This window comes from Emydura macquarii, unplaced genomic scaffold (assembly GCF_026122565.2).
Source record: "Emydura macquarii macquarii isolate MOO-44397 ecotype Brisbane River unplaced genomic scaffold, CSIRO-AGI_Emac_v2 contig_1644, whole genome shotgun sequence".
NCBI classification, from domain to species: Eukaryota; Metazoa; Chordata; order Testudines; family Chelidae; genus Emydura; species Emydura macquarii.
Window position 1 is genome coordinate 4,513,497 of NW_027131781.1, and position 144,179 is coordinate 4,657,675.

At 42.4% G+C, this 144,179-nt stretch overlaps 1 protein-coding gene across 1 annotated transcript; it reads right to left on the reverse strand.

Annotated features, from left to right (window-relative positions):
• Positions 1-9,139: 9,139 nt before the first annotated feature.
• Positions 9,140-105,390, reverse strand: SMAD3 (SMAD family member 3). Its single transcript, XM_067555526.1, has 9 exons — positions 104,836-105,390; positions 32,847-33,040; positions 31,794-31,928; positions 30,906-30,974; positions 28,651-28,701; positions 20,361-20,573; positions 18,676-18,813; positions 16,057-16,201; positions 9,140-12,404 (listed from the first exon to the last, which is right to left on the reverse strand). The coding sequence occupies exons 1-9, from the start codon at positions 105,039-105,041 to the stop codon at positions 12,281-12,283; spliced, it is 1,275 nt and encodes a 424-aa protein (XP_067411627.1). The 5' UTR covers positions 105,042-105,390; the 3' UTR covers positions 9,140-12,280.
• Between the last annotated feature and the right edge of the window lie 38,789 nt (positions 105,391-144,179).

Sequence of the window (144,179 nt, forward strand, 5' to 3'; positions counted from 1 at the left end):
CAGTTGTCAAACACAATTCTGTAACTATTCTAAACATAACGCAGGCCTCCTTCTGAGCACAAGTTTGGCAGTATTTGTTATCCAGTCTTCAGGGGAGAGGGGAAAAAAAACAAAAACAAAACCCTTAACGCTAGCATATGCTGAGCGCCCGTTTCAGTGTGGTATGTCTGCATCTACGTGAAATGCATCTTCTCGATTGACAATGTTTTTACAATTCCTAAAACGCACTTGGTAGATGTCCTGACTTGACTGTGTTCTTTAGATGGAATGGGATGTACTTCCTTACAGTCCATAGAGACTCGAACGCCGTTCAGGTTGGAATTCCGTGTAATAAGCAAAACGGTGCCTGACCTGGTTACTAGCTCATTACAGATGTAAAAATTATCAGAGAAAATTCGTCATTTTTTTTGGTTAGCAAACCTTCAGCCCTGAGAAATCATGAGGCCTACAGGAATGTGGTAGCAACTTAAGAATTCTCAGCTCCTTGGGCTGAAGCAAAACGAGTAACGCTTTCCGTTTACTTTGGTCTAGACTCATTAAGGGGAAAATGCTATTTGCTATGAACAACAGCAAAACGTATTTCAAATTAAAACTAATTATACTTGGCATTTTTGAGGCTAAGGGAAGCTTCTTCCTAGCCTTGGGCAGTCAGTGGTTGGTTAATGTCCTAAAGCCCAAACGTTATTCCTTACGCAGTCTGACTAGGTGTTTTACAAAAAAAAAAAAAAAAAAAAAGTGCCAAGGTCTTAGCCTCGCAACTGTGGCAGTGACTTCTATCGGTTGGTTAGGAACGTAGAGAAATATCCCCTGAGCAGTTTTATTGTCTACATAGCATCTCCCTCCCTGAAGCCTTACAAAACAGCGCTTTACTTCACACACACACACACACTGCTGCACCGCAGCTAGTGGGAAGGGAGCAACCATCGGCACATCTGTCATGGAGCATGGCACGCAACTGCACGCAGGGCGGGGTGCAGCCAAAAGCCCTAAAGAGGAGCCGGGTATAAAGGGCCTTTTCTGCAAGGCTACTCCAAGTGGGACCCTTTATGTCCGAAGGCCTGTCAGCCAGGCTGCGTTTGAACCATTATTTCTAGACTAGCTGTATTCACCCAGCAAAAGTCAGGGGCCCCCGTTAAACTAGGGTTGAAAAGCCTGCCCTGGCTCACAATGGGACAGGTACTACTGCTTTGTTTAACACAGCAGAAGTTATTGGAAGTGCCTGAGCTGTACTAATCATCACACCCCTCTGGAAACACCAGCACTGCCTGTCCCCACCTAGGGAGGAGTGGCTGGGGCCAGAAGTGGCACTCTCGGGGCTGACACCAAAAGGCGGGGAAGTTGCGTTTCCTATCTGCAGTGAGTAGATTCTTTGCTGCCAGGCGTGGGAAAGGGCGCCTGTGCTGTGTGCCCCACTGGGGACCCCCCTTCCCCCAACTATCCAGCCAGGATTGCAGCAGAGGCGCTCTTTTCTGCAGCAGTACAGCTAGGATGGGGAAACCAGCTCAGCGCTGGCCCTCAAACAACCGCCTGTTTGCCTTTAGCATGCCAGCGCAGCGTGCAAAGTCCCTTTGTGGACATGGTGGGGCTCAACACGCTAACAGATAAAGCACATGATGAGGTATTAGTTGGTGGCTAATGTGTATGGGGGATGTCAATTGGAGTAACATGCTGCAGGTCTCACACTTCCAAAACTAAAACATCCTTGGAATTTCTGAACATTGACAAGTTCAAAATGTAAAAAGTGTGGCGACCAACATGAGAATTCTTATTTGAGGGGTAGTGAAGGCAGCTATAACAAATGGCCTAAAGGGGAGGTTGATAATAATGAATATAAAGCAGAAGTGAGGAATTGTAGAAAATTCATAAGGGAAGCCAAGGGACACAGAGAAATGTATGGACAGCAGCATTAAGGCCAGTGAGGAGTTTTTAAAATATATTAGTAACAAAGAGAATCCTGACAATGGTATAGGTTCGTTACCAGGTGGCAATGGTAGAATTATCAATAATGCAGAAAAGGCAGCAGTGTTCAATAACTATTTCTGTGCGGTATTTGGGGTGAAACCAGAGGATATCGTCTCATCATGGGGTGGTAACACTCCTTTCATTCCGCTAGTGTCTCTGGCAGATGCTGCTAAAGTCAGACATTTTAAAATCAGCAGCTCTAGGTAACTTGCATCCAAGAGTTTTGAAAGAGCTGGCTGAGCTCGCAGGCCCCTTAATGTTGATTTTCATTAAGTCTTGGAGCACTGGAGAAGGTCGAGAAGACAGGAAGAAAGCTAATGCGTTGCTTTTTAAAAAGGGAAACTGGACGACTTCAGTAAATATAGGCCTATCAGCCTGATCTCACTCCTTGGCAAGATAACAGAGTGGCTGGTACAGGAGTTGAATTAATTATATTGCTCTCTTTTAATTCTTTATTAATCAAGTCAACATGGTTTTGTGGAAAATAGCTCCGGTCAAACTAAGATATCTTTTTTTTTTATGAGAATACAGGTTCAGTGGATGAAGGTAATAGCGTTGCCATAATATAATTCTGTAAGGCGTTTGACCTGAGATATTTTGCTTAAACAACTAAAATGGCATGCACAACATGGATTAAAAACTGGCTAACTGATAGGTCTCCAAATGTAACTGCAAATGGGGACTCATCATCAAGTGAATCTGTTTCCAGTACGGTTCCACAGAGATTCCCCACACTATTTAATATTTGTATCAGTGACTTGGAAGACAACATAAAATCATCACTGATAAAGTTACAGAGAACACAAAAATGAGGGACGTGGTAACTGAAGACGACAAAAATCAGTGATTCAGAGTGATCTGGAATGCTTAGTGAACTGGGTGCAAACAAACCATTAACATGACTAACTGTAAATATATATTTAGGAAAAAAGAATGTAGGCCATTCCTGCATGATGGGGGACTCCAGCAGTGACTCTGAAATCAAAGATTTTGGCGTCATGATGGATAATCAGCTGAACAGCTCTCAATCTGACACTATAACCATAAGAGCTAATGCAATCCTGGGATGAATAAATGGGAATCTCAGGTTAGAAGTAGGGATGTTATTTTACCTCTGTATTTGGCAGATACAACTGCTGTTGGACTACTGCATTCAGTTCTGGTGTCCCCAATTCAATTTATGCTGATAAATTGGAGAAGTTTCAGAGAAGAGCCATGATGATGAACGGATTAGAAAACATGCCTTATAGTGATAGACTAAAGGAGCTCAATCTATTTATCTTAAGCAGAACTCTGAGGGGTGAGTTGATCACAGTCTGTAAGTACCTACATGGGAACAAATATTTGATAATGGTTCTTCAATCTAGCAGAAAAAGGTGTAACACAATCCAGCAGCTGGAAGTTGAAACTAGATAAATGCAGACTGGAAAAGAGGCATACATTTTTGACAGTGAGTGTAATTAACCATTGGGACAATTTACCAAGGGGCATGACGGAGGATCCACCACGGACATTTTAAAAATCAAAATTGGATGTTTTTCTAAAAGATCATAGAAGCACAGAATATTAAGAGTTGGAAGAGACCTCAGGAGGTATCTAGTCCAACCCGCTGCTCAAAGCAGGACTAACCCCAACTAAATCATCCCAGCCAGGACTTTGTCATGCTGGGCCTTAAAAACCTCTACGGATGGAGAGTCCACTACCTGCCTAGGTAACCCATTCCAGTGCTTCACCACCCTCCTAGTGAAAAACATTTGTCTAATATCCAACCTGGACCTCCCCCACTACAACTTGAGACCATTGCTCCTTGTTCTGTCATCTGCTACCATTGAGAACAGCCTAGCCCCATCCTCCCTGGAACTCCCTTTCAGGTAGTTAAAGGCTGCTATCAAATCCCCCCTCATTCTTCTCTTCTGCAGACTAAACAAGCCCAGTTCCCTCAGTCTCTCCTCATTTTTGTTGCCCTCTGCTGGATTCTCTCCAACTTGTCCACATCCTTGCCCAAAATTGGATACAATACTCCAAATGCGGCCTCACCAATGCCGAATAGAGGGGAATAATCACTTCCCTCCATCTGCTGGCAATGCTCCTACTAATGCAGCCCAATATGCTATTAGCCTTCTTGGCAACCAGGGCACACTGCTGACTCATATCCAGCTTCTTATCCACTGTAACCCCAGGTCCTTTTCTGCAGAACTGCTGCCTAGCTCGTCGGTCCCCGGTCTGTAGCTGTGCATGGGATTCTTCTGTCCTAAGTGCAGGACTCTGCACTTGAACTTCCTCAGATTTCTTTTGGCCCAATCCTCCAATTTGTCTAGGTCCCTCTGTATCCTATCCCTACCTTCTAGGGTATCTACCACTCCCCCTAGCTTAGTGTCATCTGCAAACGTGCTGAGGGTGCAATCTACCCCATCCTCCAGATCATTAATGAAGATGTTGAAGAAAACCGGCCCCAGGAGCGACCCCTGGGGCACTCCGCTTGTGACTGGGTACCAGCTAGACATGGAGCCATTGATCACTACCCATTGAGCCCGATGATCTAGCCAGCTGTCTATCCATTTTATAGTCCATTCATCCAACCTGTACTCTAGGAACTGTGCTCTAGGAATTATTTTGGGGCAGTTCTATGGCCTGTGTTACACAGGCGGTCAGACTAGATAATCACAATCGTCCCCTCTGCCCTTGGAATCTAGGCCTCGGAGAAGCCCCGGGTAGAGGTCCAAAACTGAATATTGAATGATGCATATTGCACTTATGCACAAAGCAACAGGCCAGCACAATTTGAGAGCTATGCATCTGTTAACCAGGAATTCTCCATCATGCTCTAGTATTTGGGCATTAAAATATTTTGCTAGGCAAGCTGTAATACAGATGCGTAATTCTATAATTATGCATACAAGAGGTTTCCTGCCAGTAGGTATGTTATTTGTTATGCAACATTTGCTTAAATTAAAGCCTATGAGGAATGACATTTCAAACTTCTTGAATAAGACATTTGCGATGTGTAATTGCTTCATTACATTTTTCATTTATCACTGATCATGTACTTTGTTTATATCTCTAATGTCACTCCAATGACTCGTTTGTGACACTGAAGTACAAGAAATTAAGAATTATAAATTAAGGTGGACTGCTAACAGAACTAGCAATGCAGTACTTAATTGAAATCTGAAATTGATTTACTACATCACCTTTGCTTTTGGCAACCCACTGAAAACTGGACGAAGCCAGTTTATTACCACATTGTTGGAAAGTGGAGTGGAAAAAGCATTCTTCCTTAAACTCCTTATCAGAGGGGGAAAAAATCTACTCAATTCTCTGACACACTAGCCAGGCAATTATAGCAGTTCATAGAAATAGGCATTTTGGCTTGTAAAGTTACTCTACTTGATTAATAATGCTTCTCTCATGCTGCTGTGATGCCAGAATTAAGCTACTCTCTCTACAATACATGCAATACCTACCTTCCATTATTGCAGCTGCACCTTCTCTAGAGCTTCGTATCATAATTCACCACTGGATGCAGCTCCAGCAAGGGCTACGACAGAGCAAGCTGTAATGTAGACAGGGCTCAAGCATTCACCACCATGCTGCCTAACCGTTAGATGGGTTGGCGAACAGCTGAGCCCCCCCTATGCTATATCTGCCATCAGCAGAGCTAGCTCTTGGTAAATTATGGCTATGAAGTTTGCTAGTGCCAACAAAGTATTTGAGAATCTGGTGTAGGGTTGGGGTGACGCCAAAAATAAATAGTTCTCTATTTAATTAAGTGATCGCAGAGGGGAAAAGCTATGGTTCACTTTGGCAACACAACTGGACTCCAAGGAGACATTTTCTAATGCAAGGTCTGAATGAGCACTGAGCAGGAATAGCATGCCCACACAGAAGATGTTCAACTCAAAACCAAGGCAACGCTACCATCGCTCCTTGATGCAGGTATGCAACTCCAGTTAGTAGGCTATCCATGAGCATCCAGAGAAGATGAGATCCAAAGTCTGTAGTTTTACAAGACAGAGCTGAGAAGAGCTACCTGAGCCAGTACAGGATGTGGTTCTCAAAGAGGGGAGATCTATAAAACTGACACTCACGGTTAACAGGAATGCTGGATGTTGTAAGTTTTGGGAGTGACTGACGAAATCTACGGCTCACAAAAGTGCAGAAGTCAGGAAAGGCTGGAGTTGTGCATAATAAAGGTGCTGTGTGGACACTTCCCCGTGGCAATCTCAAAGCATATACGCGCTAACTTGCTCTTTCAGTACCAGACCCTCAGAGCAGAGATTGCCAAACTGTTACGTTTGCATCATGGTGTATTTTTTATTGTTCCAGGCTTTTAAAGAAGTAGTTAGTGGGGATACATACACTACCATTATCTTGCCTCCTTCTGAAAGAACAGGAGCACAATATCAAACAGCAGGCAATTATAATTACATGCATCATCTGTTTTGTGTAAGGATGTGCAATTCTTGGGCAGCCAGGTAATGAAGGCATATGAAATTTTCCAATACAATGGCAACAAGTTTCTGCTGTAGGAACCCTGATCCAAGGGCATCTTCCTTCCTTGTTGATCTTACCATACGGGAAGGGGGAGGGGCTTTTAACTGACCTACCACAATGAATGACAGTTTGGTTGCAGATCTATCCATTAGCATTGCTTTATATTTTTTACTAATGTATGGTGTATTTTACATTTCTCATCCCCAAATCACCAAGGCACTTCAAAACCTGTCAGAAGTATACACGTAACTACTTCTGAGTACGAGGTGACAATGGTGAAACAAGTGACGGGGAAATGTCACTCTAAGACAGCGTGAAGAACTCTGTTGGGAAAAGGTCCTAGATGTCCTATATGTACATCCAGGTCTATCCACCTACATTTATCTCCTTTGGAAAGATGAAGGGCAGAGCTGCCCATGATATTTCAACCTCAGACTTCAAGGATTTTATACCTGATGCTTGGATCTCAGAGGTGTAAAATACGAGTCATTTTGGAAACAGAGGTCAGGGATAAGGCAGTGGATATTTCTATGTACTTAACAGGCCTTTTACAATAACGAGTTTCCACATTTCAAAACTGCTGGACGAGTGTGGATACTGTTTGGTATATTAGGCAAGCACTGAACAGTTTAGCTGTGTTTGATCTTCCCACAATTGGCAGCACATCCCTTCCGTCTTAAACCCTGATGCTTCTGCACTTTCCAGTCAAGTTGTCAATTTATATATTTAAAAACAACAAAACCTGTTGTGACATCACGTATTATTTTCTTGTGGACTTCAAATGGCCCTTAGTACATGGGCATAATTTGCAAAACTTTAAAAGGAACAATGATCTTTCTTGTGTGCAATCAGATATTTATACACACATCCAGGAACATTTTCACTAGCTGAAGGTATTATTGGTTCTGTTTTAACTGTGATTTCTAGGATTGTAAATGTGTTCCAGTTCACTCCTCATGTCTTTAAGTACAATGACAGCTACTTGCTAAAGAGTCTTATTTTTCAAATTAAAGTTTATTAAAATGACAAAAATAGAACAGTTTCACATACGAAATAAGAGGGAATACACATGAACAATGCTTAAGCTAAAGCACACAGGTAGCTGCACCATTCATTAACATATAATGTCAGGTTAAGAAAATCTAAATACTAATGCAAACATGCTCATAGACACCTACAAAAAGGGGGAATAATTCCCTCCAGAAATAAAAAGAGATGCGCCTCCTCCAGCCTCAAGATGGAACAGGATGCAATGGTGCGGACTCCTCCAGTATGTGAATACTAGAGGAAACAGACAATGAACCAAAACAGTTACTGAGTAATGCTTTCTTTTAGTATTTTTAAAGCCTCGCTTTGTTGGCAAATAATCAAACTAGAAGACCTGAAGAATGCAGTGCAACAGTCCATCTGTATCTGACACTTATTGTTAAAAGACAAAAAAAAAAACCAAACAAAAAACAGCAACCCAAACAAGGGCTTCTGCAACATAAACTGAAGTAAATGGAACAAAAGTCCATATTTTGCTTAATTTGCAGCGGTTTGCTGTTCAGTTCTAGGACAGATGTCTAGCTGCTGTCACATCAATAACATCCTAATTATTAACAATCAGCAGAGAGGAGCATATGAGAAACTTCAGATCTTTAATTTCAACCCTGAAGCGTCCTTTCTTTTAAAAATTAAATACTTGATTCATCTGAATATTTAAAGAAACTACATAAATATTAAAGTGTGTAAGAATATACTGAATTTCTTAACCATACAGCTCAATCAACTACTATATAGTGACTAATCATTTCTTGGTCTAGCTTAGACCAGCTTGTTCTTGATACTCCATTCCTTCTACTTACCCAGTGCTCAGAGTACCAGGAGAGCTCATGCTGAGAGATTTTGCTGTGTTGTTGAAGTCCTCCACAGAACTCTGCTCTAGCTCCTAGTGCTTCCTCCAGTTAGTAACTGGAATGAGATTTGGATGTGTACACTAATTACTTTAGACTGAGCTACGAAAATCTGTCACCCTTTAGAGTGTCTCTGTGCTGGAGAGGAAACTGGCTGGATAGAAATTATTTCTTTAAGGTCACCCATCCATCATCATTCCTTGGATAAATGTTTGTACCAAGAGCCTTGCGGAAAGTTAGATATGCTTCCAATTCCTTCCGCTTTACACATACATATACTTTATAGTTGTTGATTAAATCAAGTGTATAGCACTGAATTTCACTCTAAGACAAGCTAAACACAAAATATACACTGCAATTTAGTCCAATACATTAATAATAAAAACAAATTCACCACAGTCATTTAAAATCACAAGGCCCTCCATAACGTCTGCCAGCAGCCGTGCCCTTGTGTATGGCTACACCAATTAAAAAGAGTCAAAGTTCCTGCTAGTGACTCTGTGCTTGTAACAAAAATGTATGAAATCCTGGTAAACTAGCCAAGACTACAGGTAAATAAGACGATATTCCAGTACACATATGTAATCTAAGCTAAGGCATGGTCGACTGCATACATTTGTGCTACATATCAAAGCTACCGTAATAATGTTTTATAAACTAAGTAAAAAAACAAAACAACCCACACATGCACCTCTGGAGCAATGCTGAGTACAATAAGCTAGGCCCAAGTGCTATCTATTCCCTTTCAGTAGTGTCACCCACAAATGGCATGATTAAGACACATGAAGTAAGTTTCAAAGCTGATGGGAAACAAGCTTTTATTTATCGGGACAATATTCACTTGCAACTGTGCAACACAAAACCCTTGGATCACAACCTTTCCCTCCTCCCCTAGTCTTTCCAGCTGTTTAAAAGGTATAGTATTTCTACTTGAACTTAAAAGGTGACTTTAAAACCAGAAAGCTTTTATGAATTAGGAGGAAAAGAAGGGAAAGGGGAGAAAGTTAATATTCAAATTAAGATAACATTTTCCCTTATTATTTATCTCTAACTGTACTGAGAGACTTACATTTTCTAGTTGAATTCATTTTACAGGAATGATGATGTTGTTAACCATAGTTTACCCTCATAGTTTCAATACTGCTTTCTGTGCTATATATTAATAAAGGTTAGCAGGTTTTAACCCTATGCCAAATGGAAGAGATTCCTGCTTTGCCAAATGAAGTCCACATGCAAATCAGAGTCAGAGAGGGAGATTCTCTCTGTGAACTTCATATAAAAAAATTCCCGCAGCTGCTACCCTGCTAAACTCAGCTTGGAATCTAAAAGTCAAACTGGGTTCTTTCGGTTTTACACCATCACCGGTCATAAAGATTCGACAATCAGAATTTAAGGTGGCATTTTTGTTGCTAAGGCACCAGACAGAGAACAGAGTCCAGCCTCCTCCAGGAGTATGTAAGGCGGTAAAACCTGGCTTGTGCAGTAAAATAGGCAGAGATGACTGCAGATGCTCAGGGAAGAAACCTGGGGCCATTTTACATAGCAATTCTTTTTCTAACCATAACAGCAATTCAAAATAGCTCTGTAACTAGTTCCAGAATAGATTTTTTTCCATGCAATTATGTCAGAGGCCCATATCTGGAAGTAAGGAAGCCAATGCATATCAAATCAACCCACAGTGACAGTCAGACCTATTCTTTTTAGATGGCTTGCCAATACCATATTACTCAAAGCCCCTCTCAGTGCATGACTCACAGGCATTCAGAGTTAAATGCACTGCAGAAATAGTGAATGCCAGAAACCTCCAGTACTCTGACTGAAGCACTTATGCTCCATGAGAGCTCCACTCATAGCTATAGGGACAGATTCTTCAGTGGGAGCACGAGTTCCATTGAAAGCCTTTCCTGGAATTCTCAAGTCACGAGCATAAACTACATACTAGAGGTAACTTCTCATGTTTGATGGAAAGTTGTCCTCCAAGACATCCCTTTATTTTCTAGAGAAAATGACACTGACAAGGAATCTCCTGAAGAGCATTTTGAGTGAAGCTGACAGTATAGTCATTCTCCTGTCCATACAGACAAAAAGTCGTGTGTAGCAAGTTAAATCTAGGAGAATTTGTCCAGTATGCATACTAAAGAAGAGCTCCCTGGGCAATGCCTCCAAATACAAAAATGTGATTTTGTAAGCCAATTATTTTGGCTGGTACATAAACGGGTACCAAGGGAAGAAGCATGTAATAAAAGCCATAGTATGTAGAGCAACACCTGGAGTGCGTCTGTGAAATCCCATCAAAAGCTCATTGCCCAGTTATGAGATTTAGGCCATGATTCTGCAAATGCGCACACACAAGAGTAGTCACATGGAGTTCAATGGAACTATTCACATGTCTAAAAGTTACTCATGTGCATAAGTGCTTGTAGGATGGAGGCCTTATTTATCACAAAGCACTGTAAAGAGCATTCTATACTTCCCAGAGTCAGACATAGGTTTTGTAATTGTCTTTCTGCATCAGATTTCCATAGGAAATTCTGAACGTGGTAGGCTGTTTTCTGACATTTTGGCACAATCACATATGATACTTAACAGGAACAAAGAGAAACAGATGATCGAGTGGCAAAGAATAAGTTATGAAATGTGTATGGCAAATTTTAGCTTGTAGCAAGCAGTGTGGGTTTTTTTCCAGTTGTTAGAGTTATTTCTGCTTGCCGTAACAGTCACTGCTGGGAACAACTAGCATTACAACTGTCAAGTGTGGATATTTTAAAAAAAGATTTTATAATACATGTAAAAACACACTCTCCCCTTATACTTTCTCCAACAGGCAACAAAACACTTTGATGATTGTTTTTAACAACAGAGAGTATTTCTGTATCTGAGATGTTGGGTAAATTTGCAGAGTGGTATGCGATGACACTGTATGCTCTAAACCCCATGTGCTCTTTCTGAAAGTGGCAGTAAGGACTGGTTAGCTCCCTTCCCTAAACCCCACCACTAAATTCACTAAGCCCATAAAATTTAAAAAGGGTAAGATACCATTCAACATAAAGAGGATACAATTCAAAAGTTCATGTAATTAATGCAAATGAACTTCCTAGCAAGGAAACCTTAACTCACCCAGATATGGCAAGAGCTCACTACAGTGAGTTACAAACACTTGTTTGGGAGCTGCTCTAGCCAAGATCACTGCAGCGACATTAAAACAAATCTTAACGTCGGTCTTTTGCTTCATGTAAATCCAGTTTCTGAGATTACTGTGATAAACTGTACCTCTCACACACAAAGCCAGGCCTGCCTCATTGCCAGCTGTCTGACGAGGGAAATTCATTCCCTCTGGGGACTCCTCAGCGCTTTGTTGGAGGGCTTTCTCTTGTGAGTGTCTATTTATTTAACACCTCTAGCCCACTGTTGGTGTGAGCCCATTCAGAAAGGGCAGACCGGCAAAGTAACACAGAAGCAAGGCTTGGCAGGAATGTTCGACGGTATCTGCTTTTCACAGATACAACCTTGCATTGGGCTGAAGTTCTGTAACACAAACGGAAAACCTCTCCCAACCAGTGAGCACCTGGTGAAAGCAGCTTCCCCACGCTCGGAGCTGTACATAGCAGAGGCAACAAAGGCACAGCAAGGATTTAAACGAAGAATGTTTGCTTCACTTCCACTAAAACCGAAGTCCGTGTTCTTAGCATAAAAAACATCAGCTTCAAATTCTTACTCCAATAGCACATAATATGTGCTAACATAGTTTCAGGGAAGTGGCTTAAAATGAGCACTTTGTTTAAAAACAACCTCTTTGTTTTTGCAATTGATGTTTTTTCTGATCATGTGAATACTATGGAGAATTAATTTATTATGCTTTTTGCCCAGGGTTAAACTGATTCCATTTTCCAGAGTCTTTGTTTCCCCTCCTCCCCCCAGGAGACGTTTCCTTAAGATACACTGGAACAACGAATGCTCGGGGAACCCATTTGTGTAAGGACTTTGTCTAGCCACTGCAAAGGGCCATTGAGGTGCAGTTCAATCCAGCAGGGGGTACTGGTCACAGTCTGCCGCCTAGAAGAATAAAAAAAGAAAAAAAGAACAGAACAGAAATGTGACTTCTAAAAATCTTTACAAATAAGAGATTTTACAGCTACTAAAACATTCTTTCCTGCTTAGACAATAGTCCTGCATGTTAACCCAAAGGAATGTCTTTCTCCTCTATAACATGTTTTGTGCAAATGCTGCCAAATTAAAAACAAGCAAACAAACAAAAAACCTCAACAACAACAACAAAAACAAAAAGCCCCCTCTCTCCCAAAACCCCCTTTCCCCTCTCCATATGCTTTATGATCATGGCAGGAGATAATTGCAATAGCATCTACTTACTGCTTAAAGATTTCTGAAAGGAGGCAACATTTGATCCTCTAGATTGAAGGAAGGCTACTGTCTAAATGCCTTTCATCTGATATATTTCACAGACCTTGTCTCAATTAGATTGGATCTAACACTTCACTAAGTGTGTAATTAAAATAAATAAATAAATAAAAGTCAGGACACTCTCTAAACCAAAGAATGGGGTTTTAGCAGCTGGTTGAAGTTCAGATACAGCAGAATTTTGGAAAGATTTATGGGGATTTCACCCCATCACCCAGCTGACATCTACTCCCACTCTGTAGGTGTGGCTCAGTCTGTACAACCATGGATCCATACCTCCTGCACTGCAGGACCTAGACAGAGAACACCCTGGCAGTGTGCACAGGGGTTCAGACCCATGCGCTGGGTCTCTGCATCTCCCACCCTTCCCCGCTCCACAGGCTCAGACACCCTGTGGGTGCCATAATTGATGTGGTTATGCTGTTTCCAGGGCCATTGTGAGGAGGAGACAAGTTTGGATTTGACCAATTGAATAAAAGGAGCAGTTAAGAAGCAAAACTGCCAAACACTGTAAAAATAAAACACACACACACACAGGTAGACGAGTAGTATTTCAGAAACACATCATTACCCCACAGGATGCCACTAACCCTAATCTAAACAATTCAAGGGCTGAGAGGTGGTGGCTGTGGTGAGTGGAGGGGGCGGGGGGGAAGGCTTAGCCAGAGCTATAGCCTAATGGGACTTCTATCTTGTCCTGCCTCCCCTTTCTCCCTCGACCTGCCCTCCTATTAAGTCCTTCCTTCGCTCAGGTCAGATGCCATTTGCTGGAGGTGATGTGCCTCCAGAAGCCACGAGACACACGGAGCAGTGAGAGGAAGGCCAAAGGACAGGGTGTGGGAATCACTCCTCCTGCTGGAGAGTAGCAAGTTGGATTTCAACTTTTCATCAAGTGAAGGCTTAAAGGGCTTGTTGTGGGGCCAGGCGGCAGATGTAGCTGTTGCGGAAGAGGGAGAAGCTGGAGATAAGTGTACTCTATATCTCATCTTAGAACTCACCCTCAGGGTCTTAAGAGGAGGAAGCCAAAGCCTCAGTGACCTTGGGAAAAGTTGCTGCTTAATCAAGCTATTTGGGTACAGAATAACGGGAGAAGACCCTTTCTTAGCTGTCTACAGGGGCGAGAACTCCAGCCTATCCTATCTATGAATGTATATCCATTACCCTCTGATCTTAAAATGGAGACACTCCCTGGAAGGCACCACACCCATTCCCAGACCAGGTGTGGCTGACCAGAGCTGGCAGCATGCTGTGTGTTGCCATAAGAGTGGGCGTATTGGAGAGTTTCCCTTACGTGGTGCCCCATGGGTGAATCTTTTGTATTAAAGAATGTCTCCTGAGCCACCTGGATAGAAGGACTGTAAGGGAGAGTGTCTCTCGTTCACTCTGACATCTAAGCATGATATATACCCCTCATGTCCAGCGTGAAATTAAAACACTCTCACTGAAATTACAGGGAGCACTTGTCTGCTTTTCAAACACTGGCTGACACACAGAACACTAACAAATGCCTCAGCACCATTACCTGCAAATCTATTATTGAGTATGCTGCTTTCCCCCGTCCCCAAGTCTATGCTTTATTTTGACACTCTATTAAGACGATCAGACTTCACTGACAGCACATCAGCTTAAAGATGGATTTCAGAAGGTTCGCCCAGGGAGGCCTTCTACTGCTTTGCAACTTGCCTGTGTTAGGCTCTGCTATCAGAGAACGGCCTGTGTGTCATGGACTCCTTATGCAATTGCCCCCAATTGCTGGAACACAAGAGCACTCAAACATCCTGCCAATAGATTGCTCAACTGGGTAAGCAGCTAAAGCGCAGATTACTGAAACAATGCTCTGGATGCAGCTTTCAATAAGCTTTTCATATGAATCAGTTCAACAAATAACTGTACTATGACAGACAATGAGATGTAATATCTCGTGGCACGGAAGCAAACGTTGGGCTTTGCTACAGTAAATGGCGTAGAGTTTCACTGACTACAATACTCCAATGAGATAGCTGACTTCCCGTAAGTCACGCTCATCTGGATTTCATTACAGACCATGGCTGGGAGCCACAGCTCAAATGGTCTGGCCTGGGTGCAGAAGATTTCAAAACAAAATGGACTCCAAACATCTGGAAAGACGAAGGAAGTGGGAGAGTAATGTTAGAAGCCTGGGCTTCAGCTGATACTATAGCATCACCCCCCACATGCCCCTCTGCTGCAGAAGATTGTAAAGAACCACCAGCCAGGCATGTCTGCAAGCCTATCCAGAGATGGTAAATATCACTAAGGAATCTTTAAATAAGGTCATAGATTTAAAGGGACACCATCAAATAAATATTTTTAAAGAGCAGATCTTGTTTTAATCCTTTGTATGTTATTCTGCCACAAAACCACCTTTATTTCCTGACCAATTTGGCATGAGCAAATATTGATTTTCCTCCCTTTGTGACTTATGGAGCATGTATTAGTTCTGTCTGCTAGATAAATGCAATACTATCCAGGACGGCAGTATAAGCTCTGGCATATCTGTTTATTAACCTGTGCTTTTCTGTACTGGTCCTGTAATATAGCGAAACACCACACGATAAGTTCTAATTAAAGAGTGGTCGTTATTAATACTCATTTAGTTATGGAAAGGATGGCAAGCCAGGTCAGTAATTACCAAAAGGACATTTAAACAATAAGTGTCGTCATGAAGCAGACACTGAGGCTGGGGCAGGAAGAATTACATTTTACCATAGTTTTCCTGTGAGCCTACCCAATATCCTAAAATGTAAATTTCCAAGCCCCATCTGCTTTCAATTTAATCCCAAGTCCCTGATAAAAGAAATGTCAATGCTCAACTTAATCCACTAAGAAATGCTCACAATGACTCTGCCCATTAGAAACTCAAGCCATCAAATTTCAATCTAATTTCAAGAAATAACTAATAATTTTTCTTACAATGGCCCTCTGGATTCATCTACAGTTAAGTTTCAGTTAGAGATCCTATACTGCAGAGCACCCATAAACCAGATGCACATCCTCCCAAGGAGGAACGGTGCAGTTTCTATTATACTGGGTTGATCTGTTCTTCCTCTCACTTCTCCAGAAATTAAAAAAAATCAAAACATTTGAAAACAAATGCATACTGTCCGCACCGATGAAAGTACTGCTGTCTTAGTCTTCCACTCTGAAAGCAGCATATAAAGAACCCTGCTGAGCACTCTTGACTCCCAAAAACAAAGACTGCAGCATGCACGATTGGTGATAATGAGCACAAATGTGCTGTCTACTGAAAGTTGAAGACAAAAGACCTGACCTGTATTCAGCTCCCCATCCCTTGACAAAGCTCATTCGGATTGTGCACATTCTGGTCAGCTGATACACAGCCTCGAAACCCTGATTCACAGACTGAGCCAAGAGGGCTGCGAATTCCTGGTTGTTAAAAATCTTCAAGTTACACCCTGTCAGGGAAAGAACATGACAACATGGCATTAGTGTAACTAAATTAAGAAATCCCCTTTCTTTCTGCCAAAGGAAAGAAACCACTTAACTCTGCTCTGCCCACCCCCAAACCATATTACACTGTGGACAGATTGCATAAATAAGCAGCTCCTAAAAGAAATAAAGTTTGGTTATAAATGCGACACCCCGCACAGTTCAACTCCTAAAAAGTAAGGAAACACCGAGTTATGGGCCACAAGGCTGACCCCGACTGCCCCTCAGCATGTTTCCATTGACTAAAACAGAATGCACTACAGGGAACTTCCTTCTACCTCCAAATGATAAAGAAGGTACACTACACACAGCACGTTCATCTTCCCTGCATTATACTGCAAACCTTGATTACAGCCTCCACTCTTCATATTTGCTAATCTTGCCGACGGTGTAATTAAGGAATTAGTAGAAATGTGCAAGCTAAAAACAAAAAATCCCGCAAAAGTTGAATTTAGATGGTCTCTGATAGCAGAAGTCATCACCCCATCCTGTAGTCAGAGCCTGTTGCCAAAAGGAGCCAAAACAGCTCTCGCTGTCAATGGTCAGATGTCAGGACTACCCTATATAGTTTGGTAGCAAGTACTAGAGTTAAGGATGCAGAATTGTTTCAGTTATAACCCTCTTTTCACTTGTTCATAATGTTCCGAAAAATTCTCCATTCAAACTGAAATTTTCCATGATTGGTCCCAACTGAAAGCTGAAGAAAAATCCATTCAGCTGCTTTTGAGTTCTGTGTAGCTGAAAAATAACCAAGTTTCCCAGTGTAAAAAATTACTGTCACACTTTTTTCACCCAGAAAACTCAAAAACAGCTGGACTTAGAAACATGGCACATGACTAGTGCTCATTTGGGAGTACGTCCAAGTTTGAAAAACAAATGCTTGGATCAAGACGAGTTACATGCATGCTCTGTGAGCCTATGCATATTATCAGCTGTTTGAGGATCAAACCATTTTTGCTAGGAGCATGTCCACATGTAGAAGTCCAGCAGCTACAGGACCTGGCTACCGGATTGAGTATGAAAGAGTTCCGCTGCGAAAATCAAGGAGCAGGTAGTCCTAGAACAAACTTTGCTGGGAGATATATGGAAGCTTGTGTTAGTAAGAGGAGAAGCTTCAGGAAAAGCAGACCTGAGAGGGGATGCTTCATTAAAGAGTGGGAGAAGAATGAGGAAAAGGCCAGTGAGGAAGCCAGGCAAAGCCCACAGGAAGAGGCCCCAGAAAGGAAAGACGGCAGTTTGCATTATGAGCAGATTGCCCAATCATTTAGGGTTCATGGGCTGGGAACCCATAGCAAGCAGTGGCCATGGCTTTTCTCCCCCCCGATACTGCCACCCTATGAGGCTGGGATACAGTCACCCTTGTGAACAAGGGGAAGAAGGGACTGCTTGGAGCTCAGGAAAGGGAGTCTAAGAAGTGGGCTAAGGACTGTGGTAGAAAAGTACAGACCTGCGGAGGAAGCTCTGTGCCAGGCACAAGCCTGAAGAAGATTGGGTTGTGTTTGCTTATGGACTTCAATTAATTTTGGAGCTTGTGGACTCTTGTGATTTAGCCAGAGGGCTAAGTCACCTCCACAACCAGTCAATCATCTGAGAAGAGAAACCGAGGCCACATCAAGTGTGTGGACCTTCCAACAGGAGCATGCTACCTCAAGGTGAACTCTCTCATTATTCCAAGTATTTGTGCCATAAACATTTTGTATTAAAAAGGGATGCTTAATATGTTCACAGCTTGATGTAACTGACACAACCCATCTATGTGTACCTGACAGTTTTGAAGTGTATTTTTGTTTCCTAAGTAAGCCTATTAAAATCCCCCTGTGACTTTTCAGTGCATTCTAGCAGATAGATCTAGGTAGTATAACCATGACAATGAAATTGCCTTGTGTGTGGTTTCCCTAGAATAAAATCAATACACTACAAAGTGTTAACATGAAATAGAAGTAGAAAAATAAAAGAATAACAAGGATGCATCTGAATGAAAAGGATTTTCTTCATACATTCGTTCGGCAAAAGGTTTAATTAAATAGTAGTAAATATTTTTACTTATTTGTATGGTACCAATAGTTTGCCACGCACATTACACAGACTAGAAGCCTGACTGTGTTCTTGTTTACACAGATAAACAGGATCAGAATCTGATTTAAGGCCTCTTCCACATTTATCTTATGAACTGGGACTCTAGTGATATCTGGATATTCAGTACAACTCTCATCACAGTAACTTTACCATTTATGCTAGCAAGGAGCACTGCTGAAGTTGTTGAGCTGACATAAAATAGGTTTTAGTTTTCTCAATACTGTAAACAGCATCATTCATCAGATCCAGTCCATTTTGTTGAATAGCACAATTTCTTTCTGCAGAGCTCCCATTCTTCACATGTAAATGTTACAGAGGCTAGTAGTGCATACAGCATAAGTGAATAAAGGCCATGCTTGCTTACCTGGTGGAATCTTGCAAACTGTTGCTGGGTGCCAGCCATAGCGTTGATTACAATTAGGAGATTGGACAAAAATGGCACTGTCGCTAAGGCACTCGGCAAACACCTCTCCTCCAATGTAGTACAGCCTTACTCCTCTTCCTAGAAAACACATGGCACAGTTTCAGTTTAGTCAGTAGTTTGCAATGAAGCATGCAGAAAACATTTATCATCTTCAAAACTTCAAACTCTTGGAAGAAGAGTTTTTAGAAATCTGTTTTACTTCTGAATCAGTAAGGGAGAAATCCAGCAAGGTCAGTGACGATGGAAAATGAACATAGTACATTTGTTTTCAATGGATGTTGAGAACAACAATCTTCTGTGAGGGACTTCAAGCTAAAGGAGATGGGTCAAGTGGAAGACCAATTTATGAAGCCAAGAGACGCATTCTCCATCCACATTGTCCTTTGAAGCATGAACTGCACAAATTTGCGACATTGAGAAATGCCTCCCCTTAGCATACATGCCACTTCAATATTCTTCATCAGAACTTTTCATCAGTTCAACATATGGTTTTCAACCTCCTCCTAAAGTCATCACAGATGTATGGAACTATTTTTAACTGATTTAGAATAAAATTACATACGACTTCTCTGCCCTTGTGTTTAGCCTGAGATATCAGTCACTATATCATTATATAAAAGGCTTAACATATGAATTCTCATGGGAAATACATAAATGAATATAATAAATACAGTCTGGGTTGAAAAATCCCAAGTTTCAGGTATCAGTCTATGTAACTCAGATAAACCTCTGCTGTGCTCTCATACTATTAGTGTAAAAACCTAGCATTCGTTCTTGCTTGAAGCACATAGAACCTGCTGAATTTAAGGATTAATTTGAGATTCTTGGCATTTCTCACATCAGGAACCATTTTAGTAATGAAAAAATGAAAACCTGCTAAGTGACAGTCACTGGTTCTGCCCCAGAGAAGGGTACAAAGAAGAACAAAATCTGCTGGAAGAGGGTTTGCTTTTTTGGCAGGAGGCAAGGAAACAAAATTGTACCATTAAGTCAACACAGCAAGGGCCTAATGCTGCCCTCATTTATACCAGTATAAACCTGGGGAAACTCCACTAACATTTAACCAAGGACAGAATTGGGCCCTAACTTGCTATTAAACGTTCAACACTGGCAGGTCCTGAATTTCCTCTTCCTTTCCATGGTGTAACTCAGGAGTAGGTCCACTGAAGGAAATGAAGTTATATTGGTTTAAAATGCGTGTAAGGAATAGATGATCTTATAAAAACCTAAATAGGGCCCACTGAATCAATGAGCATCTTTCCATTAATTCCAATGGGCTTTGAACAAGCCATTGCTTTCTATTCATGAGAGAACAGGGAGAAAAGAGTAAGAATACAAGAGATCTCATAAAATTCAGAAAAAAGTTTCTTACAATCAGATACAATTCAACTTCTATTATGTATAATAAATCTATTCTAAAATATATTTTTATTCTACTGTTGTAACATTAATTTTACTTTTATATTGTGGAATTTTAATGTGTTAAAATAACAAAGACATTTAACTAAAACTGATCAAGCTACACAGATGGCTGATTTCATCATCTTCAGTGCTCTGTCTCCAACCTTCTACACCATTCCTTCCCACTCCACAGATGGTAACAGCAAGAAGAAAACAGGCATTACCAATGTGTCGTCTTGTGAGTTCCACTGCTGCATTTCTGTTCACATTCGACAATAGGCCAAGGCAGAAGCGTTCGGAGTTAGAAGGATCAGTGAAGCCATCCACGGTCATAGAAGGCTGTGAGGCATGGAACGTCTCCCCTACTCGCTGATTGAGCTCGTAGTAGGATATAGAGCACCAGAAAGCTGGCTCACAATAGGTAACAGGCTGCAGATCTGCACAAAGCAAAATGGGAAAGAAATCAGAGAGGCCCTTTGAAGAAAATGAAACATTTAAGATTATTATTCAGCTCCGCCACCTGTGTTTATTTAACAACCAAGTTTTCATTACTTGACAGCTTTTAATGGGTTGCAAAAAGAAAGTTACATCAACCCCAAATAAGTTGGCATATAGAATAATCACAAATAGCTACCATTTAACTGACTTCATCTTTACCACCTATAAAACTGAACTCACTAAAGCTATGAAACACAATATTAATTTCAGGTAGCTACTGTGCTGTTAAAAGAAAAGAGCAAAAAACGTTACTTAAAAATCAGTGGGCTAAATTCTGTTCTCAAAAACATGGATGTAACACTGGGACAACTACTGACTTTCATGGAGTTACACCAGTGTAAGTGAGCAAATGTTTGGCACACTGATCCAGATTCTGAGCTCACTGGCCCTAGTTTTAAACCTGTCTAGCTCCACTAACTCCAGTGAAGACACACCTGATTTACACTAAACGTATGTGAAATCAGTGTCAGGGTCACTGGGAATACTTATTTCTCAACATTCTTTTATCTGGACTAGTTGACCTGAAAGTTGTAAAAGGGAAATCTATCTTCCTTAACAGATAACAAGGCTCTGGTTCTAGTTTTGTGGCTGTGGTTTGATTCAGCCTGTGATCCCAAGTGAAATTAGTTGCGCCATTTTATTGGGTTGAGTCATTCTGAAGAGGACAGCGCTATATGTTCAGGAGGGGTATGACTGTGAAGAGCAGTCGGCACTGGTCTAACTAATTCGCCACTGAAATCAATGGGAGTCTTACCATTGATTTGAAAGGAAGCAAAGTTATGGTAACCGCTGTTCTTGAAAATCCCTCCCTACACATGGTGCCAGACTGCACCACATATCAGTAATCTCGGTTTTGCAGAGGAATAGGAATATAGCAGTAAAGAAATTGAAATTCTTTTACTCCTTCTAAGGTCAATTCCAATACAGTGGGATAATAATTTAATCACCTCATCCCCATTCTAAGCAAGTGAGGATATCTTCAAAACACAGAAATGCAGCTCCTTGGTTGGGGTGAAGATTTAATAGTGAGCAACAGAAAGCACTATCTTTACCACTCCGACTGCCAGGTTCCCCCCATGGTATTTCTTCAGTGCCCCCACCACAGAGCTTTAGAGACCAGCTCTGAAAATCAGAGACAGGCCCCACCTCTCCTTCCAAAGCAGAGCAGCCCAAGAAGAGAAGTGTTTACATAAGGAATGACACTGAACCTGTCGCCAGCTCCTTAGCTTTTTAAGAACAGATATTTGTCCTGGAAAGTTTAGCCAATTAGAGAAAGTGAAACTGATTTCCAGCTTATCCTGTTCAAGTCTACACTCAGCCATACACAAAAAAGCCGTATTTACAATACATTACTGCAGCCCAAATGATCTTTGCATTTATCTCAACCAGAAAGCCAGGTATGTTAACAAATAGCCCAGAAAGTGGGATACAGATGCGAGTATAGCTGGCCATGTACCTCAAAAAAAACCCACCAGTCCACTGTGAAACTGTTCTTGCCTCCACTGAAATCAATGGCAAAATTCCTACTGGCCAGAGAGGAGGCAGGACTAAGCCCATTTTATATCCCTCTAAGCCAAAATGAGTGTCAGTGCAGATGCTACACCCTTTCAACTATTTCAGGTATTATGTAAACGGCGTCCTTACTTCCCTGAACATTGTGTGTGTCCCAATCGCTCAGAGGGTGTCTCTTATTAACAGAACAGAACACCAGACCAGGTCTCAGGAGGCTTGGGTTCTAGTCCCAGATCTGCCACTGGCCTGCTGGGAGACCTGGGGCAAGTCACTTCCCCTCTCTGTGCCTCAGTTTCCCCATCTGTAAAATGGGGATAAAGACACTTTTTTGTAAAGCCCTTTGAATTCTCTGGATGAAAAGCATGAGATAAGAGCTAGGTATTATTATTCTGCTGACTGTCCTCCTCCGCCCCCACTTCCACAGAAGTCCCTCCACAGGGCTCAATCTCCGGGGACAGGTCTCTGACAGTTCTTCACCAAATACCCAATATATGAGGGAAGCCAGCACAAGTTACTGCAGACCACCTGTAATAACTTACACTGTAATAACTTCTCTCTGCAACTTTTGGGGGGAAGTGTTCTGAGGGCAGCTGACAATCAGAAAAGGTCCTTGTGGATGGTTGCTTAGGAGGTGTGCTGTACAAGTGCCACAGCACACCAGGAATCTAAGCAGCGATGTGAAGTCAGCCTCTCTGTGAATGCCCCTTGACCCACAGCACATCCATCAAGATCCAGGAATTCTAGAAGGGTGGGAGCCCATTCCTATCTTCTTCTAATTGAGGGGCAATCTCTGCTCCTTTCAGTGAATGAATTAAAAGAAAACTACTTCCCAAGTTAAGGCTGACATTTCTGCTCTCCTATGTGAGCTCTGCCTTCCTGCATAAGGGAAAGTGAGGCCCAAAGGAATCAGAGTGTAACCCTCAGAGCATAAATTACCAGAAAGTAATTCCATAAAATGGAGTATTTATTTACTTAACAGGGGCCCTGGCCTCAACTGAAGAGATCTTTATTCTATACCATTCTTGTGAGCATAATTTAGGTTTCTTCAAACTTAAAGAGACATCTAAAAGCAATAATTCTTTGAACATTTCCTCTCACACGTACAATATGCAATTGTAGAAATCCACAAGTCACCAGCAAGTACACTACATGCTCTTCCTTTTCAGGCTTTGCCTCTTTCTGTTATGTTACACATTTAACTGCCATACTGGGATTGCCACTTTTCAAGTGTGTTTTTACAATTTTCACACTGATTAGCAGTTTTGGACTGCAGACTAATCTGTGTGTGTTGCAATCATTCTGACAAATGTATAGCGAATAGCAATGCTGATCAAGGTAAATTATGCTCATCTGCATAAAAAAAAAAAAAATCAATGCTGTATGTAAACTGTGCTCTTATCCAAGAGCAAACATTTCTAAATGTGAACTTACTCAGTTTTATAAAAGCAAAACAAGTTTTTAGCCCTGCAAGTGGTATCTTCAGAGTGATGCTGCCCTTGGGTTGTAACAGCATCACAACCTGTGGTACTATATATAGTTTCGTGGTACTTTCCTTCGGCAACCACCTCCGCCTGGGTTGTGACTCAAGGGGACTGTGGGTCCCCACTGAAGGATGTACAGAAATTTCACTTCCGGCTTACTCTGCAACTTGAGGAAAGGCAGAAACCAAGAAACTCACCACTCATCTATCTTGTTGTGAATGCACTGGTCTCTAAGAAATGCAGCTGAACGTTGAATTATGCTGCTTCCCCTATGATTGTGGTATAAGCTTTAAGCCATCGTGGAAAGGGCAAGTTACATACAGACCACTTCTAACACGGGGATTTTTTTTAATGAATTTGGTGCTCACACAAGTAAGGACTTATAGTGGTGCTATAGCCAGACTGTGTCCATAGGGACTGTGCAAGCAGCTAAAGAAACGATATGTAGTACCCAGGGAAACCCACCTTCAATCTTCCACACGGAACTGCCAATCCACCTCCACTCTAATGCCAACCTGCTTGCTTTTTTCTTGTCCTCAGTCCCTCTCCTGAAAGGATCCCCATCATGCCAAACTGTGATGTCAATAAATGTCCCCTCAGTACTGGGATGAAACCCATCCAATTTATTCTCCCATAATCTCTGAGAGAGATTTCTGGCAGTATTTCTATTGTTTTCCTCTGCAGCTGAGCCAACTGCAGGCTCTTTACATCAATCAAAGTTAAAAATAAGTGAATTGATCCAACAAATCCTTTCATGCTATTCCTAACACTCATCCTGTGGTAAGACAGGTCACTGCGTTTATCTCAGATCTTACTCATGGAAATTTGGTGAAGTACTTAATACAGAAAGATGGAATGAGACTGGTGGCTCCTTTTTGAAAATTCTTGAATCACGCAAGAAATGACACTTGTAATATGTGATCAAAGCTGCTAGCATTTCTTATGTTTATGATACACAGAGCTTGTCGGAAACCCAGCATTTTTCCCCACTCAAAACATTGTCTGGGAAAACGGCTATTTGAAACTTTTGGTCCAAAAATTTCACTTTTTTACAGTAAATTTTGAAACAAGTCAAAACAAAAGTTTGTTTAATTTCAAAATGACATTTTTATTAAGCTTTTGGAATCCTAAAATTTTCAGAGTTTTTTTTTTTTTTTTTAAACTTTTTCAAAGGTGTGCAAAGGTAAACAAAAAACCCTCCATTTTTCATTCTGTTTTTCAGTTGGAAAATAGTAAAAAATTAAGTGTGAAAAGGAGTTTTTTAATCACAATTTTTAACAGTTCCCTCATTTTTCCAGTGAAAAACGGGAGAGAAGGAAGGGGAAAAAGCCCATGATAATCCAGAAACTGAAAACGGTTTTTCAGTTTCCAAAAAGCTGAAATGAAATGATAGTCAAGACAAAAATTATTTTGTTTTTGAAATACCGACTATTAATTTAGAATCTACCTGTAGGGAAAATTTTTTATCAAAATCAACATTTTTTTGTTAAATTTCAGTCAACTTTAATGCTATTAAAAAATTACATTAAATTAAAAAGATAGGAAGATCTGTATTGGTAGGACAGTCAGAAGAAAACATTAAAGGTCTCTTATTTTAGCTCCTTATATTTAGGTTAGTTACTATTCTTTTGTAAGGCAACACTATTACTGGATTCTCAGCTGACCCGATCTCTGCCAGAAGTTCTGTATTTTAATCCATATGTACCAGATATGGCTGCCACATCTCAACTTCTTCCTTTAAGCAAGACACAGACAAAAAGCGAGAGAGTGCGCGAATGCTCTCTCCTCATTATCACTACATTCTACAACCTCTATACTTTCAGAAGGGCTTGGGAATACCACCTCTTCTGTTCTTGGGTAACTGCGTTTCACCACAGACACCAGCTGAGGCCTGTATAAATAACTGACCTGACCATATAGTATGTTTGTTTCACTTACAGTGTCTGTGTCAAGCCTTTTGCAGAGCCAACACTGAGGAAGAGGACAATAGATTTCCTGTATACCAAACTCTTAGATCAGAGTATAGATATCCAATTCTGGCCCTTCGCAGTTTAAACTCCCTGACCTCAATCAGAAATCCACGCAACACCAGTAATCACAGATTTGTTTAGGGATTGCTCTTTTTTTGTTTAAACAAAAGAAATGTGAGATTACTTGGTATTTGTAACGTTCACTAAAAATGTGTGCTTGACCACTAAAACGTTGAACTAAAAAAGTCCTTTCAAGTGCACAGCTTGCCAGGTGCACTCACATTCCAAAACACAGTGTGGGAGCAGCTGTGGGTGTATGAAAGCTCACAATAAATTGCAGGTTTTTATTTCGGGACAATTTTCTGAAAGAAAGAGAGAAAGAGAAAGAAAAAAAGAAAGAAACACACACAAACAGTAAAATGTGTGCTGCTAAAAGCTCAGCTCCGAAGGATGAAATCCTCTGCTAATCCAGAGAACTAGTCCAGCAAGAGCAACAGCAACTCTGTGGCCACCTCTCTGATCTGGAGAGACCACCTGTAGTGCTGCGAGAAGGTAGTTCAGTTCCCATGGCCCATTCCATCCTTGGCCTGTCTGCTCAAACTGTCAATTGAGGGAGGAGATGGATGGTTGGTTGGGTTTTTTTGATATTGTCGTATGCCATGTTACCACTAACAACTCTTCATGTCAGGCACATCACCCAACAGAGTGTAGATGGCAGTAAACCTTCCATCACTACTGATGTAGGACAGGCTTGATTATCAACATGTCGTTTCATTTATTTTAAAATTTTCCCACAACTCAACAGCACACAATACATTTTTTAAAATACTTTTTTGGAAACCTCCATGACCAAAGAACATGTCAAACAGCAACAAATGTTCAGCTTGTGAATCCTGGCGATGTCCCTTTCATTTGATCTGAAGTTATTACACTTTCTGACTTCGGCTACAAAGACTACAAACGGATTACTTGTGGTTAAGATGCTTCGGCTGCCCTCATTTAATCTTTGCCACCAGACACCACATTAGACATCCTACAGTCAGACTAGCCAAGCAGCATATTTCAACCATTCCCTTTGTTGGAAAAAAACATGCAGTGAAGCCTGATTCTTAGAAACTGCTTACTAATTTAGATGAGGCAGTTGCTATCTGCAGCAATAAAAAGCAATCCAAATTGGGTTTTTTGTTTTTAAAAAAATGTTGATAAGAAACATTGGAAATTCCAATTGTCCCACAAGCAGCACACTTGAGCATAAAAGATGCAGTAAAAAAACCAACAACAACAACAAAACCAAACTTTGCCACATGCGTCCCTCTGAGGGACAGTTAAGCCAAAGGAAATGTTAGTACCACTCAGATGATATATCCAGCATCCTTTTTTAAAAATCTTGACTAGCCCAAGATATCGAAAAACCAGTCAATGCCTGAAATTCTGGAGTTCTGTCAAGGTACCCAATGCCAGGGCTGTAAGCATATGTAAGCTTTATTGCTCCGGCACCTTACGAGTAATCTGAGGGGGTCTATGTCTACTGTTTTAATTAACACTTAGAGAACTGATCCTGCAGTATGCAGGGTTGTAAGTGTTTTTATGAGGGTGACCACAGAGAGTAATTTCAAATGGAGTGAGCCAGCAATATGGTTAGATCATCTCCTCTGTCTGTCTACATAAAATAAAGGGCACAATCAGATACACATTGAAGAGATAATACAAGATCAGAAATACACTAACAAAATCTACGATGATTATCTCAAAGATAATTATCCAATCCTGATTTCTACCTCTCTCGTTTTCCTCTTATTTATTATTTTAAATATCTATAGTTGGTAGGATGAAAACAAAACCACTGATGAGTTGGTATAATGCTACGGTCTGCATTATGCTCTTGGTGCCTACAGATGATCCCAGGGGTGCAGAGACCTGCACTGCTGCCTAGGTCCCCAGAAGGAATATGGCTGTTCTGGCCAGTTCAGAGTGCCTGCCTTAAGGCCATTCCTGAATTCAGGCAGTAGGACACATGGGGGAACCAGAAGCTTGTGTCAGCAACATAATAGTCCCCAGACCTCACCGTGTGCACCCATGGAGGGCTCAGCTACAAACTCTCCCAAAGATCAGCAGTGTAGGGACTGTGTCTATCTGATAAGAGTGCTCAGCAGGGTCAAACCGACAGAGAACAAGGGACCCGGTATGTGAGCACCATGATACCAACACCAATCATTTCAAGTATATTAAACTCATCTCTGCAATCTGCCTCTCTCATCCTTGCACCATGCCACCTGCTGTTTGGCCTATTACTGTTCCCTCTTTCCACCCTTTCCCCTTCACCCCTTTGCCCATGTACTCTCCAAAACTCCATCACCCAATACCCATTACGCTCATGCCCAATCTCATCTCTACTCAATTATCTAAATAAACAAAACTTATAAGGATGGTCCAGTAGTTAGAGCACTAGCCTAGAATCTGGGTTCAGTTCCCTGCTCCATCAGATTCCTGTGTGACCGTGGGCAAGTCATTTAGCCTCTCTGTGTCTCAGTTCCCTATCTGTACAATAGGGATATTAGCACCATCCTGCCTCACAAGGGTTTTGCGAGGATACATACAATTAAAGATTGTGAGGCACGGAATTACTAAGGTAATGGTGGTCAGATAAGAACTTTAGATAGATAATAAGCAACTAAAATCTATACAGTAGCTTTCTAGAGGAGAGAGTTTAATTTAAAAGACATTTATTAAAATAAGAACCACCAGGACGTACTCCTGACAAACCTACATGATCACCCCATCTTATTTTTGTTATAACTCCTCACACTCATTTGTCCTCGTACCCATTTTTTGTTGTTGTTTGTCACCACCTCTTGTTTTATTCCCTATGTTGTAAGCTCAGATCTCTGTATTAACTTAGAGCTACCTTGAGATCACTGTCACCATAATAAATGGGAATTAGTACACAGAAGCATTAATTAATGCCACAAATCAGGTAGTAATGCCACCATAAAGATGTCTCCAGTATGCCAATCACGAATAATTACACACAGTTCTGAAAACAGCATGCTTACCCAGATTACTATGTGCTGGAGACATAGGATTTGGAGATAAATTTGGAGAACCTGAAAATCAAGATGATATGATGATTAGCCTGGTAACTGTACAGAAAAAACAGTCATACAGAAACATCAATGCTGGCAGGGGTTTCCTGCTTGTTTGCTGCTTAAACCCAATGGACATATATGAAATATGACATTTTTTGGAATTCTTAAGCATCCCACACCCCACTTCATTTTGTGATCAGGGAAAGCAAGACTTGCAGTTTCCTCTATGGCCAATTATTGTTATTTATACAGGCTCATAGATACTATCATTATGACACAAAGTGAGCTAGCATGTGATATTGCTAAGCATCTTCATACTGCTCCAGGTCTTCATTTACCAGAGACCCAATTTTCAAAACTCTGCATGCACGCGTGCGCGCTTCATTTGCACATGCCATGACTATGATTGCATGTACCATTATGACAATTACATACATAAGTAACCACAATATTTAGACAACTAAAGCTTTGATTTTCTGTTGCACTGCACCTTATGTATTTGTTTACATCAGTGCAAAATTAGTGCAAAGTGAGTGTAACTCACTCTCAGATAAGCATGGTAGCATGTTACCATCACTTTGCCCTGGAGTAAATTACCATGGTAAGGGCTATGGAGTGATTAAAGGTAAATTTGCAAGCACAATTACCAGAGTTGTAGCCTTTATCATTCTAATTCTGTATGGAATAAGGCACATATATTTTGAACATCTGAACAGAAGTTGTTCCAGCAAAAAAAGGAGGCACCATACTGGAGCTTTGCAAGAAAATATGAAGGTTTGGCAGGTAGGAGAGCATATTGCAGAGCCCTCGCCTTCCACTGAGCTCTGCTAGCTTTTTTAAAAATCTGTTCTTATAAAAAGAAGAAAGTGAATGACATTTGAGGGAGTGGAGGACCCGCAGAGAGAACAGATATAGCATTTGAACATAAATTGGGCATTTATGGTATCTTCTTGGCCAACTCTGTTCCAGTATTTTATCCCAAAAGGCCCTATTTACATTCCAGATGTCAACCACAGTACCAATAATTGCATGCACCAAAATGGATCGTGTCAGTAGGCCCACGTTTGATATAGACAAACAAACCCACACTTGTCTTCCTCCATCTCTATCATTGTGGAGAAAGTCTGTAAATCTGTCATTCCTTTTTTAGAATCCCACATGTACTGGACTCTGAAGTCCAAGACACACACACAAAGGGAACTGACTGTGTTCAGTATTTGCATTAATTAGGCCCTGCATTCCTATCTTTGTAAGAATGCAGCCCATATTTGGGTATTTCTCTTGTAAACCATTTTAACCAGAGGTATCTTTGCTTTTCAACCACAGCTTTTACAACTAAGGGACTAATTCAGCAACTTATTCACAAGTGTAACTCCACTGAAGTCAACAAGATGTCTTGGGCAAGGATTACTGTACGTGAGTAAGGAATGTGGGCCCTCATATGTTTACCTACCAAAGTCTTCATAGACCTTAGCACAAATTCAAAGAGCGGATCATTTGATACATAGCCCAACAGTACTCGTTTAAATGTCACAGAGAAACCAAGAAGAAGGGGCTTTATGTTTTATTGGGAAGCATTTGCTTAACACAAAGAATGCAGTCCCTGAAAGTTTAAATATTCTTAGCCCAATATTCAAAACCACTTATTTGGCCATTTGCAAGACTAAATACTTGGTCTTATCACACCATTGCTTTCACCAAATGTGCTGACTGGGTGCAAAATTTTTGCATGCACAGTTCTGATAAGTACCCAGACTAAATGCTGACACTAGAACTCCTGAAAGGAAGGAAAGGTACGGGGCGAGAAGCATCCTGGATTGAGTGTGGCCAGTGTGCCAATCTCCTGCCTACTAATGTCTAGCAGCAGGTGCTCTAGAAAATGGGAGTGCATGGTGAACCTTTCGCCAGTGGGTTTAACGAATATTATACAGTACAGACCTCCCTGTGGAATCCAAACTGTATCTGCCCCGCACTGTCAGAAGGTCTCAAACCCCCATCTACTCATCGGCACTCAAAAGAGAAGCCGAGACACAAAAATGGCCCAGGCACCAAAATCCTCTATTTGTTACAGTGTAACAAATAAATATGCAATATAATGACATATTTAGAAATGCAGGGCCAGATGCCAAGGCCCTAAATCAGGGAACTCACTGGTGGTCTAAGAACTAAGAGTCTCTGGATTTGAGCCAGAAAGCTATAGGAAATGGTTAAAGACGACCCACCTGCATCCATGTTCATCTGGTGGTCACTGGTTTCTCCATCCTCACTCAGATAACCTGGAGGAGGTGTTTCTGGAAATCAGGAGGAGATTAAATGGTCATTACAATTGATTGCAGAGTCCATACATTTACAGATCAGAGACGTTTATTGGGATATTCAGAGCAGACCAAGGCAATACTTTGTCAAAGGGGGAGGGGGCACAAGGAGGTGAGTAGAGGCTTTAGGAGCCCTTTTTGTGACAGCAGAGCAGAAGGTCAGGATTTTAGTTTTAGATAAAATTTCACAATACTTTTGAAGTTCTCCTTCTTCCTGTTTTTCTCTTCTCTGAATCGCACCTTCCTAAATGGCCTGTGTAACTGAACTGTAGGTCTATCATGGACACACATACTTATGCAGATAGACAGCAAGATACACCAAATAGCTTTTTCAAATTTACAAAGGCTTATCCAAATGTGAAATGGATACATTTTGTTGAATCTCAATTTGTTATCAGAAAGTTCTCAACACTCAACTCTACAACATATTTGAAACCCATCCCATTGACAGGGCAACGCTGAACATACAGCAAATCATTTTAACAGCAGCGTGTGCATTTTTGGCTGATAACATTGTTGGTTAATATACCATTGTGCTAAAATCAGGGGTTAAGAATGGGTTTTCTGTCTACCTCCAGATCTGAACACAATCTGGTTGAGCCAGTCAGGGAGACCAGGAACTACAAAGGGAAATGGGGAGGGTAACGATGCAATGGGAAAAAAGCAGAATTCAGCGAATGTGCCACATAACCCCTAGGGCCTAATATTAAACCTACAGGACATATGGATCTGTCATTTACTATAAAATAGGTCTTCTTCGCCCCCTTTATTTGCTAGATGGAGGCCATACAGTACCTGGAATGTAGTTGCTTTGTGGCTCAATACCTGCCGGGAAGTTAGTGTTCTCTGGAATGGAATGACTATAATCGTCTAACGGTGGGAACTCTGCTGGAATCTCTGTGTGTCTTGGTACCAGCACTGGAGGTAAAACTGCATGGATGGAAAGAAGACAGAGCAGGACAGTGACATAAGCAGCAAGTTTATAACATGACACCTTACACTGAACCAACGTGAAATAATGGAAAATAAGGAGAAACCCGCTCCTTAGAATAACACTCTCACACATGCACATAACCCCAATCAGCATTCAGAACTATGCATGGGGCTACAGGAAAGGCAAGCGGTGAAACACTACTGTCTATTAGTAAGTGATGACAAAATGCTTGGTGCCATATAGGACACAAAAATAAAGACAGTCCCTGCCCTGTGATATTAGCAATCTAAGAGACAGTCACAAAGAAGACAAGCACACCAGGAGACAGAAAAGGAAAGTGCTACATTAGAGAAGAGTTAAGGTTCTAGGTCTCTGTATAGAAATCTAGGGCTTTTCCGCTGACTCACAATAAAAGAAAGACTGGCTGGATCCTATTAGCTACAACTATGGACGTAAGAGAGTGTTTGAATCTCTCGGAGGCACAGGGAACTAGGGACAAATAGACGGTTTGTGCAGGGAGCATTCCTTAGAAACAGCTAAACTCATTAGCAAGATCTGGCAGGAATTTTATTGTTATTTACGTAAACAAAGGACACCCCAGGAAGGGGATTCAAATTTGGACCCTATCTAGCATACACAAATAATATGTTTGGAGCTTGGCAGGAATGCAACCTGCTTAACTTAGATTTTGTTGATTAGTGTGTGCTGAAGTTTCCGTCTCTTCTCCATAAATAAAGATGTGGATAGATGTATTATTTCATCGCAAGAAGTGGGAGAAAGGGGGTCGCTAATAATAGATACCTTTTGGTTTTGTTTTTAAAACGCCACTCATGCTATTTTTATATCATCCTGAAACTTTAACAGACTCCTGCCCTTGCATGGAGAGGCTCGAAAATCCAGAATGCCCACAATACCTGGTGTCTCCACTCTTTGGTAGTGATAGGGGTTGACACAGACTTCATCCTTCTTCATGTTAAAAGCATACTCGCACATCTCCATGGCACGCAGCTCATGGTGGCTGTGAAGGTCTGGCCACCGCCATAGCCGACAGTATATCACATGGGGGAGCCCTTTACGATGGGATACTTGCAGCCGGCCATCTAGTGATCTGCATTAAGAAAATAATAATGATAATGAACATGTGTGTGTTTTACTTTACTTCATCTCATAGCATTTAAAGGAAATTGATACAAGTTGTCAACTAGCCTGGAACTAATGTATGTGTAAAAATACACTCAGATTATTGACCAGATTCTAGCAGGTGTTGTGCAAAGGTACCCAAATGGGAGAATGAAAACTGCCCTCTTCTGGCTCCCCTCAAAATCTACAGAGCCACTCGCCAGAGCCCTTTACAATAGGAGCTGCAGAGAAGTATTCTGGGACATGGCCTAGGTACGTAAGTAAGTCTGGTGTGTGTCAGTTTTTCCGACTCAGAGATGACTTTATTCATCAAGAGCCGTGGGGCAGATCATTCATGCTTCTGGCAGGAACTAATTTCGGGGCAAAGAGAAGGGTGCTGTGGTGAAGGCCGTTGCCTACCAGAATACAGAACAAGAATGGTACTTCTGTAGCATGTTTACTTGTCCTATTAAGGACCCTTTGGATAGCGCTAAGAATTTGGCCCTATAGACTCAGACTTTAAGATCAGAAGGGACCATTATGATCATCTAGTCTGACCTCCTGCACAGCGCAGGCCACAGACCCTCACTCACACACTCCTGTAATAGACCCCTAACTACGACTGAGTTACTGAAGTCCTCAAATAATTGTTTAAAGACTTCAAGGTACAGAGAATCCACCAGCAAGTGACCCATGCCCCATTCTGCAGAGGAAGGCGAAAAAACCCCAGGGCCTATACATATAAAGACAATATGTTTTAAATACATATTAATGAAAGGTTATAACTTTTTAAAAATAAAGAAGACATTATAGTCTATTGCATTGCCATCATCCACGATGTAGATGCAGAATAAAATGAATACAGGCGCTCACATTTTTAAACAGCAATAAAAAATGTTGTGCCAATTTCCCACACTTAAGGTACCTAATTAAACAGAGAGGGGAAAATGAAACCAGAAGACCTACTCTACAGTCTGTAGGTAAGAACATGAAACCTCTACGTTTAGGTTTTTAAAAAATAATTATTATTCCTACATAGCTTTGTCCTCAAAATCTGTAAATAAACAGAACTGTTTTCCACGAAATCCTCTGTCTGGGTTTAGGCAGGCGTGACTTTTTCCCCCCCAAAGAGTTACAAACTCATCTAAAAAACAGGGTGGAGACAGGCAGCCCAACTCTTCACAATAGCAGAGCTAGCAGGACTTTTATAACATAAACACACCTCTTGTAAACATCTTTATAACAAAGAGTGATGCAACAAATTATTGATACTGGCTATAGCAGCCATGCACTTCACTTAGCAAGGTAGCAGAACTGACAGGTTCTAAATAACTGTCTGCATTAAAGCATTTAAGGAATCTGTACCACCACTGAGGGGCCTGCTCTCACAGGTTATAAAAACACCCAAAACCTGTGATTATGTTACAGCCCTGAAATATGGGTTAGAGTCCACGGGAATTATTTATAGTATGCACACATTTCTTTATGGTGCTCCTCTGTTATTATTTATGGATCACACATTCTGTACATGCAAAAATAGAGCAAGGGTGTCTCTCACTCTTTAGATTTTTCTGTAAAGGGGAGGTCAAACACTTGAATATCTGGCATATTTTCCAAATCTCCTCCCAGGCTGAGCTTTGCTGCTAACAATCTGCCCCATTCCTTCTTAGGACATTCCCATTTCAAGCAGGAAACAGGATTTTCAGGTGAAAGACTCAACATAAGAAGGCCAAATATTAAATGTTTCGATGAAAAATCTAAGGAAGCAGGAAGCACATGCATGTCAGAATAAAGTATTCTATCCCAACCCAGGTGATTAGGGATGATATTCGGGAATGCTGGGGGCTTGACGGAAAGGGATTTATCTAGATTCTAGAGCAACCCATTCAACAAAATCTATATGACCTAAAGTTATAGTTGCTTCCAATGAGATAAATGGGAGCTTTGGCGTTGATTAAAGTGGGAGCAGGATTCCATCTTTATTCTCCATCTGCTAGTTGATAACATGGAAAATTTCTAAGTCAATATCAATAGGTTCAAAATAATTATTTTTGTACAGCAGGAGTTTATTAAAGTCATGAACCAAGGAATTAAACCAGACCCCTTTTTTCACTTTCTCTGTACTGACAATATATAAAAGTCAGTGTCCGCCAGGGAGGACAAAGTTATTTAGTGTAATTCACCACATCTGGAGCGGGGCAAAAGCATGTAGATGATCACAATCATCCCAATCCCACAGAAAGCATAATCCTGACACACTTTCCAACAATTCCCAAGCCACTGTTGCCATTTTGGGTATTACAGCAACACAGACAGATTTAGACCAACATGAATAGCTGTCTGCAGTACAAACTGAAGGAGAAAGCTAATCAGGCTGTTTCCTCATGTCTTAGCTTCTTCAGCAAGCCTGCAAAGGAAGAGAGGAGAGGGTCTAACACAGTGCAGGCACACCTTGGAATGACTGGTCAGCAAGGAACTTTCTTGTATACATTTGTCGGGATGGGAGAGAGACTTTTTATACCTAGAAGGTGAATTCTCCCATTAGTTGGAGGGAAGGTCAATCTCCTCCCAGTGCTCCAGGTACCCTTGGTAAAAGGCACTGAGAGTGGGGAGAGGAGAGGTGATGCAGTGCAGATGAGCTGGCCTTGTATGCCTTACTCATTTCCTGGATGCCATGCAAGAACACATGCAAACTTTCACAGAGTTTCCAAATATCCAACAACAGCCAACAAAAATCCAGGAAAGCTGTGTCAGTCTCTGCTGCTTCCCCTGACTATCTGTACTTATGTTCCCATTGTGGCACAACAGCATGTGGTGTACAAGAGGATGAAGATGCAGGGAGGAGATTAATTTTATTTATTTACTTTTTAAATCAAGTATCCTTTACCCATATATGGGTTGCTGCATTTTATCAGGTTAATGTGACACATGCTTGTCGTAGAGCCATACACGGACAGTGACTGGTACAGGAACTGAATCTAGTGCCAAAAGCCTTAGCCCTTGCTGTCTGGCTAAAGGAATAAGTCTGCCAGCTAACTCTATGTAGGCGGCTTTGTCCTACCTGGAGTCAGCAACAAGAGACATTAAGCAAGCAGCCTGCCTCGATACCCATCTAGACATTTAAACCATGGTACACTCAAATTCTGTAGAGCTCCATTCTGATTACATGAAACAACAACAGGCTAAAAACCATGTAATTCACAGTGACTTCTTCTGCAGCTCCATATTTAAAGAACATAAGAACAGCCATGCTGAACGGGTGAGACCAATGGTTCCATCTAGCCCGGTATCCTGTCTTCCGACAGTGGCCAATGCTAGGTGCTTCAAAAGGAATGAACAGAAGAGGTCATCATCAAGTGATTCATCCCCTGTTGCCCATTCCCAGCTTCTGGCAAACAGAAGACACTTTTGTTAGAGATTATGCAAGCTGCTAAAAGTGTGTTCAGTATCTGAAGTTACTTGCAGTCTGAGTGCTATTTCTGTGATAGGAAAGGAGAAGAGATGGACCAGTCAAGGGTCTTTTCTAAGGAAAACCTTTTGAAACAGAGCAGAATACATTTTATTTCAGAACATGATAATAATGTAAGGAGACAGAAGGAGAAATAGGATATGCACAAAACACTCTTATGGGCTAATTATATTTTCATTCTTGTGAAATCTCTCCTCAGCCATCTCTGTAAAAGGACTTGGGATGAAACAGCCCCACTTGTGTCTTCTTGGGAAGAACGCCAGCTGGGTGGTAGGGCAGGCTTGCTTCTTCTGTTGCCCCATCTAAACTCCTATGCAGTATTTCCTCTGAGACAGCTGATACTGGAAACTGTGTGAGGGCTGGTTCACACTGACCGCGTGATTCGGCAGAGTAGTTTGCGTAACTCATGTCGACTGCTCAGCTTCCCTTCTGTGCGCTGTTCACACTGCTACGCTACTTGAGGGGGTGGACTTACTCAGTCGGCTTCCTGATCGATTGAGCGGGTCTCACTGACCGCTCAATCGATCTTGAAAGATCGATCTGGCGGGGGCGATTTTGCCGCCGTCAGTGTAAACGTAGCCTGAGACAGGATACAGACAAGATGGACTGATCCAGCACGCCAATTCCTATGTTCTTATGACTGAGGGGCTTGTCCAGCTATAAATGTACTGCTTGGTAATCTATCACAATACACCTATTACCTCACCATGTGATGATCCAAACCAACATTCGATAAATTGCTGCTGCACTGGTCTAAGTTGCTCATGCAGAAGAAATATTCTCAATGCACCTCTGGCTTTCATTTTTATCTAATTTATTATTTACTACTTGTTACAATGGGCTAGGTGCTGTGCAAACATAAAAAGCATGGTCCCGACAGGATTGCATAGTGGCAAGTCTCACTACTAAAAGAAGCAGGTCTGAGGAGAAGGCTATATCCTCCCCACAGTGCTTGGATGATATTGTGATGCATGGAGGGAAAGCGATTGCATTTGTGACCCAGATGGGAGGAGTTAATCATTAGGATTTCTATCCTCCTGTGGCACCACAAGCTTTGTGTGGGTTTTCTCCCTCTCCTACTCTCATTCCATTCAAATGCAACAGGACACAGATAATGCCATAATGCATCCTTTGACCATTTCTCCAAAATGCTCCTTTCTGTAAAAGGGTTGGAAGAAATACATGGTGCCAACTAGCAGAAGCAGATGTCAAATGGCTAGAAAAAGCATTTTGGAACAGCTAACTGCAATGACACAATGCTTTTTGGTTTTTAGCTTGCTTATTTAACAATGCTTTCCAGCATAGGAGGTCTGTAGCCTGAGGCATTTCTGGTTTGTACTAAGTACAAGTCTTGGCTGATATAGAAGGACATTTAGAGGTTGAAGCACTGAAACTGACAGAGTAACTGGAACATAGGGGCCTGATTACCACACTCAACACACAAGTTTACTGACAACCTGAGTAAGCAGATGTTTCACACACGCGGAGAGTAGATCTGTCCACTAAGCAGATGCCACCCCTCCTCCCACCAGTCACCGTTCAAACCATAACCTCAACTCTAAGGCTGAGATTTTCCAAAGTTGTCTTGGATATTTAGTTTTTGTAAAAGTGAATGGGATCTGGGTAACCAAATCTCAACCATAGTGGTCATCATCACTGCAAATACATTCTCAGCTGAAGTGAAGACAAGTGTCCGTCACGGTCTTGCTAAGTTGCTCCCTCATCTTCCATTTAACCAGCCTCCTTTGAGCCGCTCTCCACTTGTAGGTTGACTTGACACCAGCCAGGATACGGTTCCACACTGAGGCTGCTTGACAGGATCTTCTTTCAGCTCCTTATATGAAGTTGAAATGCTGGGTGATTTTCTCCAACTGCAGTACCATTTCCTGTGGCAGGAAATTATGTTTCCTTCCATTGGCTGCAGCTGAACCTGTAAAGTCTCCCAAAATTGTGTGGTGGGACTAACCAGCAAAGGATGTGGAAACAACAATCTCCTATGACGCAGACATTTTGAAGATGGAGCTTTCTGTGGTTATTCTGGGCTGTTGCCTCAGGAGCAGCACACTTTGGTTTACTCGACATAGCCAGTGTGTATTCAGAGGCAGCAACATAAGAACAAATCAAGGTGATACACGTGAACCTGAGACTAGACGGAGATGTTTTTCCCATGGACCATATCAGTCATTTGATAATAATCAATCATAGCTGGTAAAATACCAAATGAGGGAAATGAGATCTAGACTCTAGAATACAGTCATTAAATTTGTATACTTGAAGACGAGCATAAGGCATAGTCAACAACTGCCTAGCTGCATCAACAGAAGTGATATTTTAAGACTACACAGATTTAAGAATGACCCCTTAGTTTTTATGTTGTTCAGATTATCTTTTGAGAAAGTCTACCAGACTCAAGAAAATGTTACTCCAAACAGTATCCAAGCTATTTGCTATCCAAAGAACATGGGACAGCAATGAGTTTTGGTGGTAAACTAAAGAAAACACTTAAAGTAAGTATTTGTCACAACCTGCTATAGCTTTCTGCTGACTAAACTGAGCAGTGTGTAGGAGAATGTTGCACGGCAGGATGGTAACTTGATTTGGAGGACTAATGCGTAAAATGTGGTTGTGCTATTAAATTATTGTCTTCACTGCGAGGTACTGAACGCACTTTTATTCTCCTGAAATCAGTGAGCGCTGAGCATGCTTTCCACCTCACAGGAAGGCTCAGCACCTTGCAGGAGGGACCACTGTCATTTCCACTTTTCCTCATTTAGTATTTTCAGATTTATCTTTAAAAAAAAACCACTGGATTATTCAATCCTTTCCTTCAGCCATCTACCCTACAATTACTGGTCAGGATAAATTCAATCCCTTTAAAGCAAACAAAAGTTAAAGCCAGTAGTGCTTAGTACTACACATGCTGCACAGCTGTAGTAAGATTTCTGTCAGGGTTGATAAGCCCAAAATCTGGCCTACTTTGAGTCCATCCTGTGCAACACACTCCCCCTCCTTGCCACATGTACACACTCTCGTTTGCAAAAGTCCATGACGCTTTTATATCAGTTTCCCTCATCATTCAAAAAAGCCAAATGCTACAATACTCTTTACAAAAAATAAATACCACCAAACCAACTGCCAATCTGTACAATAACAAACCAGTGTGCCTGTGGCATAGAAGGGTGAGGGTGGGGGGAAAAATTTGAAGAAAAATGATAAGTCCCAAGCTTCCAAGGGGTTCTTATTAAAAACAGTGAGCAGAAGCCTGTTTTTAAAATGACAAATGGCTTGCCAACATGCTTTTAAAACACCCCATTACCAAGAATTACATCTACAGGTTGTGCTTTTCTGTTAAGCACTGAACGTGATAAGTAGCTCCTGACTGACCCCACACCTGGTGCACTCCAGGAAAGTAAGCATTTATTCACATAGAAAAGTCTGGCTTTTGTTTGCAGAGAACTCAAATATCCATTGGGTTTCACAGAAAAGTTGGATAAAATCTCAACTTTCCCTGAATACTGGCCAAATGAGCAACACTGAATAAAAAATGACCCATGCAGCACATTTGTAATTCAAAAGTTGATCCCTTGCCATTTCTTCCTCTCAATTTGCTCAGCATCTCTAAATTTTCCAACATGTGATTCATCTTAATAATGATATTACTCAATTTCTAGACATGGGAGTAAACGTAGTCTGTTAAGGCATGCACTGTAGGTATATTACGCGTGCGCTACCATATAGGAACATAATAATAAATTAATACTGCTTCTACTTAGCACTTCTCAGGACCTGACAAACATATAATTAATCCATATCACATTTTTGTGGGGAAGTTACGTATTTGTTATTCCCATTTCAAAGATGGGAAAAACTGAAATTATGGAGGTGAAGAGATTTTCCTAAGGCTCAGCTATGAATCAGTGTCAGAGCCAGTATTAACTCTCAGGAATTCTTTATACTCCGTGCTGTTCCAAGATCACACCTCTCTCTAACCTCACAATTATTTCATACTAGCAACCATCTCTCTTATTTGCACCCATATCTAAGAAAGTCCCATTCCTCTTGCTCTTCCCACTGAATACTCCTTCTGAATCAGAAAAAATAGCCATGGGGTAAATCCTGCCCCACTCATCTGACACTTCATATATTTTGTTGATCTGTTAAATTTCTTTAGGTACACAGCCTGTGTCAGTCTACACTATTAGTGTAACCTCTTTTACATAATTATGATAAATCTTGTGCGAAGTGTGCCGTGTGAGGTATCACAGGAAAAGTCATAATGTGTGGACCTGTTGAAACGTATAGATCATCATTGCATATGAAGTTATGAGATTTTGCTATATGTTTGTTATTGAAACGTGTGAGTCTGAGAAACACCCACAGACCCATTTCTTGGAAATAACAAAGGAACTGTGGACACAAGCCTTACATGTCAAGCCTCGAGTATACGAAGGGTGTAAGCAAGAATTTGCAATGCACACAGGCAATGGGGCAGCCTAACTCCATGACACAGCAAGGTGTTCCAGCACCTGGAGGACAGTATAAAATAAGGGACAGTGAACATCATCAGACCACCTCTTCCCCCAGTTAGCACAGACTGCTGTAGGCTTTTGGATAAGAGAAACCTTAATGCTTCAAATTTGACTTATCCTGATAAAGTTTAGGAAATAGATTGCAGTTTTAATCTTTTATTTCTTTTTGTGACCAATTGTGATTTCTATGCCTATACCATTTATAATCACTTAAAATCTATCTTTCTATACTTAATAAACTTATTTTAATATTTTATCTAAGAGAGTGTTTTAGATTGAATTTTGGAAATCTACTCAGGTTACAAAGGCTGGCGCATATTCATACTCTGATGGAATGACAAACTAATTAATGAGCTTACTCTGATCCAGAGGGTCTTGACCAGTGTAAGACGTATATTTCTGGGGTGCAAGGCTGGGGGGATTTCCAGGTGACTCCCTGTATACAGCTCATGAATGGCTGTGAAAGCCTTCATGTAACTTTGGGTGTGCTTTCACATGCTAATGGCTGTGTGAGAGCAAAGTCTGAAGGGGCTGCTTGTCACTGGCAGAGCTGTGAGAGAAGTATCCTGGACTGAGGAGGTTAGGGGGCCCAGCAATTTCACAGTCCAGATTGTACCCCGAGGCATGTCACACAGCCTCTGAGTATCAGCAGTACTTTTAAATTTGCTGCAAAAGGCAGCACCAGTGAAGTTAACTGCACGAGGAGGAAGCAGATGACAGTCTAGGGCCCACACAGGGTTACTACATCTTCTGGGTGTCACTGTGCAGTTTTCTGCTGGGGCTTAATCCATACCGTTACACAGGGTCATAGCCAATGGGTGGCACAACGATGTGGATCTGCTGGCCATGAGATCCTGTGGAGAGGGAGTGCTACAACCTACAGGGGCTGCCTGCTAGAGGCAAAGGTTTTGAGAGGTGGAAAGGGAATTCCTTTCCTTTTGACCTCTCAGGGCTCCCCTGCACACACTTTGTTTGCACAGCATTTGCAGAGTTCTTGACACTACAGGAACAGTCAGGCGGTCATTTGTACATTTTATCTCCCCGACTCTTCATTACCCTTTGAACCATACAAGTCTTAATTTTGGTATTTGGTTCTTGTTTTTTCTGGTCAATAACTAAAGAAATACAGCACACAAAGGTGATGTCAGGATCAAATGATGACAGCATGAGTCATTTATTAAGATTCCAGTAATGCTAAACTCTTTAGCAGGTGCCTTGGGACCATATTTTTCAATGTCCAATTTCAGATTCAGACATTAGTACGTTTTATTGGTTTACCATAAACTGCCTGTCTATTGTTACTTTGTAAAGTTTCCCTCAGTTCATCTTCTGCTGTGCAGATGTTTGATCACGGAGCTTCACCTACTTGTTTTACATGCTGGCATCCATTCAACAGCTTATTCTTAATTCAATTTTCTTTAAGGCCATGGCTGTATCTTGCTCATTTCATTACCTGGTGGGGTTACAGCCTACTAGCTTTTCCTCAGTACTGTTTATTAATCACTTTATTGTTTGTGCCACTTTGGTGTGTAATGTGCTGGGGGTCGGGACCACTCAAGGGGTCGCGAGGTTATTTATTATGGGGAGGTCGCAAGCTGTCAGCCCCTGCACGTGACGGGGCTGCGGCTGACAGCCCTGTGCATGGCTGATAGCCAGAGCCCTTCCGAGCTGGGTGGCCAGAGAACAGCGGCTGCCGGGCAGGTGCTCTGACGGCAGTGCCACCCCCAGCAGCAGTGCAGAAGCAAGGGTGGCATGGCATGGAGCGGGATCGTCACAGCCTGAAATATTTTCAAAGGCGGTCCCAGCAAAAAAAGTTTGAGAAGCCCTGTGCTACACAAATGGCATACAGTGACAGACAGCCTCCTTTCCTGGAGTCAATTTTTATGTATTAGTTTTTTAAAATATGGATATATGTTTATCTATTTTTCCACCTTCCATCACTGCCAGTCAGCAACATGAGTGAGACAATCTAGGGGTCCAATCCTACATTTCTTATGCAGCCCAGGCCAGAATCTGGCCCGAAGATGCTAATGTAGGGCTGATTAGCAATGGATACTAGCTATGAACTTCTTGATTAATAGCCCTAAACATTTCATTGTCCAGTTAGAATATATACTGCAGGGCAGATTGTAGATCTCAAAATATACCATTAACCTTTGGAAACTGGGGGACACATTTCTCAAGCAGCTCATAGAGCTGTAGACATTCAATGTCTAATGACAACATCTGGGAACTACGCCGTTAAATCATCACACAATGCTTTTCAATTTGCCCCTTTGCCACTGTTTTGTAAATGGCTCTAATTTGGGGCAGCCCATGGTTGCCAGTTATTAAGAATAAAGAAAGTTAACAACCACAAGTACTTTTAATTGCAGTGAGCAAATTTTATTATACCTAGTTAGTGATAATTTAAAAATCTGCCATGCTCTCCACGAGTAGAAATTGACACAACGTAGGGGTGTAGGGAAAGAGGTGGAAACTGTGTCCAGAAATGCTTAAATGTTCCAATTTTAGTTGTGTTTTTTAAAAAAAGAAACAAAATTTTAAAATATATTTAAAATATCAAATAAAAGACAACTAAAAAAATGCAAGCACAAATTTCAAATCTCCATCTACAGTCCCTCATGCGGCTGAGTTCTCCTCAGGCAAACCTGACATTTAATACATTTTTCTAACGTCTTACCTTTCGGTACAATGCTTCTGAACAGCCACGGACCTTTTATTGTTTCAACTGTGTTTATTTGCCAAGCTCTCCACCAAACTCATTTAAATTTATTTGTATTTTGGCCTGATGGGGGCTGGAGTGGGGAGAACTAGACAGGATGAAAAGTTCAGTATCTCAAAAGGTATATCCCTCTTTAGAAAGTACTTTAAAGGAATGAGCCAAAGCTCATCATTACCTCCAAAAATGGGTTTAACACCAGTCTCAATGTCCTGCAAGTAGGCACGCTCAACCCAGCCGAACCAGCAGGCTTACACTTTCAAAAGATATTAATGGATGTGTTTGTAGGCTATACGGGAGTTTCATAAGGCAGAAAATGAAGTCAATGGAGCTAGGACAACTTACGTCAGCTGAGGATATTGCCCTAAGAAGTCAGAAGCAAAACTGAATCCAAGGATTAATATGCACGCTAAGCACTGAAAAAGAAACTACTGCGTTGTCTAGTATTCAACTGGTGGAGAAAATTGTTACCCCAAACATATATGCTGTTTAAAATATAAAAGGTGTGGGAGTGATTAGCAGAAACACTATAAAGACAATTTTAAGACTCTGGATCATTCTTCTCTATTTGTGCAATTCCCACTGTTTTCAATGGGAACTTCAAATATAGACTGACAACAGCATATGGTTGTTAGGAACTGACTCCTCAAATAAGTGTTTGTGTATTCCATCAAGTTGGAATTTATCCAACCTTTCCTATGGAAACATTTTTGGTGGTCCTGTGCAAAGCACACATCTGTTTTATAATAGATATAAATAAAAATACACTATGCAACCGCCTCTAATTATCTTTTTTGGATTAGTTTGAGGGTACTTGAGATTTATTGCTATTATTTGCCTTATTACATGGTCACAAAAAGTGCCAGAGCTTCCCCCTTTAGTTTGAAATGTAGTTATGTCAAAATCTGATGTTCTGAGACAAACTTTCTTTTTTCTTGGATCAGGTAATAGAGGGTAAAAATTTTAGAAGTGCCTAAATCCCATTTTCAAGAATGACTTACGCACTTAGAAGCTTAAAAATCTGATTGAAAGTCAATGGGACTTATGCTTCTACATCACTCAGGTGCCTTTGAAAGTTTACCCCAAATCTCACTTGCTATCCATAATCTTGGTTTTCAAGCTGCTTTAAAAAGAAACTCAGATGTCCAACTACCTGCATAATTCATATTAACTAAAATGCATCACAAACCTGGGGCCTGATCTCACAAACACTTATGCATGTACTTAACTTTATTCATGCAAATAATCCCTTTGAGCTAATGGAATTATTCATGAGTGGAGTTCCACAAATTGATCAAAAGCAACTCCCTGACTATTTTAATGGAATTCATTTATTTTTACAATTGTCAACAACTTGCTTTTTTTTTTTACCAAATTAAAAAGAAAATCTAAAGTGATTACAGAATCTTTATTCATTTCATTTTAAGCAGCTTCCCCACCAGCAAAGCAAGAATAGGCTGGCAATTAGCCACCTTTCTCTTCTTTTTCAAATGAGTTTTCCCATCTTCCAACGCACTCTGGCCTCCACTAAGTTGTTAATGAATCAGTTCTGGATGAATCATTTCCTGTGTGTAGACTGCACGCTTCATCACAGAGAAGATCCTCACAGACTTTACTCTCTGGTCAGATAAACCGGATGATAAAGAACTGCCTCTCACTACCAAAACAAGCCTTGAAGTTTCCAAAGAGTTAAGAGCAAGTGCCTGCATGTATGTACGAGTCTGGGGTGGAGAGGTGAAAAGGCCAGTTGTGTTAATTTTACAGCTCCAACTTCCTCAATTATGACTCACCATCAATGCAGGAGAAATCTAGTTTCACAAATAAACATAAAAAGCGAATTGTGTAAGAGCAACGCTGCAGCTTTCAGATGAAAAGTCTTGTTAAGAGTCCACAGAAGTTAATATTTTACAGTCTCTTGCATTTGTAATTACTAGTGAGATGTGGGACTCAACATGGCAAAAGTAAGAGAAAGAACAAAGAATCTTTCTTAATTTTTTCTCCTTTACAGCTACGTATTACAGCACACTTCTAAAAGCAGAGATGTTTTAAAAACTCTAGCAGGTTAGGCAAACCTCAATGTATAGTAATAAGCAAGGGTATTTCTCTTAAGAGAAGGCTCTGGTAAATATCTGGGAGAAAGAGCAGTACAGAAAGCAGTACTATGCAGTGTGCCTTGGGGAAGGCAAAGTTGAGTTTTGTGAATTATACTTGTATATGGAAACGGAGTTCCTAAAAATAAGCTGACACTTCAATTCTTGGATAGTGTTATTTGCAGGAAATAGGTGCATAAAATTTCAGCTGAAATGGACACATTTTCCACAAATAGCTGCTTTATCAAAAAATAGGAAAAGTTATCTATGCTTACCTGAAAATTTCCTTTCTTCAAGAAATAAGGTTAATAGGTAATGGGTACTTCACCCTGCTTACAGTTTGGGGGCAGAATCAGACTATCAGTCACTAGCAGCAGGGAAAGACCCCATCCCCTGAAGTTCCCCCTAGTCGAGATAATTATCCTTACTGTGGAACTTCAATTCTATTTTCCTAAATTACAGACTCTGCTGAATATACTTAGATGAAAAAGCACAATAATTTCTCCTACTGCAGTGCCTGGAAAAGTCCCCCTAACAAAACAAACCCAAATCTTTGGATGTCAACTTCCATCTCTATTCTGGATGATGATTGTCTCCAGAGTGGGCTGGATATTTGGACCTTGTTACTTGAAGAAAGGAAATTTTTCAAGTATGCACACGTAAGTTTTCCTACTCTTCCGTGTGCAAAGGATGCAGAGATCCATCCAATGGGATTTTTACAGCAGTGTGCCTCCAGGGTGGGCTTCCAAAATTTTACAGACTCAGCCACTGAGTTATGTGAATACATAAGAATCTTAGCTTTCATTGGGGCAGCAGCGGCCGGGGGGAAGCAGGTATATTTATGTTGACATGGGCAATATTAATTTACTGGATGAATTCCCATGGGGAGCTGTGACCATCTCTCTGCCCCCTTCCACACACGGTATTCCTATACCCATGGAACCCACCTACATGGCCAGGCTTCCTCAGAGTCAGCCAAGATGACTATGATGATAGAAGGACTAATTAAAGTTACAGAGGCATTATCTCCCCCACTTCATTCCAACCTCAGTTCCCTAGGCTTTAGATCCCTTGCTGTATGGTAGCAGAGGGATCAACAGGGCCACACACTAAAACAAACAAAGAGTACTGCATAAGCATCAATGACATGGTAAGAACATACGAATGGCCATACTGGATCACACCAATGGTCCATCTAGCCCAGCATCCAGTCCCCGACACCCGTCTTTCCCTCCTTGTTTCCCGCAGTCAGAAGATTTGGGGTCAACCATAGCAAGGGTTGCATTCCTGACCATCTTGGTTAATAGTCATTGATGGACTATCCTCCAGGAACTTAACCAGTTCTTTTTTGAACCTAGTTATACTTTTGGCCATCACAACATCCCATGGCTATGAGTTCCACAGGTTAATTGTGCGTTGTGTGAAAAAATACTTCCTCTTGTTTGTATTAAACCTGATGACTATTAATTTCATTGGATGACCCCTACTTTTTGTATGTGGGAAAGGGTAAATCACACTTTTCTATTCACTTTTTCCACACCGGTCACAATTTAATAGACCTGTATAATAACCCTCCCAGTTGTCTCTTTACTAAGATGAACTGCATTAATCTTTTTTGTCTCTCCTTGTATGGAAGCTGCGCCATACATCTGATCACCTTTATTGCCCTTCTCTGAATCTTTCCCTGTTTCAATATATCCTTTTTGAGATGGAGTGACCAGAACTGCAAACGTTATTCCAGGTGTGGGCGCAACATATACTTATGTAGTGGAATTATGATAATTTCTGTTTATTTTCTATCCCTTCTTGACTAGTTCCTGAAGTTCTGTTAGCTGCACATTAAGCCGAGGCTTCCAGAGAACGATCCACAGTGACTCCAAAATCTTTTTTCTTCAGTGGTAACAGATGTGGTGCAAGATGCAAAATGTAGATGCCAAATTCAGATAAACTGATGTGGAGAATGTGGGAGGCAATGGGGGGCATGAATAATATTCTACAAAAACACTAAGGCCTGGGCATATCATTAGCAAATTAAGTCTTTCCTTTCTTGTCAAGGATTTTGTCTTCACTGTCACCTCCAAGGCAGTCAGCTGATATCACATACAATGGATTAAGCAGCAACAAGCAACCAGAAGAGTTGAGCTCATCAGAAACAAAATATCCTATTTTCATGCAAATGTCACTGGTAATTAAAACCCAGGGAAAAGGAGATTAAAAAAAATACCACACACATAAGAACTATCCTGTTTGCTGGTTTCCCCCAAAGAGCCCCCCTCCGCAGACCAACAGAAGCAGATTGTTCCTAAATGAAAAGTTTTTCCAAACTTTTCCACAAGGCATCCACTCAGAACAGCTGCAAACATCAACTGCATCAAAAAGTCACAGACAGACATTTAAAGCAGCTTTCTCGTTGTCATTCTCTCCCTGCCAAACTAGATGAATATATTTTATTGGACCAATTTCTGCTGGTGAGAGAGACAAGCTTTTGATCTTACACAGGGCTCTTCGACCTGAAGAAGAGCTCTGTGTGGCTCTAAAGCTTGTCTCTCACCAACAGAAGTTGATCCAATAAAAAAATATTACCTCACCCACCGTGTCCCTCTAAAATCCCAGGACCGACACAGCTACATGCATAAAACTAGAGGAATGTTATTTAATACCAAGTACTAGGAACCTCACTGGATAGAATGCTTCTAACCAGGGCTTCCGGCATTAGGTTTGAACCAGGACCAATTCAAGAGCTTGCTGAAGAGAGGAGGAAGCAGACTCACTGGTAAATATTAGTTTGTACTGAAAAAGCCAGAGCATGTTTTAAAACTGCTTTTGATTTCTGTGCCAGCTTCACATCATTCCCAGTCAAATTTGGCAGGGTGGGGAGACATGGGGGAAATGAGGGGTGGATGCCATAGGGAACAACACTGACTTGGTTTGTCAAGGAAACGGGCAGCCATATCAGCAGAATTATAAAAGTTATAACAAAATCCCAGAAATTTGGATTTTTCATCTTGCTTTTTTTTTTTTTTTTTTTGGGAAGCCCTTCTCCTTTGGTGCTCTCAGCCACAACTCCAGTGGCGTTAATACAGCTCAGAACTCTCTCCACTCCACTCCACAGCCAGCCAGACTGCCATGCGGCAATGTAGCACTGCTGGAAGCAAGTGGTGCTGTGGGGTGCAATTCATTCACCCCCGTTCCTCTATTCCCACTCAAAAACCCATCCAGAACATTCACAAACAGGGTCCCATAGAGGTGGAATTCCCAACTTAGCACAGCCTTCTGGACTTTAATGTGGTGAAAGATGCTGGACTGACAGTCTTGGAGACACAACAGACCAGTACGGGCTGTAGCAATACAATACTGCCCCTTCCACTGAGCCTCAACCCAGACCTGAAAAGAGTACTCATAGTGGTAAGGGGATAGATCTGTCTCCATCCCTGTTCATTATTTGGTAGTTTCCACATTGACTGCCAATTACTGCCAGTGGTGGTGGTTTTCATGATATGGATCCCTGTCCTCTGGGAACTAGACACAAACCAAGCGCGTTTCACAAAGAATTACCAAACTGATTTTATACTCCATAACCAGCTCCTCCTATTTACCGATCATCTTTCAGCCCGTGGGACCCCAAAATACTTTATAAACTAAACATGTATAACAATCAATTAACTCATCACTGAAATACAGCCAAGAGAAGGGTGGAACCGAGAAGCTGTTAAACAGCCTACGGCCACACTACACAGCAGTGTAGGGTGCAAAGTGAAGAACACAATCACTGAAGCTGGAGGAGAAACTTGGGAGGCAAAACATAATTACCCAAGATGAAATTTAGACAGGAGGCCAAGGTACACTGTATCTCTGCTAAAAGCACCCATGGGCCATAGAATCGTAACAAGCAATGAGAGCTTTATTTTTACATCTCATCTCCAGCAGCACAGGGCACTTGCTAGGTCCCTCGTTCAGCAATGACTCAGAGGGAAGAGTGCCTCCTACTGAATAACCAACACCACTTCTCACAGCACCCTAGATCTTACTAACCACGCCTCCCCTAAACAATGATCCAGCCTGTCTCATCTTAATTAGTGAGATACAAGGTCATGGAGGGAATACTACCCACACATTTCTTTAATCTCTGCCCATTTCTACACCGTTACATGAAAAGAATTGCATTGACATACACAATGAAAACAATAGGGAAACAATACACAATGAAACAATAGGGCAGTGACAAGCTCATGCACAAATATTTGGGCAAAGAAGTCAAGAGTGCTTTTCTCCCTCCCCTTCTCCCCCCACTCCATGACTAAGCCTTTGGTCCACACACCCACTCAACCCTCACAAAACAACTTCACGAAACAAAACTTGCTCGCTCTAAAATACACACAGGGAATGACCAGTCACACCTCCTCACAGCACTCAGTCTATTTACTAAGAGTCTGCACAGACTGTCTGCTTTGCAAGAAATAGAATCCAACTCTCTCTCTCTCTCCATGAGACATTCAATGCTAAAAAGGGTCCAAGTCCTTCACCCCTTCATTTTCCTTATTCCATTCCCGAGTTCCCAGGCACAACAGTGTTGTTCAAACATAGGAATTCTGGAAACCCTTTTAGGGCTTCAAGAGAACCCATAACAGATGAGATCCAGTTCATAACAGGATCAGAACCCCACTAGACAACACAGTGGAAGAGGATGGCTGCAAAGCAAGAGACAGTCTAGTACTGTGGTGAGGGCACTAGACAGAGTCAAGAGACCAAGGTTCTAATCCCAGCTCTACCATTGACCTGCCGCTTGACTTTGGGCAAATCTTCTTTTCACTTCTCTGTCCTCAGCTCTCCATCTGGGAGATGGAGCTAAAAATCTTATCCACCTTAAAAAAAAGTTCTTTGAGATCATCCGATGATAACTATTAAGTGTATCATTATTAAAAAGGTTCTAAGATGGTCAGGGAGTTATTGTCACCTTGAGAGCTATATTATAAAACTGCTATACAGACTCTCCTCTAAGGGGAGAATTTTCTAAAGCACACCATTTTCAGAATAATAAGCTCTCTTCATATTGACGAGTGACACCATGCTTACAATGTGTTAGGGTTTAAACACAGTTACAGTAAACATGAATTTGACTTCAGCATACACAAGGCCATAGTATGATGATCCAGGTTCCATACAGTGCTGGAAGCTATTAAAACTTCCTCTCCAGAGCTACTGAATTTTACAAACATTGCACACCCCACCTCCTGAAGTATTCACTCTCCCGTGTCCACCCAGTACACTATGGAGTCCTGATACGTCTTCCTGCACAATGTACTTTTATACAAAAAAATCTGACCCTTCATTTCTTTTACAACAGCTGAAACATTTATCATCTTGTCCAACCTCTCTGGCATATCAGATTACTATTTTGCTCCCTCCAACCCATCAAAAACACAGCTGCTAAATTATCTTCCTGACCCATCAATCACACACCCCCTTCTAATCCCTTTACAGTCTGTTACCTTCCATGAGGTATAAGGTTTAAACTTCCCATGGCCTCGTCTTCAAGGCCATGAAGAACTCTATTGTAACCCATGTCTGAGATCTCAACCCTTATTGTGATTTTTATCCTCCTCCGCTTGCAGAGGATACATATCACACTCCCTTCCCCCCTTAGTTTCCTTGTCCCGCTCCTGCCTCCTGTGATTTCTTCCAAGGTACACCAATGCACAGAACACCCTCCCAATCCCAGCAAGCCAGACTCATTCATGACCTTGTTTCTCAACCAAGTGCCATCTCCACCAACAACATGACACAGGAGAAGAAAGAGTCAAAAGAGAAGGACTCTGGGGGGAAAAGTGAACACACAACACATGCTGTGGTTGCACCTTCCTCTGGGACTCCTGGTGGCTCTTCTCTTGTATCTTTTAGACTGAAAGCTCCTCAGGGCAAAGACTGTCTATTTTCCCCACTCTACAGTACACTGTTGGTAGTTAAATAATTAACAACAATAAAACAGCAATTGGCATACAGCTGAGCCTTTGCAGAAGGGAAGGACATGTCTTCTTTCGTCCACTTTAAGTCATTATTTGTGCATAGCTTTGTCCCAGTGCTGTGTCCACTGAACTCTTCTGGTCTCCCACTCAACAGTAACACAACCTGCCCAGTGCCCAATTATCTATGTATTTGTATGGCCTCCTCGCTGCCGCAGTATCTTATCGCTATCCAGATATTTCAAAACAGACAGAAAGAGAAGTAAGTGTTATTTCTGTTCCTTTTCCTTCTCAGCTGGTAGGAGAAATGACCTTTGTGTAGGGTTTTACTTATGTATATATATTGTGTGTTTGTGAAAAAAAGTAATCGAGGGACAGAGTTCTGAATGTCCTGAGCTTAGTGGATCACACGTCTCTCTCTCTCTGCTGGTGGCAAGGTCCACAGTTTTAGTCCTGTTCCTACCCGGACCACTGTAGCTCAGGTTTCAGTTACAGCCCATGTGTACCAGAATCCCTTGCTCCTGCTTCTATTGTACTTCAATGAGGTATAAAAGTGGGGAAAGATTGCATTTTGGGTCTCTCCCCATATATATGGAAGATAGTGCATGTGGGGAGAGATTTGTGCATTGACACAGTAACAGCAGACAGGCTGCTACATTTATTATAATTAGCAGCACCATCCACATTTCTCACTGCTTCATAATGCCGTGTGTTATGCTGTTGGCCTGAAGAATTCATCAGCCGTCAGCTTACCACAAACTCAACATGTGTAAGACAGGGCCATGGTTTTATTAAAAGCAGTGCTGGGCTTGTTTCTATAAACATTATGGCTATGTCATGTAAAATGTAGTGTTACTGCTTAACTGTTGGCTGAACTTCAGACGATGAAGTATTACATGAGGCAAAAACAGACCATCAAAAATTTGTAGTCAAATATACTGTCACCAAATATTTTATCATACTAGCAATACCCTGAAAAAGTAACATACACAGATGATACACTGAGGCATGGCTGTGTATATTCTACCAATTCTCTGCATTCATAGTATTAACAGTAAAAATGTTTTGCACTTATGTACACCTTCCATAAAGCACCGCACTAATTCCCATCATTGTACACACACAGATACCCAGTCACACAGTGGGCTGTTAATTTCTAATCATCCACAGCCCTAACCCTAGGGCCAGGATGCAGGGCTGTAGTGGAGTCTCTTCTCTGGCCCTTTGCCACTGCTCCGGCCTATATCTTCCTATCGAATGGAGTAGCAGTCACAGCCCATTCCATTTGATTGATTTTTGACTCCTGGATGCAGTGAATACCGATCTTGTGGCTTCTGCCTTAGGCCCCCATCGATATCCCCCTGCATTCACCCACCCCCACGCTCTCCCCCCGGGTGCTGGTCTACGTGGACCTAGAGGCTAGAGTAGAACATCTCTGCACAGTCACCACTTTGCCTGAAGATCCTCCCAACGCTCCCCTACAACACAGGCCAGGGGAGGCCTTTGCAATCCTCAGTTAAAGCTCACCTCAATGCACAGGACCTGCACTGGGCATTTAACTAGTTTGTAAGACCCTTTCTGTCAGGGCGAATTTCACCTTTTGTGAATTGCATACCTCATTTTCCCTTCCCTCCCTCCCTCAACTTCCTTTCCCTGAGGAATACCCAGTAAAATGTCCTTACACGGAGGCTCACTCATGCAGCAATACAATGTGAGCTCTTGCTAGCTAGCTACATTAGATGATTCCAGTGAGATTTCACTGTCTTAAAGGCAACCTTTCCCCTCCTCTCCCAGACAGCCCACTCTATATTTAAAGAACAAGAAAATCCTGGCAAGTATGGTTGACCTCACTGGCATTTTTATCTTAGTCTTGAGCAAACATAGATTCTTCTCCCTTTGCTGGAACAGAGCTGCCAACCCTCTTCCCCCCATGCCTTCAGTTCATCATTTAAACAAACAAACAAACTAGGATGACCAGATGTCCCAATTGTATAGGGATGGTTCCAATATTTGGGGCTTTTTCTTATATAGGCGCCTATTACCCTGCATCCCCTGTCCTAATTTTTCACACTTGCTATCTGGTGACCCTAAAACACACCAAACAGTGGTGCATTTGTCCTTCCTTAAACAAACCAGAACCTATGGGAGCATCACCTTTCTGTCAGGGACAGAAATGCTGAATCACCACAGCATGGGTCTCGAAAGCAGGTAGCAGAGTTTTAAAGCCTTCTAAAAACAAAAATTCACACAGGGAGAAAAAGGGAGCTAAGCAAAAGGAGGGAGAGATTACTAGTGGCCTCTGCTTTCTCTCTGAAGTACCATTCTACGTGTACACTAGACAAATATGAGAAAGTGGCCAGGCTCCAGTTAGAAAAAAATTACACTCTTTTCCCACATCCCCACTTTCAAATGTGGGCATAAAGGGGAAGAAATCCTTATTCAGCATAAGTGAGGGAATAACAAAGACTTCTCCAGTTGCAGAGCAAGCTGGTCCCATAGTCATGGTTGGTTCCTGCTCAGCAGTCTCAGGTTCAGTTCCTGCTCCTCCACCACAGTCTGTCTGTGTGACTTTGGGCAGTCAGTCTCTCCGGTCTTCAGTGGCCATCTGTAAAATGGGGCTAATTTCACTTCTCTACCACATAGGGGTGTGAGAGGATATGTTAAAGATCACGAGACACCCAGCTACAGGAATGAATAACTTAACTCATCAAGTATCAATAATTTTGATAGCCAATGAAATAAGAAGTAACTCTATTTATTTTTACAATGACTCAAACAGCTACACTAACATTTGGTGAAAGTGTACAGACTGCCATGAGTTTTGTAAAGTAAAATTCTAAAGGAGAGAAGATGACAGAGGTCCAGAAAAACTGTTAATTACCTTCCAGGAAACAAATATTAGTTTTCACTCAACTTTCCAGACAATCCGGATACACATATTTTAATTAGTACTGTGTCAGTCTGCAGCACTACTCAGTTTTGAGGATATTTATTATTTGTATTACAGTGGCACTTAGGAGGCTTCAGTGCAACACTGCTCTAGGATCTGTACAAGAAAGATAGTCCCTAACCCAAAGAGGTTACAATTTAAGTTTATGAAAAGGTGCAACAGGTGGATTAAACAGACAAACAGGAAGGAGTGCACAATTAAAGTTAGCAAAAAGGGTGAAGCAGCCGGATGAAAAACCACAGTCCTCTCTAGGTTAATCAGGTTTTCACCTCCATGGCATTTGTGATGACATAAAGGTACTTAGTTCGGTAGTCTTCCGGGAAAATCAGGGTAGACAAGACCTAATTTTTTTTTTTTTTTTACATCGGGGAGGGAGGGAGGGGGGGCAGTTGAAGGGGCGAAGTGGACAAAAATAAATGCAAAACATTTTAAAATAAAAGGAGAGGGCATGGTGACAGGGAATAGGAGGTTAGAAAACTTCTAGCCTCTTCATATATAATATTGAAGCAAAAAAGAGCACCTATCCCATTTGCTTTCCTTTGCAGATCACATTATATAGGCGCACACACGCACACACATACCCCTATATCTCCCACCTAGTTTTATGCCTGTTTCTTATGCTTTTTTTATTCCTATACGTGGGGAAGATAAAATCTGTCCCCACTTCTGCAACTGGATCCAATCACAGGACCTGAGCCTTTGTTATTTATTTAGATTTAATCAATAGGTTTTTTTAAAATGGCGGTGCCCAACAGCTCTAGACACTGTGACTATTACTAATCAGCAGTAGCAGTGCAGCACAACATCAGCACAGGCACATAAGAGGGGCACTAAGACCCCGTAATGTTTCTGGATGCACACTACAAAGAAGGCAATAAAAACGTAACCTACAAATGACTCGCCCACAGAAGCCACTGATGGCTAAGTGGTATGCCTCCATACCGCACCAACTTAAAACACGTTTGCTTCTATAAAACCTCTGTGACTTTGCCATACACGGGAGGACCAGGAGTGCTGCATGTGGCTAGTTAGATGGAAATGGCAAGGTCAATGCCTAAAATAGACAGTAGCCCTACAAACAGACATAATTTATGCAGAAAAAGAAGAAAGATTAGTTTTTAACTGGCAATGAACTGCAACATTCTGGGAAGTGGAGACTAGCTGCATGAGGTTTCCCTGAGCCAAGTCCTGCAGTGTCCATTAGAAAAGTGTAAAAGGAAGGCCAAAATGCACACCAGTGGTAGGGGAATCTCCATATGACCAAAACTGTGGCTGCTGCACTCCTGACTCATAGGCTAATGTGAATCCAGTGGCCATGAAGAGTGCTGGGTTGGTGCTGACACTCCCTCAATATTGACTTTTGAACTGTTTTTAGAAGCCATGCCACCTCTTCCAGAGAGGCTGTGAAGCCAGCACACTGTTTGTGAAAAATTGGTGTAAAATGCTAACACCCTTTGTTTCCTGTCCATGGCTCTCATTTACTTCCCTGATTTACACAGAAAGGTTCAATATGGTACTCCGTGAACAATAATTCATCAATATCTATATGGCATTCAAAGGGCCCACTTCAACAAAACATTTAAGTATGCGCTTCAATCCCATTGACTTAATCTGTGTTTAAACGCTTTCCTGAATAGGAATGAACTTGAGCAAGCGCTTAAAATGCTTTGCTCAACTGGGGCATAAAAGACCATAAAATCTTGCACAGTGCTATTTCACCAGATAATGGAGCAGATTTTTTATTTTATTTTTTTTTTTTTTTTTTTTTTTTTACGCAAGATCTCCATATTATTTTGTTCTCACACACAGCTGGATTATTTCAGTGCCTGAGCAGGTAACATTGTCAAAGATATCAGGAGGAACCATCAGAGAAAGAGGCCATGAATGTTCGGCTTTAAGCTATTATCCCTCCTCTACCCAAATCTCAAACCCCTCCCTGAATAAAAGCCAACATAATTCATCTTTTGCTTCCTGCTCTAAAGTTCTGGCAACTGTAGATCTAGCATTTGATTGACGAAAGGCAAAGCAGGATATCAAGCGTCACTGACTTGATACACTAGACCAGTGTTTCTCAACCTTTTAAGTAGCAAGTACTCCCTAACTTCTGAAAATTTTAATAAGTACCCCAACATTCAATTTTCCACAGGATTTTATATTTACAGGCTAATGTGAGCCATATGTTGGAAGAAGGGCTGAGTATATAAGGCTGTGATATGACAGATGTCAGATCTAGTGTGGGTAGGGTTAGCACCTTTACACCAGGGGTGCGCAACTCAAGTATGTACCTGAGCTAGAGGTGATGTTGGCCAAAGTTAGGAGGTTTTGAGCAGCATGCCAATGCTGGGGAATATAAAGCACTGCGCCAAATTTTATGCCGTTGAGAGGAGGAAGGGGTGAGAGAGGAAAAGAGGGTAACTGGTGAAATCTGGGGCTGTCATAGTTGTCAATTTCTCTGCTCAGCTAGAGCAGTGAAATTGACAAGTTTTTTGGGCACTGGGCTTTAAGCCAGGGACGTGGGCTGACACCACAGCAAGTTGTAGGCGACTGCCAACCAATCCAAGCTGGGGCAGAGGAGGCTTCCACGCTGGCTGGGACCTCGGGATGTGGGCAGGCGGCTGCTGCTTGTCTTCAAGCCGGGGTGCTGGAGGCTGTCCCTCGGCTTGGAGCCAGGGCGCGGGTGGCTGCTACCCAGCTGCGAGGCAAGCTCAGGAGACGCAGGAGGCTGCCAGCAGGAAGCAGGGGGCTGCTGCCTGCCTCCCGCAGAAGCTAGTGGCTGCCACCCGCCTCCCAGCTGGGAGCTGTGACCAGGTGAGAAGCAGGGGGCTGCCACCCGCCTTCCCCAGAAGCTGGGGACTGCTGCTCGCTTCCCAGCTGGGAGCTGGGACCGGGCGGGAAACGGGCGGCTGTCGCGCGCCTTCCCTAAAAGCTGGGGGCTGCCGCCCGCCTCTCAGCTGGGAGCTGTGACTGGGTGGGAAGTGGGGGGCTGCCGCCTGCCTCCCCCAGAAGTTGGCAGCTGCTGCACGCCTCCCCTTCACTCTGTTTTTCCCCGGATACCCCCTGCCTGTGTCTCACATACCCTCAGGGGTACGTGTACCACAGGTTGAGAAACTATGCACTGTACAAACCAGGGGTAACTGAACCACACAAGAGTACAGTGGTTTGCTTTTCTTTACATAACTTAGGCTTCATGCACCATAAAATAAATTAGGGGGAAAAATCCTACATTTGCAACAACTCTTCTTTACAGTTCTATATTAATTTAAATCCCTTTTGAACAAATTAATTTGAACCTATTTAGTTTTACTGTGTCTGATAATAGCATAACCATATTCATCATCTTGACCAACTGAGGACTAATACAAGACGCATTCTTTGAATAAATGCATTTCCAGAGCTTCTGTCTCAGAAGGTGATCTTGCAAATGGGCAATGAGAAGAAGTTTCTGCTTTGAAGTCTTCTTGGAATCTGCTACAGTTGCTTAATCACTAATCAAATTCTATCAGAAAAGACTTAGAAAAATGTTATTTCAGACCTAGTTTATCTGTGATAATGAGATATTACTGCATTAAAAATAGAACTCTCTCTCTCTCACACATGAAATATATACTTATAAAACTTCTGAATATTTAATTCAGATCCTTTCATTCAGTGGTTCCGAGAAGAAAAACACCCATATTGAATGGAAAAAGATAACTTTTAAAGTTTTCCCCCTTTTCAAAAAATTAGTTTATCTGTACTTGCTAAGGATCAGTTCTGTTATGATTACTGGCAAAGGGTTAATGGTTGATTTCCTCTGCAGCGCTGTGGGCAGGAGTTCTCAGTCAATCACTCTCCCTGTTCCTTTCAGCTAAAGGGCTCACTCCCCTGTCAGTGCACGGGGAATTTCTGTTCGTTGGACCAAAACCCACATTCTTAACTCAGTCAAAGCTCATTTGGCCTGATTCTTCAATGCCTTGCACCATGAGTAGTCATCTGTACAAAGTGGGCCAAATTCCTGCTCCCTATACTTACCGCTTTTCTGCTGCTCAGCCAGCACATAGGCTATAAAGCCACTTTAACAGGCCAGCTGACAATTACCCGAGCACAGGGGATCTAGAAGGAATAGCGCCAACATAGCCAGCTCAGCGCCAACCCCCTTCCAGCCCCACAGCTTTGGTAATGTAGCTGAAATGGGGAGCAGTTGAAGGGCCCCTGAACTCCAGCAATCCCCAGATGCTGGAAGAACTCTACGGTTTTATTAGCAGTCAGCATAGATTAGAAGCATCTCTGGATCTGCCCCAAATCATGCTGGGGACCTCGCTGATACGGAGCTGGCACTGGGATGGAGGAGCCGCAAGCAGCTCCTTCGTGTGCCCTTTCCTAACTTGCGCCTGGTGCTCATTATGTGCAGCGGAGATCTGGGCCAATGAGTGCAAAAGTTCGTGTGAAATGCTGCTGTTGTGTGAGTGAAGAGTTCTCATGTGGCAGTGTTTCCTGCTTATTTGCACAGGTGTAAATGACTATATGAAATGCAAGACAATGGAGAATTAGGCGTATTATCTTCAATGGAAGCTGCTGAGGACTTAGCAATTTTTAAAACCAGCCCACTTAGGTGCCTAAACATGGTATTTATTTAATAAAGCACTCTTTTTAGAAGTCTTGACCCTTGTTTTTCCCAGGACTCACATAGGGTTGGTTACAATAATAAGATCCCAAAGCCTACTTCACCTAAAATTCACTACAGCAGACCCTGCAAATACACAAGTTATTTTTATTACATTATTTTAAAAATTTATCTGCCTGATTTATTTTAGGGGTAGTGGAAAGGAGACATTAGATATGAGTGTTTATTAAAAAATTTATTTATGTTTATTTTGTTCTGCTCCTGTAACTCCATATTATACAAAATATATTTCACAGGAAGTAATTTCATAATGTGAAACAATTTATGCAATTACTTTTTATTTGAAACTTTGGAAAAAATAACTATGGGTTACTACATATGAGTGGTCCTTTCAATGAAAAAGAGATCATTGCTTTCAACATACATACTTGCACAAGAATGCACCCACCTGGCAGATCTTAACAGATCTCAAATGACTACATTAAGAACTTATTTTGTTTTAAATTCTTCACTGCCTATCTGAGAAGCGAACGTAACTGAAAGGAATGAAGGGAATCCATCTCTACCTCAATGAAGCTTCATTCAACTTAGGGACCTTCCTTTTAGTAAAAGTGAAAAGGGCTGGGAAGATACCGCACAAAGGAAGCTGGAGTTGGTACAAAAGAGAGAAGGTGCCAAGGAGAAATAGGAGTACATTATGCCTAATGGCCCAGAATCTCAGCTCTGGCATGTAGAGGTGCTGGAACAATTTTTTTTTTTTTTTTTTATAATGGGAGTGCTGAGAGCCATTGAACAAAACTGTAAAACCTGCATATAATGGAAACCACTTCAAGCCAGCAGGTGTGGCAGCACTCCCAATGCCCCTGGTTTCAGCATGCATTGCTGAGAGAGGAGACAGGTCATCTTGCTGTGGCCAGCTATGTCAGCATAAGGAGCATAGACCGGAACAGCCCCAAACATGGGAGAATCTGAGCTATGATGTCTCCTCTTAAAGTCAAGTAAAGTTGATTCATCTTGGGATGTTGTATTTACACACTAACCAGGGCACAACCCACATACTACAAAGGCTAACTCACATAAGGCACTCAGGAGATTTCTGTTCAGTAATGTGAGGCAAACATACTAAAGGAGTTCAGAGACAATGTAAGCACCTCATTTTAAAGTATGAAACTTGATAAAGGAAGCACACAAAAAGGCAGTGGTATCCCTGCCCTCTAAGGAATGTTCCAGTTTGGGACAGGCTGGCTTTCTTCTTCTCAGGATCAGATTAGCAGGTCAGGAATTCCTAAGATGCCCTCAAATGCTACCTGGGCCCTTTCCAAGGTGGGACTATTGGGCTATGTTCCTTGGACATATGCTTTGCCTCTCACTTTGCTGTGGTTTCCCTGGTGTTATGCTTACATGGGAAACTTTTTACAGCAAGGTTGAAGGAAATGACATCACCAGCCCTCGGCTCAATCAGTTTAGTAGAAACAGCTGCTTTCAAAGAAGCTTTTCTAGATATTTTCAATGGCCCTGGAGCACCTTAAAATGCTAGTACACCCAAGCCTATAAAATCTCATAAGGAGCTTTCAGTATAAATATTCAGAGACTGATACACATTCACCCAATGCACCACTAATTAACCACAAGCTGATTTCCTTCAGAGCAGACGTTTACTTTGAACGTATGGTCACTGGACATCTCTAATTCTAAAACACAGCACTAGCAACGTTTCCTCAAACTGATAGCTGTGTTTGATGCTATTCTGAAAAATATCAATTACCAATGAACCAGTGTCTTGACTCATAGTAAGAGCATAAAAAACTTTGGCCACCTGGAAAGTTTCTACTAAAAAAAAACCAAAACCCTCAAAAAAATCAAACAAACAAAAAAACAATTCTCAGACTGACACTATCTGTCCTTCCTGTCACATAAATTACTGCTCCTCTTAAGCACTTCATACAAATGATTTAATAAATCCTCACAGTAGCCCTAAGAGGTAGGTTAGCATTACCCTCATTGTGCAGATGGGGAAACTGAGGCACATAAAGGCTAAATGACACACCCAATCTACAGTGAGCATCAGCAACTGAATTCAGACGGTCCCGAATCCTATCACCATGCTGGTGCCACTGGACCAAACCTCTCTCTAGACAACTGTTTCCCAGAATGGAGCAAGGAAGGACCAAACTAATGAATAGTGGCAATAGCACGTGAATGCACTTCAGCGGGAGGGGAGGAAGCTGCAGTAGTAAAGGACAGAAAAGAGTTTTAGGGAAAGTTGCATAACTCTTGTTTCCCCCGCTACTCCCATTGTAAATATACCTCTATGGCTGTGTGGGAAGCAATAGACAACGCTACTTGTCTTTTCATCGCTGTTTCTGTAGCATCCCCCTGGACATAGCCCAGGCACGTAGGAAGGAACGCAGACTCCTCAGGCAGCAGAAAAGCATGACAGCACAATCTTCTTTTCCAGAGAGAGAGAGACCACACATGCAGCTAAGTGCAAACGGAGCCACCTTCCCTGCAGATAGCCATTCTTCTGCCATGAGTAGCATGGAGCCTTCTAGGAGAAGGTGCCATCAACACTAAAAAAAACAAAGAATATACAAAGGAAAAGGGACAGGAGAGAAACAGTGGATTGGAAAATATAAATGATAGAGCAATTGTGCCTATGGATGCCCGGGACGGGAGGATGCTCATCCACCCTTTGAAGGTGGGCTACAGCAAAGAAATGGTTAGGAAAAAGGAGTTAGACTCCAGTGGACAAATCAGAGAAGTCTTGAAACATAAGCTATACTACACAACAAGAAAGATGACAAGGCTCGGTTGTGTACTTCATACTATGAGGCTGTATTTAACAATAGCTAGGATGGACCAAACACATCACTAATGGCGCTCAAGTACATAACCACCCCCCCCCCCCCCCTTCTCACTCTCACTCTCACACACACACACACTCACACTAGGAAGTGAACTTTTTATCTCTGAACCACTTTGGCTACTTTCCCAACCTTTTTTCTGGATTTTAATTAATCCTTTAAAAAAAAAAAAAAAAAAAAAACCCTCTAAAGTATGTTTGGAAAGGGACTTTTAAAGTCAGTAATAAAAACAAATGGCATTTGCTTCATAGGCATTTATTACCAGGGATGAATGTAAGTTCTACACAGATATTTTAAGTGATTTAAATGTACAGAGTATGTGGGTTTCAGAAGTCTAAAGAGTACGGTATTCTGTGAATTATGGTTAAAAACTCCCAATGATTAAATTACTCTCCAGTTTAGATGGGTAATTTCAGGAGATATTATAATACTTAATGCATTTATTTATGCAGTATGCAGAAACTCTGCCTCTCCCAGGGCAGTATAGCCAAATTATGTTTTTCTTGTGATATGAAGAACTGCCACTAAATCTAAAAGCATCCACAAGCACACTGCAGGGAACATGTCTACACTTGCATTGTGCACCAGCTCTTCTATCTTTACTTTCCAGGATTCTAAGCAGACTAGTGATTTTGTCATTGAATATGAGCCGGATCCTGTGGGATCAGAAATGGAACCAGAGAGCCAGATTCTGATGCCTTTACTCATGGTGAATAGGGCCTTCCTCCACAAACGGCCTTCTGAGTGCAGTAAGACTACTGGTCGAAGTCACTGTGACCAGTGGGGGAGATAGGTTAAGCCCAGAGAGTTATTGTGGCAGAGTCAGTAGAACCCAGGCACTGTGTAGGCACTCAACTCGGCTACTCACTGCTGATTTGGCAGATCATTTCATTTCTTCATTCCCCCTCCACACACTCTCCGTTTTCCCAACTGTAAATTGGAAATAACTATACCAATCTATTTTGCAGGTTAATGTTTGTAATGTGGGTGGAGATTCTCAGATGAGGTGCTACAGAAGGCCAACATATACTTTCCAAAACATTACTCATTGCACTGATTTTTTAAAATCAAAGTTTGAAATGCTCCTAGACTGAGATTATGTATGAGCACTTTCAGCCAGGAGCCAATTTTGACAACCGAGTAGAACCATCCTGGAAATATAGGGTGAGAAAACGAAGGCTGACAGACAAAATTAAAGTGAAACTAATGGGTGGCACTACGCCAGAAAATTAAAGTGTATATTTTTAATTGATGTAAAATATGTACTTCTCAGTGACTGATCCTCTAAGAGTGTAAAATAAAAACAACTTGCATTCCAAAAAAAGGATCTTCCTAAAAACAGATGCTTTTACCTCCTCACAGTAGTGGGCAGCACGTAGTCACCACTCCTTCTGGGAACTGCATTCCCAAAGAGCAAGCCTTCCCTCATGTGTGGTGTTACTGGCTAAGCAGCTTATTGTTACTTTTTTTCTTCTTTACCCCCAAATATTGCCCACGTTCTGTTTCTGCAATCAAATCACTTCACTCCTAACAGTGATCTAACTGGTGTGTAAGCCAATATAAGGGCCTTATGCTATATGCTGCTACATAAGCAAGCACAAGACCATATTTCAAGTTGACAGCGATCCCATGCAGAACTTAGTGACTCCCCCTCATTCCCCCAAGGTGTTTTTCAAACTTCTTATTTCTGCTGACAAAGCACAAGCACAGACACATATTTCAGTTTTGGATATGGTACAGTACCTCACCATTATGCAACTCCCTGTTTTGTTCTGGACAGCTTTTGTAAAACTTTGTCATCTCTTAATGCAAGTCTCTCAGAGGTGGACTCTCAGCTGCTTTGGCTTTTGGTGTCACTCAGATCAGGTCTCTAGGAGAATCTTTTGCTGGTATAGTAATGTCAGTTAGAGGTGTGATTTTTTTTTTAAATTTATTTATTTAAACTTTTTTTATACTGGCGAAAGCCCTAGTGTAGCTGCAGTTATATTGGCATAGCCTATATTGCTTGGAGAACTGGCATAAGATATACCAGCAAAAGCACTATTCCAATAGCACTATACTGGTAAAAACAAGAGTTCTGTAGCACTTTAAAGACTAATACATTTGTTAGTCTTTAAAGTGCTACAGAACTCTCATTGTTTTTGCTGTATACAGACTAACACGGCTACCCCTCTGGAACTATATTGGTAAACTTTTTTCTAGGGAAGAACAGGCTTCAATGTAACCTAGGTTTTCTTTACATATCCTGAGAACTCTATTTCTTTGGTAACTATTTATTATTAAAGGTGGATCATCTATGGCGCCCAAACACAAAAGTTACACAGGATATGTATTCTACTACTGTTTTGTAATGAATACTTTTGTTTTCAGGAAGCCCCTTTTTAACAAGGTTGAATTAAGAGGAACTGAGACCAAAATGTCACCCAGACCAAGTATCAAGCCGATCTCTCCCAAATTATCCCTTGAGAGCTCTCCTGTCCCACCAGTTCTCGCCTCAGGAACGTCTTCCATTTTTCCAACCCACTGTGAGAAGCAAAAGCTCCCCCTAGACCTCTGGCTTTGCAAAGAGAAGGCACTCTCCCTGGCTACTTCCTCAGCCCCATTAGTGCTGAGGAAGGTCCTTCTCTGAAAAAACTAGCAGGAGGCAATTGTGAGAGATTTATTCAGTACTGGTTGCCAACAGCAGGAACCACTCACAACCAGCCTTACTTACAGGAAGACTACAGAATCTTAACGGATCCCAAATTCTGAGTGGGGACTCCTCCACCAAAACTCTGCCATTTCCCTTCTTGTTTTGTTGTCTACAGCCTGAACTTACACGACATGTACAGCGGGGTCAAGTCAGAAAGCTACCTGTAGCAGGCAGGGCCTAGATCTTCACATGCAACAGATGGATGGTTAATGTGCTACTGCCTATACAATCATTCTCATCTGCTGACATTCTCTTAAAAGCAATAAGCGGTAAGTTATTATATGTATTTAACCAAGGATCTTCTTGTGTGCTATACTGCATTGATCAAGATATATGTTGCAGAGCTGCACTGAATTATTCATCAATGTTAGTTGATTACAAAGTCTCTCAGCACCCAGCAGCTCCACTGGAATAATTCTAAAAATACTTATATTATACAAAAATAGAACTAATGTACATTATTTGCCTGGTAAGCGTCTTACTCAGTAAGCACACTTTCTTATCATCACTCTTACCCTTCTGCTACCTTTGCCATTCAACTTATGTCATGTCGAATTTTGCTTCATCCTCATGGGACCAGGGATGGCAAATGGGATTTTCAGAAGCACCTCAGTGACTTAGAAACACAAGTCACACTGAAAGTCAATGAATTTATGCTCCTAGGTCACTTAGACACTCTGAAATCCTATCTCATGTCTTCACATGTTGTGTGACGTACATGGCACATTTCTGAGTGCTTGGATATAAAAAAAAACCCAACCAACCAAACAAAAAACACCTAGCAAGCAACAGCAAAAGATCCTCCTCTCCCCCAAGCAGACGTTGAGCCATTTTGACCCCATGCAAAGCAGGGAGGATACCTGCATACCTGCTCTTTAAAGCCCAGTAGTCCTGCGGACTTCAGTGGAAGTACTGAGGAGTGTAAAGTTCAGCATGCGTGCAACTTTGCAGGATCAAGGTCTAGCTTCCTTAGCTCTGCATGAGTGGAGTTTTGAGAAGGAGACAATCAAGGGTGAATGGAGAAAAAGCACTGGTGAAACTGGAGGAAGCAGAAGCAGGTGGGGAGGAGACAGCCATTAGCTACTGCCATGTAGCGCTCCTATGTCCCCAAGAAGGGAGCTCCGCTCCTGTGCAATTTCAGAATTTTGTACAGCACAACACACAGGAGTGCTGGGATGAGATTGGTTTTAATTCTTGGCTCCAATCAGATAACGAGTGAAGATTACAAAAGGTTATATCCCTGTCCTATGGCTACTACTGCAGCATCCATCTTCCTCTGCCATGCTGGGAATATCCAAGGGCCTGCACAGCTCAGCAGATTATGCAGTGTCTTAAAAAATAAAAATAAAAAAGAAGGTAGGTTGGGTAAGTTATGCAATCTTTACACAGCTACTCAGGCACATTATTCTTTGGGGCCCAAAGTATATAGTCATTGCTTTTGCTGGTCCAGGGCTCTGAAGTTTCACAAGCAATAGACCATCACTAACAGCATGTAAGTCTCCCTCTTTAAATCACTAGTTTCACAATGTTAAAAAATATTTGAGACCCATGTTGTATCCCTATAGTTACTTTACCCAACTTATGAGAACTTTTATACCTAATTACAGTATGTAATAATATAGCCCCCATCATGATAGTATCTGAGTATCTCACAAACACTAATGTATTTATCGTCACAACCCTTTTTGCATTTTCGATATAGGAAACTGCACCACAGGTTAAATTACTTGCACAAGGTCACACAGGGAAGTCTATGGCCAAGCTGGGAAACTAAATGTAGATCTCCCAAATCCTGGTCCAGTGCCTTAACCACAAGACCATCCTAACCAATATTTAGTCCTTCAATGTTCATCCTCTCCATGCAGATCCTTTATTATGGTGGCCTACTAAGAATGCTGCAAACAAAAATGATTATTTTCTTATTGTGACATATGCCTCGTTCCAGCAGGATGAGAAATTCTCCTTGTCTTCAAAAGACAGGTTTTCATAGCTCAAGAATTGTTATTTGGCACCTGTCATTTCTGTGCTGGCAGGTACTTCTGGGATGAACTCTGTGGGGCTCCCTTTTTACCAGCAGGTAACACTGATCCCGCCGTCTCTTTCAGTTTCCATTAAAATGTTACCACCACCCAACTCATTACAAAACAATCTTAAAATGCACAAATATTATTCAGCTTGTGGGTGGTGGGGCACTTTGTGATGGGAAAGTGGTGAAGTAGGACACAAAAGCTCTGATAATGGGGAGCTCTCTCATGAGCTCCTTCTCTCAGGCTGCCCTCGTATACTGTTCCAATCCCAAAATGAGCCATCTTTGCACACCCCATTCCTAATCTGCAACTCTGGATCCAGGCCACAGACATAGATTCACCATAGTTTGTTTTGTTCTCTGAGCTCGGTGGCATTACTGTTTTGGATGTAACATGATGACTGGATGTGGTTTTTGAGAATTAATTCCAAAATTTCAGGTAGTGTCCTAAACATCAGTGGAGAACCCTATTGCTTTGCTGAAAATTAGAAAGTTGGAAGGGGAAAGTGGGGGGTGGAGGCATAGGAAGCTCCCATCATCTGTTTAGCAGAGCTAGCACCTCTAGATCAGAGAGCCAGTTGATGACAGCTATTAACACCTTCCAGCATAACAACATCGACCAGCTCTGGGACGGCTTGCCAGGTCTACTTAAAATACATGATTTTCAGCTTGGTTTTGGCCAATTAGGCTGTGGTTTTCAGAGTCAGGGCCAATGGGGATCTTGTAGGGGCAGAATGGTATGGGGGATGAGACATGAGGGATACACAGAGCCCCTGCCATGGTAAGGAAGGCCACACAAGGCTGCTGGAAAGTGGGGGCATGCAGAGGCTCTGGCATGGAGTGCCAGGGTCGCAGCAAGTCCCTGAAAAAGACGGGAATGGGAGGGTGGCACACAAGCAGTTTGTGGGGGATGCAAGGAGTCCTGGTACGCGTGCAACAAGCTCAGCCTACAGAAGCTATGAAATGTGTGACCCTCTAGTGTTAGTTGGGCCAGACTCATTTCCATTACCCTGGTGTAAATCTGGAGTAATGACATCAAAGCTATTCTGTTCAGTGGGATAACTCCATATTTACACCAGTATGTCATAACAGATGAAAAGGTCTGGCATACTATGTTTTTGTCTTTGCAATACACAAATACCACAATCTTCAATAAAAAGCTTGTTGAAACCAAGAATTAGGCTGCTACTGTGATGTGGGAGGAGCAGCACTAACAAATGCAATAATTTTCCAGGTTATTTTAGCATTACTTAGAAATTAATGGGGCAGTCCTACTTTACCATCCACATATGTCTTGATATTGGTTCAAGAGCAAGAACCAAAAAACAGAACCACCACCAAACCCCAACCACATACACACCATACCCAAAGTGGCCGCAGCACCAAAAAAACCCAAGTTTGTCAGAGGCATATTGAGTTAACTACCAGCAGAAAGGCTGCAAATGAATTTTAATAAGAAACACATACCGCGTTGTGAGATTTATAGCTTTAAACTCTAGCCGTTTAGAAGGATAACAAGGTATTAATCCCAACAGAAAACACATTTGGTTCATATAACTTCTCTATGGAAAAAATAGTGTACTTTAAGCTTGTCATGGGCCGAACATAACAGAATATAATGTTTTTAAATGTATTCCTTTTAGTGCTGTATGAGTTACACAAGGGGTGATTGCACAGGTTAAAAACAGGGTGCCATTGACCTTCCCTTTCCTGTTGTATTACAGAATCTGCAAAGAGTGGATAATCTTACCTAGCAAGCATGCAATGCATAGGCACATCAGGGTCAGACAAAGTTCAGTCTTCACTCTGAACTTTCCTGCCTCTGAGGGTTTTAGTCAAATCCTTAGTGTTATTTTAACAATTCTTATAGTTTAATTTCCTTTTTGTGGCTTTTCATTATTAACATTTTTGACCTTACTGCTGATATGCAGCACCCATTCCATCTCTCACTAAGCTTGGAAGTATTTGTGGATTTTTTCCCTCACTAATTAAAATCTTGTCTCAGTGACCCTCTTTACTTACCAGATGTGACCGAGGCTTCACTGAATTCAATAGCAGAAATCCTACTGAATTTCACCCTTGTTTTCCCAGGAAGAATGCTGCAATTTATCAGAGCAGCAACCAATACTTAGTAGCACCAAAGGGTATTTTAAACTGATTTATTTTGGGTCTCAATCTTAGGGTAACCAGATGTCCGATTTTATAGGGACAGTCCCAATATTCAGGGCTTTGTCTTACATAGGTGCCTATTAACTCCCACTCTGTCCCGATTTCACATTTGCTATCTGGCCACCCTGTGCCTTGCACCTTTTGTAGTAATTTAGACCTATGCAAAGTAAATGAGAAGTGGACATAAAAGCACTTTGCACAGGTCTAAATGCCTGAGGGAGTGTCAAATTAGACCTCGGGTGCCCAATTCTTATCTTACACCAGTTATACACTAGTACAATTCTATTGACTTCAATGGAGTTATTCCCACCCAGACAGCTGTGAGATTGGAATCAGATCCTTAAAATGCCAGATTTCAAACTACACAGATGTTTACAGCATAACAAAAATTTCTCAGATAAAATTTTTTTTAAAAAAGAGTATAATGGAAATACAGACATACACATACATTATGGAAAACTTGTAGGAGATCACTTCCCGACACATTTATATACATATAAAATTACAGGTACTGAAAATGAATAAAGTTCAACAAATAAGCATAAAATTTGTCTGTGGTCCACTAACCTGGGAACAAAGTAAATTATTTATTTATTAAGAAGAAGATATTGTATAACATCAAGAGACATATATCTGTTTAAAAAAAACAAAAATCAAGAGAAAAACAGCTATTATTGCAACTACCCCAGTATTTGCTGCCACTTAACAATATGAATTCCATATCTGAATCTGAATCTGTTCAATAGAAGCATTTCCTTTTAAGGCTCCAAAGATGCATCACTTCAATTCTCTTTGGCACGCAGTAACGGACTTTAGTGAACAAAGAAACTGGAATATTTATTCATTTTTTGGATATTACACATTTTTAAAACAGTGACTCAGTGGGGAACACGGGCACCGAGTGTAAGATTATTGAGCTAAGCCTCACATGGTTAAGCTTTGAACACAGTTTCATGCTACTAAAGAGGGAAGAATTGCAAATGCCATTTAGGACAGACAAATACTACTTTGGAATGAGAGGGGTGAGAAACATGGGAAGAAAATAAACTGCCATTCAGCTTAGAAAAGTGCAAGCTAATACAACTGGGGAAAAATAATCATAGGTGTTCACTGGGGAGGGAAACACTTGGAAAACAACCATGCTGATAAAGAGGCTTTATGGGAAAGCAACCCATTACAGGCAATGGTTTCAGCTACACGTTCCCTCTTTCCAACTCTCAAATCGGAGACAGTATCAGTTCAACTGCTAGTGTAAAATGGGATAGAACCATTTTCAGCACCATTAGAAAAGAGACCAGGTCCTAATTGTCCTCAATTCCCCTTGTTGCATTGTTACTGAAAACAATGTTCCCCTTTTTACACTCCACATTATAGCAATGAGGCAAGCATACTGGCCCGTTATCTGGGGAGCCAGGGTGAGAGGCACACACTCATCTGGGGTTGGAGAGGTGATAGGGTTTTTTTTGTTTTGGTAATTCCCCAAATCATTTATCCCTCAGTTTACCAAACCATTTAATCCTGTTCACTGCAAGAGTGAACTATGTATATATAGCGTGCCAGTCATTCTGATTTGGTGGTATTTTACCCTTTTGCACAAGTGCAAATGATTCTGCAAGGTGCAAGGCTGTGGAGACACAGGGCAATTTTTTCTGAGAGAGAGAGAAAAGGAGAGATACCCCATAATGTTAGCATGTGGAGAACAGGCCCATTTGTCCTCCTCTAAAGCTACCAAGGGATTAAATGGGGGGGAGGGGGAGGAATGGGCCTGTTAGCTATGCCTGAACATACCAGAACGGGTTGACAGGGCACTGGATCTCCCCCTTTGCTCCCTAAGGAAAGCTACAAACATGGCGTAGCTTATTGTGGGTCTTGTATGGAGATGGTGGATTGTGGGGGAGGGTGATATCCTCCGAGTTAAATAGAAATTCTGAATAGTTAGCCAAAGCCTGTCACTCATTTTTAGATATTTTTCAAAGCATAAATTGTACAAGGGATTTAACACAAGAGCTTCAGATAGAGCTCTTGATAATAAAAACTATTGTATTTTTAATAACAATACTGTAAAATTCACCAGAGTGTGCTTGCACTTTCTCGCAGCTGAGAGCAGCAGCCATGTCTTATCTGGGGAACTGTTTGGGGGAAAAAAAATCTGTCAAATAGGGAAATAAGGCACAACCCCAATACAGTAGGGGAAGCAGTCTTCTTGGAAATAGGAACTAAATGTTCTGCTGTATATGAAAAATCTATCTGTGGAACAACATAACATAAAACATATACAGCAAGATTCTTACACCCTTTCTTGGATGTAACATTCAAAAGAGCAAGCTAACAAAAATAATGGCCAAGATTTATTTTAATAAGGGATGCCTAAAGGCTGGCTCCAGGTTCTCAAAATTAACCATAATTTCAGGTGCTTTAATTATTGTGTACCCAAATTAATTTTGCATTCTAAATACCTGCCTTCTGAAAATCTCAAGTGATATCTAAAGTTGAACACACAGAAACTGTGGTAGAAACTGTCACCTCACAGAAAACATTTCTGAGCTGAAAATTTTCTGATCTTTTCACTCAATTAAAAGGTTCAATATTTTGACTTTTCATCCTGATTTGGGAGTAACACAAATTTTGAAATATCAGAATTTGCCACTGGACAGAAATTCCACTTTTCAATCAATTATAATCCTAAATCACTTAGTTGCTTTTGAAAATCCCACCCTAATTTCATATTTAGGCCTTTAAGTGATCTCATTTTCAGTACTGAGCAGTTCCCATTGACTACAGGGGGGCTGCTGAGCTCTGAGGACTTTGGAAGTCAGGCACTCATTTAATAACCTATGTAAATTCAGGCATTCACTTTTGAGAATCTTGGTCATATATGTGTAAACTATATCTACATCTAGCTAGCATTCTATAGGCTTGTTTGTAGTTTATTTACTATAGAAATGCAACAATTATCATCTATCTCCTAAGTACTGAAAAAAATTGTCACTTAACAGAAACCAGTTAGCAAGGATGCTGCAGTGACTGCTACTCTGTGGCAACAGGCTTCCAAAAAAATATAGCATTAACAAAAGATATTTCCAAAATAAATATTTGACATTAAGTTAAATGGGCCACAGGCTTACAAATGCCACATAGCATATATGTCGTTCTGTTCACTCAAGCAATGAAATCCTATGCAACTATTTTTTTTTAATATGCCAAATCCATGACAAACACAAGAAACGTCTTTTGCTCTCTGCTGTGACTAACTCTTATCATTTGTATATAAAGTACCTATTATTCATGCAAATGCAAATTCAGCAAGTGCTTTTAAAAATCATACACCCCCTAGTAAGAACCGCAAACCAAACAAACACCCCCACCCAAGCTGGAGCATGTCACAGCATTCCAGAGCTCTGAATAACAAGAGTCTCTTTGAATTTATACTGCTTTTTCGGATTGCTTCTTGCAGGCTTAAGGGAGGCCTTTGCATGCTGCAGAACCAGTGCTTGCACTGACAGTATGCAACACCTTCTGTATTAAATATAACCTCATCTTAAGAGCCTATTATGACTATATGGGCTGTTGCTTTTCTTTTTTCTTTTTGTAAATAAAAGACAGAAAAATTAACAAAAGATTTTAAATTAACTCAAGATAAAAAGTCTTACAAAATGCAGTCTGGTAGGAATGCTTTTAGTGGCAAAGGGGAACTTGCATTCCCACTGCCCTTTTGACAAACGTGAATATGCCAACTTCCTTGTTAGAAGTCTATTGATAGTACAGAGACCGCATAAAAACTAACCCAACAGCCAGGGCCAAGTTCTATCTGCAAGGTACATGTGCACAACTGAAAAGAACAGGAAGTCTGTCAGCACAACCCAGGGCAGGATTTTGGAGGAGGATTACCCACACTCCTCCTTCATATGAAATTTAGCACACTGATTATTCATTGATTATTCTGGCAAGTGAGTGAACTTAAAAGCTGTCAAGTAGAACTGCAAGTTTCTCTACTCAGATCTGAAATCCCTATTCAAGAAAAAAGATATACTGTCCTTCACGGCACCTAATTCCCAAATGGCTGGTTATCCCAACTGTGCCTTGGAGCAATTCAGCCCTTGGCCTGCTGTGCATAGCCTAAATGGCCCTTCCCCCAGTTTCTAAACCAGGAAGCTGTGCATGTGGGAGGATAAGAGAAGGCAGGGGCAGGGAGGGAGGCTCCACACATTTCCTGTGCAATACAGATCATTCTTCTGTTGATCCTCCTCTATCTTTCCTTGCCCCAGTGAGGCCGTTAATACAACTCTGGGGAAGAGAAGTAGATGCAGACAGCTGCACCTAAAACTGGACAATTACCCAGAATGAGGCACAGCTACTATGGCTGTACAGCCTGTAGGACTCAGAGACTCCAAGAGCTAGCAGCTGCAGAGATAATTCTGGGCTGGACAAAATCACATGGGTAATATGCCCCACAGGAATAGACCCTTTTCAGGAAAAGCAAGTAAGGTTTCCCACTCAAGGCAGTTAGGCCACAAATTAATCCTTAAGGATAAATAGAGAAACCTCTGGCATTTAATCACTTCTTTACAGACCATCAAGTTTAGGGCTAGTTTACAGCTGTAAATTTTAATTGTATCGGTACAGCTGTGCCTCTGTAAGAGCACTTGTGTAGCCACATTATGTTGACAGGAGAGAGCTCTCCTGCCGACATAATAAAACCACCTAAACAAGCGGCGGTGGCTGTCCACAAAAGCACTTTTGTCAGCAAAATTTGTCACTTGGGGTGTTTCACAACCCTGAGCAACAAAAGTTTTGCCAGCATAAGTGCTAGGGTAGACAAGGCCTTAGAATCACTTCTCGATAGCCATTTGCCACCAGCCAGCTGCATGAGAAATCAAGACAATGATTAGTTCACCTTTTGGCATGGCAACAAAAGCCCAGTGTTGATTTTCTACAACAATAATCTATATGATGAACTGATGATTCTCAGAGGTGGGGACTAAAACTTGTTAATGAAGTTTTCACCTCGAGTGCAATAGTTCAGGATTATCTATCCTGTATCTAGTGGATTTGAGGTAATCTGCAACAGGAAACATAAGGACTTGTCTACACTTGCACCTATTAAACTTTTGTCGCTCAGGGGTGTGAAAAAGACATCCCGCTAAGCAACGTAAGTTTTGCCAGCATAAGCGCTAGTGTAGCTATGTTATGTCAGCGGGAGAGCTCTAAAACCACCTAAACGAGGGGCAGTAACTGTCGGCAGGAGAGCTCTTCCGTCAACATAGCACTGTCTACACTCACGCTTATGCCGGCAAAGCTTATGTCACTCAGCGGGGTGTTTTTTTCACATGCCTGAGCAACAAAAGTTTTGCCAGCATAAGCGCGAGTGTAGACAAGCCCTAACGCAGCTGCTGCTAGGTATTTGTATTAACTCAAGGACAGTAACATTTTTCCTTGTTGACTTTTATTGTAATTTTCCCAATTTACAGATCAATATTACTCCATGATCATTCTCCAAATATTGATTTACACCAATTTACATGATAGTCTAGTGTTCAATTTATTTGGGGGAAGGGGCTTGTGATCCTCTGGGACTGCTTCTGTGTCAAACACATATTTAATCCTTTATCTTTACCATGTCTGTGGAATTCACTGCCACAGTCACTGAGAAAGTAAATATTGTAGATGAGATTTAAAATAGGATAGATAACCAATAACCCCAATTGGTTATTTACCAATTTTGGTAAGACCAACAACCCCATTTTTTATCCTTAATTTTAGCTTTCATGGCTAATCAGACTATGTTTCACAGCTTAAAATGATTAACACAGGAGCCTGAAAGCAGTTCTCCCTTCTTTTGCCTGTAGCTTTGCCTGGTGGTTTATGGGAAGAGATGCATGAGGCAAGATACCGAAAGTGGGGAGTCAATGTTAAAATCCTGCATTGCTAATTCCCTGCAAACCTGATTGTGTTCAACAGTCTTTCTAGCCAAGGAAAGTGGACTTTATTCCCTCCAGAACCAAGGCCATTTCTAGGTCAGCTGGAAGAAGTTGCTCCAGGACAATATACAAAGCACAAATATACAGATGTGTGTGGCCTTCATGATGCTCCCACCTACAGGCAGTTCAGGGGTCCAAGAGAGAGTTAAAGAAAAAGGCCAAATTCACTGCTGGTGTAAATCCATGGGGGTTATGCCAGAGAATTTGGCCCAGATTTCAACCTTAAGGCAATATCCTGAATCAAGCTTACTTAAAAAAAGTTTTCTTGTTGTGAATTTATCCAACTAATCACTCTAGCAGTTTAAGTTAAAATGATTCTGAGTTATTCCTATTTTTCCCTCCATTGATTGACTGAGCTTCAAGCACTTATCCCAGATAATGGTATCAAATCAATCAATAGCACCCCAAGTAATGTCAGCTGCTAGCTAATTCACACTTCAAGGGATAGTTGCCATCTGCTATTTAGTCCATTGTATACACAAGCCATCAACCCAAGCTCTTTAGCTAGCAGGATCATAACAAGACTATTGAAATGCTGAAATTTTATCCATATTCCCTATGGTGTAAAGAAATATGCTTAATCCAATTATGGTTTCACCGGCCTTGGTTTTTCACAGTTTGTTCACACCAACCAGGAAATTATGCTACAGTATCAGTTTATTTAAATTTAGCAATCAGACATGGGTTTCACAGAGAAATTAAACACTCTCTCTTTCAGACATTTTAGACAGAAAATTAAAAATAAAACTTGGTTGGCCTTTTTTTTTTTTTTTTTTGTGGATAGCTTGATGATCCCCATTCATACAACTACCTGAGTGTTTTCTCCACAACTGTAGTTTTAGTTAGTGTGTCCAGAAGAAAAAGTGCTTAAATTACATCTAAAACAATTGTCACTGGAGAGATCATTGTTTGTTTTGCAACAGCAAATGTTTAGTTATTCAAAAAATGTCATACTATAAATCTGCCATTACAAATATTCTACAGTAATTGCATATTATTTCCCCTCAAAACTTTAACTGGAAAAGTCCAGTGCAACGTGTGTCAGACACATGCAGTATGAATCAAATGTTTATCCTTCACTGCCAAGTGCATCACTACTTTAGTAACATATCGCATGGTTACAAGAGTACAAGATGTAAAACCTGAATATGATCAGAGATAAAAATTCAAAGATCAAAGATTTAATAAATAGCATGTCAATGCTCTCTACAAGACTTGGTGTAAACTACAGAACCAGGGGGATAGCACAGCATACAGATTCCCTAACTATGCCTCATATTTATGAAGGAAACATTTGGGACACATGGGAACGAGTTATATTTTGCTTTCTAAAATTGTCTATTGTTTAAAAATAAAACAAACTATGCCTGGCATTAAACATCTAAGAGTCTTGATCATGCACTGTGCTACTCCTTGTGCAACTCCACATATCCTGTGAGTAGCTACTAAACATGCACGTGCTTATAGACTACAGGATCTTACGCAGTCATATTGTTACTTCAGTGAAGCAACTCAAGGACTGTAGTTTATTGTTGCCCCCCTTCTACATAGTGGCAGCAGATTTCAGGGTCTTGCAGGTCAATTTCCCATTGGAGGAGAAATCAGTAACAAAGAGTCTAGGTATTTTCTTAGGGAGAAACTAAGTTACATTGTACATATCACTTCTTGAACAGAGGTGGTCACAAACAGCACACAATCCCTTCTTTCAGGGACCTCAGTCCACACACAAATGCCTGGTTCCCAGAAAAGCAACTACGGCTCAAGAATTGACTCTAGTTAAGAAGGATTAAAGGACAGATCAATCACCTTGTTATTTTAAACAGCTATCTCCAAAGAACTTGCATCACAAAATTAACAATGCTTCATTTCTTCAAGGACTGCACACTGCACTCACATTAAGAGGAGGAACTTTAAATACTATGTGTAAGAGGGCCATTTGGCATCTCCCACTATATCATTATTATTAAATATTTGTAATGCAGTACCACTTAGAGGGGAATCATATTGCGACTCATTGTGCTAGATGCTGTACAAACATATAGAAAAGTTACAGTCCCAGCCCTAAACTTCAGTTTTTAATTAATTGCCACAAAACTCAGGCACAAGCCACACTATAATAGTGTGGGCTGAGCAGTTTGACATTCTTCTTTCTTCCCCAAATTGTTGGCATTTAAAGGGAAACTTCATTTCTTTCGTTTTTATAAATTTAAAAGATATAAATTATTTAAATAAATGAGACAGATTCTCTATCTGAGTAGAATTCTTGAAGAAAACACTGCAATGATCAACTCTTCTTCCTCGTATCCCATTAACTGGGGTTGGATCATCACGCACACACCCGCCATATTTATCTGTCCAAGGCAGCACTCAGGTCCACCTGCTTCCCAAATTCTTTGATGCAATCCATCCATTGCTTCCTCGGGGTCTCTTTCCTGCCACACTATCTTCACACTGTCCCCTTCGTTCATCCTCCACATGTGTCCGAACCAGCAGTCATTCTTCCTGTATTGTCACTTTCATCCTTATACTTTCATTTCAAAATCTGTCTTTTTGTGTAACTTCTCTTATGGTGCAAATAAATTTAATCTCAAACACCTGTAGGCACTGAAATCTGCAATCTCTTTACCATCCATGATTCTGCACCTGACAGCATTGCAAAATGCCCCATTGTTCTATGCACTTGGGCTTTTGGTCTCGGTGGCATACAACTCTTCACTTTTTCTTTTTAAGCAGCCTTTAAATTTTCACCCCATGCTGTATTTTACTTAAAGAAATGTCAACCTGTCAATCCAAACAGAACATTGGATTATCAATCAATGACTTATAGACACATTTAATAAGGCTTAGGGAGCGCTAGATGTCAGCGTAGATGCTGTGCCATTCTGGCTACTGATTATACTTGGTTGTTCTATGCCAGCCATTGCTCTATTACAGGCAGGGGCAGCATGATTTCTCTTGGCCAGTCTGCTACTCTGGGCCTCAATTCCGCAAAGCACTTAAACACGTGCTAAGGTCCCACTGAAATAAGTGGCGCATAAACCAAGCACTGTCTTTCCACTCCCAGTTCACACAGACTGTTTCTTTCTCCAGTGAGCAGATAGATGCATTGTGCCATGCTGAGGGAATGAGAATTGCTCTTCGTGTGTATGACGGCAACTGCATAGTACAGTCTGCTTTGCTAAGCACTTGTAAAACATATTTCAAATAATTATCATCTCAATGTCTCCTCTGACATTACTACACTGTATATTTATGAAGTTAAAAGCACGTGTCCAGCTACCAAGCAGTTATTTAAGAATCACTGAAATTTGTCCAAGCAAGTCTTATGTGCTGTGTAATCATATAGTTCTCCTCAGGGCAGCAATCCTAAGCAAAGCTTGAAACGACAAGAGATTATTGTGTCCTGAGTTTACCTAGGAAAGAAATACCTGAGCACCTCAACACTTATGAAGAATGCATGCTCTCTCCATGGACTCCTGCTGAAACAGAACAATCTGATTAAAATCAGAAGTTTGGCCTCTGCTTTCTTCTTTCCAAGTTCTATTTTTTTAACTCCCCTTTCCTAAGCATTAAGAAATTCAGCAGTCAACTCCAGCTTGCCTCATCTGAGTTTGTCAAAGATGTGTCCCCAAAACTATTTAAATCCAGCATGCAATGAAGTTTCAAATGTAACCAATCTTCTTCAAATGACTCCTACTCATGCAGCGTCTGTGCCTGTTTTGTCCTTGTCCACCCTTCTAACGCAGGCTGATTCTTCATGGAATATTTTCTGTCAATACAGAGTATAGTACAAAAAAATTCATAGGCCTCCCACAAGTGGAGACGAATCTGCGCCCTGATCCCAGCGGAGAGTAGAGACCAAAAGGGACAATTATGCTGGCTCAGTGGCACATTGCCCCATTTTTCCCTGACCCTGCAGAAGCTCCTCTGTGTGGATTGGCCTACACAGGTTGGGTGGGGCCAGGCCATGGAAATGGCCAGGATCCATCATGTTCTTTCTCCATCCCCCAAAGCACAAGTCAAACCAGCACAAGTTAATCTGGAGCAAGTCAGCAATAATTTGTGCTAGCTACTCCTCTCCTCCACAACAGGCAGCAGACCGTTCCCCTGCCCCTCCAAACACAATGAGGGTATTTCAGGAGACAACAGCACTTAGGGGAGACCTTCAAGAACAGCTCTACTGAAGCAATGCTGCCGAGGGGTGAGGACGGGCACATGGCCTCTAAACAGATGAGTGAGAGCCACTGGAGGCACAGGACAAGATCCAAGCATACCTTGGGGCAGGTGAGTAGCATGCATGGGGCCACTGTTTGGAAATCCTGCCTCAAATGGAAGTATCAGGAGGACATTCCATAGTACTATCTCCTAACATCTTCAGTCCTCTACACTGTTCCCTCCATGCAGGGGAGCATGCAGCCCATAGCTTCTACGGCACATTATATCCTTAAAATGACCAGGTTAGCTATGATTTTTGTTGAGTGGCAGACCACTCGCTAGATCAGATTGCTAAATTCCAATGACGACTATGATTTACACACACTGTAAATGCCTCCAGATTTCACGTCTCACAGCGCACTATTACTATTCATTATTTGCTAAGAGACGACAGACAGCAAAGTATACTATGCAGAGGACACGGTTCCTGCTCTGAAGAACTTACAGTTTGAATGCACACAACAGTACCTACCATAGCAGTGTCCTTTGCTACTGTGTATCTCAGAGTTGTTTTCATCCTTCCTTTCCAACAGAATACAAATGCATGTTCAATGACAGTTCATCTCAGAGCAGCTCCAATCAATCATCAAAGCTGTGACTCAAAATCTGACTAGTCAGCATAAAGTACAAAAGTGACTCAGTTCTTATGAAGATTCCCACATTGTTGATAACTGCATTGATGGGAAGTATTTTCAAATATTAAAAAATGAATCACTAATGACAAACACACACCAGGTATTTAACTTCGGGGGCAGACACTTTCTAAAAAAGGCATGACTACACTACAGGCACAGCTGTGTCATTGTAGAGTAGCAGTGCTGATGCTTCCTGCATCAATGGAAGGCATTTTTCCATCAATGTAGGTAATTCACCTCCCCAAACTGGAGTTAGGTTGATGGAAGAATCCCTTTATTGACCTAGCCACCCCAACACCAAGGATTAGATGAGCTCAACTATGGCTCTCAAGGGTGTGAATTTTTCACATCCCTGCACAAGGAAGCTAGGTCAATCTACATTTTAAGTGTAGATCAGGACTAATATTTTGACTTGGGGAGAATCTTACTTCCAGTAGGCTCTGATTTCTCAGGCTAAAGGGTTGGTTTGAAAATAAAAAAAGAAGAGCATGCCTCGGGGCATAAGCGAATTTCTCTGAACTATACCCCAGTAAGTGCTTGTACTAATACAAAAAAGAAAAGAAAAGAAAAACATCACTGCACTGATCTTTTCTTCGTGCAAAGAGGAACAAAAAAGCACAGACTCTATGGCACCGGATGGTAACAATATGATAAAAATTATACTGGATTCCCGCACACTAACAAAAAAAATGGAGAGATGAAAATAAGCAGATCTAATAATCCATCCAATGCTCTAAACATGCAGTGTTGTGAGCATCAGATAGTCACATATCCAGGTTCTGAGTTATTCTTGGCCTCTAACCAAACACAGTGTGGTGGTTTAGTTAATATTTCAGTTTGAAAAAAAATTCCATACAGCTGTAACCCTACAGTCACATTCTGTGTGCATATATTCAGACATATGCAGGTAGTGTAATAGGACAGTTGTTTCTTACATCTAACCTGAACATTAAGTAACAGCTGTTATACAAATTAGCCTATTCACATGCTGAACTACTGCTCAAACTGCACAGAAAGACTCGATTAATATGGAGGAATTTCTTCAGAAGTCACTCCTGATTTTCTCATGTTCCTTAAGGAGGAACTTTGCATAACTGAGTCCTTTGCAGAAACAGTTATGCAACATGCAGTCTACGTGTTTTACACATACATTTCACTGAATATACCACCTGATGCATGCAGGTACTAGTATCTCTTGCTTTAAAAAAAAAAAAAAAAAAAGAAAGGCAAGTTTAGTTCTTATGACAGGTAATAGATTGGGGACTGATATCCCTGAAAACCAAATTTCTCATTACAGGACGAGGACAGTGCTAGGCTTTTCCATACACACTGCTCCATCATTCTGTCTCAGCTTATTTTTTAGTTGGGACATTGAGGGTATGTCTACATTGCAGCTGGGAGTGAGCCTAAAAACAGCAGTCTAGACGTTGCGGCTCAGATTCACAAGTCAATTTGAACCCGAGTCTGACCTCAGCTGGCTAGCCCAAGTCTTCACTGGAGCCTCAACATCCACACTGCTATTTTTAATGCATTAGTTCAAGCCAAGCTACGGTGGGTCTGTCTACCTCAGCTGAGAAGCTCTCTCCCAGCAGCTATGTGTAATACTGCAAGAGGTGAAAGGATAGCAGAATCTTCATGCCTGGTCATTCATCGGCCTCACTGTAAAGCCAGTCCACAGGGTGACAATTGTGATGGGGTTTATATATGATTAGGTGCCCATTCACAAGGATAAACAAAGCCATCAATTTGTTTCACATAGTCTAGAACAGCCACCAGCTGGCAATAACTTTTAATCAGTACCAATCTGGGTTGGATACAAACATGTTCCATAGCAGATGAAAATTTAACTTTATCCCAGTACCATCCTCTAAGAGTCATGCAATCCACAAGTGTATTTAACATTTCTATACAAGTTATATGACAAGAACTACACCTGGGTAGGAAGAAATATTAAACATAATGTCATAAGTAGAGAGAGCCAAGAGATACTATTAGCAATACAAAAACATGCTAAAATATACTGTTTTGGAATTGTAATTTATTTTAAAATGAACTTGGCTCTAAATTTAGATTACGAGACAGTAGCACAAGCTGAAATAAAGAACTGTTACTTACTTGTAACTGTTGTTCTTCAAGATGTGTTGCTCACGTCCATTCCCAAAGTAGGTATGCGTGCATGTCACATGCACTGGTGCCGGACAACTTTTTCCTTCAGTAGTACCCTTAGGAGCTGACTCTAGCACCCCCTGCAGCAGCACGCAGATGCGCCCGCATATAGGCGCCGTCGGCTCCCCTCCCTCTCGGTTCCTTCCTGTTGGAACTCTGACTGAAGGGAAGGGTGTGGAATGGACATGAGCAACACATCTCGAAGAACAACAGTTACAAGGAAGAAACTGTTCTTTCTTCCTCAAGTTTTTGCTCATGTCCATTCCCAAAGTACCATTACCAGCAGTATCTCCAGAGGCAGGCAGGAGTTTGTGGACGTAACACTTGGAGCATTGCTCTACCGAAGCCAGCATCATCCCGAGCTTGCTGCCTTAAGGCATGGCGGGACGTGAAGGTATGTACCGATGACCAGGTCGCTGCTCTGCAGATGTTCTGGATGGGCACATGAGTTTGGAAGGCCACAGATGAGGCTTGCACTCTCATTGAATGGGCCGTCAAGGACCCCGAAGGAGTGATGCCAGCCTGCTCAGAACAGGTTTGGATGCAGGCTGTAATCCATTTCGAGATACACTGCAAAGAAATCAGCAGTCCCTTCATCCAGTCTGCAACAGCTATGAAGAGTTGTGCCTAATGACGAAAGGGTTTGGTCACATTGATGTAAAATGCCACGGCCCCCGTCTCACACTGAGAGTGTGCAGGCCTCTTTCTTCATTGGAGCTGTGAGGTTTAGGACAAAAGACAGATAGAAATATCCTGGTTGAGGTGAAAGTGCGAAACTACCTTAGGCAAAAAGGCCAGGTGCGGGCGTAGTTGAACCTTGTCCTTATAGAACACCGTGTAGGGTGGCTGTAATGTCAATGCCCTGATCTCTGAAACTCGTCTGGTGGACGTAATAGCCACCAGGAAGGACCAGCTGACGATGAGCAGCCCTGGTGTCGACCCTGGTGTCAGCCCTCGTGTCTCTTATATCCCTTGCCCTTCCTCTTATAGCAGTCCTTGCTATATAACAATCCAGACCGTTGCTAATGCCAGGACTTGAAATGCCTCCTGGAGGAAGACAGGGTATAGAGCCTGAGGGATTTTAGTTTTGCCCTCGTGACCTTCATGCAATGCAGTCTGCTCAGCAAAGAGGGCCGTACCTTGAAAAGGAGGTCCTGTATTGACTGCTGGACCTCTGACGGGAGACCTGAGGACTGCAGCCATGACGCTCATCTCATCGACACCGCTGAGGCCACTGAACTAGCTGCCGAGTCCACCGCATCGGAATCTGCCTGCAAGGACGCCCTGGCTACCACTCTCCACTCTTCTACGACAGTCTCGAACTCCTGTTTGGAGGAGGGAGTCAAAGAGTCCGCAAATTTGTCTAGCGACTGCCAGATATTGAAATGATATCTTCCTAGCAGTGCCTGTTGATTTGCCACCCATAGCTGTAAGCTAGCCGTGGAATAAATTTTTCAACCAAAGAGGTCCAATCTTTTCATCTCTTTGTTCTTAGGGGTCGAGCTCACCTCCCCCTGCCTGTCCCTCTCGTTAGCGGCAGTGATCACCAGGGAACCTAGCGTGGAGTGGGTATAGAGGTATTTGAACCCCTTCGCTGGAACATAGTATTTTTTCTCTGCCCTTTTTGACGTGGGGGGGCAGGTAGGCCGGGGTTTGCCACAATGCTTTAGTTAGCGAACCACCCCTTCGTGGACCAGTAGAGCCACTATGCTGGGAGTTGCTGAGGCCAGTATCCCATAGAGCTCGTTCACTGCTTCATTCAGCTCCTCTATCTTAAGGCCACGTTAGGGGCAACCCTTTTCAGCAAGTCCTGGTGAGCCCTGAAATTGTCCAATGGTACCGCTGATGAAGGGGGCAAAACTGCCTCATCCGGCGACGATGAAGAGGAGGCTGGTAGCTGAGGTGGGGGAGGTGCCTCCGCTCTGGCAGGGGTAGATTTCCCTGGGGTTGAGGCACATGAGCCCTCACTGTCAGACTCCGAATCCAAATGCGGCGCCAAACCTTGAGGGATGGAGGACTGTGGCCCCGAAGTTCCTCTCCCAGAACTGGGCTGCGGAATCCCCAAGTGAAACCCCCACCAGTAGGGCCATGGTCTGGTCCACTGACCTTGTGGCCATGCTCCCACTGGCGGTGCCGTAGGGAAGCTGGGCATCGGTGCTGCGGTCTGCCTGACATGAGTAACCTCCTCGCTGTCCAAGGATGTGCAGCTACCCTATGGCCATGGTGGCACTGAGTCCGGATATTGCACAGTGCTGTGTGGGGCACTGGAGAGAGGTGTGGGGAGCCCGAGCAGTGGGCATGCCAGGACCTGCTCTTGTCCTTTGGCTTCCTGTATGGACTAGGCGAGCGAAGCCGCAGTGCTGGGGAGACATGCCATGAGGTCGGCGACCTACGTCGCTCTGGAGGTCCATGGTGGGGTTCTGCCCAATGCCGGCTCTCAGGAGACCAACGGCGGGAGCCCGGTCTAACACTGTCCTGACCCACAGAGTGTAGTCTCGACTCCAGGGACCACCTGCACACTGGTGAACAGTGCCTCGAAGAAGGGGCCTGTCAGGCAGATCTCTCTCAATATGTTGCCCGTAGGTGCTGGATCTCAGAACGGCCTACTATCCCTTGGCATCAGTGGCACGGGCAATGCCTGGAGGTCTTTCATAGCTTGGAAAGCCTCCTGGGTCAATGGCACCACCAGGCAGTGAAGACCTCTATCATTACCCGGAGTCGGTGGAGGGCCCAGTGCCGGTGTCGATGCTCACAGCGGTGAGGGACCCCTCTGAGGTGGGGAGGATTGGCGGCCCGACCTGGGTCTCGGGGAGCGTCCCCACTCCATGCAAGTCTTCTTCTGACTCTTCTTCGGTACCGGAGATGGTGATCGGTGCCAAGATGAGACAGAGGGCACCGGCAGAGTGCTGCGTGCTGAGTCCGTCATGCTTGGTGCTGAGTCAGATCTACTGGGCTCCAACACCAGTCTAAGTGCAGACTCCATCAGAATGGCTGTAAGACAGATATCTCGTTCTTTCTTAGTCCGAGGGCGAAAACTTTTACAGATTTTGCACCTGTCTCTGACGTGCGCTTCTCCCAGACACTTTAAGCAAGTTCAATGCGAGTCGCTCCTCGGCATGGGCTTCTTACACGAAGCGCATGCCCCAACCCTGGGCTTCTAACAACAACCAGAACTAACCAGAACCAACTAAATTAAAGTATAAACTATTAACTAACAACTAGAACAATGAAAAAACCACTAGGTTTGGCGAGGGAACTTGCAAAGGCAAGAGACATTCCAGCATCATCACTGGCGGCAAGAAAGAACTGAGTGGGAGGGGGAGCCGATGACATCTATATGCAGGGGGGGCGCTAGAGTCGGCTCCTATGGATACTACTGAGGGAAAAAGTTGTCCGGCACTAGTGCACGTGATGCGCACATACACCTACTTTGGGAATGGACATGAACAAGCACTTGAAGAACTAGACTCTCCGTGCATACCAGTAATTGTCTTGAGTAACTCAGACTGCATTTGGGGATTAAAGGTTTAAGCAAGAATAATTCACAAATAAAAGCAAATAAACTTGGAAGATGCTAGTAATAAATCACATAAACCTAATGGAGTTTACTAGGGCAAGCTGGCTTGCATGTGTCTGTTTTGGAATTAGATGTGTCTTGTTGTATACAGTATGCAGGTCTAAATCCTTCACTTGCCCAACTGGTACAGAGGACTGAAAAAGAGTGATAAGCTCTTCTTGCTATGCAAAAAGAGGAAGAGGATGTCTCTATAGCACCCAAAAAATAAAAGCAGAAGGAAGAGCTGGCTTGTGTGTAAACCCACACCTCATGCTCCCAAACAAATGGATGTGATCTGCACTCGAAGGGGCACTGCTGGCTCCCGAAGCCTGCTACCAAGTAAGGAACAGTCTGCAGCTGCTAGAAAAAGGAATACTTTGCTGTTCAAATGAGGATCAGCTAAGTGCACCTCTCAGTATGGCGCCCTAGCTTACTACGAGGAATGCTGTAGAAGAAGCAGCACCCATCTCTGGTTGCTGTGCCTACGCTGATCAGGGAATGATTTAATTGATGGTGTATGAGTTGGTTAGAATCTATTAGAAAAATTATGGTTCAAATAACTCTTTGTTTCAGTGTTGTGAAATAATCATTGGAGTGTTGTTTCTAAAGGACAATGATTTAGTTAAAGCAATACCCATACAGCTCCAGCCACAATGGACTGACTGCCAGCTTTGACAGCGTCTAGACCCAAAACTGCATATAGAAAAACATCCGGCCTTGTCAGTGGTAACAGCATTTGCAAATAATAATTTAGGAGGAAATCTACTTCCTACGATGCTTTATCCCTGGCCCCTGAATCTTCAGATCCTCTTTTATGTTTTCCTGAAGTAGCCAGTTATTCCTCAGTTGACCCTTTTCCTCATTCATGTGTGGTACTATTCCACCATGAAAAGAACTAGCAGTTTGCAATTTGTAAAAATCAAAATTTAGGCTTTCCAAAAGCAGAAATGCAGCAGCACCACCAAAACCTGTGATTCATCCACATGTAGTCACTGGGTGAGTTTCCCAAATTCTGATATCCGTTATGTTGGTGTAATTCCAGAGCAACTCCAATGAGTTTAAAAAAAAAATTACTCCAAAACTTATACAAGCAGAACTGAAAGCAGAATTTGGCCCACTGGATTTAAATGCACACCTCAACATTAAAAATAAAACCTCTCACTTCTGCCTGACCTATTTTACCTGCTGTCACTCCAAGAAACTTCTCTGGTTACCATAACTGAAAGAGATTAGAGAAAAAATTTATATCACCCATCATTCTGAACAGTCAATTTCCCCAGCTGGTTATGGGTCTCTCCCACAGCCAAAGGGAAGACAAAAACCAACTGTGTTTTTTTATTTTTTAAAAATAGGAAAATGTGATTTTAAAGCCACACAAAATCAGCAACATGGTCAGGTGCAAGGCGGCCCCTATCAGTCGTGGAAAAGGATCTCAACAATGGAGGTGGGCCTGGAGTACATTGGGGGAGAGTCTGCAAATCGAGTGTCCTCTGCAACAGATCTGGAAGAACCATACACCAGCTGCACTGCTCCCTAGCCCTTAACATGTCACTCACTCTACTAGGCATTGTGTGTTGGAGAGACTTCACTCTATGGTCATTATTAGAGATGGTTGGGAAAGGATTCCCATCCCCCCAGGCCTCCCAAAAAATAAGTTTTTGAAATTTTAGTAGATTTTCTCTGTTTTTCAATTAAAACACAATATCTTTTGACAAAAACTTTTGTGAAAATTTTCATTTAACTGAAACATGATATTCTATTGAAAATATGTTTCAGCAGAAAAATTTTCAACCAGCTACAGTGAATACACATGGATTTATATTATAAAGTATGCCAAACAATGTCCTAAGAATGCATGCGACACCCCCACTAACCTACCCCCTCTCCCTACACTTCCAACAAATAAAAATACACCACCACAAAGGAGTATCAAGCACTGTCACAATGCATGTTGGTATGGGCATATTAGGCAAGAACAACAATTTCCCATCCACTCCCAACTAAATTGAAACCATATAAACTTTCAATTTAAACTCACAAAAGCTAAATTATTAAAGATTCTTAGCTTTGATATCCCCCTCCCTTTAAAAAGAAAACCAACTCTGCAACAGCTGAGCTGCCACCATAGCAGCAACTCTAGAATGCCATCCTAAAAATAGGGGGGACGGGGAGGGGGGGAATGGGAACTGAGAAAATAATCAGAGTGAGAAGCACTGTAATGTACAACTGTCTCCAGTCAATAGCCATTCAAAATCTAATAAATGTTATTTTTCTAAAACATAGCATTCAAGCTTCTGTTTTTACTCCTGTTTAGAAGTAGTTATGATAGGGCTTTCAACCAGTTAAGCCTGCCATGCAAAGCAATAACTTACAAGACTCAAATTTCAAGCCAGAGTGTCCAATGCCCTGACTTGTTTATATAGGTTCACCTAAGGCTGGCACACCAGAACAGCAACATTATATCAAAGAACACAGAGACCTTCATGGTTATACATGTTGTCCCATGTGTCTGATGGCTACATACATTAACTATACTGAAAATACATATCCTGTGAGTCAACAATCAAGAACAGTACGAAGTACAAAAATAGGCTTGTACGCAGCCCATCCCTTCAGGACACTAGCCTTACAAATAAAATGTGTTCGATGTCCTCAAGCAAAGGACCATCCAGACAATAAAGAGACCTACTCATTGTAGATTAGACAGACTGAAAAGGAATGCGGGGACCCGGGGGGTGAAGGGGGGAGAGACAGAACTGACATAGCAATCATTAAAGTAAAATGCTGTATCTTAAGCATCTAAGATTGCTGCACCGTTGTACTGCTCTCCATCTATAATAGATCTTCACTGGACATCCCATGCTGTAATATAAATATATACATAGCTCCACAGTGGCATAGAGAAATCTACAAAGTGTTTCTTTTAAAAGCCCCTTGGCAAAGAATGGCTGCTATTGGCCTACGTATTTATTACCTTTCCTTCCAATCCTTTGTAAGACAGAACCCTGCACTTGGTTGTGTGTCTGAGGATATGGGCAATACAGCCTTACAGCAGCTTTACTCATCCTTCGTGACGGATTGTAGGGAGTAGTGCTAGGCTACTCGTCCTCCTCCCCAAGAGATCTCAGACATGGAGTCTCACACATTTCACCACTTGTCGCTCTGTATATTAAAACCTGGATGAAGGCCAATTGTCTTAGGCTCATCTGGATATGACCAAGGTGATGCTAATTAGCAAATGGAAGCAAGAATCATTGGAAATGATTGAGTGTGTGTTTGGGGGTGGGTGTTGCTCCTGAAGACTGATTGTCAAAATAGTTCCGTCAAGATCTTACTGGACATTCTCTTTGCTCTTGAACTTCCACAGAGGAACAATGGCCAATGCCACTTTCTTTCATGTAAACCTGTCCAAGAGAGTTTGCTTGCATTTCAACTACTGCCTGCTATCTATTTAGAAGATGACTAGTCACCTGCTATGGAGAGTCATAGCAGCATGTGCCTCGTGGACAGAACAGTGGACTAGGAAGTTCTACCCCCCCCCCCTCCCCGTTTTGCTACTGGCCTAGTGGGTGACCTTGGGCAAGTCACTTCGGCTCTCTGGGCTTCAGCGTTCCCATCTATAAAATGGAGATGATGGCAGTTCATGTTCTGAGATCTATAGATGAAAAGTGTAAGGTAAGCATTATAACATGCTCCCCTTCCATATGAAAATGTTCAGTATTTCCTTAACCTTTGCAAATTATGTGCTTAAAAGGCATTTGAAAGCACTGGATGTTCGGGGCACTAATAACATCTGTATTAAAGCATTATCTTTTATACCCAATAGCTATTTGTAACGCCCAAGGACTAACATGGAAGTTATATTAGATTTCTTGAGAGCAACTCAAATACCTAGAATCATAAATATCACTGGTCATGAAATGATTATAAGGGAGGGATTTAATAAAAGTACTAGTTGCCTCCTTTGGCAAGAATTCCAAGTCAACTTGAGCAAATATCTATGAAAAGAGCAATTATTTCAGGCCATGATAAGATTTCCAGCTATTACATGATTGAAAACAGATGACATATTTAACACTGCTGCTTTCAGTCAAGTTGGTCAGTTATCAGTTTACATCCAGATCATTAGGTAGTATGCCCCAGAAACCCCCAAATGAGAGATTTCAAGGAAAATAGATAGTTGTAATACTGCCCAGAACTTTCAATGGGTGTCAATGAGTATATCAAAAATGTATGTGCAAAAAAGAGTTTGTTTTTACAACACAACTAGGTTGTTGTAGTTCATGCCTAGTAAAAAGTCTGCTACTAACAATGAAAGCAATTGACAAACTATGTATTTTAGTTGGCTTTTTGTCATTGAATGGCTTTTTTATGCACACTAGGTTTTATACCAGTACCTAAATGAAAACATTAGGCTGAAGATAAAATGTTTCTCTGGACTTGTACTAACAGACTAAGCATAAGCTCTGTAGCAGACCACTGTGATATGATGTGTACCTACCAATTAAAATACTACATGTGTACAGGAGGAAATGTGCCAGCACAAAAACAAACAAATAAATATTTTGCAACCCAGTTAAGATTTACCACTAAACATCTATCAATTTCTAATATTTTCATGAACATAGCATCTACATATTTTCAAAGGAAGTGTCCAACAAAATTTAGAACAAATGCCTTAATACAAAAATTACACAGAAAAAGAACATCTTTTTTAAAGTGTAATTTTAAAACATCTATACGATATACCTGGTGGAAAACTCCTTCGGGCTTTAAAACCTGCTATTCTCTCTCTCCTGTTCCTGCTCCTGCTTCTAATGATGCCAGTGGCAAAACTCCCACTGATTTCAACCGCAGCCAGGTTGAGCTCTACCTATTTTGTACTACCATAGGCGCTATTCCTAATATAGGACTGCTAAGCATGGAGCAGAGCTGCACTGAAAACTCAGCAGAGTCAACTGCAGAACGTAATGTCTGAGGATTTCATAATTCTTTACAAACATTATTTAATTCTCCTAACACCCTTGTGAGGTAGGTAAATGCTATATATTTTCCAGATGGGAAAACAGAGGTACAGAGGGGTTAAATGACTTGCCCAATGTCACACAACAAGTCAGCACTGAAGAACATAAATCAGGTGTTTTCCGTTAAGACCCCTGCTCTAACTATAAAACAGATTCACTGGGTCATAACCCACAAATGCAAAAGCCATTTATCGTAATTGTTTCTTTTTTAAAAATGTGATTAGAACCTCAGGACACAAATTTGCAATTGTTAAAGTTCTGCAAGATCAACAGGACCAGGATTTGGGAAATAGCCTCAAGGATCCTCTGCTTACATATACGCAAGTTATTTATGACATCTAGTTCGGTTTCTGTTAAAGAGTTTATAGTTGCGAACACACTTTTGTTGGAGACGCAGGCTGTGAAGTAAATGCTATATTTACTAATCATACTACAAAAGCTCCAAAAAATTTTACTTATGTTTGTTTCTATTTAGTATCTTTCAGAAGGGATCACTAACTATGTTGCTTTTAAGAACTTTTATATAATGATTTTAAAGTCAACTTGTTTCCACTTGACATAACATGTCATAGTTTTTCAGCAAAGCTGCCTTTATATATTTAGAAAGAATGCACTGGCCAAAACAGATTGCTACAGAATTCCATAAACAACAAGATTATACGATAACATTAGGCAGGCCAATAAGAGGGTGTTCAGAGCCAGATTTATTTTAGGCTATGATTTAGGATCAAGGCTGAATCGAGATTTTGGGTTCAATGGTGCTGATACCTCACAAGTATTGGATTTCGGCCCCAAGTGGTGGGGATATCACAAGATTAGCCAAGTTTGCACAATTTCCACCACATTAGGCCCAAAAGGTGCTTGTGAGATTTTTCTCCACATCCAAAAGAGAACCAATAAATAGGACCCTTTTGAATCCAGCCCAGAACAAAGCCACTCAGGCAGATTTGCACCAAGAACTTGTGAATTTCACACCTCCAAAAAATTCACAGGGGTTCAGTTTCCAAACTCCAGACCAACATCAATAATAATTTTGGGATAGTGTCCTTTTAAATTACAATCCATTATAAGGGGTGGGGAAAGGCAGAGCTGCACCAGCAGATGTACCTCAGAGTACTGCAAAGAGGTGTGCTCTTAATTCAGGTTATCTAACATGGGTTAAAATAGCAGTGAAGGCATGGCAACTCTAGACCTATAGGGCAGATTGGAGTTGAGCTTGAGCTGCTAGCCTGAGTTAAAAGCCAGCTGACATATTTTCACAGCTATTTTAATTCAAATTAGCTGACCTGAATTAAGGAAACTTTTTTTTTTTGCAGCACAGACATAGCATCAGGCCCTAACTGGCCCTCCTGGTGGGAGGCAGTAGGAGGAGTAATTTGCTATGCAGCTGTAAAAAGATGCAGCATGCTCCCTCCTGTAAGCATGAGTGGGAAAAGGAAGCATGGGTCTACCTGCTCCACATCCCTTTCCCAACAAGTTGCTGTGGGGTGGAGGCTGCAAATCTGTACCAGCCCCTGTTCTCCTCTCAGTTCAGGGACTGCAAACTTGGTGGCTTTTTTGTAGGGGGAGTCGTTCCTCCTTCCTGCATTTTCATGGCTGTGTAAGAGAATGGGGAGGTGGGAGGCACAAATTAACCCTAAATGGAAACACCAGTTTCAATCCCCTGCTTAGCTTTCTGTTCCAATTCTCTCACTCACAGAAGTGTAAATCAGGAGTAGCTCCACTGAATTCCGTACATTTACACCAGTGCAAAAATAGCATGACAAGACAATGAGCCTCCAGCAGCTTGCCAGCCTTTTGTTAGAGACAAAGTACTTTTTGAGCACTGGTATAATTTTTCAGATACTATAATGCGTTTGTGTGGTGAACACTGGCTATGCACACCACTCACAGGGAAGAACAACTAGCTCAAAAGAGGCTTTCTGTAACACTTCACATGTGCCGAAACCACAGTCACTATATCTCTATGGAAAACCACTATATTTGGTTTTATATGATTATACAAAATTAAGATAGTTGAAGCTTGGTTCTGTTTTCCCACACAGAAAATGCTTAAAATTCTGTTGTAGTGGGAAGGAAATTTTGTAGAAATTATTCCCTATCAGTTAATAATAATGGAGATACCAGTATGTTTGTGTACTGAGTGTAATTCTCACTTTCCACAGATGTTTTCTATGATGTCCAATTTTTTTTATTTAACTATTTTCTGCCTATAAAGGTCAATAGTTTAAATAAACTTCCTGTTTTATGGCTAAAGCAGCCAAAAGAGCAAGAACAAAATTTACATTGTTTCATCATAGGAAGATATGGATTCATTATCTGTCTCATCATCCAATTGTTATTGCTGGCTGCAACTTCACCACTGATACAAACAACATGTTGACACTCATCAACTGTAATATGATAATAACAGCTCATATCAGCAACTGTAATCTACAGCCTTTTAAATTAGGCATAATAGGGTTATGGACACAATTTGCTGCAAAGATTCTAGTACAAGTATCTACAAACTGTGGTGAAAGTTATATCAATAACCAATCAAGACTGTACATTTTTGCTGTTGTACTGTCTTAAATCTCAAAATCTGAGTGTTAAATAGAGATTGGCCTGCAAAAACATCACAAGCTAGCAATACAAATTATCCAAAACCATTTTATTTACATTTTCTAGAATTATATACATTCCTTTTTATTCTCGGGTGAGTGTTGCTGGATTTATTATATTTTTAAAGAACACATTTTCCCGTGAGGCCCTCTCACAATAATACAAATGTAGTACAGATGTGAAATGAATTTAAAAACAAAACAAAAAATCAAACCTAATCAACTGGATTTCTCATAGAGTAACCTGCTTCTCAGCATGAGTAAGGGTGACAGAATCAGGGTGAATAATTACCATCCCCAAAGAGCACTTCTCCCCTCTGCTTCCTGATGTCTTTTCCTCCATCCTTTCCTTAGCCATTAATGTCTGTTATTTTTGTATTGAGTTCTTTGATCTCATTAAGGCCCACTTCTATAACCCTTCTTCATACTGGATAATGCTTGTTCATGCAGAAACTGTTAATCTAGAGAGGAAGGAGGGTTCAGTAGCTAAGGTACTAGTCTGGGACTCAGGAGACCAGGGCTCCCTGATCTGCCACAGATTTCCATAGCCTTGGGCAAGCCACTCAGTCTTCACTTAGTCTGTGTGTGCCCATTTCCATCTCACAGGGCTGTTGTGAGAATACATACATTATGTACAGAAGTGGGGGTCATAAAGGTAGAGTAGAGTAAGACAGAGTAGTTCCCCTGAAGTCAGTTTTACTATATGCATGAATAAATTTAGACATAGAATCATAGAATCATAGAATCATAGAATATTAGAGTTGGAAGGGACCTCAGGAGGTCATCTAGTCCAACCCCCTGCTCAAAGCAGGACTAACCTCTGCTATATCATCCCAACCAGGGCTTTGTCAAAGCTTAAAAACCTCTAAGGATGGAGATTCCACCACCTCCCTAGGTAACCCATTCCAGTTTACTAGTAAAAAAATATGCATGCAACTTAACCATTGCTCCTTGTTCTGTCATCTGCCACCACCGAGAACAGCCTACATCCTCCCTAGAACCCCCTTTCAGGTAGTTGCTATCAAATCCCCCCTCACTCTTCTCTTTTGCAGACTAAACAAGCCCAGTTCCCTCAGCCTCTCCTCATAAGTCCTCATAAGTCCTTTGGTGTCTGAGTAGCTCAAAGGGGAAGGGGTCCTGTCTTTTTATCTTCTTATACAGAGCTCCAGTACTACATAAAATGAGAAAAGTAAGCAGGAGCAAGAGTGTAAATGAACATCTGGCCTGCCTGTTTGAGGCCTCTTTACACCACTCTCACAATGTAAAAGGGCCTTAAAATGAGTGTAAAGAGGCCACAGGGTAAATGAGAATCAGCTCAAGAGACTTCTAGCTATCTTTAAAGTAGCATTTACTGCAACAATCTATACATTTAGGAAGTCATATTGCTTCTTCAGTTATAGAAGAGGTTGAGCAAGTGCAATAGTCCAACTTGCAAACAACTTTGGTGCTGTTATGGTTGCTAACTGCATTTTGTTATATGCAAATATGTGCTAAATTTGGTGAAGTTCAGTAGAACTAGAATATCTGGACAAAAGTTTCTGTCCTTACTAGCTGTATTACTTTCCCTGCTCCCCTCCTCTGCTCTCTTCACTGCCAATCAACACAATCAGCTTTGGACTGGAAAAAAATTTCTTACACAGTACATCAAAGCAGGCAAGGACAAAAGTTAATTAGGACCATTCATGAGCCTTGCTGAAAGGGACTGCTGCATTCCAACCTTCTGTATTTAACTGCTTTTGATAGAGGAACACAAAAAAAGAATAAAAATTAAAATAAATAAAAAGATAATTTGAAAATAAAATCTAATTCCAATTTAACTCAAGCAATGTTTGGCCCTATTTATTTTATAAAGTACATCATGCAGAATAATGGCATTATTGTGAAAACAGCATTAGAAGTTCCTAATAAATTAACAAGTATAAATTAATGGCCGCTCAGTCCATTAAATCTTGTTAATTTTATTTCTGTTGCAGTAATATAGTTATTGTAAGTTTACATTATTAAACCAATATTTATTAGAAGAGTTTGTTTTAATTGGATCCCTGATGGGATAATCTTGTACAGTGAGCTTTTTCTGATTTCATCCAATTTTTGCATTTATTTCTCATTATATTTAAATAAATGCAATATTCAGGGCCTTTTCCCTAATACTATAAAAGTTAAGCAACCATTTTAAATTTGACTTCACAAAGATTCAACATTTACTGTTCTACTACCTGATATAATCAGATTCTTATGTGCCTTTAGAAAGTTGCTTAAAATGTTTTTATCTTTTAAAAAAATAAATGAGAGAGAAAAAACAAAGAACAAATGCGTGTTTACACTGTACAAACACAGAGGCTGATCCTGCTCTCTTTGAAGCCAAAGGGACATTTGCAGTTGATTTTAACGAGAACATGATCTGGCCAATACTTCTCAGAAAAGAACAATTAAACAATGTTGACAAGCACTGCCTGCTGACAGAGATATTACAGATACATGGAGAAGTCAGACTAAGTCCATTCTATGGGCTATTTTAATTTTAGGCTCAATCTATACACAAAATTGGGCTGATTTAACAAAAGGTGTGGTTATAAATCCATTTTGTTAAACTAGTTTAACTTTGTGTGTGGTCACTCAAACTTTTGTAAACTTAATTTATATTGATTTAGCTTGCCACAGCAGCACGCTAAACTGATATACGCACGTTTTAAACTGAGAACTAAAAACACTCAAATCAGCACTGGCTTAATTAAGCCGTTGCAAGTTTGTGTATATGCAAACCCTGAGACTTTTAGAAATATTAATGGCACACAGAACTAAAAGAAAATCACACTTCTGCAAGCACACTACTATGGATACCTCTGAAAACCCAGTGTCATAGGCCCCTGCTGTGAACAGTGAGGAGAAGGAGAAAGAGCATGAGGGGCATGTGACTGGTAGGTCCAGATATGTCACAAACCATGTTTCAGACTCCACCATAGTCCAATCAGTCCTGGCAGTTGAGCGTGGGCAAGCCCAATGCAGGGGAAAGAACCTCAGCTAAGTGTGTAAATGTATTTTCCATTACAATGATGTACTGATGGCACCTCCAATTTAACAGGACACAGCTATCGACTTTCCATTCATTTACTCATCCTAGAAGAGGTAGTGGAACAAGAAGAGACAGACATCTGCTTTTCATTCCTCTGCAGAGTTAGGCATGGAAGGCCACAGGGAGCAATTTGTTTATGTACACAGGGATGTCCCCTGAATTCACCTGAGAAATCTCAATGAAACTTTTGGCGGCAATCATCTCCCGAAGGTTTCTAGGAATGGCAGCCTTATTTCTTCTTCCACAGTAGGATACATTCCCCTGCCAGTCAGCAATAATTTCAGCAGGCACCATTGCAGTAAACAGGCTAGTGGCATACAGGCCCAGGCGGCTGTGCTCTCTATGCCTTTGTCACTCTCAGGAGTGAGAGATCAGCTAAAATCACCACCGCCTGTGGAAAATGGTGCCAGCGTTCATTGCCATTGCCCTATGCTCATAGGTTCATGCAACCAAGCAATTCCCTCCTTATTTCCCTTGCCCCTGGTAGGCCATAATCACCCTGGCTGGTGCTGTGAGTGGCATTGTATGCAAACACTACAAAGCACAAGCAACAATAACTGTATCTTGTTTAGAACTTTAGGGGAGCAAGGAAAGGGAGTTCTGAGTCTCAACTTTCGCTTTCCATTGGGACAATGGTACTTTTGTTTGTTTTATCTGAAGCTGCTACCGTTGCAGCCTTGAGGGGTTCCCCCTCCACATCTGGGGAATGCCTGAGCCAGATAAGGGGGAGAAAGACGAAGATTCAGGATGACAATTCAGTGAGATCCTGTAAGCCAGTGCTGCACGAGACCGTGAGCAGAGGGCCTGGAGGGTGAATACTGAAGATGGTATGAAGAAGGAAAGAGCAGACAGGAGAAAGGCCCAGGAGTCCCAGCAGAAAAAGGAGAGAGAAAAATGCACCAGGACATAATGGGGCTTCTCCAGCAGCAAACACAGATACTAAAGACTGTTGTGGACCTACAAGTTCAACAATCTCAGACTCACCTCCCTTTGCAATCCATGGGAGAACTCCATTATAGTATCTCTGTACACCACCTTAACGTTCCAAGTGACATCAAGGACTGCATGCCTATCACTACCACTCCACGCCGGGGGACAACCACAGTTGACCTGAGAATACTGCAGGTGCTGTATGTATGCGAAAATGGACATGAATGTTCTCGCCCATCTCTGTTCCATAAATGTATTATGTTTTTTAGTATATTTGCTTTTAACTTTCACAGGCTTTTTTTTTTTTTTTTTTGGGCAGGGTTTTAGTCACTCAATAAAATTCTATTGTTTGGAAAATAACTCATCTTTATGCGTTCCAAACATATACATATATAGCAGGATGCTGAGCAGAACTGAAAATGCCCACTGACTTGTTACTGTACAGCATGACAACTCATAGGATCAGTGACAAAATAACCAAATGAGCAGCAAGCACCACAGAATTAATAGGTGCATTGACAGGGTTATATTCATAGATGTCACGCCAAGCACCACACAGTTCTCAACAGGTCCCAAAACAGCAGGGTCAGGTAGAGCACAGTACACCACAATGCATTACCATGGCTCACTGTTAAAGTGCATTTCCAAGGTCTCTTAGAGCCATATCACTCAGCACTGAGCTATTCTAACAGCCCTTGTGTCTGGCTGTTCAAACTCAGCAGACAGCCTCTCTACCTCCACCCTAACAGCAACTTTTCCCCCTTTGCTCGCAGATATTATGCAGCACACTGCAGGCAGCTATAAACATTGGGATTTTTTCCCCCCCATGAGAGTTAATCTTCTGAGGAAACAATACCCACACCCTTTCAACCTACCAAAAACACACGCAACTGCTGATCCCATAGCTGAATCTTTCCTTGGTGCTGTCAAGGTGGCCAGTGCATGACTTTGTGAGCTGGGGAGTAAGAGGTAGGCTAGGTCCCCCAGGATCACTACTGGCATTTCAACATCACCAGTGGCAATCCGCCAGTCAGAAAAGAAAGTCCCTGTTTGGAGCTTTCTGAACAGTCCTGTGTTCTTAAAGATGTGAGTGTCACACACCTTCCCTGAACCGCCAACATGTCCCTGGTGATCCAACAATGCCTGCATATCCACGAAAAAGCAGGCCTTTCTTGTTGATGTACTCTACGGCAAGGGGGTCTGGTGCCAAATAAGGCACATGAGTGTCATCTATTGCCCCACCACAGTTCGGGAACCCCATTGCTGCAAATCTATCCACTATGTCCTGCACATTGCCGAAAGTCACAGTCTTGCATAGGAGAAGACAATTAATGGCCCTGCACTCTTGCATGACAATGGCCCCCGCAGTGGATTTTTCAACTCCAAAATGGTTTCCCTCTGACTGGTAACAATCCAGCGTTGTAGGTTTCCACTGTGCAATCACCACTGTCAGTGCAGCTCTCACTCTGGTGTCCCTGCTGCTAGGAAAAAATCAGGGTTAGGGTGAGGTCAGCACACAGATTCAGGAATGTGGCCTTCCATATCCAAAAGTTCTGCAGCCATTGCTCATCATGCCAAGCCTGCATGACAATGCAATATCACCAATCAGTGCTCATTTCTTGGTCCCAGAAATATTACTTCACCATTTGCAGCTGCTCCATGAATGCCACCAACAATCTTGAACTGGTTCTTGCTATGTCCCACAGTATTCTGTCCTACATGAAATCATCAGATTCCCCTCTGATCTACTTCATCTTGCGGCTCTGCAAATACCAGAGGATCATGTGTCCTATGTTGCAGTGTTCAAGACAATAGTGCAGAGCTGTGTAGGCACCATGCTTTTTTCAGAGATGCAGACAGCAAGGAGGGCCATGAGAGTTCATGGGATGAGAAAGTTGCATGATGGAAAGTTGCTCCCAGCCACCTCCGCATGACTTGTTTCTGCCCCACCATGCCAAAATGTCTCAAAACATATCATGCTGGATGGTAGCAAGTTGCACACTGGGATACCTACCCATGGTGCTCTGCACTGTGCATTGACACAAGCACTCCTGGTGAGTAAGCGCAGGGCCAGGACCCAAGTATGCTTGCACATAAATAATACATTAACTGCAGCAACTTAAAAGTTTGTAGCATAGACGTGCCGTTATTTTGTTCTATTTCTTTCCAAAAGAAAAAATATCTAGAGTTTCCAATTCAGTCATTACACTCTTGCCTCATGTCAGATAAGCTCTATGAGAAATCACACTCATCCTCTCTTCAAGTATACTTCAATTAACAAAACTTAACTTTAAACTCCTCTCTTTCTCCAACGGAGGTTGGTCCAATAAGAGATATTAACTCACCCATCCTGTCTCTCTAAAACTTAAACGAAATGTATTCTTTACACAGAGGAATCTTTGCAAGTGGTTTTTACAATAGCCAAGTTAAATAGAAATACCATAATCGGATCAAAAAAGAAAACAGGCACACAAAAATACACTATAAAAAGGCCATTAGACTGAAAAGATCTTATGTTTTACCACATACACAATGAATATTACTCTTGAAATAAGTCATTTATTGTCTCCTCTCATACAGAAAAATGTCTATACTGTGTGACCCCGAGAAATTAACAAGTATCTGCACACATTGCAGTTTTCCACAATACACTCGCATTTAGTAACTTTAAGAATTAAATGCTTACAATTCATCCTAACCCATTTTGTTTCTAGGGCTGAGTGTTGAGATGCTTGGCATGTGCATAAACAATGCAACCCACTCCAGTGCAGATCACGGGTTCAGGAATAGATTTATGAACTCGTTGCTCTTCTCCCCAAGGATGAAGTTCAAGGTGACATGTTTGTGTTCTGCAACAGGTACAGCAAGAGTAGTTGCATGCCATCCTGCCATAAGTTTTCACCCCAACTTTGATTCGATTTCAGAGGGCGATATTTACAGCCACCAAAAATTTTGAAAATGTGATGTCAACTGGTGCCTAGTAGGAAGGACAGATTGAAACCTATCCTCAGAGCACAGCAGCAACAACATAACCTTGGACACCTGTCTGTATTCAAGGACAGTATTCCAATAGCATACAACTTTAGGAAGTTCAAAAGGATGCATGAATGCCCATTCTATACTGGACATTTGCAAAACCATCACAAGGAACTATCTCACTAAGTTATGGTCTGACAAAAGGGGCATGTTTTTAATAATGTTGACTTAACGTGAATGAAAAGCCTTCTTAATGCTCGTTTAGATGCAGGCTAGCACAGATGAGGCCATGCTAGATGGCAGTGTTGCAGAGACGGGAAGAAGGAAGGGGCAAGGATGAGGGGGAAAGCCTAATGTGCTTAAGGTTAAGCAAATGGAGAGGAAGGGCATGCTTTGTCTGATCGTATCTGATTATTAATGCACAGATTTCCACCTTTGCATGCAGACGCAGAAGGTCACTTGCATGGCACCTTCCCCCTTTCTCAGCCTGGCTGAAGACCTCTGTGATTGGGGATTTAAATGTAGGGGAAGGAGATGACCAAGGGTCAAGGAAGTTATGTACATTGTACCTCCACCAACCCCACTGGGAATCCACTTAAAAATTAATACAGTCTTAAGCAGAGACCCCTTCATACTGTGTAAACTCCCCGGTGAGGGGCAAAGGACTCAAAGGGCAGTGGCCAGTGAGAGAAAGTTGGATAAAGCCCCTTTAAATAAACTATTCTGCAAGGGAGTAAAGTGAGGATGGGGGAGATGCTAGCAGGCCAAGAAGCCAGTGGACCTGTATGCGAGAGGCCCGCGCTCTCTTTCACTCTTTCTCAATCCTGCAAAGGTCTCTCCAACCCTCTGCTTGCCGCCACAGGTTCTTCCACCAAAAGAGCTATCAGGTTCTGGGTTATCTGTTACATCGTATTAAAGACAAAGCTCTTGAAGAATAATCCATGCCAGCCAACAACCAACAGATGACATGCTGTAAAGCTATAACTAATTTAGTAGGCACACAATAACATACATAGGCAGTGCTGTAGCCATGTCAGCCCCAGAATATTAGACAAAGTGGGCAAGGTAATATCTTTTATTGGATCAACTTCTGTTGGTGAGAGCAACAAGATTTCGAGCTACACAGAGCTCTTCCTCAGAACCTGGACACAGATACAGACACGGACAGCATACAAGCTTAAAATAAAAAGATACACCAGCAATGAATTTGGTTCTCTAGCTGCTTGGTATTGCACCCTTGCCAAATCTGGCTCAAAGTGTTTTTTCTAAATGACTTCACAGTCACTGCAGCCGAAGTGCGAGGCTAGTATCAACTGGGATCAGGAATTTGCAGTTGCTGGTTCATCTGCCCAGTGTTCCTAAGAGCAGAATTTCTCAAGGGCCCAAGCATTCTTCAGCCTGGAACCTTGTTTCGTGTCATGGTTCTGACAGCTAATTTTGGAAAAACCTTACTCTCACTGGGTCAGATTCATCCCTGTGGAATTTGGTTCACTGATGCACTATAACCAATGCACGTTGTGATCTAACCCCTAATAAATGCTCTCCCTTTTACTCATGAAGTATTTGTTTTCCAAACTAGTGAAATAATGTATCCAAAATTATTTATAATGAAAATACTCAGAGAAGCTGCCTTCTGAGGATTAGAGACAAATGGCATGGTAGTCTGACTCAATGATACTTCAGTACAGTGTGGTCCAGGTACTGGATTGGGAGTCAGGAGATGGATTATAATTCTAGTTCAGTCACTGACCTTGTATTTAGGAGTGATACTTTGAGTTAGTTTCCCAGACCTGAAGAAGAGCTCTGTGAAAACTCGAAAGCTTGTCTCTCTCACCAACAGAAGTTGGTCCAATAAAAGATATTACCTCACCCAGCATGTCTCTATAATATTATGGGATCAACACAGCTACAACACACAACATACTGACCTTCTCTGTAACTTTGGGCAAGTAATTTCACAACTCTACACTGCCATTTCCCCTCCACCCCTTGACTATTTACACTGTAACCTCTTCCAGGTGAGGACTGTCTCTTACTAGGTGTCTGTACAGTGCTCAATATTGGCCAACCTGATTATGGGCTTTATTAGTTATTATTATCATATAACATTACAGAAGAACCTAAAGGGGCAGGTTAATCTTCTGTATTAGCTATTAACTATTGCTGAAAGGGGCAAATGCTGACAGGTATACTCAGGCAAAATGCCCTTTGCTGTCAAGGATTAAGGACTGCAGGATTGAGCCCCACGTCAGATGTAATGGTGTTGGGGGACTCACTTTAGCAGATAAAAGTTAATTTCCAGAAATATAGGATATAAATAAGCATTTGCTTCTACATGGTTAGCATTAGCTGGAATGTTCTCATGCAGTTGTAATGTTGATGGCTTATGATGTTTACTTTTTCTTTTTGCTGTTTAAAATTAAACTCCCCTTTTCCAGCTATAATTGAAACAGGTTTGTCCACCCACCCACCTACCCCTATTTGTTTCCCTAGAATTACAATATATCAGAAACTGACTCCCAGCCCTCCCCAAACACCTATGCTGTTAATGATGCACATTTCAGGTGATTCCTCTCCCAATTCTGCACTGGTCAGTCCTTACTAAAACCAGAAACCCTTTACACACACAGCAAGTCACATCAGTAGCTGGACTTTTCAGGTTAAGGTAAGCAAATACTTCAGGGAAGAGCTTTAAGTAGGGCTAGCATGCTGGTTACCATGATTCAAAATATAGGCTTAAGGACAGCTGTGCAGATTCTTATTTCAGTTTTAACCAAAGTGAGAATCCAGCATAGTCCCACTGACTTCAGTGCAGTTATACTGAATTTACACTAGACTCTGACCTAGTGTAATTCAGTATAAAAGAACTGAGAAGATATCGAACAGTCTTTAACATTTTTATTGTTGGAGGTATTCATCTTGAAAAAATTAAGAATTCCAACTCTACATAACATTTTAAAACTACTTGTTTCAGTGGTTCATACAACAGATGCTGCTTTGTGAGTACTAGCCATAGCATATTAAATCATTTTGACAACCAAGAGTATACAATCGCACACAAGAGAGAGCGAGAGAGAGAGCTAATCAACAAAACACACAAATATACAATTATACTCCCACCTAACCCACTGGGGATACACTTAAAAATTAATACAGTCTCAAGCATTTATTTAAAAAGCAATGCTGTTATTTTTCCACAAAATAATTAAACTAACTAAAAATGCCAGACATCTAAATGAGTTTACAGAAATCAAAATTTCAGCATTGAAGCATTCTATGACCTGATTTCCTCAAAAATAATCTGAAACAATGTATCATTTATCTACTTGTCCTTTCCTGTGCATTACTATGAGTCTTGTGTGCAATCATATTGAATCAAGCTTAAAATACTGCATAAAGAATTAATTTACATGGGAAAAATCAGTTATTCAATGTATATGACTTCTCCCTCAAACAGCAATCCCATTTAGCTATGCAAATTGCATTCTTGATTGTTGTTGTTTTAAGTTATAACCACTTACTCTGGAAACATGCATCCAGAGGCCTAAATCACTTCTTCAGGGAAATGTCTGGCTAGCTAACCTGAACAAAGCAAGGGACCCAAACAAACTAATTTTTCTCATTCAGAAAGGAAATCAACAAAGATACTAATGTTATAGTAACAGAAAACAGAGTGCAACTTTTGGCTATAAGAGTATCATCAATGAGTAGAACTGTAATGCAGAATACTTCCACCTTTTTTCAAATCTCAGCTGAAAACATTTTCTCCTTGTGTTCCCTTCTTATCTTCTAGTAACAGAGGAGACCAATTGTAATTCAATTCTGTGACCACTTAATTTTAACTATGCAAAGTTTGTGGAATAGAGTTTGTAAGAAAGAAATACAAAACCAAACTTCTACTGCAGCTGACTGCAGAGAAAAGCAAAATTCCTTTAACACAACCCTTTAACGTTATGGCTTTTCAGAGTACAACGGGATGTATGCTTAATGCCTATGAGGTGCACATAAACACGTGTGGGTGTATGCATCTGTTTATGGGTACATGTGTCTCGGCCATGCGTGTGCGAATGGGCGTCCATATGGTCATTCACATCTCAGTGTGCTGGTGGGTAGCTGTGTGAGAGGGTAAAAGCGAATGCAGGTATTTATGTGGGTGCCCACATGTGGGTGCCCAGTCCTTATCTCTGCAGTCGAATACATGCTCCTGCAAGGGCAACCAAGACTGCATGGAGCTACAGATCTCTGGGTGAACATGTATCTGTGTGTGCCCCCCTCTGGGTACACAGGGATCTCTGCATGGGGGGGGGGGCACACGTGTCTGTCTGCCTGAAGCTGCCTATTCTCACAGGTTGGGCCAGGGGTGCGGGGACCATTTGTATAGCCGGGGGGAAGCAGCAGCAGCACCCCCCCACACACACACTTCCAGCCCCTAAGTGCTGTGCCCAGCCAGCTGGGCATGTCTCCCCACGGGCGCCCCTGCACGCTCCGTGTGCGCAGCGGGGTGCAGGATGCGGGGTAACCCCCTGCCCCCCCCCGGGGGGGCCCTCTGCCTACCTGGGGATGGTGATGCACTTGGTGTTGATGTTCTGCGTGGTGATCGCCTTCTCCAGCTCGTCCAGCTGCCCCGTCTTCTTCAGCTTCTTCACCAGGCTCTTCACCGCCTTCTCGCACCATTTCTCCTCCTGCCCGTTCTGCTCCCCTTTCTTCCAGCCCAGCAGCCGCTTGACGATGGGGGGAGTGAAGGGCAGGATGGAGGACATGCTGCCTGCCCGCGCTCACGGCCCGCCCGAGACCCCCCGGCTCAACTTGGCGGCGGCGGCGGCGGGCCCCTGGGCGCCTGCCCGGCTCGCGGCGCTGGCGGCCCCCGCCGGGCAAGGGCGTAAACAGGGCCGAGGGCAACGGGGCTGGCACCTGGCTTCGCTTCGCGGCACAGCCCGGCCCCGCGGCGCCCTCAGCGAGCCCGGCTGGCGGCGGCGGCAAACTTTGCCCCGACTTCTCCCGCCGCTTTCCCCGGCCGCCGAGACTCCCCTCCCGCCCCTCTCCGCTCCGCTCTGCGTGCGCCGGGAGGAGGAGGAGGAGGCCGCTCCACCTTGCTCGCTCCCAGTCTGCCTCTCATGCAAATTGCCGCCGGCCGGCCGCCCCGGCTCGGGCTCGGCCCCCTCCCCCGCCTCCCGCCCGCCCAAACGCCCCGGCTCGCGCCGCCGAGCGAGGGGGGAGAAGGGGGGCGGCGGGCGGCCCGAGCAGCTCCCAGCCCGGCCCCTCACGCGGGCACACGGGAGCCAAGAGAAAGCCGTGGGGGGTTCCCTCAGTGACCCCCCCCCCCACACACACACAGCGAGGCTGGGGAGTGAAAGGGGGCTCCCCTCAGTGACCCCCCCCACACACAGCGAGGCTGGGGAGCGAAGGGGATCCCCTCAGTGACCCCCCCACACACACACAGCGAGGCTGGGGAGTGAAAGGGGCTCCCCTCAGTGCCCCCCCCACACACACAGCGAGGCTGGGGAGCGAAGGGGATCCCCTCAGTGCCCCCCCTACACACAGCGAGGCTGGGGAGTGAAAGGGGCTCCCCTCAGTGACCCCCCCCCCCCACACAGCGAGGCTGGGGAGCGAGGGGGCTCCCTCAGTGCCCCCCCCCACACACAGCGAGGCTGGGGAGCGAAGGGGCTCCCCTCAGTGCCCCCCATACACACAGCGAGGCTGGGGAGCGAACGGGGGCTCCCCTCAGTGCCCCACACACACAGCGAGGCTGGGAAGTGAAAGGGGGCTCCCCTCAGTGACCCCCCCCACACACAGCGAGGCTGGGGAGCGAAGGGGATCCCCTCAGTGACCCCCCCCCCCCACACACAGCGAGGCTGGGGAGTGAAAGGGGGCTCCCCTCAGTGCCCCCCCACACACACACAGCGAGGCTGGGGAGCGAAGGGGATCCCCTCAGTGCCCCCCCTACACACAGCGAGGCTGGGGAGTGAAAGGGGGCTCCCCTCAGTGACCCCCCCCCACACAGCGAGGCTGGGGAGCGAGGGGCTCCCCTCAGTGCCCCCCCCACACACAGCGAGGCTGGGGAGCGAAGGGGGCTCCCCTCAGTGCCCCCCATACACACAGCGAGGCTGGGGAGCGAAGGGGGCTCCCCTCAGTGCCCCCCCTACACACAGCGAGGCTGGGGAGTGAAAGGGGGCTCCCCTCAGTGCCCCCCCCTCCACACAGCGAGGCTGGGGAGCGAGGGGGCTCCCCTCAGTGCCCCCCATACACACAGCCAGGCTGGGGAGCGAAGGGGGCTCCCCTCAGTGCCCCCCATACACACAGCCAGGCTGGGGAGTTGGTTGGGGGTCTCCTCTGGTAATCACAATGCCCAGGGAGTAGAAGGGGAAGCTCCTCTTAAAGAATCCCCCACCCAAAAAACACACCCAGTAAAGCCAGATGCATGGAAGGGGGAGCACCTCTCAGTTACTCTCCCCCCCAACCCATACACTGCGGGAACCTCTCTCAGCTAGTTACCCCCTCCGTCAGAGGGCATGACAGGGTAGATGGCCTCTCTTCTCTCCCACCCCATACACACCCTCTAGAAAGGGTAACACTTGACCTTCCTTTCCCTGCTCTCACACACCCTGAGAGAGAGGCAAGGGGGGGTTCCTCCCCATTAACCACCCCCTAAAGAGGCAGACTGTACAGACAGCGAAAGGAGGGAGCTCCTCTCAGGAAAGGTCCCCCCCCACACACACACATGCCAGTGCTGGGGTATGCTCCCCACTGCTGGGGCTGTCTGAGAGAGGGAGAGTTAAGCAAAACTGTGTTAAAAATCTACCCTAAGAATGATGTGGGGGGTTGAAACGTCACTGAAACTCAGGCTGCAAAAATAAACTAATACAAATGTCAAGTCCCTCGTGGCCAAAAGGAGACACAAGCACTGGAAACTATTGTGCTGGGTGCCAGAATCTCTCTGTCTTCACTATAAAAAAAAAGAGTTGTTTTTACATTGAGAAGTCCTAGTGGTGACGACACAGCAGTGTAATTTTACCTCGACGTAGCTAGCTAATTTGGTATTCCACTGGCCCACCTCTCCACTCCCATTAAGTTTTGCACTAAATCAGACACAGATGACACACTTGAGACACTACACCAACATGCATTCTCTTGCATTTGAGTGGCTCAAATTTTGGGTGCACATCCAGGCCAACATTTCAGAAAGTAGCCCTGATTTTGAGTGACCCAGTTTTTGGCTGACCACCTTGAGTGCAGAGGTGCGGAGTACCCACAGGGCTTACTGACTTTGTGCTTGCTACACTTGCAGCACTTGGTGCAGCTGCCTCACTGTAGTTCTTAGTGAAGACACTACCTATGCCCACGGAAGCCCTCCTGTTGACATAACATGTCTACACTGGGAATTCAGTCAGTATAACTGTTGCTCAGGGGTGTGGAAAACCCGTAAGTGTCGTAGGTGTACCGACATAAGTTTGCAGTGTAGACTAAGGTTCAATTTGGAGATGTGATTGCTTAAGGCCTCTGAAAATGAAAACAGTTTCCACAATTGGTCACCTTAAAATCAAGGCACACAGAAACATCAGTGGGTAACCAGCTCTCCTGGTATTTGGTGTTTTTCTTAAAGACCCAGCTACCAAGTGATTAGATGAGCATCTAAACTTTCAATTTAAAAAAAAAAGTTTCTGGCCCTCATGGTTGTGGAGAAACACTTGAAGATGTGACCCAATTGTAACCTAAATGTTTCAAAACCAGAAGGTAAATAAAAGGGCCCAACATTTTTTTATTTTAAAGCTCATGATTTTAAGCCAATCATACGATTTTGGAGGCCTGACTTGTGATTTTTGAACTCTTGGGGCTGGCAATTGAAAATCTAGGCCTGAGTGACCATCTGAAGGTCATTCTCAAATGAAACGGAAGGAGTTTCTCTGCCCCCAGATGTGAGATTTTGTCCAAAATGTGCTGAGAAAGAGAGACAGTGAGAGACTGATGACTTCTCTCAAAGAAACTCACCCAAAGTCCATCAGTATGTAAACAAACTCACTATCTTGAGGAACCTTGTAATCAAACAAACTTTTGATGCAGCTCAAATGTTTGTTTAAATGAATAAGGACTGGAGCAAAATAAAGTAAAAAATGGTATCACTCTCTTTTTCTCAGTTAATGCGCCTAAGCTTTAAGCCATCTTTCCCCTGGTCTATTCTGGTGCAATTTAGGGCACTGTGTTGGAGGTCTGGTTTAGAGCTGTTAAGTCTGTTCTGCATCAGGTAGGAATCCCCCTCCACAATTGGAGTGGTCTGTGGAGGCTGTTTATGGCCCCTTTTGCTAGCATGGGTCAGAATGTGAGCCATAATTTTTTCAGACAGAAGATTTAAAAGTAACACAAGTCTCACCCACAAATTGAGAGTTTATACTTTGGTCTTTAGTTATATAGCACCTTTCAAACAAGGCTCTCAAAGCTCCCTACAGATATTAATAGGCTAAGTTTCACTATACTCCATGAGGTAGGTAAGTATTATATTACATATGAGCAAATGGGTCAAGTTGAATTATGGTAATTTATTATTTGTATTACAGTAACATCTAGGAGACCCAGTAATGGACTCAGACCCCACTGTGCTAAGTGATGTACAAACACAGAATAAAAAGATAGTCCCTGCCCCAGAGAGTTTACAAATGTATGTATAAGACAAGAAATAACAGATGGATACAGATTGACCAAATGGGGAGTACAAAGAAACAATTAGACAATATTGGTCAGCATGACTGGCTGTGGTCTTGATATACTAGTGCAGGGCTGGCCAAACTTACTGACCCTCTGAGCTGCATACGATAATCTTCAGGAGTTTGAGAGCTGGGGCACGCCTGCCTGAGCTCAGGGCTTCAGACCTCTGGCAGTGTGGTGGGGCAAGAGGTTTTTGTCCTGCGGGGAGGCATGTCGGGGCTTCAGCCCTGCAATGCATGCCTGCTGGGCGCTTGGGGCTTCAGCCCTGTGAGGCATACCTGCCAGAGCTCGGGTCTTCAGCAGGAGTGTGCCCCATGGGGCTGAAGACCTGAGCCCTGGTAGACGGGCCCTGGGGGACTAAAGCCCTGACACGCCCCTCCCCACTGGGCAGAAGTCCCTAGCCCCAGAACCCTGCCACAGGACAAAAGCCCTGAGCTCCCCCCACTGGTAGATGGAGAATGGGAGGGGCATTGGGGGATTTCATAAGTCGCACTTTAACTGTAAAAGAGCCGCATGTGGCTTGTGAGCCCTGATTTGGCCGCCCCTGCAGTAGGGGCTTAACCATTGTCAAGGTTACAGGAATAAAAGGAGGTAAAGAAATTTGCCAAGTTAACATAGTTAGTAGCAAAGCATGACTAGAATCCAGAACTCAGAATTGTTCTCATCTAACCACTAGACTTATTGGGCCAAATTCCAATATGGCTTATACCGTTGTGAATCAGGAGTAGATCCACTGAAATCAGTGAGCCATAACTGGGATTCCAGCAGCACTGTGATCAGCACACTCGAAAAGGAAAAGTATTTTGTCACAAGATGTAGAATTATTTTTTAAGATTATGGATATTACATTTTATGGGACCACTTGTGTCATTTCTGGGGTTACCTGTCAAAAAGAGCTATCTTAAGAAAAATGCCTCTCTGAACCCCTAGACGATATTTCTTTCAGTATTTCAGAGAGTTTTGGACACCCTCATACTGGAAATATTAACAGACAGGAAAACGGGACCATCCCAATTTTACATGGTCTGCATACCTTTTCTGGTTTATAAAAAGTCTGATGTCTTACAGGCTACCTCCAGGCTGAATAAATATAAGTCTTTTATAGTAATATAACAATTGTCTTCACCTTTTAAAATACATATTATATCTTGTATTCATACCTCTGTAACATACTACGGGTGCAAAGGCATCATCCACTGAGTTTTGTTCCTACTGAAATGTAAAGATATGTAGCCCAATGTTTTACAACATGTAAAAGTTCTAACTCTCCATGATTTATGTATCTGAAAATACCTAAAGTAAGCAATAATCTTTTCATGGATAATGTGCATTTCTTAACCTTTTAGTAACAGATTAAAATATTGACAGTCCTACTACAAATCTTTGCACCGCTGGTTGATTAATAAGGTCTATTAAACTGATCAGAATGGAGTTTAAACTCTACCTTCTAAAAGTTTTAGATTGGGCTTTGTGTCAGAAACATTATGAAATTAACTGCTAATGTGAGAAAAAATAGCTCCCGCTAAAGCTTGCACATGCACACGCACACATACGTACATACATACACCGTTCCCAGAAAGGCTTTTGGCTGTTTTCAAGACCAAGGAACAAATTCTCTCCCTGGTACAAAGGGAGTGGGGGAGTCCCAAGCAGGCACAGATCTAAGTCATCTAGTTCCCATGCCACTTTTCCAGATACCAAGTGCTATTGGCATGACAGGACAGGGAGGAAACATGGCTGAAGCATGCAGCGCTCTATGCACAGCTGGCAGATGGTTCGTTGAGGAACCATAGACAGCAGGTGCATATTGGAGCAGCCCCCAGGATGCACTAAACTGCTTGGAGCCAGGGAGGGAATCAGGCATTGGTACAGCTCCTAATGTCCCACTACCCCTCTCTGCTGCACCCAGCTATTGAAATATTAAGTCTCATTTCCTAGTTATCTAATATCTATCTAGAGAGACAGGGTGGGTAAGGTAATATCTTTTATTGGACCAATTTCTAGTGATGATAGAGACAAACTTTCGAGCTTACACAGAGCTCTTCTTCTGGTCTGGGAAAGGTGCTAAGAGTGTCACAATTAAACGCAAGATGAAACAGATCGTTTAGCATAAATAGTTAACACACCCACCTTGTCTCTGTAATATCCTGGGACCAACACTGCTACAACAACACTGCATATACTATCTATCTAGATACTTATTCATACACAAAAACTTTGCTGTGTAACAGAGCAGAAGAACAATTAAGAGGGAAGTGGGTAACTGTGAAGTTCACATAGCATGATGTGGTTAACCATGACCATGACAGTATATTGCAATAGATTGCCCAAGATTGTTCTGTCCAGCTAGAGCGCATTCGTTAGATATTGAGGATGATACGTTCAGTGTCATGAGTGGATAGGTGAAAAATTGGATGAAGTGGTAGGATATGAGCAAGGGAGGAATCACTGGCTATGCTTGTACCAGTTGGCAGCATTTTGATAATTATTTTTAGGACTTCTGGGTGACCACTGTAATTTTAGGAGTGAGAGGTGAGGAGGTAAGGGATCCATCTGTGTGTGAACGAGGGCACCTATGCAATGGTAAGATAAAGGGATATCTACTCTATAGGCAAGGCAGAGAATGCTGGTGAGGAGAATGAATTTTGCATGGAAGCTACTATGGGCCACTGGGGAATGATGTTAGCACGGAGAGGTAAGATAGACAGCTGAAGAAAAGCAAAGGTTTCGTAGTTTTTGTGCATGCTTTTGAATGAGGCTATATTAGAATGTTAACTTGTAAATAAGAGCTATGACCTTTAACTTTCAATCTATGTCAAGCAAAATATTATGTACAGGGGAAGGTGTGGGAGCTTTCCATGGTTAAAATAATATACATACCAATACAGAGTAGTATTTATATACATACAGTACTATCTTAGACATGCAAAACAAGCCTACAGGAATAAAACTTTTGGGGTGAGTCAGATACAAATTGAGAAAAGCAAGGATACTCCGAGTTAACTATTTCTATACTATGAAATATACACCTCACAGCATAGACAAACTATTTCAAGGCCCTACACCATTATTTTTTTCAACATATACGTGTCCAAACAAAAGCTGCTCTGTTGGAAGTCAATTGTATTGTGCATTAATATATATGTCTTCATTCAGCAATATATTTAAAGGCACACTATCAGCACAAAAATCACAACTTTATTTGAAAATTGACTTTCTATTGTTACAGCTAAAATTACTATAAGTGAAAAAGATGAGAGAAAAATATTGTCTCCCCCCAAGTCTGTGTGCTCTGTGCATTTGCAGCACTTTGTGTATAGACACTCTCACTGTCTTCCTTATGTAGTCCATTAGTCAGTTTCTCTGTCATTTGCATAGATCTTTCATACAGTAACAGGGGAGAGAAAAATGTTTAAAAACACATGCAAAAGTAATTGTAAAACCACAAAAATTGACAGCGCATACTAGGGGAAGCTGGAGTATCTAAAATACTTTTCTTTTTTTTGTAATTGACTGGAATTCAAAATGGTAGTGTCCCTTTCATTCAGTATACCACATATATATAGTTCTTCATGAAAAAAATCTCACAATACTGAGCATATGCTTGACCTTGGTTTTGAGGTTCTTCACAAATTTTAGTAGAAGTGGCGCACAAATAATATATGTCTTCAATCTTCATACTTAGCCTACATTAGGTAAATCAAAGTTTACTCAAATTATCCTTTCATAGGTCCCAACTTAGAAAAATACATGCTTAAGTGCTTGTCTATATCAGGCCACAGTGAGCAATATGTGCAGCAATGGTGCATAGACAGTTCAAAAGAAGGTCCTTAAAATTAGCAATTTTCAAGCTCTTTTTCCAAACTATGGACTAGTTTTAAAATAGTTTAGATGGAAAAACATCATCTGTGAGCATGCACTCTTGTATTAGATGCAAAACTGTAATCTCATTTAATGATCAGTATGTCAGTATTAGGGATGGAACCAATACTAAAGTACATACCAGATTTTAACGGTGCCAAAGCAACTGGTTCAGCTTTGTAAGTCAATAATTCAGGTTCAAATATACCGATATGTATTCATGTAATTCAGTTTGTGTTGCAACTTTATCATTACAGTAACAAATTTATGTTTTGGGTGGCTGGTTTTTGCAGTGACATACATGTGTTAGGCTCTGCCTGCAGAATTTGAGTCTGCCTTCTGTGTCACTCCTGAGCTTCTGCTGAGGTCAATGGGAGATTGAGATGCACAAAGACTGCAGAACTACAGCCTTGCTGTAACTTCAGATACTGCAATGCTTGTTTATAGTGAAGCAGAATGGATGTCCCAGTTTGTTCCAGTGCAACTGAGGCCTGGTCTACACTGCTGGTGAAATTCAGCGGCAGTCGACGGGAGTTATGCAAGTAGCTTGCTTAATTCCTGTTGACTTCGTAACTTCTGTTTAGCACACTATGCCCACTGTGCTGCGCCGACGGGAAATGCGTACCCATCGATGCAGCGCTGTGCTTTTTGGGGCGATGATTTTATTCAATTGACTTCTGGATCGATTGAATGTGTCCTCACTGCCGCTCAATCGAACTGGAAAAAAAATGGATCTGACGGCAGCGAATTTGCCGCCCACAGTGTACAAACTGCAATTTTTGTTAGTGATCATCTATGTGCACTAAGGTTGTTTTATAAGAGGATTCTGCTGTCTAATGCACAGAACTGGTTCTTGCCACGTATGGTTACATGGAGCATCCTCTTGCAGGTGTTGTCTTTTTCACCTCACATATGCTGACCACTACTGGGCTGTACAGCCCAATCCACAGAAAGAAAAGGAGGAGGTACCCACACTACTCTGAGGCAGTGACCAAAGCACTTTGACCAGAAGGCAGCAATTGCAATAAAGCAAGATTTCCTTGGGGGGTATTGTGGATGTGTCTGATGGTGGAAAGATAGGGGTACCTTTTGTGGAGAAGGGGGTGCAGCACGATTTTCCTGGTGGAGGGAATGGCAGGAGCTTCCTTGTGGGAGGATGGTGTTGCAAGAGTGCTTTGTGTGTGTATGTTACAGGTGGCGCACCTAGTACTGCGTAATAATAAGGTTGCTTGAAGCCTCTCATGATAAGACCCTGTTTTCAGTTGCTTATAACTTTGCAAAACTTTATCCATGCAGGTGGATATTTTCCATGCCAGGTGTCCCATGGTAAATTTTCAGCTAGAATAGTTCAGCCACTTCCGAGAACGAAGCTAGGGGAAAAACATATTGTTTTGCCCATGTTAAAAAATTCTAGTGGCTTTGAGAAGCTCTAGTGCGCCCCTTCCCCCCATGCTTTGAAACAATGACTTGAAATCTGGTGTGGGGGGAGTAGGAGGGCCTTTGGGTCAGGAATGACCCTGCCGTCCTGATGAAAATCCACCCAAATGTGATCAAGTTATAAGATTTGGAAAATTCTCAGTTTGCACATTTTGATTTTAGCAGCTAAAATTTCTGAAGATCCTGTCCTCACGGAGCACACTCAAGCCTCTTACTACTCCTACTGTTGACCAGACTGGGCATATACCATTCCCCACAGAGAGACTGAACATAATATGTAAATAGATACACTGCCTATAGATGATGCTCATTTGTAGCATGGTTCCTATATTTGGTTGTGCGCACTGCAAATGGCTTTCTCTGAGCAACTTTTAACAGATGGGAGAGCTTTGTACATGACAGGAGAGGCCTCATGGGACTAAGGCCCAGCATAAACAACAAATGTCTGGGGAGGATCCAGACCAATCTTCACACATGTGTTAACAACCTTGATTTTAATGAACAATTAATTATCTTTAAGGTAAAAACTTTAGTGTAGACATACCCATGGAATGGGCAGTATAGTGATGGAGACTGATGGTGCTTAGGGGTTTGAATGTACCTTGGGATACTGTAGCGCAGAGGTGGAGTACTCAAAACACTGGCCCACACTGAGGCATCTCTTGCACCCTTTAGAACACTTGTAGACCCAGAGCAGCTGAGACATTACACACAAATGGCCTCGTTGTCATTCTTTGTTAGCACACACAGTGCCTTGTTTAAAATCTTGCACGCTGCCAACAATGCATTTCTTTCTTTCTTTCTTAATTTGTAAAGTCCTATTTCTCTGTTGCATGGAAGTTGCTGCTTTTGTGACCAAAGAAAGAGAGAGAGTCTCTTGTGGTGAGTAATCCAGCAAAGAAACTGTATCCAGAAAAGATTTATGCCCAGGTTTGAAAGCTCAAAACACAGAGGCTCATTACACGTATCTCACAAGCTCTGGATTCTAGCTGCAAGCATGTTATTTGAAATGGGGGATTTTTTTCCCCCGATGCCCGTATATGAGTGTCCGTTCCGTCTCTGTTCCTTGCTGTTTGTATACTCACCTCCTTGCCAGAGCACATCTGGTTAAGTCTTCATTTTCTTTTTTTGAACTAGGCATTCCATATCTAACTGAACTGGTAAAAAGCTTTTAAGAAGTAAACATTTTTTTCTCTTTACGAATGGGGCCCTGGCCTTGCTTTTACAATGCCACCTTGTCCATTCTGCTGGAATATCAGCTACTCCGGTACAAGAATACATCAGTAAAGGAATGCCTTATGATGCACGAGGGGGATTCACAGGGAATATTTTAACTGAAAAAAATCTCACATATTGTTAGAACCATGTTACTACTTGGCTGCAATCTTAGATGCCAGAGATGGGCTCAGACCAGAGCACTGGAACTGAACACTCCTGAACTTTGGGAACATTCAGATCTAGATTAAAACCAAGCAGCCTATGTGCCCATCTGTTCTATAAACAATTTGTGTTAGAAATGGCTGGAACAGAGTTCTCTTGAAATGTTCATATGTACAAGGAAAAGGTTCAGGTCTTAGTCCCGCACCACTGAAGTCAATGGGAGTGTTGTTATTGATTTTAAGGTTCGTAGAGTTTAGTGTTCTTTCCCGTTTCCTCTAAATTCAAGTAACCAGCACAAATAAAAAGGTTTGCATTTTAAAGGTTTATTTAATCGGCAGCTGTCCTTTACCATCCTTTTAAGTTTTACCTCTTTTGATGTTAAATGTTATTCTGGCCGTTGAGGGGCAGTTTTCTTAATATCAAACAAGGATCCTCTTCGTCATAGCAGCAAAAAAGGAGTAGCAGGGAATGATTTGCCCCTGAGTAACATGTCAATATTTATACATAGTTTGCCTAGATAAGAACAACAACTTGAGGGATGTGTGGGAGAAGCCCTGCTTAGCTAGTCTTTGTGGAGCAACTCTTCAAGCACTGCATAGAATCCCAAGTGTTGATTTTGTCTCCTGACAGTTTAATGTGTAACTGAAGAAAGTTTCTTCTTCTAGATCAAAAGATGTGCCACTGCCATCCCTCAGCTCTTCACTTCTGCTGAGATTCCAGCTACAGCCTGCTGACAGTCTGAGAGGGAATGCACTCATGCTGGGTGTAATTAATATAAGGATCCCCTAAACACAAGGCAATTCTGAGTGGGGTGGAAAAAACAGTGGTCTCCTTAATACTTTTCCATTAGTATCCTGTAGGGTGTTCTCTATTATAAAATGCAATTGTGTGGGGGAGTTGTTCTTTCCCTTCCTAAAATGAACCTTGTTTAGGAGAAAAAGTGACAGGCATTGAAGTTACATAGAAGGAGATGGGATTGCAAAGGAAACACTCCTGCTCTGTGGGGGAGGAGAGATGTTTATTCTTTGTTTGTTCTGAGGGAGATGAGGCCCTTTATGTGAGGCCTTTTGATGGCATGTCTGACACACTTTCAAGGGTCTACCAAAGCATCCTCAGTCTGTCAGAACAAGGGGGAAAAAAATCAAGATGGACCACAAATCAAAGTCACTTTTTGCAAAAGGAGATTCTACTTTATATGAATTACCAGCCCCAAGGATTAAACAACCATGACTCAGGAACCAAGAGTATCGTGAGATTGGCTTAAAAACCATGAGATTTTGAAAACTAATTAATTTTAGGTTCTTTTTTATGTGCCTTTTGGTTTTTGAGCCTGTAGAGTTCATATTTCCCAGCTTTTCTCTACACCCGTGAGGGATGAAATGAAATGAAAGCTGAGATTTTGACATAATTATATGGCTCTAGGAATTGGGGCTCTAACAAAAACACCAAACAGTGTGAGACTCGCAATAAACTGGCTGGAGTTGGCAATGGTGCAGTGGGAACTGGTGCAATGGAGCGAAGGGAATGAATTATTGATATATGGGGTGGATGGGCAGTGGTGGGCAGGCTAACAGATACATGGCGTGACATTCAGGATTCAAGAAGTGCAAAAAGCTGAACACATCATGCCATACAAACACTACTGAATTGAGATACTCAGCATTTATTTATTTATTTCAGAGATGGGCAAAACAGCAAAAGTTGGATTTGTAGCTGGATTTCAAACCCTCCCCAAAGCTCTGGGATGCTCAAACCCTACTTCCTAATTCTTTAAGATGCTCATTTCATGTCAGTGTTTGCAGGGCTTCTCATAGTATTTCAAACCAATGACTTAAAATATTGATATGTTTCTCATGGATGTACAGTGGTATTCTCAAAAGGGGCAGGGATTGACTTTCCTGGAGAAGCATATGATCTGTAAAATGGAGCTAATGATGCTGACACCCTTTCTAAAGTGGTTTGAAAGCCAGTGATGCAGAGCGCTATATAATTTTGCTAGGTATTATTATTATCCTCCAACAAAGCACTTAAGCACGTGAGTGGGCCCAGTGAAGTCAATGGGAGCTGAGGGCTGGTTATTCGCCTCTTTTGAAAAAAGCAGACCACTAATTTAGGTGCTACATATAGACTTAGGGAGATTTCCAAAGGCACAAATGTTTTCAGTGGGAGTTAGGTGCCGTCCTTCTATAACTGCCTTTGAAAATCCTCCCTTTCAGCACCTCTTTTAGAAAGTCTTGTCCCGTTTACGTATCAGCACGTATGTCCATCTCTAGGATATCTATTCCGAGGCTGCTGATGCAAGTGCTGCCCATACTGAGAGGGTGGTGGCTGCGGGGAGAGAGAAGGTGGAGGGAGAAAGAGATAACATTAGTTACCTAACAGTTATTTGACTTAGTCATGCGGAACTGGATCAGTGCAGTTAAAACAGAAAGATGATTAAGCTGAACACTGAGTATATATCCCCATGTGATCACCGTAATTATTTCTGTAGTCTTGGCTGATTTGACAGGTACCTTTTATCCGGAATCAACCCTGTTTCTTTTTTCCACCTACCACTGAGGTACTAGAGACATTTGCAGCTTTTCATGCAGAAAAAGTAAAACGTAATTTATGCCCACTGAGTGAGACGAAGGGAAACCAGGCCCTCTGTGTCTAAGGGCCTGATTCAAAGACCAGTGGAGTCAAACAAATATAGTATTTACCTACCTTTGTACAACATTCTGAGATCCTTAGAGGAAAGGACAGAGTATTATTACTTTACTATTAAATGTACAGAACATCTTGGTTTACTTATTATTTCCACATTTAATACATACCTATACACTTCAGTATCACTCATAATTCTACATAAACCATATCTTTCATGGCTTAACGCACAAAAGGCAAAATATGACCCACCCTAGTGAACTTCAGCCAAGTAAGCAAAATGCTGGAAGTAATAGCACAGAACTTTTTGATTATGGGGGAACATGGCTGGTAGTAATAGCCAGTGCAGTCACTGTAGCTGGAAATCTTACTCTTTGTCATATATTTACAAAATATCAAATATATCCATATATACCGCATATCTTAAAAGACTCAGGTGCTGGTTCTGCAGTCTGATCCATATGCGTAGATCCCCTGCCAGCATGCATATACAGAGCTTAGCAAATAAAAGTGAAATTGTTAGCTTTTTGTCTCTACACCACTCTTTGTGGTAGTATACTGCAACAACAGGTTATAGGTACACAATGTTTACATCAGTGTGAATTTTCAAAGAGATCCCAATATTCCTAAGAGAAGAGAGTTCAGTGTTGGAAATGTAATTGGAACTGGCAGGGAGGATGGGATAAGAGACAGCCTTTTCTGTCTCTAATTACTGTTGTCATTGGACGCATTTTTGCATGGTTCCTGGTTTAAGTATGGCATTAAAATATAGTCCATTTTATTGAAAAGCATGCTGCTAAATAGAGATGAGGAAGACTCATATAGCCTAATTCTGGCATCTCTTAAACATTGGGGGTTGGGGGTTGAGAGTTTGGGTTCTGGCCTAGGGCCATTTGGGTGCTGGTCTAAAGTTTGGCATAAAGTGGAAGATTGCTCTAAATTTCACCCTGTTGCTAATGGTCCCGAAGGGGCTATTAGACCAGCAGGGGATTACCAGTGTTCAGGGATACCATTCCCCCTACCATGCAACCATGAGGATGGTAGTTCCAGATCCAATATGGCAGACATCTTGTTTTCATCAGAGGGTGCCTCTACATAAGAGGAATTGTAAAGCGGTTGTATCTACTAGGGCTATGGGTGCTTTGCTGCAGAGGAAAGCTGCCACAGTTCAGAACAGGATATTATGGCATGTTAATTTGAATGGCTTTACACCAGTGTAAATTATCGGACAATTTGACCCTAGATTTTTGCTTTTGTTGGGTCCCATGTGAGGTGAGTTGCATGTTACTATGCAGTTAATTTTTATATGTTGGGTCTTTTCTCATTATCCATACAGCCTGTATTGCATAGAATATGTATGATGCAAGAATGGAAACTTAGCAAGTTGAAAAATAATTCTTTAGCTAGTCATTCAAAGCCCCAGGAGATCTATTACTTTAACAGCAAATCACAACATAATATGTACAAATTCTATTCCCCCTTTTTGCACCATCATGTTGCAGCTTGCATCCATTACACTCTTGCAATTTACTTCAGGCCTTTGAACATTTCAGCTCTATGTGAAACTGTGCTCTCTCTCCTGCTATCTGAACAAAGAGAGGCCTTGACCTGGGGCTGGAGCAGGGAGAGGGGAGATTTGGAGACAGTCTCCCAGATGTTGCTTCCACAATGTGAGAATGCTTTTGTCTCTACTGTCGGTAAGGCTACAGAACAATTTATTTTATTTGTGCAGGGAGTAACATTATGTAGCTTTCCATTGTCTGTGAACAGTCCTTTGCTTAAAATGTTACATGTGATAGAGTTGTTAGACCTAAAAGAGAAAATGTCCCACTTTTTTTCAGTGTAAGACATGGGAGAGCACAAATCAACATTTCGGAAATATAAAACATTATACTTACTCTTACTATTCACATAGCACCACAGGTGTGCGTTGCTTTACAGGCCCTCGGTAAGGCCTTGACCCTTGCCTGAAGAGTTTATCATCTATATTGGAGATAACTCCTTCTCCATCCTAAGCAATTAAAGGAATTCGCATGAGGGAACAGAGCACCAGAGCTGATGGAAGGTTGATAGTGTTCTGTTTTTTTCAAAAGTAACTGAGGATTGCTACCTGTGAATCAACAAAGATCACAACGTCCACCTCTGTTTTTGCTCTTTATTTCTTTCAGTGCCATGAGAATAGCTTTCATTTCAGTCATGTAATCTGAGCTGACATATTCTGAACTAATACTCTTTCTCTTACTCTCTCCATTTAGTCACTGGATGAAGACACCATAGCCACTATTCTTCAAGGATTTGTCTGACGAAGCATCAGTGTACACCTGAGTCTGTTTACCTTGTGACTGATAATGTTGAATGGTCTTTTCTACAGTTTTCCTCAGTGTGGCCAAATTTAGGTGTTCCACCAAGGAAGGCTCTAAAAGGAGATTCAGAGATTCCAAGATCAGAAGGGATCACTGTGACCTTCTGTATAACACAGAACTTCCCCCAAATAAGTCTTAGAGCAAATTGTTTAGAAAAACATCCACTCTCGATTTTAAAATTGCCAGTGAAAGAGAATCCACAATGACCCTTAGTAAATTGTTTCAATGGTTAATTACCCTCACTGTTAAAAAATTACACCTTATTTCCAGGCTGAATTTGTCTAGCTTCAGCTTCCAGCCATTGGATCATGCTATACCTTTTTCTGCTAGATTGAAGAGCATATTATCGAATATTTGTTCCCCATGTAGGTGACTGATACACTATAGTCAAGTCACACCTTATCTTCTCTTTGTTAAACTAAAGAGATTGAGTTCTTTGAGTCTATCACTATTAGGCATGCTTTTTAATCCTTTAATCATTCTTGTAGCTTTTCTCTGAACCCTCTCCAATTTATCAACATCCTTTTTGAATTGTGGATACCTGAATGGGACACAACATTCCAGCAGAGACAGTATGCCAAGGAGAAACATTTATTAAAATAAAGAGGTTTATGTGGAGAAATTACTGGGCATACAAGCTTCTTCATGCACTTTACCTTCCTATCATCATCATCATCAAATGCTTCCACTTCTTCAATAGCCTTTACTTATCTTTTGAAACAAGATGATTGTTTCAGCCTTGATTTGGTTTTCCAATTCTGAACAGACCTGAACAGTGATGAGGTTTGGTTAGGGAACAAAGATGATTTCCATACCAAATTAGATTTTCTTTTCTATGATTCTCACGAGGTTGAACATCAGATTCTTGTTCACCAATTGTTATTGGAGTAGATCTTACAGTTCCTTTATTGTGTGAACTGCAGCTGATTGCACAACATTGATCTTAGCAAGGTTACGGAGAGCAGGGTGTGACCAGACAGATGAGGCATATTCAAGTACTGGATGAACTATTGAACAGAACCTTGTTTTCAGTGTCCTAACACATGAATCCCAAATGGCGCCAGCAATACATTGGAGAAGATTCAGTCTCTTCTTTGCTTTGGCTGCGATCTTTCTGACTTGTGATCCAAACCACCTTAGTTTTATGCCCAAGGTCACTCCAAGGTATATTAGTTATTTTCAATGGCAATCCTTCTCCATCCACTGTCTGTTTTGGAATGTAGTTGAACTTCTTATGCTTTATGGTAAGTAAGCAAACTTTGTTTTTGATGGATTCAGCTAGAATTTATGTTCCTTTGCCCATCAATTTCCAAGTTCTCATTCAATGCATTCTCCAATACATCTGTTTCACAACTCGTAATGCCAAGTGCAATATTGTCTGCACACAGATGATTTCAAGCAACCTGACAGTCCAGAGGAGTACAGAAGGAAGGAAAGAAGATTTAAAACTGAGTCCTGAGGAACTCCCACCCTGAGTAGCCTTGTCTTTGAAAAAATACTATTTAGTCTAACTGCAATTTTCCTGTACTGTAAGAAATCTCTTATCCGGAGGTACAATTTGCCACAGATTCCCATCTCAGTGGGTTTCACTAAGAGCTTATCGTGCCAGACTCTATCAAATGTTGCAGTGGGATACAAAAAGACTTCTATTAATGACCGTGGTTGGGGTTTTTTTTTGGAATCCATCAATAATAGGCTGACAATAGGCCTCTAATTGAGTAGCAAGGGCCTGTATGTCATTTGGGTAGATTCTATCTTCTCTTCCTTTAGAAGCCTTGATTGTATCATTTTTCCGTTGTCTTGCAGAGGTGACTGGTTGAAGATACAGGCTGAGAACTGGCTAGAGAAGAGGGAGTCTTTGCCAGTCTTAGGAAGAAAGGCAGTAATTTCTGACTTCCACTTCCATTAGGCACTGTCTCTTTTATTCACAATTTCTTTAAGATGTTCAGCAACATGGCTGTAGCCTTCTTGCCAAAGTGTTGGATCATATGGTCATAGATGAGGTCCAGCTCAAGGGATCTGCTTGGTTCAAGCTTCTCTAATGCATCTTCAAGCTCATGTATGAAAATGATTTTTATGAAGCTAGGATACTCAATTGGAACTGTGTGACTGGTTGTTTTTGTTTTTTTTCCCCCATTCTCTTTGTCTTTCCCCTTGATACTAATCCTGGAAGTTTTGCAGTGGCTTTATCATCATCTTTGTATATGAGCATGCTAGTCTTGGCATAATTCTCAATTCACTTCAGTATCATCCATAAATCTTTTTCTCGCTGAGGATGCAGAATTTCACAAATCTCTTCCCAAAGCCTTCATCCATATTCAGTTATTTTCATGGTGACCTCTTTTGAGACTTAGTTCCATTTTTGTTTGGCCTCTGTCTCTGGGGTTTCATTCAACCTCCAATCAGATCTGATTCCTTTCCTTAATAAAAATTTTTTTTATGCCAGTATCATTCTGATGTGGAAACCAATTTCTTCCTTTTGCTTCTTGGGATGCTTCCCCCTCCTCCCCCCCGATTTCTGCACAGCAGATTAAAAAAACCTTAAGGTCGTCCTCAAGGTTATGTTTCATAGATGTTTCAGAAATAATATTCTCAAGTGTATCTGTGAAATAGGACTTGCAAAAGTTCCACCTCTTATTTATCAATGGAGAACTCACTATCTTCCTATACCAGCAAGGAAATACAAATTGATGATTGCTTCCAACATCCTCCAAAATATTCAGTGCGCAGCTCATGGACGTGCTGCTGCTTGTCAGAGTAACATCTAATGCCAATTGTGTGCCATATCATCTTGATGTATAAGTCATAGTGCCAACTAAATCACTGTCAGTGATAAAGTCCTCTAGCAATGTTCCTGGATTTTCTATATCCCTGCGTGAACTAGTTATATCGACATAAGTTTGTAGTGTAAACCAGGGCATAGATAGGTAGGCAGACTAGATAAGAGAAAGGACCAAGGGCAGAACCCTGAGGGACACCACCAAAGCTGGAAGAAACTGTGATGAAGAGGCACCAGAGAAGACTCTGAGCCCTGGTCTATGCTACAAACTTACGTCCACCTCTTGGGGAGCTGGAGTACCTACACTGATGGGAGAAGTTCTTCCGTTGGCCTAAGTAATGTCTTCACTTTGCACTAAACTGGCACAGCTGTACAGTGCTGTAAATGAAGACCATCCCAGGGAGCAAGTTGGAGGAGTACAGAGTCACAGATGCTCAGGCAGGGGAGGGTCTCAAGAGAAGGGGACAGTCCACAGTGATGAAGGCAATTGAGAGATGACTAAGTACAGAGAAGAGGCCCTGAAGTTTCTCCAAAAGGAACCTTGATGAGGGTTGAGGGGAGAGAGGGGAAGCCAGACTGAGGTGGACAGACAAGAGAGCGGGAGGACAGGGAGTTAAGGCATTGGGGACAGACAACACACCCAAGGTGATTGAAGGTGGTTAGGAGGGTGGATGGGGGTAGTTGGAAAGATGGAAGATGAAGTTGAGGGAGGCTTTTTGATGGAAAGACTTTGAAAAACAGTATTTCTCACCAAATATTTTTTAAACATTTTTTGCAACCAGCTTATGGAGTGGTGGCCATTTCTCAAAAAAATCTAAATGTTGACAAATCCTTTTGAAAAGTTTTCAGTATTTTTCAGCCAGCTGTGTTATTTATATCTGTGTAGACGGAGTGGAAAAGATTGCCAACTCAGAAGTCCTCACTCACATCAGTGGTAGAGATTTTATACCCACTCTACACTTTGTTTTGCTCAGATTGTCAGGCAACATAAATTCCAGGTCTGAGGAGAATCAAGCCTACAATATTTAAGGACCTAGAAAAAGAGCTGATTGTATATTTAACAGGAAGTTGAGGAGATCAAAGGCATTTAAAAATGGTTTTGTTTTTAAACGCGACTCTAGCTTTATTTTGTTTAGAGCTAGCTGGGGGCCTCCATAAAGAGGATAAAAGGAGAACAGCAACATCTAACAAAGACATTTCCCCTCTCCTAAATAGTCAAGACAACTTGACATCTCTCAGTCAAGCAAAAGCAAAAGACCCATTATATGCACTGTTACAAGAAAGGAAGCTATTTTATCTTAGAAAAGAAGACAGATGTTATCTCCTACAAAAGAGGTTAAGTTCTGCAGAAGTTCAGTGCTGTTAATAGATTGTTATGACAACATGCTGTTTCATTTTCAGTGAACAATACATATGAGAGTGCTGTATGCCAGATCAGCTAAGAGAGAGAAAATAGAAAACACAAGAACTTCAGTATCAGATACTGACTGGTCTGGTATGTCAATGAATATTCTTCATTTAAGAGTTAAGGCCCAAACAGGACCACCTTTACTCTCACTGAGCCATTCCCAACTCAAGGTGAAGGGATGCCTCTGCACGAGTAAAGGTGTCACAATCTGGACCCTAATGAATTAAGAGGAAATAATCATTAAACTCTAGAAAGAGAGTCTTAGGGCCTCCTCAAAACCAGAGTCATAAAGCCTGATCTGACGTCAATGGGAGCCTTTCCTTTGATTTTAAAGGGGTTTTAACCAGGCCTCAGGTCCAAATTCAGCAGAGAAATTAAGCACATGCTTAAGTATATTCTGTTCAGCAAAGCACATAAACTCAGGATTTAAGCATGTGCTTAAAGTTACACCCACTCTTAAGTGTGTTGCTGAACTGGAACCTCAATGTGCAAGTCAGCATTGTGATTCAGTTCCGCACTTTGCAAATAGCATGCAGACCACCTTACGAAACCAAGCGCTCATCCATTTAAAATGACCACAAACCTGAGGAAGAAGAGGCTCTCCACAGGAGGCAAATATTCCCTTCTGGTATCAGAATGAGGAAGGAACAACTGGCTGTTTCCCATTTCTGGAGCCACAGCTGATGTTAACAAAGTAATTATAGCAGCACTGGCCAGAGCTACTATAGAGAAAGTGGTGCCAACTTTTCCACTGGAAACCCTTATATTCAGCGTTTTATAACTCAGCCGTAAAATTTTGCTCCAGACTGAAAGTTGGCATGTAAAACCCTCAGCCCTGCAGCAATATTTTAATACAGTCTCTCCCCTGCCCCCTCCTCCCCCGAAACACCTGTGAATATTTTTAAGCTTAAAATTTGCAATTAAAACATGTTGCAGGCTTTTTTTTTGGGGGGGGGGGGAGGGGGGGCAGGGGGCATAAGGGGGAGATTTGTACGCATATAACTCCCCAAAAGCTACGTATGTTGAAATGAACTGTGATGTCATCCCATTCATCTGTCCAAAAGAAACCATACTCTTTAGTTAAAAATTTTCAGTGGTCAGGAAAATGAAAAAATGAACATCAGCCACTGGGTATGAGCTGTGACTTTTGAGAGATATTTTTAATATGCATATGTTTGTACTTTTCTAGGGTATCCTCTACCCGAGGATCTTAAAATGATTGATAAGCATTATCTACCGTATCATCCCCATATCTGATCTCTCTGCCTATCCATCTGCCATCATCCTACCTAGAGTTATCTATTGATCTATCATTGACATACCCTAGCTATCTATCAACTCCACATCCATCTGCATAGATCTAGCTATCTACCTAATATCACTATCCCTATCCATCTATCTACCCACCTATCTGTTTATCTGCCTAGCTACCTATCTGTCTATCATGCCCTTCCCCTTACTATAACAACCTTTGGGCTGTGTTCTTTAGAAGGTATCTGCGGCCTGATTTATTTAGCTTCTCTGTCCATCAGAGCTATTCAACACTATGCTCAGCCAGCTGGTGGACAAATGTTTTTTTGTTTTTTTGTTTTTTTTGGCTACATGGCTGCGTTCTGTAGTGTGCAGTCAGCATGGGGGGATGGGGAGCAGAGGGTGTCTTATGTTGATGAGTTTTTGTTCCCTGTCCCCTTGTGCAGCTTTTCTTTCATCCTGATTCAAAGGGATAAAGCCCTGTCGCTGTTTCTCCTCCCAGCTCATGGCTGCATTCAGAAGGGTTAAGAGGCTGTGAGTCACACATCCCCTGCTTGCCCACAGACGGCTGCCCGCTGGCTTTGTGGTCTCTTCTGGCAAAATGCAAAAAACCCTTTATTTCACTAACCTTAGCAAAGCGCTCCCAGTGTTCTCCCTTTGACCAACATTGTCCTCCGCCGTGCTTTTTGTTTTTAAACTTCTACGTCTCTTTGGTCTTGAGACTCACAGCCAAAGTTGCCAATCCCCTGGAGAGTTTGCCCACTTTCCTGGGTCCCTGTGATATGCTCAGTGGAAGCCTCCAACACATCAGCATTGGGACCTGCTACAATGCTAGGGTATGTGAAGGAAATCCCGGAGTGGAGGAAGAAAGGCAGAATGCAGGGCATGGAGACAGATCCACATTCTGCAGCTGAAGGGAAGAGACAAATGTATCTACTGAGTCAGGATTAAGCACCTGTGGAGCTGAGATTTTACCGACTAGCAGCCTTCACTATTAAAAAGAGCCTTTGTTCAAGATGAGCACTCACCAAATGTATTATTTGTGCAAGGGACGGGCAAACAAAGCTCATCTGGGCCATGTCACACATCAGCTGAACTGAGATGACAGGCAACATGGCAGCTCTGATGAGACTGAGACCTTTTAAAACGAATAAACCCTCCATTCTCAGAATGATCCTGATCTTTTCAGTCTGAGCCAAGGAAATTTGCACGCTGTGAATGCAGGGAACAAATTACACCAGTGTTATCACAAGGAGTCAGTGGAGCTGACTTGTTTACACCAATGCAACCCAGAGCAGAATTTGACCCAGATAATTTCTGGATTTGTGATTCGTGAAAATCCATTCGTGATTTCCTCTAAAACCACGTATTCTAATGAACAAAATACTAGCCTGTGCCTTTTAAACACAGTCTGGAGTAAGGGGCAGTGGGTAGCTATACAACACCGCCCAGAACATCCTAGAGGCACTGAGGCAATGGATAATTTGCTTCAGCTCTTTTCAGGGTGCACTTTACTTTCTCCCTTCTCCCCTTCCCTGCCATGTATCCAGCCAGATTCATTAGTCAGCACCAGGTGTGCCCGGGGAGGGGGGGAGAGGGGGGGAGTATGAGAGGGGCAGAGCCATGGATTAAAGTTAGATCAGTGTAAATCATTGAAGTCAGTGGAGTGATGCTGGATGTACACCAGTGCAACTGATATCAGAATGTGGCCTGCCATGTTATGCTCAGTACTTTATCACTTTTGAATTGGCCTCTAACAGCCCTCCCTTTCTTGTCAGATCAGAACTCACACTTTCCTACTGAAAGTTTAATCTAATGTGGGATACTGTTGCCTAAATATAAATGTCATTGAAAGCCCAGGTCTACACCTTTGGTCTTCTAGTGTCACTCGTCTCTAAGATGTGCAGAGGATTATGCAACAGGAACTCCATGGTGAATCATCTTCTGGCATTGCAGTAAATTAGGAAATGTTTGCTGCAAAGTTACCTGGGTTTCTTCAATCTATTTGTGGTTTGCCTTTTCTCCTTCAGAAGAAGGTAGTGCTTTCACACTTCAAAGGTTGTCTGTTGCCCTAATCTGATTCAGGAAAAGGTTTATCAGACTGTGTTGTAGCTCAGTTTATGAGTGGAGGGTAATGACAGCAATAATTTTAAGGAAACAATGCAAAAGAAGTGGTGAACGCCCTTCTTCAGTAGAGTCTTCTGCGGGAATTTCCCACAATTTGTTGAACAACTTTCTTTGTCTCTGCCTGTAACTACTAACCTCAGAGTTATTCATTAGGAGCTCTAGACCTAAAAGGATCAGTCAGTCAAAAACACAGCTATGATCAAGTGATTGTTCATTAAGTACAAAGATTGACAGGATCTGTGCAGCAACTGGTCCTGGCCTACGCTACAGAGCTTTGCCGGCATAGCTACGTTGGCTAGGAATGTGAAAAAAAAATCATAGCCCTGGCGGATATATCTATGCCAGCAAAATCCCTGGTGTAGACACAACTGCGCCAACAAAAGAGTGCTTTACTCAGCATAGCTAATGCCGTTCAGGGAGGTGGTGTAGCTATGCTTTCAGAAGAACTGCTTTTGCCAGTCTATCCTGCATCTCCATTAGGGGGCTTTGTTTGCATAGCTATTCCACCAAAGACTCTGTAGCATAGACAAGCCCAAACACTGAAAAATATTGAGTCAGGCCCAAAAAATCATAAGATTGGCCCAAAAATCATGAGATTTAAAAATATTAAGTGTGTGTGTGTTTTGGGGGGGATTATTAGTACACTAATGTAGCCATTAGGGTTCATGCTGTCAAGCTTTTCTCTACAGCATAAGGGCTAGAAACTTAATATTTTTATATGTAAACTGAGTTTCTCACATCAATCGCATGAAACCAGAAGCTGGGACTTTAAAAAAGTACCTAATACTGTGAGACTCATGACAAAATCACGAGAGTTGGCCAACGCTTACACATTGCTGCACTTATCCCACAAAGCAAAGGGATATAGGCTGACACAATGGGTATCCACTATTTCAAACTTTTTCTGCTGTCCCCCCCCTCGCCTCTGTCAGCACCCCCTCACCCAGCCAGGCCGGGAACAGGGCCACTGTTGGGGCTGTGGCCGTCGTGGTCAGGGCTGGAGGTCGACTTTGAATCCAGAGCCGTGGATGGGGGCAGGTCCTGGCTCAGAATCGGAACCGCAGATGGGGCCGGGGGCCTAGGCTGGGGACCGAGGCCAGGTCTGGGGCCACAGCCAGGCTGGCTGCGGGGCCGGGCTGAGTGCGGGGCTCAGTGTGGGGACACGGCTTGATATGGAGTCAGTGGCCAAAGCCAGGGCTGCAGCAGGGGGTGGGGCCAGAGCAGAGCTGGGTGCCACTTCCTCCCCGCCCCCTGTGGGGGCTGGCCCAGCTCTGCCACACCCCTCCTAATGTTCCTCCATGCAGTTTGGGAACTTCTGTTCTCTTTAGAGCTATTGACCTTAATGAAAACCTCAGATCCATGTGTATTTGTGTGTGTGGGAAGTGCTTCAGAGATCTGGGCCTGGATCAGAAATTTTGCAAATTAACTCTGTCATTAGAATTATCAAGGTCAAACCATGGATTGGGACATCCCCAAGCTATGCACTGTGATACGACGTATCTAGACTGGAATTCTGCAGTTTCAGTTTCTCTCTACTTCCAGCTAAACTTAAATTCCAGTTTAGTAGAAGGTGGGCATCAGTTTCACATGCTGCTGTACATATTGTTTCATGTTAATTTATTCCGAGTGAGAAAATGGGAACTTATTCTGTCATGGAAATCAATTATAGCATCAAAAGTCCAATTTCCCCAAAACAGTATCTATCCATTTGCTTGAAGCAGACATTTTTATAGCTAGTCATGTTAACAAATCCAAACTAATCATCCAATCTGTCAAGGAGGAAAAAGAGTTTACAATGGGAGTATGCATTGCTTGTTAAACTTTAATGTCAAGGCATTTAAAAAAAACCCATCCATTAGAACGTTGGTGGAATACCAAGATGTCAGATTTTCTAGAGAGAGTTTTTATCTTGATGTTGAAATATATTATTTTTAAGGATGGCCGTTACTCTTTCACCTTTAATGGGGATTTTTTTAATATACTTTAGAGGAAAAGTTATGATATCCCCAAGCCAAAGAGTTTACTAGTCGATCTAAGCAATGTGCATTAAGCCGAAGAGATGGACAGAGAATGGCATTAAAGATATTCATTACACACTGTCAAACCTCCAGTAACAGGGACTTCTGGGATTTGTACACACCATCTTACGTGGATAGTCTAGATGGTGTTGAGCCATTTTACGTATTACAATGAATATAGAAGTGAATAATTTAGGAAACAAATTACTTTAATTCAGGGGAAACTGTCAGCCTTGGACACGGCTCGAGTTTCAGTTTTGCAGCTGCTTTAGTAATCTCTAGGTTGCAAAACTGAAGGCCACTGGAATCAGAGAAATGTAGAATCCTTGTGCAGGGCCTCTGCACCATTACAAAGTTAGCTTTTCCCTTCAGCTTCAATATTCTATGGGACACCAGACAGGGATGCCAGACCTAAAATTAGACTTACCAGCTAAGTGCATTCATGCTAGCATCTCTCCCCATTCCTGCTCTGTCTCTTGGCTGCATTTATATTGAGCTGGAAGTGGTTGGAAACTAGAATTCTTACCTATTTGCGTGGAGAAGACAGGCAGATTGCAGGAACAGCTTAATAAACATGCATCGGCTTGAGGTCTGCTGAGTTCCAGCACAAAAAGACTTCGGTTGACTTCGCTGGACTTTGGATCAGGCCCTACACGAGAAACACAGTGGGAAACAGTCATAAGAGCACAAGAATGCCATCATATTTGCAATGAACGCCAGTGATTTGTATCCTATCCCCCAAACTCTTCGCTTGGCTCATCCACTTAGGCTATGCCTACACTTATGGTGGCGTATAGGTACATATATGGCGTGCGCCCCAGCAGGGGTATAAACAGCCACAGATGGTGGGGCACTGCTTAGATAACTAAAGACCAGCAGTGAAGTGTCCTGTTGCCTCTCCCATGCCACAGCCTTTCATTGCCACGTGTAGCTAGATATTGCAGTGTGGCGGTAGCCCGCTTTCTGTAGCTACATGTACCCACACTGCCACCAGGGCAGACAAGCCCTTAGACTATAAACTCTCTGGAGAAGAGACTGTCTCATATTCTGCTTTTGAATAGCCTCTAGTACAATGGGTCTGTCTCTCAGCTGGTGGGGAGGGATCACTCAATGCTACTGCAAAACAAATAATAAATTTAATAATAAAATACTGACTTCAGTGGGCTTTGGGTCAGCCACTTAGGAGCATTGACACTTCTTGCTTCCTTGTTTCCTCCTGCTGATGAACGCTTCTGCATCATCAATTCCCTGTGGGCGTTATCCTCTCTGTTGTTTGGCTGTGCAGGAAGTACCATTGCTTAAGACGGTTGGCCTTGGGATTTTTTTCCACTGATGTGTTGTAAAATCTGCCTCCACGCCCTTCAGTTCCCAATAACAACTCCCTGAAAAGAGCGTCCTCCTTAAAAAGTCAGCATTTGCCCACTAGGCAGTGGAATCTAGGCTAGCACAGCTCTTTCTAACCCTAAGCATAGTAAAAAGCTGCAAATATCCATGAGGACTGAATGTTGGCAAAATAGACATTTTAGTGTGGGCCCCTTTAACTTTCTGACATATTTTTCAATTAAAAGAATTTTCCATTGTTTTTGGACAAAAACCCCCAAACTACTAGGAATTTTCAGTTTTCTCTCACTTTTCCACTGGGAATAAAAAGGGGGGAAAGAAAAAGAAACATGGGGGGAAACCAAAATACTGACAGCCAAATATTTTCCAGGGTTTGTTGAGTCAAAAAAACCCAAAACATTGTCTGAAAAATGTTGCACAAAACAGGCATTTGTCACAGAGAACATATATAACACTTTCCAAACAGCTCTACTTGTGACCTATAATTAAAGAGTAGTCCAAACCACAAGGTTCAGAACCAAACTTTCCCAGAATTCACAGGTGTCTGGGGTTTGGTTCAGCCCATTGTAAAACTGAAGCCAGCTGTGAAGATGAGATCCAGCTCCAACCTTTCCCAAAGCGTGAGGGTGTTTGGAGTGGTCTCGTCCTAGAGATCAGCTCTGGCAGACTGTAAATGGGCATCCTTTTCCAACATATGAGAATTGTCAGTTCCATTCTGCCCCAGGAGCTGGGGAGCTAACACAGGACAGATGTGACGGGAACAAGCCATGCCCCTTGTGAACAGCAACCAGCTTTGCACTGCGACTGCGTGATAGCAACTGATGGAAATGACGCACATTTTAATCTAGATGCTGTGCCAAAGTCCCATTCACAAACGCAGGGGATGTTTAAACTGTGTATGATTAATACTCGGGTTGGCTGGGCAGCTCTGGAGAGGTCTTTCTCACTTGCTCTGTTTGCTTCCAGTGCGCAGGAAACAGGGACAGCCACACACGAAGCCAGATCCAGGAAACCTACAATCACATCCTCCCTCTCTCCAATATGTAAGGGGTCCTGAGCCACCTGAGCAAATCGGTTTCAGTAATGATAGCTGCATCTAGTCCAAGAGGAAAGGCATTCCTGGTGAGGAGGAACTGGATGGATGGGGACCTCTCTTACTGGGAGGCATGGATGAAACCAAAGTCTTACAGCCAGCCTCGCACGGAAAGGCTGCTGCTGCAACCTCCGGGGAGACTGGCTTTTCTCCATATGTTTGCATTGTGTCTAGTACAATGAGGCCTGCATGATGCTTGGGGGCCAGGGATCTTGGCTTTAATTCATGTCTTGGTTTCTTTTAGGCGCTTCCTTAAAAATAATGATGATAATTTTTTTTAAATGTAGGGAAGAAAGAAGGAGGAGGAAAGAAAACGAAAGGAAGTGGAAGGGAATTACACAAAGTCTTGTTACAGTAACGAGAGCAGTTGAACCTAAACTGAAAAACGCCAGAGAAGCTAGAATAAGTTCTTGCAAACCTGGCCCTGAGCTCTATTAAAATTGCCACCAGGTCTAGTTCTGCATTGCTATTGACCTCAGGAAATCTTTATGCTGGCAGGAATTCATCAGTGTTTGTAATTCCTTCTGTTTGTGGAAACGTGCCGTCCTCACCATAGTGCATTATCTGTTAGAACAATTGAATCCTGTGTTTTGGACCCAAACCAACATGCTATTCCTACAGACTAATAAAAACACTTATTTTATTTTATTGTTGTTAATATACCAGAGTGGTTTGAAAGGAATTCCAGAGTCTGATGAAAACAGGTTACTTGCCTCTCCTTTCAATGAGACTGGTAGGGGAAGTTTGCCAGGAACAGCTGTTTCTTAATTTCATAGACACTTATCTTGTCCTGACACCATATGCAAACATTAATGCTTTTCTTCAAACATTAATTTGGAAATTGGCTGCACAGATTTTAAAAATATCGTGGGCACTCATGCACGTGTGTGTCTAGGCCTCGAGGATGGTTGAGGCAGATGGGATAAAAGTCTGGGAGGTAGGCAGCTACCTCTGAACACAGAGGATCAAGAACTACAGGTTCTGGCAGGTAGGGTACCTTTTAAGATAGGTGATGGTGATTCAAGTTCTGTGGTTGGTGTGGGCACTTCTGAACGTTGGGGTGGTGGTGAATCAAGACCTTGAAAATTGTTGGGGGGAACAGATTGAACATGAGGATACGCGTGAATCAAAGTCCGTAGGCATAGGGAGAACCCTTCACTATTCACTGACCTTTCCAAATAACCTGGGGCTGTATAGTTGCTTGCAAGGGGAGAATCTCTAGGACAGGCATCAACATATTGGCTAACACAGCATTGTTGGGAGCAGCACGTCCTTAGAGGAACAGTAACTATTCTGGGCATGACATACACATCTGTTCGTCACAGCTGTGTAATGTAATCACTGATGGAGAACAATAACCGCCTTCCTACTGCTGAGCTTTACAGACCAAAGGAACGCATGTGTGTTACGTGTGCACGATGGACGACACGATATTCACTAATCTTTGAAAAGTAGTTGTGCAAGAACAGGACATTTTGGCTCTTTCTGGCTGACTGTTTCTTGCTGAAGTGTGACAGCGACAGCAAATGGTTGACTGCCTGCCAGTTCTATCTGAGAAGTCATTACTTGCTGGTTTCTATGGCCTGATGGTTTAAATCTTCGTTTACACAAATGAAGCTCTTCTCACTCCTTCGGCATCCCATTCACTTCAGTGAAACTCTATCTGAGATTTGTACCGCATCAGGTCAACGAACTAGGAGCTGATTATTCAACTTACAACAATTAACCAGATTTTTTTTCATTTAAATGAGAAGAAATTAGATTCCTTTAATAGCGAAAAATTCAGGCAAGATGGTCTTATTCTTGCTAAAGAGAAGGGGTTAAAAAAAAGACTCCCTGGGCCCAAGTCTCATCTTGCTTATCCCAAGTAGCCATTACCTTCGACGGAGATGCTCCTGACTTACACTGGTTCAGTTAAGATCAGAATCAGGTCCTTTCTGTTTACGGTGCATGAGCTCAGTTGTTAGTCTGAAAAATTCAATACTGGTAATTTTCACTTCTGAGATCCACTCCAAATCAGCACTTCTCAGCAGATTTAACTAGTGAGTAAAATTCTGAACTAGAAAACTTGAAAAAGCTCCTCTCTTTGGCCTCCACAAACTGGGCCATGCAGGCTCCCCACTCAGCTGTCCCAAATCAAATGTTTCTGTTTATTCACATTCACAGGCAAGAGTTCTCAGCGAGACATTAACTGAATTTCTCTTCCTCTAATGGGGGCATACGTACAGGTGGCAGAAACTGCTAATTCAGAACAGCCGTCCTATCACATACATTTGGTAGATATCCATTAGAACTGTTATTTAGCTACTTTTGAATCTGGAGGAGCTGGGATGCTATTTGAGAGGTTGCCACAAAAACGTTTCCCATTTATCTGTGTGATGGCTGTGCCCAAGTGCACATCTTGGTTGTAGCGAACAGGTAAACCATGTGGACAACATGTCCATGACCTCTCACTTACACTGTGGGCCAGATTCCCTTTACCACAGAGAATAGACCCATTGGCCTCAATGGGGTTACTCCTGATTTATACTTTAATATATTTATATTTATATTATATATATATATATTTAATCTCGGGACAAGATTCTGCTCTCACATCAGTGTTAATCCAAAGAAATTAATAAATCAGTGGGATTACTCTAGTTTTATGCCCGCGTAAAATAGAGCGGCACTGGCCCTACAAAGTGTATATTCCCAAGCTGCATCTCCTGCTTTAGTAAAAATCTTAAACTTTCCACCCAAGCAAGTCCATTTGTGTGTGGGCAGGATTTCTTTTGAAGATTCCCAGTGCTGGGTGGCTGTCACCAGAAGTTTTATTTTTAGTGCTAATCCCGAAAACCAAAACCCTGCTCCTCCCTTTGCTCTGACTGCCAGTTTTGAAAGCCAGTCTGATGTAAACAGTGACCAACAAAGGACAAGATAGGAAGGGAAAGCTGAGGAGTGGCAACAAAAATGGTTATGGGCTGTCTCAGTCACTGTTATAAATCATCATAATTAAGGTTTCTCTGGAGAAGATATGAGATCACCAGTTGAGAGGACCTTGAAATATCTGTCTCTTATTCAGGGCATAACATTTAAGATTGCCCTCATTAAAGGATACTGCCCTTAAATAGAAAACACCAGCTGGGATGGTAAACACTGGTGATCAAATACAATTCTTCTATCTGCTTCTGTCTCTCTCTTTCTTACACCCTGACGGAAGAGTCCTGTAGATTTTAACAGGGATGAAACCATTAGGTTTGATAAAGATTAATTACACGTTACTCTACAAATCTTTAAAATGTAACAAAAGGATCTCCTTTCTAGAGGGGCTATAAAACTTCCTATAGAAACTGATAGATAGAAGAGATATTATTTTTTATTACAGTCTGAAGGATGGTTCATAAACTAAGTCATTTAGGGGTATGGTTTTTTTAAACCCAAATAATTATACTGGTAAAACCCTAATGCAAATGCCATTATACTGGTAGAAAGGTGCTTTATATCAGAATAACATATTCCCCTTTCCATACAGAAATAAGCTGTACCTGCATAAGCACTTTCATGCTGGTATGACGGTATCCCAGTTCAGGGGAGTTGTACACTGGTATAGTGAAAGCAGTACAACTATGTGTAGAGAAGGCCTTAGAAAATTCCTTGTGTTGGGGGAGCAGGGACTTAGTTCTGACTCGGGACGGCAAATGCACTCCACTCCTTATCAGTCTGATAAAAGAAGAAAGAAAGAGGCTGTTAAACCAGAGCTTCACATTCTTCTTTCAGATTCTGACTCACGATTTCTACGGTGTTTGCTGAAATGCCTCTTCCCTTGCATTTTTTCCATCGTTCTGCTTTTTGAGTTGTGTTTGAGTCTCTTGCTTTCTTGCCTCTTGCGAATCATGTGCCCAAACACTCTTTGAATGGAGTTTACACCTTCATTACTTTCCCACCATCACGGTGATGAACAAGCAGGGGTAACGGAACTGATAAACAAAAGAAGTCTGTCCAGAAAGGGAATGTACCTGAAGCGAAGGGGAATCCCACTGAATTCAGGCACTGATTCAGCACAGCACTTAAATACATGCTTAATTTTTAAGCTGAAGGCCCCATCTAAAATCCAATGACATCAGTAGGAGTCGTTCCATTGATTTCAATAGACTCTGAAGTCAATGTGCTTAAAAATAAGCACATGCTTAAGCACTTTGCTGAATCAGAGTCTTCGTGATCTGAATTATCTCAAAAAGGAGCAGTTACCTTTATTCATAGTTCACATTTCATTTGGCAGATGTAAAGGCCCCAAATTGTCTACTACTTTAATGATACTTGGTACCTTTCTCAAAGTGCTTTACAAATAATGACTGAGGGCCAGGGTCCAGATTCTCAGGTATTAAGGCTTCTATTCTCCACTGAAAAACCAATGGAAGTTAGGATCCTAAATAACTTGGAAGATCTGGGTGCAGTCTCTTCTACCCTTCTACTCATTGTATAATTTGCTCCAGATCTGGGTAATTTGCTCCAGAGCACTCTTTTGATTTCAGAGGCACTATCAGCAGTCAGCCTGAGGAAATGTAGCAGAGTCTTGCACCCAGTATCCCTCCCAACATCTCTATGCATCACAGTGGATAACTATGATTGCCCCATTTTACAGACAACGGAACTGAGGCAGAGAGAAGTTAAACATTGTGCCCAACCATCACCCAGCGGGTTTGTTTGCGGTAGGATTTTACAGGCCCCCAAACCCCCAAAGGGTGCAGAGGCACTGTTGGTAGCATGGATAGAAGCTGTAGTAGAAGGCTCAGGGGTTTGTTTGTTTTTACCATTGTGGCATGTAGGCGAAAACACCTGAGCACTATCTACACTACAGCTCTGTGCTATTGAGGGCGGCCATCTTGCCCCTCCCCCATCAAATGCAGGCCTAGTCCCTAGATGCCCAATCTCACACCTATACAAGGTGTAAACTTCAGGTAAAGAGTTGCCAATGTCCTAAGGGCACTGCCTGGTGATTTCCCCCAGCAAGGGAAAGGAATTAGTGTCAGAGCATCCTGTGTGATGCTGAGGAGGCCTCTGTTTGACATTCCTAAAAGGAGTATTATTGTTTTGTCAGTCAAATACTGGGGCTCCACTGTTTAAAGTGGGGGGGGGGGGGAGGCTTTGTGTGAGCTCCAGCCAGGCTGCTCAGACAGAGGGGGGTGTTTCAAGGTACTTAGTTTCCATTTGCACAGAATTCCCTGTTGAATATCCTGGAAATGGCATTAATTCCCCAGGGTGGATGAGGCTGCTCTTCGCCACATGTATGCCAAGCAAGTGAGGATCCCTCTTAGGGCATGGATGGGAGGTGCAAAACAACTGGTGTATTGCAGTCACCCTTTCTAGACAGAACTCTTTTGTTTTGGCAGTGGACTAAAACTGCCCATCTTTTAGTGTGACTGCAGCATTAACAGCACAGCACAGACATTGTGTATCTACTTTGATGGAAATATGTTTGTCCAAATGTTTTGGATTAGCATTTTCCCGTGGAAAAAAAAAACAAAAAAACAACAAAACCTCACCGACCACCAAGCATATGGTTTCAATTCCACTGAAACTGCTTCAGAAAGGGTTTAGGTCAGTGTTAGGGAGTGTTGTCGACGCAAGTGATGATCAAAAAGTGCTGTAATTACAATGCTTGTGCCTGTTCACACAACACTTGTGTTGCCAAAACACATCCACATTTGGTGCTCTAGCATCAACAGTGAGAGCAGTGCACTCTGGGCAGCTGTCCCACTGTGCAACTCGCCACCTTGTGCTGCTAGGAGTTGTGGGAAGGCAGAGGGGACCCCAGTGCATCATGGGTGTGGGCTCAACGTCCCATGATGCAGTGATTTCCATCCCGTCACTCCATGGGTTTCCGACTGCGTTTTGTGGCATTTTTGAACAGCCCGTTTCCTGAGCGCCCGCCATCTCTGTCTGAAAGGATGGATCCTGCACTGTTCCCCACTGTTGTTGTCAGTGTTCTGAACACATCACGGCTGGTCATACAGTATATCATGAACTCCCTATCGGAACAGGAATCCGAGGCGCGTGGCCTGCTGTGTGCCATGCAAACAAACAACGTCGGATTACTGTTTGTGTTCATGGAGCATCTGCACACGTTGCATCGCTGCTTTTAGGCGTGTGAAACAGGCACGGAGTGGTGGGATCGCATCGTTATGCAGGTCTGGGATGACGAGCAGTGGCTACAGAACTTTCGAATGCGCAAAGCCACCTTCATGGGACGCTGTGTGAAGCTCACCCCTGCCCTGCAGCACAAAGATACAAGAATAAGAGCTGCCCTCTCGGTAGAGAAGTGTGTGGCAATCGCCGTGTGGAAGCTGGCAACTCCAGACTGCTATCCGTTGGTCGCTAATCAGTTTACAGTCGGGAAGTCCACCGTTGGAGCTGTGTTATCGCAAGTGTGCAGGGCCATTAATCGCACTCTGCTATGAAGGACTGTGAGCCTTGGAAATGTGCATGAAATAGTGGATGGCTTTGCAGAGATGGGATTCCTTAACTATGGCGGGACGATAGATGGCACACACATCCCAATTTTGGCCCCGGACCGTCTTGTGACGGAGTACATCAATAGAAAGGGGTATTTCTCTATGGTATTGAAGGCGCTTGTGGGTGTTTCACTGACATCAATGCGGTTTGGTCAGGGAAGATGCATGACGCACGCATCCTTCAGGAACATTGGCCTGTACCAAAAGCTGCAAGCAGAGACTTTCTTTCCAGACCAAAAGATTCCAATGGGGGATGTTGAAATGCCCACAGTGATTCTGGGAGATCCAGCCTACCCCTCACTTCCATAGTTCATGAAGCCTTATATGGGCAACCTGGATAGCAGCAAGGAGCACTTCAATAACAGATTGAGCAGGTGCCAAATGACCGTTGAATGTGTGTTTGGCAGATTAAAAGCTTGCTGATGATGCCTTTATGGTAGGTTAGATATAAATGAGGATAATATTCCTTTGGTTAAAGCCGCCTGCTGCATGCTCCATAATATTTGTGAAGCTAAGGGTGAAAAGTTTCCCCCTGGGTGGAGCACAGAGACAGATCACCTTGAGGATGACTATGAACAACCAGATGTCAGGGCTATTAGAGGGTCACAAGAGGGGGGGCCATTCAGATCAGGGAGGCCTTGAGGAACCATTTTGATAATGAGATCCAATAAGTTGTCTTTATAAACAGCACTGTTCCATGCCATGACTGCTAGCCAGCTTGCACTGTGTATCAATGTAAGCTGCAACCACCGTGTGCAAGAGACAAATAAAGTTTTCTTATCCTTCACAGAGTATGTCTTTATTAAATAACAATTATTCACACACACAAAAAGCTGGGCTGGAGGGGAGAAAGCAGTGAGGGGCAGTGTGAGCTATGACAGCTGGGTGTAAGTCCAATTATTGTTCTGGAAGCTGTCTGACGGGGTAGAGTGAACGGGGTACTGAGACAGGCCGGGAGTTTGGTAGAAATGTGTGGGTGGAGTTTGGGGAGGGCATGGACAGCAATCCTGTATTAGCTGCAGGGGGGGGGGGGGAGGAGCAGCATGCATAAATTCAGTCTGCAGCATTATGAGTGATTTTAGCAGCTCCGTTTACTCCTCCATAGTTTTTATCATGAGCTCGTGACCTGCTATCACTTGCTCCTGGTTTTCCCTCCTCTCCTGCCTCTGAATTTTTTGATTTTTGGTCACACTATGTCTCCATACTCTTTTTTTTTTTTAATCACCTCAGAGGAATGGAGGAGTTCTTGGACCAACTCCTCTTTGCTTCTCTGTGGTCGCTTTCTTATCAGCTGCAGGTGCTCAGCAGGTGTGGAGGGGTTTCCCCTCAAGGGCACATCTGTAGAAGCACAGTCAACAATGAACAGAAGCATGACTGTCAGTGCACGAGTGGCATTGATTCATTACTATAAAATACACCTCTTTCTCACTGTTCCTTGGCAAGCGCACAGCTGGACGATCACCCAGGGCATGGTGAGTTGTTCCTGGTGGGAGGGGCACTCAAGCTGGGGAAAAGATTCTGGGTGGTTGTTTGGGGTATTAATACAGGTAGAAAGGGACAAAATTTCAAATTGTGCCACCATTTCCCACAGGTGGGGGCCATAGAAGCTGATATCTCACTCCTGAAGGCAAGCAGGGTGCTAGGGTGTATCTCCTCCATGCGAGCAGCTATCGGGTTGCTATGCTGCTTGCCTGCGTGCTGCTTTGGTCCCTGCACAAGTGATTGCCAATCAGTGTGGGAAAGTTTTATACAATGGGGGGGAAGAAACAAAGCAGCTCTGCCGAGGAATCACCAGCAAAGGATTGGCGAGTACCTCCAGGAAAGTTTCTTAGAGATCTCTCTGGAGGATTCTTGTGAAATATTGGTGTGCATTAACACACTTTTCCACTGCACTGCCTAGCTGAACAGGGGAATGGGAATCACATGCAAAGACAGCGACTCTTGTGCATTGCTATCCCTTCAACCAGATGTGTAATGCAACAAGGTAAAGGACAGCTGCACCTCATGTAACCGAGCAGCATCAGCTCAAAAAAGAGTCACTTACCAGTTCTCCCCTCTCCTGCATCTTGGATGCCAAAGCTGGAGGGCTGGGACTGACTTGAACTCCATGGGGTCGAGAAGAGGTCCTGGCTCCCCACGTCACCAAACTACCCAGTCCCCCACACCCACCGTCATCCATCTTGACCTCCTTATCCACGACTTCTTCATCGGTGTTGAATTCAGTGTCTGCTGCTTCTGGGCGAGTGGAAGTATCCATAGGTCTCTTGGTGATGGAGATGGGGTCACCACTGAGGATGGCTTTCAGCTCCTTATACAATTGGCAGATCTTCGGCTCTGCACCAGAGTGAAGGTTTGACTCTCCTAGCCTTTTGGTACCCCTTCCGCAGCTCCTTGATTTTCGCATGGTGCTACAGCGTGTCTAGTTCATAGCCCTTCTCTGCCACACCACGAGAAATCTGACCATAGGTATCAAAGTTCCTTTGGCTGGAGCGGAACTGGGACTGCACGTCAGACTCACCCCAAATGCTGATCAGATCCAGTATTTCAGGTGTGCTCCAAGCAGGAGAACGTTTGGTGCATGGAGCCACCATGGTCAGCTGGGAAGATGCGATGTGAACTCTCCATACCAACCAAGCAGGAAGTGGAATTTCAAAAATTCCCGAGACTTTAAAGGGGAAGGGGTGGATGGCTACAGGGCAGCAAAGTTCAAACTGATGGCCAGAGTGGTCAGGATGGGCATTGTGGGACACTTCCTGGAAGCCATTTACCACAACACACCAAGCGCAGTGTCTACACTGATGCTTTGTTGATACAAGTTTGGCGAGAAAGCTCTATGCCTCTTGTCAAGGTGGTTTTGTTTTGTCTCAGAATTAGGGGACTTGGGTCGGTGAGGGGTGGATGAGGGGAGAATTGCAGTGTGCACACCACCACCGTTTTGGCGCGAAAAGTTGACTTTGGTCAGCAAAAGTCTGTAGTGTAGACCAGCCCTTAGTAACAGTTTCTCTTGTGCCTGTAAATAATAGCTACTTCCAGACTTTCACTGCGTCCTAAGAACTTCTGCTATTTGTGGTAAGCTTTCACAGAAAGGTAACCCTCCTGTCCAACTGACAGATTCATTTCACTGCATCTAATTTCTCTCTCTGGCCTCCACCCTCCAAGCCCAGGCCTTTCTCAGTCAGTGGAATGCAGAGGTCCATTAACGTGACCTTACGGTTTAATTTTTGTTCTTTAAATTTGGTACGTGTTACAATCATGCCTGCTGCCCCCAACTAACATGAAGGGCCAATTGAGTTAGGTGCAGCACAGACAGCAGCTCCTGCCCCCAAAGAACTTGCAATCTAAATAGATGAGACAGACAAAGGCAGCGGAAATAGAGGCACAGAAAGGAGAGTGATTTGCCCCAGGTCACAAAGAAAGTCAGTGACAAAGCTAGTGGATCTCCTGAGTGCCAGTCCAGTGTCTTATCCACTAGACAAACACTGCCATTCAGAAGTAAAAGAATAATCTTATAAAAAACGACTCTTCCTCTCTTTAACAAAGGCCTGACTAATTTTTCTTCCAAATAAATACATTCACATTTTTTAAAAACCGGGATCCTGTGTGGGAATATACAGACTTGCACAAGCTCAGACACATTTAGGTATTACCAAACTGAAAAGTTAAAATAACAGGGAGAACTCATGCTATGCTTTCTGGTGCTTTCAGAGCACATGGTATATCAGGCCCCCATTGGTCTGTTCAAAGACCACAGTGATGACTAAACGTAATAATAAGTGATACAAGATATGATGAAAAGGTTTAGCTTTAAGTTCTCTGGCTTTTGTGGGCTTTTAATCAAACTTTGATTATTGTTTTAATTTATCCTTTGTGTTTAATTTCCTCCTTTTAAAAGAAAACCAGTTCTTAAGGTCATATGGATGATCCTCCCCTGAAATTGGGTCAGACTGCTAGTGAGACTCTAATGGCCCATCTGATTTCAGTGCTAGTCAATCAACAGACAAACATGCTGTAATGGCTCCAAAATCATCCCAATATTTATTATATTTGTGAATTATTGATGAGCTATGGCTGTGTGTAAAAGCGCCTTCTGAGTCATTATGGTCAAACATCCCAGTGCAAACAGAAGACCAGATTCTGATCCACGTTCCCTGGGGGTAGGCCAGGAGTCAGCAGAGCTCGAGTATTTATTTTAACATGTGTTCTATTATCAGCCCATTATTCTGCTCAAGTGCAGTGAGAATATGTTCTGAAAAGCAAGATTCACAGACAGTGAATTGCCTGAAGAAAAACAACAACGGATTCCAGAACCAGTAGAGTGGATTATTCCCTTCCTCACTCACCCCCTCCCCCGATTATATTTGTTCATTTCAACATACGTCACAAAAACTTGGGGGGGGGGATCAACATCTGGGGGGAGGCTGATATTTCAGCCAAGGCTCCACCCAAACTAGCTTGTAACTCCTCTCACCTCTTCCAAAACACACACCCACCCCAAAACATATGTTAGTCACTGCTACATGAAGGCCGAATTAGTCACAGGTGGTTCTTTTCAAAAATACATATGGGCTGAGTCTGTGAACATATGGTCTGATGGCATATTAATAACAGAAATCAGAGATTCCCTGTTAGTCACACAACAATGAAGCAGATTGAGGAAAAGACACCTTTAATAAAGAATGCCTAATGCACTAGAGAACATGAATCACCCTTAACCAGGTCAATGTGTTCTCAGCCTTGCCTAATAAAATTAGCCATTTATGGGCATTGAAAGATTGCGTCTTTCCTGTTTAGACGCTGGGTATTAGCCAGCAGATATTATCTCCCATTATTCCATGATCAAAGCCATTTTGGGGAGTATCTGATAAATCCCATTGCATGTTCTGGTGAAAAAAATTTAATCACTCACTGATTCTACAATGGTCCTCTTGCAATAGTTTACTTGTAATGTTAACAGTCTTCCTGGGCCTCAGAGCCAACCACAAGCTTGATTCCCCGGTCCCTAC

Coding starts and splice junctions, on each gene's coding strand:
- SMAD3 (XM_067555526.1), bottom strand. CDS start 105,041: ATGTCCTCCATCCTGCCCTTCACTCCCCCCATCGTCAAGCGGCTGCTG. Junction 33,041..104,835: donor AAGTGCATCACCATCCCCAG/GTAGGCAGAGGG, acceptor TTCTTAATGCAG/ATCACTAGATGGCCGGCTGC. Junction 18,814..20,360: donor ACTCACAAGACGACACATTG/GTAATGCCTGTT, acceptor TGTGTTTTCTAG/GAAGAGGAGTAAGGCTGTAC.